Source organism: Dendrobates tinctorius, unplaced genomic scaffold (genome assembly GCF_039654945.1).
Source record: "Dendrobates tinctorius isolate UK_male_01 unplaced genomic scaffold, ASM3965494v1 ptg000150l, whole genome shotgun sequence".
NCBI classification, from domain to species: domain Eukaryota; kingdom Metazoa; phylum Chordata; class Amphibia; order Anura; family Dendrobatidae; genus Dendrobates; species Dendrobates tinctorius.
In genome coordinates, this window is record NW_027361817.1 from 5,053,727 (window position 1) to 5,197,905 (window position 144,179).

At 43.4% G+C, this 144,179-nt stretch overlaps 1 protein-coding gene across 1 annotated transcript; it reads right to left on the bottom strand.

The window, feature by feature from the left end:
• Nucleotides 1-4,156: 4,156 nt before the first annotated feature.
• Nucleotides 4,157-99,676, bottom strand: CAVIN2 (caveolae associated protein 2). Its single transcript, XM_073546698.1, has 2 exons — nucleotides 98,865-99,676; nucleotides 4,157-6,703 (listed from the first exon to the last, which is right to left on the bottom strand). Exons 1-2 carry the CDS (start codon nucleotides 99,357-99,359, stop codon nucleotides 5,939-5,941), a joined length of 1,260 nt encoding a protein of 419 aa, XP_073402799.1. The 5' UTR covers nucleotides 99,360-99,676; the 3' UTR covers nucleotides 4,157-5,938.
• Nucleotides 99,677-144,179: the final 44,503 nt, after the last annotated feature.

Consider the following 144,179-nt stretch of genomic DNA (forward strand, 5'->3'; position numbering starts at 1 on the left):
GTCACAATTTAGTATTTAACAAATTAACAAAAAGTGTCTGACATACATATGGAACTGGCACTTCAAATAAACAATGCAACCACCATTCTGATAACTGTCACCAACAGAAACATGAAGAGACTCAGAATGTGTAAAATATACATTTTTACTATTAATAATAGTTAAAAATAACATCCAAGAGGAAATTAAAAACACAGAAATGTCTCACAATGAGAGACGCCACCAAATCACTATAAATAATTAATAAAGTGATCAGTTAAAATATGTAGCCAGGTATATATACGCTGATAAACTCAAGTCCTATTGCTATGTACTGTATATAGTAAAACCCACAAGGCACAAAACAGTCCTCAAAAGAAACCTTAACAATGAAGGGTGAAAGAATGCAGCCAAAAAGGGCGGATATAGGTGATATAGCTACCGGATGAATGAAAGGGGTGACTCCCCACCCCAAAGTGTGTTTCAGCACTTGCTTCTTCCAACGCCCAAGGAAGAAGCCAGTGGTAAAATGTGTGTCGGGGTGGGGAGTCACAACTTTCATTTAACAGATAGCTATATCACCTATATGTGCCTTTTTGGGCTGCATTCTTTCACCCTTCACTGTTAAGTTTCTTTTGTTTTTGGGGACTGTTTTGGGCCTGTGGGTTTTATTGTCTACATAGTGGAAACATACATCACATATACCCGAATTCTTGGCAGCATTCTTTCCCCCCTCATTGTTAAGGTTACTTTTGAGGACTGTTTTGTGCCTTGTGGGTTTTACTATATACATAGTGATAGGACTTGAGTTTATCGGCATATATATACCTGGCTAAATTTTCTTACTGATCAATTTAACAATTATTTATAGTGATTTGGTGGCGTCTCTCATTTTGAGACATTTCTGCTTTTTTAATCTCCTCTTAGATGTTATTTTTTAACTATTATTAATAATAAAAAATGGAGATTTTACATATTCTGGATCTCTTCATGTTTGTTGATGACGGTCATCAGAATGGTGGTTGCACAATTTAGTATTTGTCTGATTTATACAGGATCCAAAAGAAATTTCTATGTATGCCTTTGTATGAAAACAGTCTCATATAAAGTTGCAATAGTGCAATATGTATCTCTCAGGGTGCTTCATCATAAGTCCATATGAAATGAGCCTAATGTGACTGTTTGCCTGAGGCCTTTCTGACATTGGATGACTGTATATACTACAGAACTGCAGTAATAATTTGGAATTGTGGGACAACCCCTTTAAACAAGTGATCCGACTCCTCTAACTTTCTAATTGGGACATGAGCTGAGCTGGATTACTCCTTTAAGGAAGATGTTTGGTCACGCAACATCATTAGCATATGCATGGCAGTAACTTGGGCTGTCATTACAGGTCTCTCTCGACTCTTTTTCCTATGGGGAAAGATTAAGCTTTATTTGCAGTAAGTGATGGGTTTACCGTAGATTCCTTGTGACCAAAAGTAATTAATTAAAACTAAAGGGACAGGTTTTTTGTTTTGCAAGCTGTCACTGGCGTACAGCAAATGTTCTCCATCTTTGTGTGTTCTAATTCACAAATAACAAGAATGCACCAAAGTCAATCCACTATGTACTACTTGGCTACACTTAGATAAATAGTAGATACAACTAGCCAACAATAGATTAATATATCATTACTTTCAAACAATCTCAATTCAGTGTTTACATACCAGAATTTTGGGTTCTTGACTTAGTTATTTTTTCTTTTAATTACCGTAGACAGTTTTAAGGGCCTGTCACACTAAGCGATATTGCTAGCAATATCGCTATAACGTCACTGGTTTTTGTGACGTTATAGCGATATTGCTAGTGATATCACTATGTCTGATACTTACCTCCGACCGCTCCCCCGCTGGTTATCGCTGATCGCGCGAGAGCGTCCTGGACTGTGTCTCGTCGGGCGCTTCCTGCTGGGCTTCCTGTGGCGCCGACGAGCGACGAGTGGACACGGGCGGGAGGACGTCAAGATCGCCTCGTCTGACAGGTATGTAGCGGCCCCCGACCCCTGCGATGTCGCTGATGAGATCTGCCTGTGTGGCAGCTGACTAGCGACCACTTAGCAATGTACCAGCGATCCTGACCGCGTCATATCGCTGGTCGGGATCGCTGGTACATCGCTAAGTGTGACAGTACCTTAAGGCTGACTTGGAAGATTAAATAATTGTATTACTATTTCATTCAAAGTGCAGTATGAATAGATTTACCTGGAAGAAGAGTTGTTGCTTTTTAGTACAGTTTAGAAAGTGTACATTGATGCAGAACACTAGGCCATGTACCAATGGGTTGCTCTTTTGCCATATGTTGCGTATATAGAAACATACGGCACATATAGATTCTATGACCACGAGACCGCTATGTTGGGAATATTTTGCAACATACTCATGTCAAACATTTGCCGTAATTGGCCAATTCCACTACATATAATACATTCCACCAAAATAAGTGATTGACAGACCTTTAGTCCCAAACTCCAGGAAGACCTATATCATTACCTAACCCAGGCAAACTTGCATACATTTTCTTCATCCAATAGAAAAATTAGATTTTGGCTAAATAGAGAGGAAAAACATTCTCTAAAGAAAAACATTAACCTCTCCAACCAACTAAAAGCCTTTTAATCTTAAATATATTTACTATATTGGAGATCAGATGAAATCATGATGTTCCAGAGACTTTTACTATCTTCATTGATGATAGGGCCACTCGAGTCTATGCTGATTATGTTACGTGTTTTATATACCAAAGTCCATATGTCACCGTACACACCCGTCCGTGTTCTCACATGCTCCTGCTTTTAGCTATTTGATGCATAATATCCAAGTGTCGGATAGATAGAAGCAATTCTCAAGTTAAAATCTAGATGTCATCGGGAAGAAGAGGCCAACTTTTTTTGTGCTAAAAAAATCTAAAGATGATGTATTTTAGGGTTAAAAACTCTTCAATGTTTCAAATCAGACATTTAGTGGTTGCAGCTTCCGTAGCTCCACATATGCCATATAGCAGAGTAGGGTGAGCACTTCTCCATTCCTTTACTTAGTGTTCCACCTCCGGTGTGGAATAATCCTAGAACGCACCTTGCCATTTTTTTTTTTATTTTTTAAGGCTATGCTTTTGAAATGTCTATGCAACATTGTATACTGGAAGAGCCCATAAATTTCATGCTTTAGTGCTGGGATAACATCTGTATTTCTAAGGAAAGTCATTGAAATGCTTCTCTTCCATCACCTACTTATAGATGTAGATTACACATTTCCCCTTCTATGTTCCTGTAAGAATAACTTGCACATACAGTTATTTAATCTTTACACATACTCTCACCATATAAGGCTTATATTGCCAATTTTCTTTATAATATAACTCTCCAAATCCTCTACAGTAGTCAGTGGATATAATCTTTACTTATCTATACAACTAACAGCAATATATAAACATAGTTATCTTTCTGTTCATTTAATATTATAAAGGTGCATTATTCAAACAGCCATGTGCACAAACACTAGGTGCAATTCTATATCTGCTGCTAGGAATAATAGTACTGAAAAAAGTACATATCATTCAGCAAGTGGTTCAGTACTTCAATATCTATATACTTTCTCATTCTTATAATGTATACGCTAACAGTATTAGGCCTCTTTCACACTTCAGTTTTTTGCATCAGTTCAAATCCGCCAAAAAGTCAGACAAGCGGATCCGTTCTCAACTGATGTGAACGGATGGCACAGGATCCGTTTTCAGACGGATCCTGAAAATGAGGAAATTTAAAGGAACTGCTGGCCGGGGAGAGAGAGAGAGAGAGAGAGAGAGAGAGATGTTTTTTTTTGTCCGGCACCCAGAAAGGATTTCGGGTTAAATGAGTGTCTGGAGGATCCGCCAGAGAAAAAAACGTTGCAAGCTCCGTTTTGAAATCTTTGACGATGGCGACGGACAGCAACTTTTGGTGGATCCTCAAAAAAAACGGATGCAACAGACGGCAATCCGCCATTAATGGAAGTCAATGGGGAAAAAAAACGGATCCTCAAAAGAAAATTGAGGATCCGTTTTTTTCAAAACCTGGCGGATTGTGACTGATTGTAAAAAACTGAAGTGTGAAAGATGCCTTAGAGTGGATAGACAAATCAAATACATAAAGCATTAATTAATTCAAAGTTCAATATTTATTGACGAGATATTCTGGGATATTGTCGACCTTCTTCACCCTCAGATAGAAGTTTTTTGTTAGACCAGCAGTAATTACAATTTCAGACGTGAGAAGGGACACATAGGTGAAATGGAGGTTACAGCATCCAAGTCCAAAGAACACAGTACATCGTGTGAAAATGGCGCCTAGTTACACAAAATAACCCCATTTAAATGTTACTAGCTGCTATAATCCCTCTGGAGAATTTTCAGCATAAATTCTGCAGAATCTTAACATAACCAAAATATATATATTTTTCATGTTAGGACAATACGTTCAAAATGAGTGTCCCCATTCTGCTTTTAGAGCTATGAGTATTTTATATCCAAACTGTTAACTTACATTAGAATATTGAATTGGACTGAAGCTGGGAACTATTTAAAAAAAGACAAAAAAACAAAAGTAAGGAAGAAGCACTAGGAGCTAGCTGTTATATTAGCTGTATGTAATAATGCTTTATCTTTGATACAGTGCAGCATTTTCTTTACACACTTCCAAGGTTTGCTTGAAGTAAACGTGTTTTATATATATGTGTCCTTGTATACGTAAAATAAAGGTTTGTAAGCATATGCTAAGAGAAGAAAAAAAAATTGGACAACAAAAACTTTCCTTGAAAATATACAAAATATATCTATATTTTACTCAATGACTTTATTTGTTAGTATCAATAGAGTATAATTAGGACACATTGATTTGCTATACAATTTCTATAGAAAAATTGGTGTTCCATTAAAGGGAACCTGTCAGGACAATCGACCACTCAAACTCTTCATATGGTCATGTTGAAAGATGATAACATCCACACTTTACTTCTGCAATTTATTGCTGGCTGACTGTAAAAATGTGGTTTTAATTCATATGCAAATGAGACTTAAATGCTCTGGGAGTGATGATGCACTTCCCATATCTCTGCCTCCCTGGCTCTACTTCCCACCCAGTATTTCTCGGCATGACTGGAAGCGGGCAGTGGCAGTGTAGTCAAGCCAGTGAGCTGTCAGTCAGATAGAAGAAGGCGGAGCATGGCAGGATGTAGAGGCAGAAAGGCAGTGGCTTGAGATATACTGTGATCACAGGTTGAGCACTTAAGCCTCATTTGCATATGAATTAAAATACTGATTTTTCAGCCAAGGAGCAACAGATTGCAAAAGCAAAGTGTGGATGACATTATTTTCCAAAGATGAACAAGGCTGAATAAACAGATGGGGGGAGTGGATCATTCTGATGAATTCCCTTTAAAGATTGGTCCCAAATATTGTAACGAAATATGGCAGATTAGCAAAGTGTAAAAAGTGTTGTTGAAACCTAATCTAAGATACCTTAATATGTAGATAGCGTATTACATATATATTTATATTCCTTACTTTTGAAGTGTGCCCAAGTCATGTTATCAAATGTTTAGTAACAAAGTAATGACCCCCCTTAAATTGAAATTTTCAGTAAAGAGTGCATGTTTATGGGACTAGACAGACAGATGTATCTAGCTGGACAAGTGTGCTATTATGTAGTTCTCCATTACCACTTAAATTTAAATACTTTTCTCAAAACAAATGATAACGTTTAGATTATCGCTAATTGGGTTAAGGACAGGATCCTTTATCTAAAAATACTACACGCATCTAAACTCATCTAAAGTTTTATGTTGTTTTTTTACATCAAAATAACACTTAACCTTCTATCTGTATTTGTTTATTTCCATGTAAATACCACTTTTAACCAGATGACTGCATAATGAGCCAACTTTTATGCAGTTTGGTCTATTTGCAGAGCAGTTGACTGTGTAGGTGCTTCATAAGATTCTTCTAATTCCCCAGGCTTTGGCTGGTACTCAGGGCTAAATGGATTTTCACTTTCAAAGTCCATTATGTTTTCTTCATCATCTTCAACAATAGACAGCTCAATGTTTTGCTTCACATCTTCTGTTTTAGGTTCTTTATCTATTGAAACTTCAATGGTTTTTACTTCGTCATAGGGAAGTATCTCAGAAGGCTTCTCATCCACTGGACTCTCATCCTGACCATTCACAGCTTTTTCTTCGGCTTGATTTGGAGACTTTCCCTCACCCTCTATAGGAATGTCCTCCTCATTGGATTTCTTCATGCTAAACCCTATTGGAACTTTGAATGATGAACTTTTTGATGACTTATGTTGAGATGGGGTGAAAGACTTTTTAATTTTTTCTCTTCTTTCTGGAGACACAATTTTAGTGCTGATCTTACTCATTTTCTTTTCAATATTTTGACGTGAAAATGCTTTCTTCAGACTGTCTACTTTCTTCAGGCTGGATCTTTTCATTTTCTCAGCTCTGCTTGGCTCTAGTTTTTCATCCACACTGTCATCATGACCATCATCCTCATGATTAATTTCATCATCTGAAGAAAGGTCAATTGTATGCATGGTCTCCTCCTGAGACTTGTTAGGGTCATTGAATTCTTCTGGACCTTCTGTTATACTAGGAACAGGTGTTGGTTCTTTCACAAAGACACTTGCCGGGATTTCATTTTCTTCCTTTATAGAAAAGAAGAGATTGCAATTAGACATAAAACAGTCTGAAAGCAAACGAAAAAATGTTCAGGCTTCGATGCAAGTGAAAATTAATTGACATCTTTTTTATGTACAGATTATAAAAGCTCAAAAGTTCAAAGTTCAAGAGAAAATTACAACATATAATTTTAATATTGATAGCAATTAACATGAAGAAAGATGAATACCTTAAATCATTGTTAACTATTGGCAGCTGATCATTTAAAGAAACGTATCCCACTCATCAACACTTCACATAACAGTTTACACAACTAATACAAGGCTGGCTGTGTTACTCGTAGAGCTACTTCTTGGCTACAGAGATCATAACAAATGTGCATCTTAACTGAGAAAACTAATTAACTCTTAATAATGAACACACAAAATGTTCATCTCTTTAAATGTAATAATTTAAAGCGAACCTGTCACCAGATTTGGCCGATATAAGATGCGTCCGCCGCCTTTCAGGGCTTATCTACAGCATTCTATAATGCTGTAGATAAACCTCCAATCTGACCTGAATGATAATAAAAATAACTTTTATTATACTCACCCAGGGGGCAGTCCGGTCCAATGGGTGTCACAGGCCGGGTTCGGCACTACCCACCATCTTATGATCGCCACCCTCCTGCTTGCTTCATGGCTCCCCGGCATCGTGCTCATGTGCAGGTGTACTTATCTGCCCTGTTGAGGGCAGACCAAAGTACTTCAGTGCACAGGCGTTGGGAAAGGTCAGAGAGGCCCAGCGCCTGCGCACTTCAGGAATTTGCTCTGCCCTTAACAGAGCAGTTAAGTACACCTGCGCTGGGGAGCCTGTGAAGCAAGCAGGAGGGGGGCGTTGCAAGAAGATGGAAGGAGCCAGACCCGGACCTGCGACACCCATCGGACTGGACCACCCCCCCCGGGTGGGTATAATAAAACTTAGTTTTCTTATCTTTCAGGTCGGATTAGGGGTTTACCTACAGCATTATAGAATACTGTAGATAAGCCCTGAAAGTTGGTGACCGTATCAGCGCTGGGGTCCTGGGTTCAAATCCCACTAAGAACAACATCTGCAAGGAGTTTGTATGTTCTCCCCGTGTTTGCGTGGGTTTCCTCCAGGTTCTCTAGTTTCCTCCCACATTCCAAAGACATACTGATAAGGAATCTAGATTGTGAGCCCCAATGGGGACAGTGCCAATACTGTCTGTAAAGTGCTGTGGAATTAATGGCGCTATATAAATGAGAAAAATAAATATATATATATAATACACATTCACATTTCTTTTTTTTATTAATGCCAAACAATGGAGTTCATCAGTAAATCTTAGTTAAAAATGCAAATAGAGGATTGCTCCAACAGAAAAATGTAGATAAGCAAAATGTAAGTAGTTTTAATGGTTTTTCCACAATGTTGTCCTCTAATGTGTCACAAAACACTGCTTGTTAGAGATATTGGGCTGGAATCTCAAATGTTACCAAACATTAGACTTTTTTTGTCTCTCCAGATGAAATCATGTATGTTTTACTATAAAATAATGTGGTGCATCTTAGAAAATATACTTTTGAAAAGCTAAAAAGCTTCTTGGATGACTAGTCTAGTAGTCCAGTGCCCGGCGGCTGCTACACAGCCCGCTCCCCTGGACTGACAGATTTCTTTCTATATTATAAACAAAGAGTGACTTGTCAGTCTAGAACATTGGGGACCGGTCTTTTGGACTAGTAATCCAAGAAGCATGGCCCCTGGATGAATTTTCAAAGTATGTTTCTTATGAAAACACTTCAGAGTAGAGTTTCAGGATAAAACATATGCAGCTGCAATAAAACAACCACTGCCCAATTCAGCGGTCGGATTCACTTTAAATTAATGGAGTTATTGAATGTAAAGAGAATCTTTGAAACAGTCATACTTGGAGGGAAAGGATGAATGTGACTACATTGTACCACACAATACAAGATAATGTCTGTAAAGCGCTGTGGAATTAATGGCGCTATATAAATGAGTAAAATAAATAAATAAATATACACATATATGCTAATAGGGCCATATATTTGTTAAGATTCTTTAGAGCGAACCAGAGTTAAACTTTACAGAACAAATAGATATACAGCTATTGACCTAACCAAATAGTTCCCAACCAATGATGAAAATATTCTTCATAGCCGGGTGCCAGTTTCCTCTCTGCGATATACATTTTTGTCAGTCTGATTTTGGTGAACTGACAAAGTGGATGAATGACTTAGACCTGCTAATGCCTCAACTGGCAGGATCGGTGCAACTACTGATCCTGATAGTTTAACCCTCTACTAGATGTTAGTGACCGTAACATCTAGATCAGTGTTCCCCAACTCCAGTCATCAAAAGTCACCAACAGATCATGTCTTCAGGATTTCCTTAGTATTATCCAGGTCATCGTTACATCGCCTGTGCTATACTAAGGAAATGTTGTTTGTTTTTTAGGGCTGGAGTTGGGGAACACTGATCTAGATGAGTAGACAGTGGGAAGGGTTTCCCTCAGTCACCCATTGTCCTTCAGAGATGTGAGTGCCCATGGATAGCTATGGCAGCTGGGGGGACCAACAATGACCCCCATAGCTGCCATCTTACTACTATTAGACCGTTTCTGATGATTGATGTAACAGAATGCCAGTCAGCATTTCGCTGATATGCATAATACACTGCCATACATAAAGTATTACAGTGTATTCTATGAAACATCAAACTTACTGAAATTCAAGTCTGCATGGTGAACACAAAAAAGAAAAAACAAAATACACACAATGCCAGAATTGTCATTTTTGGCTGTCTATCCTCTAAAAATATATTTAAAAAAATCAATGAAACTCAGAATGGCACACATGAAAGCTACAGTTTGCTCCTAGTTGCCGAAATGCAACCCCTCATACTGCTTTCTCAATATAAAAATAAAAATTTTAGAGGTATTTGAAAATAAATATAGACTTGCAGAATTGCTATTTTGTCTTCATTCCTCCACCCTTCCAAAATTCTAAATAAAGAGCTATAAAAAATATTGTATTGATACCTAAAATGTATCCATTTATTCCACAAGAAAAAAACCCATCACCCATCATACAGCTTTGTTAATAAAAAAAAATGTAAAAATGCTGTAGCCTGGCCAGCGGGAGGAAATGAACTTTATTCCTCCTGGTGGCTTCCGGCTTTCAGTTATAGAAGCGTGGCTAGCACAGCATTACTCACCACTCAGTTCATAGTGACCGGCAGTTGTAACCGTACCCCTGCACTGACTAACAGCCAACATAGCACTAAGCCAGCTGTCAGTCAGTCATATCCGGGGATGTGGTTACAGCTGTCGCTCACTATGTACAGTACTTAGCAGTGACTGAAGCCGTGCCAGCCACACCTCTATAACTGAAAGCTGGAGGCTGCCAGGAGGAATAAAGTTCTTTTTCTCGTGGCAGCGGGGCTTTCAGTGCAGCGGGGTGTTCAGTGCCGCGGCCACACAGATTTAGAATGCTATTAACCTGCAGATTAACCCCATATCTGCAGGGTAATGGTGCTCTTCGAAATTACAGGTTCCCTTTAACAATAGGACGCAAAAGATTGAAAGAAACAGAAAAAGGCATTTTACTGTAAACAAAATATTACAAAAAACAGCATGGCAAAGTGTAATACATAGATGAGATGGGTGCAACAAAGACTGAAGCCTACATTGCTTAGACAAATTATACCCCTTTTAAGGTTTATCAAATTTCGATATAAGCATAGTTTATTACACTGTCAGATGAATGGAAAAGTGCAAAGTTTGTTATATGGCAATGTAAAGGAAGAAATAAAACCATTAGTGTTTTTCTTTATACAATATAAATTATGTTAATTTATTTTGCACCTGGGTCAGGTATAACAGCATATATCCAACCATGACGAGTAGCTAATTTAGGAGCATAGTAGAAAATTAGATTATCTTCAGCTTGTCTCTAAATTTAGACTACTCCTGTAAAGGCATAAAGGCATGCTTTAGCATGAAAAGGTAGTGAGAACTCTAAATCAATGCTCTAATAAAGAAATGTAGGTGATCTAAAGACTTTCTAGTTAATCTTAGAGCAAATAATTGCTTCCAAAGGAAGATTATATTAGCCTTGGACATTTTAAATTGGGCACAAATCACTATCTCCAATTATAATGTAAAGTCATTTTTGCATGTAGATGTAGTTAAGGGGGTTGAAACATGATTTTATTTTATAATGGTGCTTATTTTGTGAACGGTTTCACATTTAAAGGGACAAAATGATTGGAATATTTATTTTGCTCATTTTCAAAATTTACTAAGGAATTTCATATTTCCTACATTGGAATGATTTTTTTTTCAAATCATTAATGCACATGATTTGTATTTTTTTCTTACATTTTCATTACTTGCTTTCTCTAACATTCCTGTGTGACTTTGCATGCTATGATCCTAGTTAACCTTTCCTACAAAGTTTGGTGAACTTATCTGAGTGGAAATGAATTTTACAAAAATACATATATTTTCCAGAATGAGGATTTCCTCTCATTTACTGAGCAAATTCAGCAAGATGATAGCAGGTTGGCCGCCAATTTGCTTAGCTGTAGAGGAACAGCAAAAGGTTAAAACAAAAAAAACAAAAAACAAATGCTCACCTCACCATTCACCTCTCCGGCCAACTTCATAGCTCACTCCTTGGTCCATGGTGCTTTAACCTACTGCAGTCACGCTCTGAAATCATGAGCGTCGTTACACTAAGCGGGTAAGTAGGTTCGTGACTAGACCCGGGACATCTCTGCACATGTGTGTTGTAAGGCCGCGGTGACGTCATGGTGTGCAGTGACCTAACTATGGCACACTTTTGGCTTGGACAAAAAGGTCTGGATTGTCTCTGTATACCCAGGGATGTCCCGGACCTTGTAGCCTGGGGTTTCTGATCACAGAGGTGATAAGAGGCACCGAACCGAGAACTGCACAGCTACACAGAGCAGTGGACGTAAGCCGTGAGGCATAATGTGTTTCTTTTTTTTTCTCTACAACTCCAGAACCCAAATCATAAAAAGAGACATTCAATTTTGCTGGAAATTGAACTTCCCAGTTTAGGATGGGGGTCCTAGTGTTGTAGTTCTGTACTTATTGTGGTCTTGGTGATGTATTCCTACACTGATGGTGATCCTGGTAATGCTGTGTTTCTGTGCAGAATAAGGGTTATACGGATATATTTCTGTATTGCTGGTGGTTCTGGTGATATATGTCTGTATTGATAAGGGTTGTGATGCTTATTTTTGAACTGATGGCAGTTCTATTGATGTATTTCTGTACTGTTGGTAATTCTGTTGATGGGTTCTTGTGTTGTTATTGGTTCTGATCTTGTAAACATGCAACAATCCAAAACATGTAAGATTACGTGATACATGGCTATGTTAATAAAGCGTTGTGCTGTCAAACAAGTTAAGGGTTACTATATTTCTATGTTTGTTAGACGCATTCAAGGGGTTGCCACACTTTGTGACTTTTTAATCCTCACAGTGCATACTGCATGCTTTCAGGATTCTCTGCTGCTTTTGGTGAGAGTGGGAGGTCACGAAACCGCAAGTATGCGATTTGCATACATGCCGTCAAGTGCTGACCAGACATGCATGGCCTCGTTGAATGAAAATGAACTGAGCAAGGCCAAACATGTCTAGTTGGAAAGTGGCCAGAGGTATACAAATGGAATATTTGTGCTCACATGACTGTCCACTCTTACGAGAATCCTAAAAGTGTGCAGTGCATACTGACCCATAGCGACTGCAGACTTTCATCTCAAACCTGGATGAGCCCTTTAATTATAAGATGAGGCTCTGTAGCATGCCAATACTAACAGTGTGTAATATACTCGCTGTCAATATTTAGCTCTACTTGCTGGTTCCAGCAGTCATTGCATGGTCACTTCACTCATATTGATTTTCATACTTACATGACAACTTTTATTCCTGCTTTTCTCATTTCTTCTCTGAATATTGAGAGAAATAGTAAGAGCAGCTAGCCGGCACACAACTGTAAGTGTGAAAATTGCATATGAATAATTGGTCCCATGACAACTACTCAAACCACTTGAGGGAGGGCACCAAACTCAATTCTTGCCTCGGGTGCTGGAAAACCTAGATAAATGTCACAGAGTGACTGATCCAATGTGACACGGCCCAACGGTTGGTCGATCACCAAACGGTACAACAACACAACACAGATGGAATAGGGGAGAGGAAGGCCCTGACAATAGGGAATCAGGGACGATCACCTCCTGAGCTCCATCCTGAGCCTGTCCCTTGTCTCACCTTACACTCTATGCAGGTCCTTCCCCCTGCCAACATCAGATACCTCTTCCCTATTTGTCAACTAGATCTGCCCTAGCTAATGCACTGGCCGGCAAGGAGCTCTAGCCTCACTTCTGCAGATAAAACACACAGGGGGTAGTGACAGACCCTAAAGGAACAAGGTAACAAAAAAAAAACAACACTTGGCTTATGCACACCGCTGCTTAACTCCACACCACAGATATCAACAGCAACAGGACTCAACACCAAACATGGCAGGCACCAGAGAGCGGCTACTGCTAGGCTGGTCTCCAGAAAGGATCTGTATCACCAACAGTCAGCTGATGCATCAGGTGACCTTTTAAAGGATGTGGGAGTCGTCACCAGCAACATCACCTGACCCAGCAGTACTGCAGTAAAACCAGCATGCTAGCGGGGAAAAGGTGCACTTAACCACCGATGGCCTGAAAGCAAAAAAGTTTTAATATGAGAGGAACCAGAACTGTCACAAATCTAAAAATGGATTGTGACAATACACATCTGGATTAGTCATGGATGGATTGCTATCAGTCAAGATTTGACCCAGAAGCTGATATCCATCATGCAACGGTGAATTGTAGAAGTCTTAAAAAATAAGGGTTAACACTTTAAATATTGAGTTTTAAAGGGGTATTCTCCTCTCCTAGATTCTATTCCAATATGTAATGGGTGTAATAATAATAATAATAATAATATTAGCAAATATCTGCAATTTGAAATGTAGTATAGATTCGCTCTGTCTCTTTCCTCATGTGCAGGCATTGCAGGACCTTAGGTATCCATTGTTATGTCCACTGATAAAGTGACAGTTAGTTAGCTAGTTGCTAATGGTCATAACCATGGATACCCAAGGTCTTGCAATGCCTACACATGAGGAAAGAGACATATAGATTCAAAGAACTATACTACATTTCTATTTGCTATTATTATTATTACACCTACTACATATTGTGATAGGATCTTGGAGACGGGAAAACCCCTTTAAAGTTTCAAGTTTGCATAAACTTGATGTATTTGTCAAAAAATAAAATTTGTGTCATTTTAAAAACTTTTGGCCACAACTGTACAGTGTTTTGAATATGTTAATAAGAAGCAGCAGAGTAATATAAATGAAAGTCAAAGATCTTGGAAACTAATTCAAAATCTGCAAAAAGCCACGAAAGCGATTATATTCAACTTGTACCTTCTTATGTGGAAATATGGCTTTTGGATGCCCTTAAGAACCAAAACTCTCTATCTATCCAACTGATGAGAAAAATATATACCCTGAGGAAGATTGTGAAATAGTAACCATCATTTTAATTTTTATTTCATAAATCAATAGTACATATGAAAATAAGAAGCCTTATAATACAGTATATCTTATCAGATAAATCTGCTTCTTTCTCCTCCTGGACTGATCTTTCATTCTCGAAATTCTCAATTTCTGGGTAAAATCTGTATTCAAAGAAGACAGATTATTACATCACTAAAATTAGAGATGACAGTTGGTCAAGCTGGTGTTCACAGGTGTATAATAATGACAGGCACAGGGGTCTGCAGAAGACTTGACAGCCATGACAACCCATCGGCACCCCACGATCACGTGACAAGGGTTTTGATAGGTGGGATGTATGATGCGTTTCCAGCCAGCACATGATAAATCATGCTGTCAGATTGAAAGCGGGATTTAACTGGTTAACAGCCATCATATGTCATGAAGGGGTTAAAAAAAGACCCAAATGATGAATTAGGTTAAAACATCTGGATAAGTAAAACCTTGCATGCACTACTGTCAAACAAAAGACAAAAAAATACAAAACCAAGTGAACTTAACTTAAGACACAAAGTAAGTGATGATCTGGGTGAAAAAATAAGTCACTATTAGCGCCATTTTCACTTCAGAAAATAGATACAAAAACAATAATGGATCGGGCCCTCAGTGTTTTGAGCTGCTCCACCTCAATTGTCTGCTTTATAATTTTTGTCCCCTAGGAAACTAAAGCAATCCAAGTTCATGTAACATAATTAACTTCTTACTTTTGTAAAAAGGATGTTCCACTAAATCAAAGCAGTGGTTGCTTTATTCTAGGGACATGGAAACCTCTTACTTAAAAAGAAACCCAATAAACTGTGGTAATAGATCAACTAAAAACAAGAAAGTTCTGATTGCAAATACCACTCAGGAGCAATACTGGGAATGTCTGAAAGGAATGGTCTTCAAAATATATATCCCAGCTCGGAGGACAGGTTTAATGTCAAGTAAGTGATAACAAACTGTAGCCTAGAGACAAAAAGCGCTGTTACTGCCTGCTAACTAAATATATCCTACAGTGCCTATTAGGCCTCCGAAATTCTGATACTTCCAATGATTCATTACCCAGAACAGAATGGTCATTAGCTGTAAATTAAAAAAGTGTAAAGAGTTGGTCTGCATTTTGAGAGCTCAAGTGTTATTTCCAATCTAAAAAGATAAAAATACAAAGTAAAGCTGTTTAATTGGCTCTGATTCACTCAAGAAAATAATTAATTCCAAATTGTATGAGATATACTTCTAATCATAATTGGAGTTGAGTAGAAAAAACACTTTTTTTACTGCAAATTTTCAAAGAAAGTGTTTTATGTGTTGAGAAAGCAAGAATATTTTTAGCTCAAAATAAGGCAAAAAAATAAAAATAAGTAGTTTAAAAAGTATATTATTATTATTATTACTACTATTTATTTATATAGCACCATTGATTCCATGGTGCTGTACATGAGAAGGGGTTACATACAAATTACAGATATCACTTACAGTAAACAAACTAACAATGAGACTGATACAGAGGGGAGAGGACCCTGCCCTTTTGGGCTTACATGCTACAGGATGGTGGGGAAGGAGACAGTAGGTTGGTGGGTTGCAGCAGTTCCGGTGTTGGTTGAGGTGATATCACCGGTAGTGGTGAGAGAGAAGTAGGTAGCGGGGTCATTGCAGGCTGTAGGCTTTCTTGAAGAGGTGGTTTTCAGGTTCTGTCTGAAGGATCCAAATGTGGTTGATAGCCGGACTTGTTGGGGCAAAGAATTCCAGATAATAGGGGCAGTTCGGGAGAAGTCTTGGAGGCGGTTGGGTGACGAGTGAATAAGTGTGGAGGAGAGAAGGAGGTCTTGGGAGAACTGGAGATTACATGAGGGAAGGTATCGGGAGATTAGTTCAGAGACATATGGGGGAGACAGGTTATAGATGGCCTTGTGGGTCAGTATTAGTAATTTGAACTGGATCCGCTGAGGGAATGGGAGCCAGTGAAAAGATTTGCAGAGGGGAGAAGCGAAGAATAGCGAGGAGAGAGATGAATTAGTCAGGCAGCAGAGTTAAGGATGGACCGGAGAGGTGCGAGGGTGTTAGCAGGGAGACCACAGAAAAGGATGTTGCAGTAGTCGAGGCGGGAGATGATGAGGGCATGCACAAACATTTTAGTAGATTGAGGGTTGAGGAAAGGATGGATTCTGGAAATATTTTTGAGCTGGAGGCGACAAGAGGTAGAAAGAGCTTGGATGTGCGGTTTAAAGGACAGGGCAGAGTCAAAGGTTACTCCGAGGCAGCAGACTTCCGGTACTGGGGAAAGTGTGATGTCATTAATTGTTATAGCTAGGTCGGGTAAGGAAGATCTGTGAGATGGAGGAAAAATCATGAGTTCAGATTTGTCCACATTGAACTTGAGGAAGCGAGAGGAGAAAAAGGAGGATATGGCTGATAGACACTCTGGGATTCTGGACAGCAGAGATGTGACGTCTGGGCCAGAGAGGTAGATCTGATTGTCATCAGCATAGAGGTGGTACTGGAATCCATGGGACTTTATGAGTTGCCCCAGACCAAGTGTATAGATTGAGTAGAGTAGGGGTCCTAAAACAGAGCCTTTTGGGAGTCCAACAGAGAGACGGTGGGATGAGGAGGTAGTGTGGGAGTGGGAGACACTGAATGTGTGGTTGGAAAGGTATGAGGAGATCCAGGATAGGGCAAGGTCTTTGCTGCCGAAGGAGGGGAGGATCTGTAGTAGGAGGCAGTGGTCAACTGTGTCGATTGCAGAGGACAGGTCTAGAAGCAGGAGTATAGAGTATTGTCCATTTGATTTGGCTGTAAGTAGGTCATTAGTAATTTTGGTCAGGGCTGACTCAGTGGAGTGATGGGGGCGGAAACCAGATTGTAGATTGTCAAAGAGCAAGTTAGATGATAGGTGGGAGGAAAGTTCAGCGTGGACTTGCTGTTCCTGGAGTTTGGAAGCGAATGGGAGCAACGATATTGGGCGATAGCTGGACATAGTGGTTGGGTCGAGGATTACCTTTTTAAGGATAGGCGTGATTGTGGCATGTTTGAAAGCAGAAGGGAAGGTACTGGATGTTAGTGATAGGTTGAAGAGGTGGGTTAAGGATGAGATAAGTGTGGTGGTGAGGTTGGAGAGGAGATCGGATTGGGTCGAGTGCACAGGTTGTGAGGTGTGATTTGGAGAAGAGACAATTAAGCTCCTCTTCAGTGATGTTGGAGAGTGAGGTTATGGGGTTTGGGCATTGGTCTGATATACAAAGGGGTTGTGGTGGTTGAGCGATGAAGACTTGCCTTGTTTGGTCAATCTTATTTTTGAAGTGTGTGACAAAGTTCTAGGCAGAGATGAGGGAGGTTGGAGGAGGCAGTGGTGGGCGGAGGAGGGAGTTAAAAGTTTATTTTAGCCTAAATCCCAAGTAATGTAATGCCTACCTTCTTTTATCTTTTTGCATACTTTTTAGTCAGCGATTGCTGCCTTTACTAAACTATGAAGGACACGTGGACTAATATGAAATATATATTCTGTCCAATGAGTAGCTTGGGCCGATGCTTTGTCCTTTAGGGTGAGGTCCGATGGTGTGGTTGACCATAAAGCCGTTATGTACGTGATATGACTGCTGAAAAATGAACTGCCCATCTGTCATGCTTCTACTTTGCGACATAAATTTTAATAGGAATATAACTTTTTTAATTTAGTGTCCTTGTATTCTACATTTTATATAGGGCTTTGGTATTGAAGCTATTAAGCCACACAATAACTTTTGTCTTCTTAGACACAGGTCTGCAAAAAAAATTTTTTCAAAAGCTGTTTTGGTTATTCCACGTAACCTTTATGTTTTTTGAGTGCGCTGAATCCAAAACCTCTGTTTTGTCATAGGACATCATGTTTTCTGACAATTTAAGTAACTATGTTAAATAAGACAATGCCTCAAAATAAATGAAAATAGACTCATAAAATTAATTTTTTATTACAATTGTTTCATGAAAATAATTTCTTAACTGCAATGAGCTCACTAACACACACTAAAATCGATTCTTCTTCCCTGTGAGGCTTCTCTTGGTACATTACTCTTGTGAGTAGCATCTGTAATGTCTCTCTGAAGCGTCCAACAGTAGTCTGCCATCATTGTAATACTCCATCTTCCCTGGTATCTTCTTTCCATCTCTTTAATGTCCTGGAGGAATCGTTCACCTTGCTCTTCACTCACAGCTCCCAAATTTTCAGGAAAGTTGTCAAGGTGGGAATGGAGGAAATGCACTTTCAAACTCATCAGGCAACCTAAAGCTTGAAATGCTTTCAGCATTCGTCCGACAATTTTTTTGTAGTCAGGGTCTTTGTTATTACCTAAAAATTTCTCTATGACCTCTTTAAATGCAATCCACCCTTCTTTTAGAGGATGCGTCATGGTATTGATAAACTCTTGATCAGCTATAAGCCTTCTAATGTCTGGTCCGACGAACACAACTATCCTTCAATTTTGCTACCGAGAGGCCTGGAAACTTGGTGACCAAATATTTGAAGCATTCTCCATCTTTTAGAAGTGATTTTACGAATTGCTTCATCAATCCCAATTTGATGTGGAGAGGTGGTAGAAGAACTTTATGGGGAGGAACCAAAGTTTCTCAGAGGACATTTTTTTCACCAACTGTGAGCACCCTTGACTGCCAATTCTTCTTGGTCCAGTGATTTTGTCGGTCTCGACTGTCCCATAGACACAGAAAACAAGGGTATTTGGTATACCCAGCTTGTTGCCCGAGCAGCATGCACAAGACTTTCAAACCCCCACACACTTGCCAACCGTGGTCTTCATATTTAAGTTTACGAAGAACAAATTCCAAGTTGTCGTAGGTTTCCTTGAGGTGTATGGAATGACCTACAGGGATGGAAGCATAAAAACTGCCGTTGTGGAGTAAAACTGCTGAGACTTCTTTTTGAAGAATCTATAAAAAGACGCCATTGCACTGAATCATATTGGATTTTGAATTGACCCATCAAACCTTCGACATCGATGCAATAAACCAACTTATCTTCCTGGGCAAAGTAAGGAACGAACTCGTCTTCACAATGTCTGAACCATGACAAAGACACTCCTGGCAACAATAAATTCTTGCTTTTGAGCCTTGATCCGAGTAACTCAGCGGCAGCTTTGGGAAGATTCAAGTCTCTTACCAAATTATTAATCTCCTCCTGGGAAAACAATTTTGGTCTTGTATCATCTTCAAAGTCAGAACTTGATTCATCATCTGGTTCAGGTATGACGACACCTTCATCGGAGCTAGTTATCTCTTCCAAGGTAGCAGGGGCCTTGGGTACTGGTATATCTGTGCCATGGGGGATGGGACGAATTGCTGAGTGAATATTGGGGTATGAAATGGAATGCTTCCATTTTGAATTATACCCTTTCACATCGCATGAACAAAAGTAACAATCGTCACTATGGTTCTTTTGCTCTCGCCATACCATAGGAATCCCATAATGGAAAGCTTTTTTCTTACCCTTGAACCAATTTCGGAGGTCCTCAACACACCGTTTGCAGACTTTATGAGGCGCCCAAGCTTTATCTTGATCTCCAAGCTGTAGTCCGAAATATGTGAAGTATACTTTTTTCACAAAGTCTGTAATATTCAGCTGTTGCTTCAACACTGTATATTCACCACAAATGTAACAGAAACTGTCAGGCGAATTATTACACTTCCGCTGAGCCATAATGCTAATTTTGGGAAACATGGTTGAATATGATGAGCTACCATGAACTGAGATTAAAAAGTGTGAACAGGCGAGAACCAAGATAAAACAATTGAAACAAGCCAGGGCATGTCAGAGCCCGCTCTTTCAGCTTGCAACATGTTGATGCTGGTTTCACGCTGCAAGATCTTTTCTTTGAAAGTTATATTTTTTTGGCATTGTATGTCTTCAATGCATTGATGTGATTTAATTAATAGTAATTTTGACTTTCAAAACCGTAAGATAAATAAAAAACAAAAATTGAGAAAAATTTACTAAATTTGAAGAGAATTTTACTAATTTACTAAATTTGTGGCAAATCCTGACGTTTAGGATTTTTTTCAATATTTTTTTCGTTTTCAGCACACCAAAATACATGGAAATTAGATGAAAATAATCAAACAGCTTTTTAGTCGCAGACCTGTGTTATGCTTTCATATCAGAATAAAATGTTCGAAAATTGGAATTCTGTACATCCGTGCCCTTGGTAAAGAAGAAAACTGAGTGCATTTTCTCATTGAGATAGCACATTTTCAATTAGGAAGTAGATGATTTGCAGGTAATTGCTTTTAATTTTTTTTCTTTTGCCATTTTCTGTTCATCACATCAGCTTGAAAGAACGGTAATCTAAGTTCTCCAAATTGTTTCCCATTAACTCCAACAGAACTTAACAGCCAGCACAATATTTTTTATATTTTTTTATTGCTATTAGGGTAATAGATGTTTTTCCCCAAAAATATAGATGTAAAGGCGGTCTGCATGCTAAATCCTATATTTACTTTAATCTCATGGAAAATTAGCAGATTTGATGAGGATTTATGCACAGAATAGGCATCAAACCATGAAATTGACAATATAGCTAGTATAAATTCAACTTAAAATTACCAAGGTTTTTTGTGTCTCCACTGGAGTAAATATAGAACCTACAAATGTGATACACAACCAAGATAGTAAAATAGATCATTTTATTTAGTATTTACATATTAAAAGCATAATGACAAAAGAAAGAAGAAAATACAAACAGGTGGAAACCATGCACAGAAGTGCCAGGCATATGTACAGTATGCACACATTGATAAAGGAAAAACACCAACAACAAATTCATGTACAAAATCCAAAGTAAAAAATATATAATAAATAGATTAAACCTATTATGTAAGTGTAATAGATGTTAAATCAGTATATCTGTCTATAAATAGATCAAAAATTACATAAATATATACATATATAATGCAATGTAGTGAATATACTAATCTAAAGTGCATCAAGTGAATGGGATCTCTGTAGATGAAATGTACAGTGTGTATAAAATATGTGTGCAATTGAGGGCAGTAATAGCTGCCATGGCTTGGTTTGGGGACTCATTCTGGTGACCTATTGCTGCAGGATCGGTTTCCCTCACTGTTGAGCCACAGCCTGTGTAGTCTCTGTCCAACTACTGATAGTTCCCTTGTCTTTGCTTTCCTTTCCTTGGTTTGCTTCTATTCAGGTGTCTCTCACTTTCCCATTTTGTGCTGTCCTGTCACATCTTGGGGGTTGAGGATTTTTATACTCACCTTTCATCTGCCATCTTTGCTATCTATACTACAAGGTTGATGGGTGTTTAACCCCTTCACCCCCAAGGGTGGTTTGCACGTTCATGACCGGGCCAATTTTTACAATTCTGACCACTGTACCTTTATGAGGTCATAACTCTGGAACGCTTCCATGGATCCTGGTGATTCTGACATTGTTTTCTCGTGACATATTGTACTTCATGTTAGTGGTAAAATTTCATTCAAATAACTTGCGTTTATTTGTGAAAAAAAAACGGAAATTTGGCAAAAATTTTGAAAATTTCGCAATTTTCCAACTTTGAATTTTTATGCCCTTAAATCACAGAGATACGCCACACAAAAAACTTGATAACTAACATTTCCCACATGTTTACTTTACATCAGCACAATTTTGGAACCAAAATTTTTTTTTGTTAGGAAGTTATAAGGGTTAAAAGTTGACCAGCGATTTCTCATTTTTACAACACCATTTTATTTTTAGGGACCACATCACATTTGAAGCCACTTTGAGGGGTCTATATGATAGAAAATACCCAAAAGTGACACCATTCTAAAAACTGAACCCCTTAAGGTGCTCAAAACCACATTCAAGAAGTTTATTAACCCATTAGGTGCGTCACAGGAATTTTTTTGAATATTTAAAAAGAAATGAACATCTAACTTTTTTTCACAAAAAAAATACTTCAGGTTCAATTTTTTTTATTTTACCAAGGGTAACAGGAGAAATTGGACTGCAAAAGTTATTGTGCAATTTGTCCTGAGTACGCTGATACCTGATTTGTGGGGGGGAACGACTGTTTCGGCGCATGGCAGAGCTCAGAATGGAAGGAGCGCCGTTTGATTTTTTCAATGCAAAATTGGCTGGAATTCAGATCGGACGCCATGTCACGTTTGGAGAGTCCCTGATGTACCTAAACAGTGGAAACCCCCTAGAAGTGACCCCATTTTGGAAACTAGACCCCCCAAGGAACTTATCTAGATATGTGGTGAAAACTTTGAACCCACAAGGGCTTTACAGAAGTTTATAACGTACAGCGGTACAATTAAAAAATCATATTTTTTCCACAAAAATGATCTTTTCACCCTCAATTCTTATTTTCCCAAGGGTAACAGCACCCTAAAAGTTATTGTGCAATTTGTCCTGAGTACGCTGATACCCCACATGTGGGGGTAAACCACTATTTGGGCGCATGGCAGAGCTCGGAAGGGAAGCAGCGCCATTTGACGTTTTTGGCTGGAATTGAGATCGGACACCATGTCGCGATTGGAAAACCCCTGATGTACCTAAACAGTGGAAACCCCCCACAAATGACCCCATTTTGTAAACTAGACCCCCAAGGAACTTATCTAGATGTGTGGTGAGCACTTTGAACCCCCCAGTGCTTCACAAAAGTTTATAACGCCCGGGCGTGTAAATAAAAAATTCGTATTTTTTCCACAAACATGATCTTTTAGTCACCATTTTTTTATTTTCCCAAGGGTACCAGGAGAAATTGAACCCCAAAAGTTGTTGTCCAATTTGTCCTGAGTACGCTGACACCCCATATGTGGGAGAAAACTACTGTATGGACACACGTCAGGGCTCGGAAGGGAAGTAGTGACGTTTTGGAATGCAGACTTTGATGGAATGGTCTGCGGGTGTCATGTTGCCTTTGGAGAGCCCCTAATGTACCTAAACAGTGGAAACACCCACAAATGACCCCATTTTGGAAACGAGAACCCCTAAGGAACTTATCTAGATGTGTGGTGAGCACTTTGAACCCCCAAGTGCTTCACAGAAGTTTATAACGCTCGGACGTGAAAATAAAAAAATCATTTTTTTCCACAAAAATGATATTTTTGCCCCCAATTTTTTATTTCCCCAAGGGTAACAGGAGAAATTGGACCCCAAAAATTGTTTTGCAATTTGTCCTGAGTAGGCTGATACCCTACATGTGGGGGTAAAACACTGTTTGGGCGCATGGCAGAGCTTGGAAGGGAAGGAGCACCATATGACTTTTTCAACTCAGAATTGGCTGAAATTGAGATCAGACGCCATGTTGCATTTGGAGAGCCCCTGATGTGCCCAAACAGTGGAAACCCCCAAATCTAACTCCAACCCGAACCCCAACACACCCCTAACCCTAATCTCAGCCCTAACCCTAACCCAAGCCCTAACCCTAGCCCTAACCCTAACGGAAAAATGGAAATAAATACATTTTTTTTTATTTTATTATTTTTCCCTAACTAAGGGGGTGATAACGGGGGGTTTGATTTACTATTTATGGCAGTTTTTATGTTTGGCACGCTAAAAGATGCTTTTTATTGTAAAAATAGTTTTTGCATCACCACATATTGAGAGCTATAATTTTTCCGTATTTTGACCCACTGAGTCATGTGAGGTCTTATTTTTTGCGAGACGAGTTGATGTTTTTATCGGTACCATTTTCGGGCACGTGACATTTTTTGATCGCTTTTTATTCCGATTTTTGGGACACAGAATGAACAAAAACCAGCGTTTCATGAATTTCTTTTGGGGGGGTGCGTTTACACCGTTCCGCGTGCGGTAAAATTGATAAAGCGGTTTTATTCTTTGGGTCAGTACGGTTACAGCGATACCTCATTTAGGTCTTTTTTTATGTTTTGTCGGTTTTATGCAATGAAAACTATTTTATATAAAAAATAATTATTTTTGCATCGCTTTATTCTGCGAGCTATAACTTTTTTATTTTTTCGCTGATGATGCTGTGTGGAGGTTCGTTTTTTGCGGGACAAGATGACGTTTTCAGCGTTACCATGGATATTTATATGCGTCTTTTTGATCGCGCATTATTACACTTTTTGTTTGGCGGTATGATAATAAATCATTATTTTCTGCTTCGTTTTTTATTTTTATTTTTTAAGGGGTTCGATAAAGGGGTTAAGTAATGGGACAGTTTTATAGGGCAGGTCGTTACGGACGCGGAGATACCTAATATGTGTACTTTTATTGTTTTTTTTTTTATTATTTTCAAAAAATGAATTTATTGGGGAATATTTTTTTTTTTTTTACTAATTTATTTGGCGATTTTTATTTATTTATTTTTACATTTTTTTAAATTTTTTTTAACTTTATTACATAGTCCCAGGTGGGACATCACTGTCCTGTGACAGATCGCTGATCTGTCACATCACAGATCACTGTGACAGATCAGCGATCTGTCACAGGCAGTGCCGAAGGCTTCCTCATGCCTGCGCTTTGCAGGCACTGAGGAAGCCAGCTTCCTCAGGCCCCCGAAGGCCCCCGTCACCATCTTGGATTCGGGGGCCTGGAGGAAAGGAGCCCCCCGCAGCAGCGCTGCACATTGCGCTGCCGTGGGGGGCTCAGGGAAGCACGGAGGGAGCCCCCTCCCTGCCGATGCTTCCCTTTAACTCCCGGTACACCGCGATCATGTTTGATCGCGGTGTGCAAGGGGTTAACGTGTTGGGGGCGGTCCGTGACCGCCCCTGACACATTGTGCCGGGTGTCAGCTGTGATAATCAGCTGACACCCGGCCGCGATCAGCGGCGCTCACCACGTGGGCGCCGCTGATCGCGGTAGACGTACTATCCCGTCCACGGTCATACGGGCCCGGGTACCGTGGACGGGATAGTACGTCGGATGTCAGGAAGGGGTTAAAGTTCCAGCACCTTAGCTATAGATTATTTTGCTTTTGTAATTTCAGTTGCTTTTCTGCAGTCTGTGAGTTATCCTCTCTAGCATCCTGAGTTATCCTCTCCAGTATCCTTTCTTTACTTCCATATTTGAGGTCTGGGATATTTTCACATAGTCCATTTTTTGGTTCTCTGTATTTTCCCGTCTATCCTGTGTGAACATGTTTAGTTTCTTACCCTGTGTCCTGGTGTCTCCCTGCACATTCTCCTATCCCTTTTGTAGGATTTGTGTGCAGCCTCCCATCTGGTTCAAGAGGTATAAGAATGCCCTCGATGGCCTTTTCAGGAGCCAAATTCAAGGAGGTGTTTTTTATTTTTAGTTGTGCAGCTAGGGACTTTTCTGGTCTTTACAGGACTCAGTTGGGTGTAAGTGTGGCATCTTTCTATATTAGTCCTTTCCTTCCTCCGTTATTTTGTGTGAGTGTGCGAACACGTTCATATGAATAGCTTTACACTATTTGTATTGTAGAAACCTAGGAAAGAAACAAAATGAGCAGTAAGTAGATAGATAAATAAATATTAATATATCTTGTAAATAACATAGGGTACTTAGTCGACCCTATTTTGATCCAAAGAGCATAAAAGCCATACTACTGCAACAATGTGTACCCAATCAGGATGGCCCTTAACTATTGTAGTTCACCTCGATATGTGCCAGTAGGTCTAAAAATAGACAGGAGCAGTGCAGGACCCAGACCTGTTGCTCATGTTCGTTATACATAATGGGGCATGGCTTCCCTTATTGGGCTGTGCATTATGTCTATATAGTTTTCCATGGGCAGTGGTTTAAATGGTCAGGTCTAGGTCCTGCTGATTAGGTACACCTTGTCGTGGAGGGATGACTTTTACGCTTTTTTTATAAATATTGTCAACTAAATACCATATGTTATTTACATGAACTATTACTATTTACTTGCTACATGATATTTTAATTTTGGTTTTATCGTAGGTAATATCTGTTAATGGCCACTGAGTGTATGTGCACCTACTACATGTGTTTAGACTCATTTCCTCAGTATTGTTGTTATTGCATAGAATATCAGAAAGAGTACAAGTTATATCAACGTTTTAAAACAATTTTATTATTCATATTAAAAATAATTTGGAGTACAAAACACATTGGCAAAATTTATGGACTGCAGAATTATCAGCAATTCCCTCGACCAATCCAAATGTTTATAGCCCTCTAGTCACAAGTAGAACCCCTTTGTAAATAGCAGAGAATTAAGGAGTCTGGCAAGTCATCAAAAGTGTCATTTAAAATTAAGCAGAATGGAGATCTTCCTCATATCATCACCTAAATTAAGCCTTAAGGAAAGGGAAATCTAAAAAAGTGATGCTTTCTTGTATTGTTGGCTGTGGAGACACGAGGGCCCATGAGTGCTCTCGTCTGCTGGCCCAGTTGTATTTAGAAAGTCCATATGGGCTAGGGCTCAGACAACACTGGGCGAGGGTAAAACAGTGCGACAATACCTTATTGAACCATCAACAGACAATAAATTGAGTACAGTCCCAGCAAGTACATAAGATGGTGAAAACTACAGTCTCACCCTTCTGCTGGCTCACAGGGATTAGAGCAGCTGAGACTTTGGGACTTCCAGGGCCGACTACCTCCACCAGTGGCACCCCACTTTTGGGGGAGCACCCACAGAGAGGAAGTAATGACAAGCTTAGGAAGTTGACAGTCCATTAAGGTACGTGGCCAGGTGACCTGATGGTCCAAATTTAGCTTTTTTGAATGTCTCCATGGATTCAGTGATGGTCAATGAAGCAGATCTGTATTCCTCCAGCTGGGACCGTGGTCCCTTAAGCTTGTATCCTGTAGAGTGTCTAAAACTTGCATTTCTCCAGTTGGAGCCATGGCTCCTTGGCTACTGTCATGTAGATTCTCTAAATCTGTATTCCTTCATTTGAAGCCATGGCTCCCTGACTGATGTTCTTCTTGCAGAAAGAAAGAGGTCCCTTTTAATACCCACATCTGTCCTCCAGGCCATAAAACAAAGGTCAGAGGGAAGGTGGGTTGAGATCAACTTTCATTGTTCAAGTATTCAATCAGTTTGAATAGTTTGTTCTTCAATGTTTGCAGGTCAACAAGCTGCATGGACTGATACAATGGGTAATCAAGATATAAGCAAACATTGATTGCTCAACGACAGTGTGTCTCTGTCCTTCAAGGACAGCAACACAATAAGCTGCAACAAATATCAATTCAAGAGTCAATGTCCAGGCTCATTTCAACATTGGCTTAGGTCTCTTTACCTACTGAAGGTCATGTCTGGCCTAATCAAGAACAAATGATGTGTCGTCACAACTGCAACAAACATGAATTCAAGAGTCAACGTTCAGGCTCATACAGTGGGGGAAATAAGTATTTGATTCCTTGCTGATTTTGTAAGTTTGCCTGCTGACAAAGATATGAACAAGCTATAATTTTAAGAGTACGGTAGGTTAATTTTGACATTATGAGAAAGTAAAAAAATAAAATCCAGAAAATCACATTGTATATTATAAAAATTTATTTGCATTTTGCAGTGAGAAATAAGTATTTGATCTCCTACAAACCATTAAGAGTTCTGGCTTCTACAGACCACTTAGACGTTCCTAAACAACTCGTTATCTGCATTAAAGACAGCTGTATTACATAGTCACCTTTATAAAAGACTCCTGTCCACAGACTCAATCAGTCAGACTCTAACCCTCTACAACATGGGCAAGACCAAAGAGCTTTCTAAGGGTGTCAGGGACAAGATCATAGACCTGCACAAAGCTGGAATGGGCTACAAAACTATAAGAAAGATGCTGGGTGAGAACGAGACAAAATCTCACCTCATGGGGTATACTTGATCATTAAGGTGAGAAATCATCATAAAACTACACGAGGGGAACTTGTTAATAATCTCAAAGCAGCTGGGACCACAGTCACCAAGAAAACCATTGGTAACACATTACACCATAAAGGTTTAAAATCCTGCAGTTCCCACAAGGCCCCCCTACTCTAGATGGCACATGTGCAGACCCGTCTGAAATTTGCCAATGAACACCTGGATGATTCTGTGATTGTTTGGGAGAAGGTGCTGTGGTCAGATGAGACAAAAACTGATCTTTGGCATTAACTTTGACCCAAAGAACACTGTCCCCACTGTCAAGCATGGAGGCGGAAACATTATGCTTTGAGGTTGTTTCTCTGCTAAGGGCACAGGACTACTTCACTGCATCAATGGGAGAAGGGATGGAGCCATGTACTGTAAAATCCTGAGTGACAACCTCCTTTTCTCTGCCAGGACATTAAAAATGGGTCGTGGCTGGGTCTTCCAGCAAGACAATGACTCAACACATACAGCCAAGGCAATGAAGAAGTGGCTCATAAAAAGGACATTAAGATCATGGTGTGGCCTAGCCAGTCTCCAGAACTTAATCCCATAGAAAATTTATGGAGGGAGTTGACGCTCCATGTTGCCAAGCAACAACCTCAAAATCTTAATGATTTAGAGATGATCTGCAAAGAGGAGTGGACCAAAATTCCTCCTGACATGTGTGCAAACCTCATCATCAACTACAAAAACGTCTGACTGCTGTACTTGCCAACAAGGGTTTTGCCACCAAGTATTAAGTCTTGTTTACCAGAGGGATCAAATACTTTTTTCTCACTGCAAAATGCAAATAAATATATATAATTTATACAATGTAATTTTCAGGATTTTATTTTTGATATTCTATCTCTCAATGTTAAAATTAACCTACCCTTAAAATTATAGACTAAGCATGTCTTTGTCAGTGGGCAATCTTATAAAATCAGTTCCCCCCACTGTATGAACAATGGCTTATGTTTCCGGTCTTACTGAAAAATACATCTGGCCTAATTAAGAATAAACGCTGTGCTGTCATAATTGCTTCAATGGCCATATGCTGAAGACTGTTTACATAAGAATCCACTTTGGAAATCTGATTGGTTAATACAGAATTTGGTTTGGTTGGTATGTAAGTTGCAAAGTATTTCCAATATATGCACTTAATGTACAGCACAGAAGTGAAACAGATATATTTCTTTTTAATCATATATTATATTAGCAGAAATGAGTGAAGCTTCTACTGTTGAAAATGCAAATACTCTGATATACTGAGAAACTTTTGTAACAACTAGCCATTGTGTAGATTCTTCATGACAAAAGGTCATTGTATAAAGCTGGCAGGCACATGTTTTCTGCCTGTACTGGGTGTGACAGATTAACCACAGCAAATAAAGTATACGCTTAGTTTTATGACAATTTTTTAATAGTGCAAGAGTGTGAACAATTATTGCTTTTATAAATACATTGCATAACAGAATTGGTTTCTAAAATACAACACAGACATTTGTGGTCCATTCTACAGGCTACTCACATCTGTGGACTAGCAGACCGAGCATCCTTTTTGGTCTCCTAGTCTCCTGTATTCAGTAGGAGATCCAGCACTATTGAATCCCATGATATTGTACAGCACTGTCTCCTGTACTGGATATGAATAGCAGGGCAATCTTCCCCCTAATGTATAGATATTAGCAGTCAGCATGGTTGGGGTTTGTCAGGTCACTCTAATAATAAAAAAGGATTATCTAAAGTAGATAACCTTTTAAAAGGAGAAAAAAAAATGCATGAAAAATCTAAAAAAAAAGCAAAATAGCAGCAGATAGGAAGAATTTTTCGCAATATGTTATGTGCCTCCTCACTCCTTACAATAGCCTCAGTAATTGGTGCCTCCTCACTCCCCGTAATAGCCCCTGTTTTTAATGCCTCCTCACTCCCTGTAATCGCCTCTGTGCTCGGTGCCTCCTCACTCCCTGAAATAGTCTCTGTGTTTGTTGCCTCCTGACTCCCTGCTTTAGCCTCAGTGTTCAGTGCCTCCTCACTCCCCACAATAGCCTCTGTGCTCCTTGCCTCCTCACTCCCCACAATAGCCTCTGTGCTCCGTGCCTCCTCACTCCCCACAATAGCCTCTGTGCTCCATGCCTTCTCTCTCCCTGTAATAGCCTCTGTGCTCGGTGCCTCCTCATTCCCCGCAACTGCTAGCCTTCCTACTTTGATGGACATGAAGTCTTCTATGTCATCTTCCCAGCTCTGAAAATCTCAAGCCTATGCAGTCTAGGCACACACATATGAAGGCGCTCTTCACTCTGCCTTGCTGAGGGCAGTGCAAAGTTGTGCAATGTTTATGTGCTGGTGCCACTTTCATTTATGAGTTATCAGCTCCTTCAGGGCAGAGTGAAGCATGACTGACCAACTGCACAAGCACAAGATTCGCATAGCTGGGGGGAGGATATCATCTATGTCCATCAATGCAAGAAGTCCAACTGTTGCGGGAAAAGAAGAAGCCTATGACATGAGAGAATCATATCAGGTATTTACTTTGATTGATGCAAGAACTGGGGACTTATACAAATGTATCTGGACTGCAGTCTAGGAGGGCCTAAAGGTGGTACTTTTAGATTATAAGGAAAAAACCCAGAGATAGATTTTCTTTAATTTCAATCAAATTTGATTCCAGGACTAATACTTCATGTAGCGCTAATCTTGATCTAAACGTGATGGACAAAATGTAAGCCAATGGAGTGGTATCTACTTTATGTCAAGTCCAGCATAATAAAAGAGTCTTGTACTCTGACTTTTGTGGTCGTTGGGCAACATCAGCTCTCCTCTGAAACATTGGGCTCATATCTGTTATGTTAATAAGCTTGCCCAATGCAGTTTTCTGTAAATAGGTCTTTATCAGAAATCCACTGGTTGCTTTCACGCAGTGTTGTTAATTGATTTTGCCAGACAATTTGGCCTTTTCTAAGAAATTTAATGACATTTTCTTTATTATAGATGCTAAAATATAAATGAACCATGTGAACATATGATCAGATTGGATCAGGCTTCCTTGACAGCATTGGAGACAAAACCTATGACATCATAAAATTACATCATTTATCCAGTCATCTCATTTTTTTATGTTTGGCCGCCCACAATACTAAATAATTTGTATTTTTGCCAAGTTAGTCAAGCAGTCATGTAATTTGGCTCATGCACAGATTTGCCGCTTGTAGGCATGTATGGACTTGTTGGTAAAGCTTTTGAAAGTAGAATATACTAAAATATGTGGCAAATCTAATTGTGGTGTTTTATTTTTGTATAAGTAGGTCAACAATCATAGAGTCACTTCCATCATAATACCTAGGATTCAGACTTTTATGTTGCAAAAAATGTGGCTCTACAAATGACGATATATGAGTGAATCAGATCATATGATCAACTAGACATTAAAAAAAAACCATAAAAAAATGCTGGAAATTTTCTCTTGAAACAAACACTGTTACATGGTACATCAAGTGCAATTATTATTCATAGCACTGGCAGAAACGAGCCTAATTTTATTGGTATGGAATGTGGAATATATGACAATATTGTTGAGTCTTCACCGTTTGGAAACTTTTCATGCTTCCAGCAGATTCTCAAGGCTATGCAAAAAAATAAGCATTTCAGTGCTGGTGATGTGGCACAGGAAGGCCTACAAAGCCCAGCTTTCTGCGCATATACAAAAAGGGAAAATAGAAGGAGACAATTTTTTATTTTTTCCCAAAATCCTTAGTGTTAGAAAAGGCAGAGAAAATCGTAAAAAAAACTCTGTAACACAAAAAAGTTCCTATCTTTTAATAGTAAATATCATATCACAATGTACTTTTTCACGATGAAGCAATTTATAACATAAAGAAGATGTAGTCAAACTGTTATACTAAGAAGCTATTACTATTTTATTTTAGGGTGCATTCTCAGTGCATTCTTTGCAAGATTCAGCTGTCTCATTGGGGCTTATGTCCAAAACCCCTACAAAACGAGTTTCTGGCAAATGTACCAACTGGCCCATTGTCTATAATGGCACAGAGTGAGTGTTCTGTCGTGCATAATTTTTGGGCGGACACCCAGACACAGTCTACTAGGTCTGGATGTCTGCCTCCAGTAGGCATATATACCTAAAAAAGATGTACAACAGAAACAGAGCACACGGTGACTCAATCTACGTCATTGTAGTCAATGGCCCATCAGCCGTTTGGCAGGGGGGTCCGGACAAAAGCCTCAACAGGACCCCTGAACATGGCAAAGAATGCAGTGTGAAAGGGGTATTATCAATGTAATGCAATCGTGATACAAGCTAAAAGGAACCTGTGATTCTATTCCTACTGACCAAACCTTGGGCAGCATGACTCAGATCATGGCTACACGATTGCAGACTTGACTTTTTTTGTGCTGTTTCAAAGAAAACAGTTTGATGATCCGGTCAAAATCTACAGTGGGAGGCCTGACTAGCTTGGTGAAGCACCTGGTGGTGCCGATGGATTCCCATGTTAGCTGGGGGCCTACTGAACGCTCAACTCTCTTTCATCTCGATCCTCCTGTGAAGACCAGTAGACGGAATAGGAAACCATTATTTTCACTATATACTGCAATACTAAACCTAAAACTATTTAAGCTATATGGTGGAGAAGAGTATTGTTTAAAATTCGGCTTTATCAGCTTTTTCAACTTTTCTGCCAAAATTTGAATCTCAATACTGCAAAGCCTTTAATCAACTGTAAAAGACATGTATAACAATCTGAGGTCTTCTAGCAAAATATTGAACTCTTTTCAAGCTCTTCAATGCAAACACTGCCTAAGCAATGTTCAAGTGACCTCAACTTATCTGCTAGAAGAAACAGATGGAAACCAACAGCAATATTTAACACTACATTGCAGTATCAAAATGTTTAAGGCTTCTTGAATTGTAAAAACAGTCCAAAAATGATCTTTTATTTTGAGACAGCTTTCCCGGTGTTTATACACAGGCAGTGCAAATGGAAGAAGCCATGACTTTTTCACAAGGGGCAGTTCACATCCCAAAAGCAAGCATCTGCAAACGGCTGCTGTATTCAGGGGGCGCATACAGGTCTAACATAAACTATTACAATACGGAAATGTACAACAAAAAACAAAAATACAACGCGAACAGGGTTATCAAAGAGGTTGTCCACTACTCAGATATCCACTTCCTACATCTCATCCTGTAAATGATGACACCTTACTCACCTTTGTTGTCAGTGCCACTAAAGCGGAGTCGCAACTGGTTCTCTTGGGCTTGTGTGACATTGTGCCAATTAGCGGTGGCTTCGCTGACCGCACCTTTGGACAAATCAGATATCCAGTGGAAGTGAAAGGGTAGCTACAGCTCTCTTCCTCCCAATGAGAGAAGAGTGAAGCCAGCACTGATTGGCCACAGGGAAGATATAAAATAATGTTACACGAGCCCAGAGAGAGCCAATGCCAATACTGCTGGAACAGTGAGTATAGGTGGTATTATTTTACTGGGTAGAAGAGCAAGGATTGCGAAGAGATAGTCTGATTAATGGACAACCTGTTTAAACTGCCCTCCTTGTTTGTAGTGTTTGAGGAATAAAAATTAACGCTGTTATTAAGGTTCTGTTCCTGCAGTATTTCACAGATCAATAAATTCACAGTCACGCTGACTTTGTAGGTCCAGCACCTCCCTATCTTTTGAATCTTTGTATTATTCACATACTGGAACAATCCAATTTTCAATATACTTCAGTGCTGCAGTGTTACATCACAATCAGATTTAGGCCATATCTATTCCTAGGTGAAAAGAGCTGTGCATGCTGACCCCCTATCCTTACAGTGTAAAATCCTAAAATGACGATACTTGCCAACCGTCATCTCTTATACTGGCTCTGATAGCCCCCCAATTAGCTGCGCTAGACCATGTTATGTGATAGGCATTAAGGGAAAGCCTATGCTGCTGTTCCTGATGTAATTAGCCCCAAGTCTTCAGAAGTGTGTGAAATGGCGCTGGGCATTATTTTCTCCGACCCGATCCTCACAAAATCAAATAGTGTTGAGGTAATTCTCTTCAAAATTCCTCTTCAGTGAATTAATGTGATCATCTCCACTGTATGGTAAACACGATGCAGCAAAAAAGTAAAAAAATATTGGTGTCACAGTCAAGCGTGTCTGGACGCAGTGAGTACCGCAAGGCGAACCCATATGACACACGTGACCCTGGATACACCGCCTCCAGTGGGGCGAATTTAAATAATAAACACGTGCAACTGGATACACCGCCTCCAACTGGCGAATTTAGACATTACACATATATACAAGTCAGGAAACCCCGCCTCCAGTAAGGCGAATTTAAACAATAAGGGAAACCTGGGAAACATTAACAATGGTGGGCCCTGAGATAGGGAATAGGGAAGTGTAGACCTCCTGTGCTCCCCTGAGCCAGTGTCCCTGCACTCCTAACATTCCCTATGCCGATTCCGTACCGGGCAACAGGAACCTAAAAACCCTAGCTCGTCCTGACCTAAACCCTCACTAGGGAATTGGTCGGTGCGGAAACTAATCCCACCACTGCACTAAAACACACATGAGGAAAGATAACAAAACAGGGGAAACACCACTTAGCTTTGCTCTGTTGCGTACGCTCCTAGCAACAGAGCCCACCACCTGTGTGCATCTTCTCCTCCACCCGGATCCATCACCATAACTGGATCCTTCATCATAGTGCAGCCTTGGAGCAGAGTCCACCACCAATTGCAGAAGTCCAGTAACAGAGTCCCAAAGATCAGTTCAGCTCCTGCCCTAAATGTCAAGCATGCTTGAGTCCAGCTCTCAGCAACCAAGTCCCGCATGCTGAGTGCAACTCTCTCCATAGTTGTCACTCCACCAAGCCATGCAAGCACTTCCTGCCAACACCATAAACTGTGACTCCACCACGCCATGCCAGCCCTTCTTGCAGACAACCTAGCTGCCACTCGTCCCCTCTGGCTGGGCTGCGCAGGACTCATGTTCAGCCCTTTCATTCACCCAGGCTTCCTTACCAAATGAACACACAATATCACCAACAGTGATTGAACCCACCTGGCTCTCTTTTATAGAGCCTAACACCTGATTTGTAATTGCGTGCACATTAACCCTAAAACTAAGGTGCGATACCACTCACCACCACCGGGCAACTTAGAATGAAACACCACGTGTAATAATTCTAATGGCCACCGGGGGCAATCAACCCACTTTTCCATTTAATTTGTCAGATCCACCTTGGATCATGACAATTGGTACATAATGTTTTTTCTTACAGTTTCTGCATGTGTCAAGAAAATGCAATAATAAGCAACTGGAGCATCATTCACCACACAAAATAATTAGCGCACACAAAGTTTCATTGATAAAAAAATAAAAAAAAGTTTTCAGAAAATGGCAGCCTAAATTTCCTTTTGTTTTTTTTGTACAAATGTATTATTTTTACAACATGAATAAAAGAAAAATAAAATGAGAAACAAAACTATAGACATTTGGCATCACCATAATCATACCGAACTGGAAACTCATACTGCCAAGTAATATTTATAACGCAATAAATGTCATGATGAAACAAAACCCCCAGAAAACAATTGGCGATATGCATTTTTTCCACCATTTCACATTCTTTTAATTTTTCCCCTCATTTCCCAGAACAGGAAATTGAATGAATGTATGGTGTCATTTAAAACTAAAGGCCCCATCACACACAGCGATCGCTGATTTTGTGACGCCACAGCGTTCTTGCCAGCGAGATCGCTGTGTGTGACGGGGATCAGCGACCGGCCCCCTGCCGGGTATCGCTGATTGCGCTCCATCGTCCTGGGCCATTTTTTGATCGCTGGTCTCCCACTGGCCAGCACGCATCGCTGCGTGTGGCAGCAAGAGACCAGCGATCAACGATGCTGGACGCTGGTTTCCAATGTAAACATCGGGTATCTAAGAGCCGCGCGGCTCTTAGATACCCGATGTTTACATTGGAAACCAGCTTGCTCGCTGGTCCTGATCGCATCGCTGGAGGGGCTGTCTATGTGACAGCTCACCAACGATCAGCCTAACGATGTCCCAGCGATCCCATCCATGTCGGATCGTTGGTGGGATGGCTGGGACATCGTTATGTGTAACGGGGCCTTAAGAAAAAATTAAAGTGAATCCAAGTCTTGATTTGTTATGTTGACAGAAGAGGGAAAAAAAAGCCCAAAAGGCAGAAAAGTTAAAAATTAACAGCGGCGGGAATGGGATAAAAGAATACCATAAGATTTTTGCTTTTTTGTGACTGATAACCAATTCTTTTTTTATATATATATATTCTTTGCTTGTGGATTTTCAAACTGTCCATAACTTTATAATATGACCACAATAATAAGTATCAACACTTGTTTTCTAGGGAAGAGCTTGGAGTGGGATAGGAGTAGGGGGAAGGCGAGGGACAGTATTGGGGTATAAGGAGGGAGGGAAGATAATACGTTCTATTCACTGAATTGGGTTATTTTGACATCAAACGCATACATTTTTGCAAGCCTAATTATGATAAATAGGACAGTTACACAAATCTGCCAGATACAGTTTATTAGAACATAAAAAACACAATATTAGTACAAATCATATTTTGCCAATATCTGAGATTCTGACATTTGTGGGATTTATTTCATAACATTGAATAAAATGATTCTATCCCTAATAAAATCAGGATTAAACATGGTCAATTTTTATCCCATCATTATGAATTCATTTAAATAACTATTCTCCGCCATCAGATGAACCATTGCTTCCAGTCAAATGAGAATGCCTAAAGTAGTGAATTCATACTCCTAGCACATTATCTCTAACGCATATCTTATGATAATGGAGCTATTATATTGTATTAAGCAACAATGAAATGAATATAACGGGCTATAATTACTCCTCTGATCTGATCTTCAAATTATTACTGCAGATGTATTCTGGTCCACATTAGCATACGCGGCTCACCTTATATTTATAGATTGACTAATGGAAACTCATTGGCTTCTGGCACATAAATGCATCCACTTTAACTTTTATTCCAGCATAATACAAGGCAAGATTGTGCAAGGTGAGTTATTGTATTTTCCTAAATGTTTTCCAGTCAATCATTATTCAATACGAGCCGTGAGGAGCCAGAATGTATTATTTTCTCAGCAATACAAGCCATGTTAATTTACTGCCTTGTTTGGTACACCAGGATCTAAAACATGACGGAGTTGGCAAGGAATTTTCAACTATTTGAGGACAATTATCACAGCGAGCTATTCCAATTATGTCTTTAAGAAAACCTGTTTTTCGAAATAGTGGTCCGGTTACAAACAACCCTTTTCCTTCATGTGGGCCATCAGGTAATAATTGTGAACAATTAATTAAGCCCTATTCACTTTACCTTGGGGTAGGAATACTTAATGGGATTACTTCTGTTTGCTGATGCTAGGTTGGCTCAAGTTCAAGAGCTAATGAGCAGTAAAATGGCCAGAGGAATGGTTCTGCAGGAAGGAAATTGTGCCACACAACTGCTAGATTGCATTTCTTCGTCTGGGACCGAATAGGAAAATCAGATCTGTGCGGCTATGGATTAATAATTTACCAATCTATTGCTATATATAAATTTCTCAAAGATTCAATACACTTCTTCCCCAAAATGTTCCCAATGATATGCATAAGAATTAGGAACAAGCTTCTGTTATTTGTCCCTTACTTGTAGCAAACGTTCAGCAGTGATGAAGAGTCGGAAGCTTGGAGCATGGGATGAGTAACCTTTCAAGAAGTGCATTTCAAGAAGTGATCAAAACCTTTAAAGCTCACCTGAGTCACATTAAGTAAAAGCAGACCATCAATTCATTAAACCCAAGCGAACATTGTGATTTACACGGAAAGCTGCAGGATTGTGCAGTTTGGGGATTGTAGACATACTTTCAAGAGGATCTGTTACAACAATGCAAGCTGCACATGTTATTAAATGTAACTTTCCTTTTGAAAATGTGTGTCAAAATGACTGTGTACTAGACGATGAGAATGAACGGTCAGCGGAGCGCTAGGAACACAAGGACAAAGTAATTGTTTCTTCTTTAGCCCACAACGCGTTTCGACGGCAAACCCGTCTTCATCAGGTGGCAGAAACAATGACTTTGTCCTTGTGTTCCTAGCGCTCCGCTGACCGTTCATTCTCATCGTCTAGTTCACTATCCTCCATTGGAGGAGTACGGCTGGAGCTGCAGTGGATCACTGATTCCCATTCACTTCATTTACCGCCTTCCTGGAGCTCCCTAGTTACTGCTACCCTTTTTGACTCTCAAAATGACTGTGTAAGCCTTTTTGAAAAATTTAGGCTATGTGCCCACGTAGTATTTTAAAACGCTCACTAAAAACCGGACTCCTTCCCAGAAATCGCGCGGGTTTTTCCGCGCGATTTCACCGCGATTTTACCGCGATTATGATCGTGATTTTGCCACGATTTTCGCGTGCGATATTCAAGCACTTTCCAAGCGATTTGAAGCATCGCTTGGAGAGTGATTGACAGGTTGGTCACACTCGTCAAACAGTGTTTGACAAGTGTGACCAGGTTTTTACTATTGAGGCTGCCTATGCGGCCTCAATAGTAAAAGATAGAATGTTAAAATGCTAAAAAAAAAATAAAAAAATCAGGGTATTTACCTTCCGATATCCCGCGCTGCATTCCCGGGCCTCAGCGTTCCCAGTGATGCCTTGCGAGACCTGTGATGACGTAGTCTCGCGTTGCTATAGCGATCTCGCGAGACCGCTAGAGTCACGCGAGACTACGTCATTACAGGGCCTTGCCGCAATGCATTACTGGGAACGCTAGGCCGGGAATGCAGCGCGGGACATCGGAAGGTAAATATATCCCGATTTTTTATTTTTTATTCTTTTTTTTACAGGGGTATGGTACCCAGGGCCTGAAGGAGTCTCCTCTCCTCCACACCGTGGGTACCAACCGCACATGAGATGCTTAACTTCCCGCATGGTGGGCATAGCCACATGCGGGAAGTAAGCGATTCTCATGCATTCCTATGGGTGCGGAATCGCGGCAATTCTTTGCGATTCCGCACAAAAGAATGAGCATGCTGCGATTTTTTCCGTGATGCGATTCCGCCGCGGAAAAAAGCGCAGCATTAGCACAGCATGTGCGGAATGCCATAGGAATGCATGGGGGGCGTTCTGTACACGATTTTTAAATGTTTTCGCGCCGAAAATCGCGGCAAAAACGCTTAAAAGTCGCTACGTGTGCACACAGCCTTACTGTGTTATAACTCACTGTTGGGCTCCTTCATACGAGCAAAAACACAAAAACTGAGCTTGGATTGAGTTGGTACACATGCAGCACATAAAAGCATGTTCACATTGGCCATAAAGCATACAAAACCTACAAGAAACTAAATGACAAAAACCCTGCTGTAACTAAATAAGTAAAAAGCAAAAGTGCATTTAAATAACAGGGTTCTTAGTAATACTGTTTTTGATCAAAAATAGCATAAAAGCCATCCCACCATAGACAAGGTGACTCTGATCAGGGCGGTCCTATACTGTCTAATATTAAAAACCTTACCATGTGTCAGAGTTCACTTCAATGTGTAAATAAGAGCAGACAAAAGGACCGGGTCCCAACCAGTCTGGGGAAGTCTTTAAATGTAATTTTCAGCTCAGGAGAGGGAGGCCACACCCCGGCTTGCACAGAATGCAAAAATACAAAGAAAAAAGATAAAAAATTGAGCTTGGTTTGAATTGGTACACATGCAGCATATAAATGCATGTTCACATTGGCCATAAAACATACAAAACCTACAAGAAGCAAAATTGTGGGATGGCTTTTATGCTATTTTTGATCAAAAACAGTATTACTAAGAACTTTGTGTTATTTAAAGCACTTTTATGTTTTACTTATTTAGTTACAGCAGAGTTTTTGCTAATTTTGTTTCACGCCCCCAGGAAGAAGCACTTGTGGTGCGAAACACGCGTCGGGGTTTGGAGGATCAGTGTGTCATTTGACACTTCACTCTTGTGGGGATTGCCATCACAGGTATTATGAATTGAGCCTGGGTTTGTTTTTTCTTTTTCTTCCTCTATACAGCTATGGAGCAAATGGGTGTACTGAATGCCTTATTGGTTTATATTTTGGGCTAAAAACTCATGTCATGTTTTCTGATAGGTCCATTTTGGACATGTTGGTGTTACTATTATATGACAGTTTATGCACAAGCACTTTGCTGTCTACCAACAGTTTAGCATTCATAGATTGTTGATCCATGCTTTGAGGTTTTTTAGCCTTATGAGCACACTTTGTGCAATGTACTATTTACTGTATTGTACTATGTGCATGAATTAGAAAACCCTGCCTTTTGAGGACTTTGGCTGTTATTTTTCTTCCCCTTACCTGATCTCTTCATTTTTTGTCTGGTTTGAGGCACCAACGAATACTATTTTTCTGTGTTTATTTTGTGTAATCTAATATATAAAGCTCAATGAGGGTGTGTATGTATGTATGTATGTATGTATGTATGTATGTATGTATGTATGTATGTATGTATGTATGTATGTATGTATGTATGTATGTCCGGGATTGGAATCCGCACCATCGCAGCTACAGCCACAAAATTTGGCACAGTCACACATCTGGACCCCGAGAGCATCATAGGCTATGTTGTGAGGCAAAATTTTAACCCCACACGTTCCAATTCACCAAACAATTTTGCCCCTATCTACATAATGGGGAAAAAGTGTATGTATGTATTGGCATCTGCACCGTTGTAGCTACAGCCACAAAATTTTGTACAGTCAAACGTCTGGACCCCGAGAGCATCATAGGCTATGTTGTGAGGCGAAATTTTAACCCCGCGGGTTCCAATTCACCAAACAATTTTGCCTCTATCTACATAATAGGGAAAAAGTGAAAGGAAAAGTGTTGGAGGCAAATTGACAGCTGCCAGATGTGAACAAGGGGGACTGAAAGAATGAGACGATGGCGCCAAACAGTGTATACTGTACAGTTGCTAAGGTGGGGCCCTGACATGAGATACTCACCACACGCGGGGATATGAACACACACACAAAATGCGCCACACACTACCACGTGCTTCAACACATATACCACCCTCAGCACACATTTCACCACACATACACCAACCTCACCACATAAAAGTCAAAACACAAAAGTCGCCACTAAAAACTCGCCACGCTGTCCCAGAGCTGTTTAAAAGATGAAAAATGAGCTGTGATTGGTTGCTATCAGCAACAGTTTTCTTTGTAGACAGTTGTGGTAACTGAAGCCTATTATTCTTATCATTTCTATGGTGTTATCGTCCTTCTGTAAGGCTGGAAATAACACAATTTATTACCGTGCCAACACAGACCACCCTCTGACACAGACTGCAGGGGGAGCCCAGTATCACACAGGATAGGATTAGACACACAGCTCAGCAGTCAGTATCACACAGGATAGGATTAGATACGCAGCTCAGCACACAGTATCACACAGAATAGTATTAGATACACGGCTCAGCAGACAGTATCACACAGAAGAGGATTAGATGCACGGTTTTTATGTGCAATATAATCATTATAATTTGTTATAACTAACCACATTTGGTTACTATGCCCAGGCAACGCCAGGCTCTTCAGCTAGTTTTTCAATAAAATTCCTTTTTATTATTTTTGTGTCTGACACTTTTTGATCATTTATGGTTTAGCAACTATAAGATCAGTATGTTTATTGTAGGTTTTGTAACATTCATACGAGCGTATAAATCAAACGAGTGCTATATGATGCATTTCTAAAGGGCAGTGCTAATCGGTGTCTGTTTTCTCATGCCAATTCAGCACGTGAAAAAAATTTGCAGCACAAATCGGATCGCACGCACCCATTCAAGTCTACGGGTGTATGGAAATCATCGGACTGCACTCCAATGATATCTGAGTACAGTCCAATTTCTGCAGACTAATAGAATGGAGAAGATGTAGAAATGTTGTTCTCCATTTTCTCTTCACCTGTTCTCATTCAAGAGAATTGGATCACACTAAGCTGAAACTGAGCAAACTCAACTTACCCTAAAGAGAATGTTCAGGTCAACGGTACAAGCTGTATGAGCTGTTGCAAGATATGTTTTAGCATCAGTTTATTTTGAAAATGATAAACGTTTCAGGCATCTTGAAATGCCACGAGAGGTGGTGAGTTCTCCTTCAATGGAAGTCTTCAGACAGAGGTTGCACAGACATCTGTCGGAGATGGTTTAGTGAATCCTGCATTGAGCAGTGGGTTGGACATGATGACCCTGGAGGTCTTTTCCAACTTTAACAGTCTATGATTCTATGCCTAATCCTTCTTTTCCTAATATCGGTCAATGGTGGTTAGGTAGAAAGACCTCCTGCAAACTTGGTGTGTTTTGGATGTCTTATTTCATGTATGATAATCTTTAAATCCTAAATGTCTAAACATTAGACTACAGGTGGATCATCATATGTTCTAGGAACACTCACTCAGTCTTTGTAGTGAGAAACAAATTCAACACGCCTGATCCTTTGATCTCAGTGGAAGGAGTGTCTGGTAGCGGCTTACTGCCCTCTCCCTATTCGGAATACTCCCTATTGAAAATGTATCGCCACATAAATTGCAGGCAGGCCTCATTTGTTTGCTTACATTCCCAGCATGACCATCCAGTTTAGCTCAGGACAGAAGAAGCTGCTCTTACCTTCCAGGGATTAAGTAATAACACAGTAAATGAGTAGAATGATAACAAAGAAAGAGCTTTGCATTCTGCCAAGTGACAAGAATCCATTATATCCCATGAATCCTCACCGTGAACACTGAGTTAGGTAAAGAAGAATCAATGGAGGTGCGCATTCCCATGTGAAACAACTCCCATATCACAGCCTGCTAAATGAAGATTATAATTATTATTATTCCTGGAACACGGCCATTTTGACATTGAACAAAGAACAATATTGCAATGAATTGCATTCACACCAGAGTTTGGATTGGAGATTAGTGGGCTTTAAACAATTTGTTACTAGTATCATAAAGGTAGCTCCAAAGGTGGAGGAGCAACACATGAATCCGTCACCACATGTTATGGAAAACATTGTAGATGTGATGATATCATTGTACAAGTTTGAATTACTAAAACTAATAATATCAAACTATTACCGTATATTTTCATAGCTAATATTAGATATTAGTCAATCTATTCAAGAAAATTGACTTCACTTCAAATCTTACCAAAATTTCAGGTTCATCAGAACCCACATTTTTTTTTGCTAGTCGATTTGCTTGAATCAAACAAAATGGTGCTCTGATTCTTTCTAGGGTCAGGAAGGGTTTAAAAAAAAATTATACTCCCCTGATCCCTCAGCTGTCCTAGCACCACAGCTCCCTGTCTGCTGGTTTGCTGCTTCCTGTCTTTTCTTCTGTTTTGGTATCTCCAGTGCTCCATGACAATTGGGGCAATGCACCTCATGACGCATGGATCTGAGTCGGCACTAGAGACACCAAATAGTATATAAGTCTGAGGACAGAAGAAAACAATGAAATGGTGAACCAAGTGGGGAGCTGTCGCGACAGGACATGTGGGGGGAGAGGGGACTCATTTTTACATTTTAACCCCTTCATTTATTATGCTATGGGGTTTGGAGAAACGTCAGAGCAAAATAAATGGCTTTTTACCAGAAATTCAATTTGCATTAAATAATTTTCATCTGAAAAATCAAATTTTGGTAGACTTTCTTATCTGTAGTGTAAATATGTCTTTGAGGGTAAAATGTCATTGCATACTGTACATACAGAAGGAGCAACTGACAAGCTAATTATCACAAAATGCTGTGGCAGTTGATTGATATGCCCACACTGTCTGAGTATTGTGAGTGTATCCTTTATATTGAAAAGGCAGCACTGTGCAAACATAAACGTTATCACCTTTCTATTACAGTACAAAAACGGTTGTCCAAACGCTATAGAACCACGAAAAAAGCATTACACTCCATATCACCAGAAGAAAATCATGTCTAGAACCATTCCTCAAACAAATCGGTCCCAAATTTGTGTCCTACCATCTGACGGGTTTCAAACTCCTCAATAACACAACATACTGTATATATCCCCTTTACTTCTATTTCCAACAATCTTCTCACAATGTTTTACTAAACTTTTTGTCACTTTTGCCAATTAAAGAAGAACTCTCATCAAAATTTGTATCCTCTTAACATATATTAGTCATCAATTTGTCTTCAACCCAGTCAATTCTTCTCTTTTCTGAGGTTTCTTCTGTTCTCTGTGGTTTTCAGTGGCTACTTTTCTCTGTAGCTATTCTTCTGTTTTGTGGTTAGCATCAGTGGCGTAACTACAAAGTTATGGGCCCCGGTGCGAACTTTCAAATGGGGCCACCCAATGCCAAAATACACGCACATCTCCACTCCGTACACCTTGTACACGCGCGACTCCGCTCCGTACACCTCGCACACGCGCAGCTCTGCTCCGTACACACACGGCTCCTCTCCGTCCACCTTATACACATGCTCCGTACACTTCATACGCACGCGGCTCCGCTCCGTACACTTCGACGCACTCGGCTCCACTCACCCCATACACACACGGCTGCGCTCCGTACACTTCATACACACGGCTCCGCTCCATACACCTCGTACACACGCGGCTCCGCTCCGAACAACTCGTACACACGCGGCTCTGCTCCGTACACCTCGTACACACGCGGCTCCGCTCCGTACACACGGCTCCGCTCCGTACACCTCGTACACACGGCTCCGCTCTGTACACCTCGTACACACACACGGCTCTGCTTCATCCACCCTGTAAACCCCTCCTGACCCCTCACATACTTACCCATCCAGCACCATGACAACCAGCATGGCAGAGTCCTGCATACACTGAGGCCCTGATCAGATGACCCCTCACTCCTCTCCTCCTGTGACCTCATCACAGGTCCTGTGTGCACAGAGCAGCCAATTGCAGCCTGGCTGTTAGCCAATCAAAGAACGGAGCTGCTCAGCCAATGAGCGGCTGCAGCTCCGCAATCTGGCCCCTAAGGACCCCGGGCCCAGTTCAACTGCGGTAGTCCCGCCCCTGGTTACCACTGAAGCCATGTAGCGCTGGGGTCCTGGATTCAAATCCCACCAAGGACAACATCTGCAAGGAGTTTGTATGTTCTCCCTGTGTTTATGTGGGGTTCCTTTGGGTTCTCCGGTTTCCTCTCACATTCCAAAGACATACTGATAGGGAATTTAGATTGTGAGACCCAATGGGGACAGTGATGATAATGTCTGGAAAGCGCTGTGGAATATGATGGTGCTATATATAAGCAAAGCATAAAAACAAATGATATCATGTGATTAAAAACTGACTAGCTGAATTTGTCTAAGCTCTATGTATAAACAGAAGTCTCTTTTCCCTGTCTGTCATGAGTCATCACTGCAAAAGTCCCCGGCATGGGGGAGGAGGGAGCAGCTGGGTCAGGAGTTGCACAAGGGGATGTCTCATTACTCATGCAGGGAAGAGAGACCTCCTGATTGTACATAGAGCTTAGAAGGATTCAGCTGGTCAGTTTTTAATCACGCAATGATAGGCCTAATGGAAAAGAGAACAATTAATTGGGTGGAAGGGCAAAATGAGCAATTGTAAGCAGACAGTTCTGTATAATATGATGACTGCAATATATCAAGAGGATAAAAACTGTGAAGGGAGTTTGTTTTTAATAGGGTAGTGTGCTGCTGATCTCTTGGCAATTACTACATCTGTAAGTCCTTGAATAATAAAAAAAAAGTAGTGAATCATAGACAGAGTCTTAACGAGGTTTAAGATAGAGGAGAAATGTGGGAACAGAAGATAGAGGCACATCTGGCTCTGTGCAGGTAAATTGTCCAACATCACAGTCCAGTACAACACCCCAATAATTGTGGCCCACTTCATAGCTTCATAGGGCTACCGTAAACTTAATACCTTGCTCCACGAGTGGCCTGTACACGGTGTCTGTGCTGCAGTTTTCTCAGGCATGAATAGTGAATACACTCTTTTTACATAATTCAAAATCCAATATCCAGGATGCTAATTCTGACATTGCTCAGTGGACTAAGCTCAGTGGACTAATGTATTACGTTTCCTGTGTGAATAGGAACTGTTTTGATTGTCGGTTTGCATTTTCTTATGTTACAAGGGAGATCCGGAGATTTCTCCCATTCAAAGTGAAACAAAACAAATGTGACTCCATTTACATCAGCCTGAATCATTAGCAAGCAGAGAATGTGCAGAAAGGATTTATTCCAAACATGTCACCTGCAATCAGCTATTCCGGCAATTTACACTATTGTATAGGGATCTAAGAAAGGAGACATGTAAGATTTGTGAAAATATGACATTGTATCCACATTCCTAATGGAGGATTACACCTGCACCCTCAGAGCCAGACATGTACTTTTCTGTACAGAATTGCAATATAATAGTAGAATAAATAACTCTTTAATACATTTTGTTCATTCGGTCATAGTGAATATCTGTGATCTTTGGTCTTGACTTGTTGCAGACCACATCTCTTTTAAAGGGATGCGAGTCTCGCATCTTAATATCCGGCACTGCCGCCGGCACTCAGGAGTGGGGCGTGCTGCTCCATGTATTGTGATGTGACCGCACGCTCCGCTCCTGAGTGCCAGCGGCAGTGCCGGGTATTAACATGCGAGACTCGGCCGTATTCCTCGCATGTGTGGTCCCGTGCTTTGGGCAGCATGAATCTGGTGACAGATTGCCTTTAAAGAAGGTTTTTCATAAAGGCAACCACTGTCTATCCTCCTTACAACATTTGGATGCCATGGTCCCAGCTTGAAACCCTCCTCTATAGGGCATGTCACACTAAGATATCGCTAGCAATATCGCTATAACTAGTGACGTTATAGCGATATTGCTAGCGATATCTCTGTGTCTGATACTTACCTCCGACCGGCTCCCCCGCTGGTTATCGCTGATCAAGCGAGAACGTTCAGGACTGTTTCTCGTCGTCTGCTTCCTGCGGCGCTTCCTGCTGTGAGGACGAGCGACGTGTGGAGCCGGGCGGGAGGACGCAGGATCGCCTGGTGTGACAGGTGAGTAGCGATCCCCGACCCCTGCGATGTTGCTGGTGAGATCTGCCTGTGTGGCAGCTCACTAGCGACCACTTAGCGATGTACCAGCGATCCTGACCGCGTCATATCGCTGGTCGGGATCGCTGGTACATCGCTAAGTGTGACAGTACCTTTAGAGTCACTTTCGAGAGCCTGGAGGACCAGGTCCATCTACTCATTTCCATGCGCACGCCTACGATCCCATAGACTGTAATGTGCTTTTTTGGCGCATTCTGTGCACACAGTGATCTCATGCATTTTTTTAACGAGGTTGGGCGGACCAAAAAATGCAACATGTTGCGTCTAGCGCGTCTAGGCGCACACCTGGAAAAAGCGGATGCGCACGATAATGCAGATGAACGTGTGCAAGTGCAAGACCATGTGCCCGCCATGTTAAAGATAGGGGCTCATGATGCATGCGATAGGTGCGCCCGATGCACTGCGCTAATAAACGCTAATGTGAAACCAGCCTTACTCCAGTTTCCTCCCACACTCCGGATATAATGATAGGGCGCTGGCGGACACGGACCAAAAAGGGCCCTTTGCCAAGAATAGTATATGAGCCCTTTACAGACCAATAGCTCATTATAATGCCAATTCCACATGTTTTGGAGGGGATAGTGGCCTCCTTACCATATGGGCCCCTCTGTGGCTGCACAGGTTGCATCAATAATATGTCTGCTCCTCTGGGGACAGTGATGGTGATGTCTGTAAATTGCTGTGGAATTAATGGCGCTTTATAAGTGAGCAAAATAAATTAATAAATGAAAAAATATAAAACACACATTATCTCCCCAGCAAAGCATAAAAAATTGAGTTGCTGTGCTTTAAAGACTTTTTTTTTTGCATTCGTTTCTGTACCCTTATAGACATACACGATCTATCTAGATTTTCCCATAAGGTGAATCAGAGTTTGCTCAGATAAAATCTTGAGCATTTTACGTGCGTGGAATCCAAGCTCAGGATCGCTTATCTTTACTCGCATATCTGCACATATCATTTTTACAGAACTTTCTAAGGAAGCCTGGATGCTGAAACCCAAAGCTTACTAGCTGCTATCTCTACCACCATCTCTTATGAAAAGCACACACAAAACACCCTCAGCTACAGCACAGTATGACAGGACATGGAAACCTTGTGCAAGTAGATATCACACTGGGCTTAGAAGAAGAACCCTACAAAAGGATAAGGTGTCATATACTGTCTATTAAATATAATACAAGTTAGTAGTAGTGGTGAGGGGCATAGCAAGAAGAAAGTCCATTGTTAAATCAAATAGAATGTTTGAAGCACCACTCCAGTTTGGTTGTTTTTTCAGCACTGTAGTGGCGCATGAAATATAAGCCTCCGGTTCCACAGCGCCATCTTGTGACAGGAGCTTCTGACTGGCATGAAGTCAACGGCTAAGTCACATGCTCTAAATACAAGGCTACGAAAGCCAGAACGAGGACAGAACGAGTCGCTCATAGACTTGTATTGAAAAGTGACGTCCGTGCAGCTCCATGAAACACTAGAGCTGCAGGCAGGTCACTTTTCACCAGAGATGGTGGCGAAAACAGATGAAAACGCTGTTAGGCGAGTACAGACAAAGGACATAAAGTTAAAACACCACTCCAGCAGTGCAGTAAAAAAAACCTGCTGGAGTGGTGCTTCAATGTATACGCCCCAAGTATGCCTTAGTCCCCATTCAGATGGCCGTAAATGTTCTCACATGTAAAAACAGACTGTTGTTCATCCGAGTTTTGAATCCATGTTTGGTCAGTGTTTGGTCAGTGTCAGTTTTTCATCACTGATTATAAAGTAATGATTTGCACGAACTCAGGGACTTGTGTGGGTAATGTGAATCCATGATTTGGATAAAAAAAACTGTCATGTCGCCATGACTATAAATACATTTGATCAGCCCCATAGACTATGATGGTTATGTGTTCTAACACTGAGAGAACACGTCCATGATTCATGGGAGTCTTAATGAGGCCTTAATCATGCCTCCAACAGAGGCCATACAGTAACATCCATCACTCACAGGGTCCACTGTAAGATGGAAAATGTATCTGCAAGGTCTACACTACATTGTTAGCAGCGCCCTTTTCACTATTATCTTGCCATGTGAACAGAAGGCTGATCACTCAATTAACAAGCAGAACGCCCGTTCATCAGGTGAAATGATCTTTTCCTCCAGGACAAAAAAAAAAAAAAAATCACGGTAAGCAGGACTCACACTGAGAAGAGCTATGGCAGCCCATAGGCACCGGGCAGCGCCGTATAGGTCGCTCAGCCAGCATAGTTTACTTTGGTCTGCCTGCATAAACAGGCATTTATACGACCACCAATCTGTCTGCTGATTGGTGGACAATCTGGCAGCACGCTATGACCATGTATACTGACTTCGTTTTATTAGATATTTTCATATGACATAATGAAGTCTACTACACTATACATCACAGTTTATTTTTTGCTATACAAATGTGTTCCGGCCTGATGAAGGCCAAAATGACACTCCTTGTTTAGCTGCACTTTGGTTGTTTTCCAAGGGCACACACTAAACACAGATCACAGTGTAAGCATATCATTAGTAACTTGTAAAGAAAATGACGCAACGTCCCGCAGCAAAGAGGTGGCATGAAGAAAAAAGCATCTAGCAAGTATGTCGTATGTGCAATATTGACAAATATGGTAAAATTTTCATTATTTTGCTGTATTTTAAAATGCTGCATTTTAGGTCACGTGCACATTACTGTAGTTTCGGTCCAAGTGTGATCCAACATTGGATAGCACTCTGTCCAATGTTATATTATGGGGCCATACACATGTTTGGTTGTTTCCTCAGACCAAGCCTGAGTTATCGGATTGCACTTTGCTAATGACTTAGTCAGTTGAAAAAAAATAGGCTGCACTCAGATGACATCTGAGTGCAGCCTGATTTTCATTTACTGATAGAATGGAAAATATGGAGAATTTGCTTTCGCCGTCTTCTCCTCATCCGTGAAAACGGGATCACACTATGATCATATTCTGATCAAACTGTGATCAGAATTTGATCAAAGTGTTATATTAGCATAATCAGCCCGACTCTCTCCAATGAGAGAAAATAAGGTGGTGTGACCCTGGCCTTACAACAATAAATTCTTGACATTGTATGCGCTCTACGCAGCACGATGGAAAGCCTGAGATTTTGTATAATGTCAGTTTTACACATCGATGTTATGCAGTCCAAGTACCGACCACAATGTCAGAACTGACCATTGGTCTCCTCACCTGAACTCAACAGCCTCACATATGCCTATGAGACTGTTGATTTTAAATCAGGAGATCCACAGCCGGCCCTTTCATCACTATCTATACTTAGATGGCAAACCATAGATTTGCGCATCTGGATTTAATCTGCCGTTCAGTTGTCGGGCCTTATAGACGAGTCTAATGGAGTATTGGGTTACTACTAATACTTTACAGAAATGCCATTATTTCCCGATTGCTATTAGCGCACATGCAGATATGTGCACACATATGTACAGGTGTATTTCTATGGCATCAGGAAGGATACATTTAGTTGCAGTTTTAGTATTCAGCCTGTTTAAATATTACTGATAAATGGATAGAACTTATATATCACAGCCCATGCTGACCCAGCTGGGAAATAAGTGTGAAACTTGCAGCAAAGCAATGTCTGCAGTGAAATGGGTCAGACTGGAGGCATGCTATATAAATGCGGTTAATAATTATGTCACCTACACAGCATTGCAAAATTGCCACCTGAATCTTCCAATGACAACACTATAAAAAGAGGTTTCTTTACACTGCCATGCTCGCGTGATTTATGGATATGGCCACTGATTTTCATTGAATAAGGTAATCGAATTACCTGTGCTGCTAGGTTAGGAATTCCTAGGCCGGAGAAGTGATTGATTGTTCAATTTCTGAATATTATCATCCTCCCATATGTTTTAATGCCTGCAATCCTGTACAAAAATGGTACGGCTAATAAATATAAAGGCCGTTTCCTTGCAGTTGTACGGCCCCGAGAGGGATTTTGCATTTCACACTTGTCTGTTTGCCCTAATAAAAGTGAACAAACTATCGGCAAGGAAACTTGTCATGGCGGGATGGAACGCTTAAAATGTTGTGCTAAATAATTCGGAGTCACAGAACAAGGGCAGGAGCTGCTGGAAATCTGCAGGCAGGTTATCTGAGTGTAAGGGTTATGGAATATGGACACTGCTGGATATTGGCTCCGACTGCATGGGAGAGGATGTTTCGAATTGTTCCTATATACAGATATAAGAAAGTGTGGTCCATATTCACTACTAGAAATGAGCCAAGGCACGGTTACAGATGGTGACTGAACCTGCGCCATCCCCATGACTGAAGCCCAAACACTGGGGAATAGAGTTCACTTCCTCCTTGCAGCGGGGCTCTAAGGTGTGGCTACCGGGTAGGTTCTGAACCCTTTTAACCTGCAGATTATCCCCGTATCCGCACATTACAGGTTCCTTTTAAAAGAGACATGTTCTTACACTGAAAGAGAGACTCTGGATTTAGCAAATAAATACCGTTTTTTAATGAAAAATTCAACAATTTTCATTGAATTTCATGATGGATAATGCCATTAACCTGCAGATTAACCCTATATCTGCAGATTAATGTTAGGAAGGCGCAGGGTTGCTGTACTGAAATTACAGCACCTGGAAAAAAAATGAACTTGCGAGCTGCCGGGTTTGCGTCTTGCGTGGCTACAGTCATCACTCACTATACTGTGAGCAGGAGCTATAAGCATGCCTCAACACTTTGACTGACAGCTGCCCCTGTACTGATGAACTGCAGAGCTGGCTATCAGTCGAAGTGTCGAGGCATGCGTACAGCTCCTGCTCATAGTATAGTGAGTGATGACTAAATGCACCATCACGCCTTTGTGACTAAAAGCCGTCGGCTCCCGAGAAAAAAAAAAAGTTCATTTTATCCCTGGTGCAGCACCTTCCTAACACTATTAAACTGCAGATTAACCCTATATCTGCTTGTTAATAACATTACCCAATCCAACAGGTATAAGATCCTTTATTGTGTACTTTCAGAGAATAAAAAAGACAGTTTGTGCAGTGTACTTCTGGAGTATGTACTGGGAAATGTCCCTGATGTATACATACTCCATACATATCAATATACTTAAAGACAGAGGCATAGAGTCATGGTTACTTCTTTCTGTGTATTGGTACAACACAAAAAAAAAATTAGGAAAAAAAGGCAAATTGGACATAATTTCACGCAAAGCCCCCAAAATAGGCTGGACAAAAATGTTGGCACCTTTCCATAAATATGGGTAAACAATTTTGTTTCAAGCATGTCATGCTCGTTCAAACTCACCTGTGGCAAGTAACAGGTGTGGACAATATAAAAATGACACCTTAAACCAGATAAAAAGGGGAGAAGTTGACTCAATCTTTGCATTGTGTATCTGAGTGTTTCACGCTAATGCCGGGGTCAGACTTACGAGAGCTATGCGAGAAACTCACCCGAGTCTCTCGCATCAATACCCAGCACTGGCGCAGGCACTCGGGACCGGAGTGTGCAGCTGCCGGGTATTGATGCGAGTTTCTCACATACAGTAGCTCTCGCAAGTCTGACCTCAACCTAATCTTTAAAAACCGAAAGAGGAGAAGGGAACTGTCTGAGGACTTGACAAAAAAAAAAAAAATTGTTAAAAAATATCAACAATTTCAAGGTTAAAATTCCAATTCCAGAGATCTTGATGTTCCCTTGTCCACAGAACATTGAAAAGTGTAGTCAACCATGCTCCTTATTACTCAGCCTACATTTTTATAATGGGAGTCAGTGGGCAAGGAAGCCAATTATATGACATGCAGCTGCATACATCTGGGCAACATGTCTGGCATATGCATTTAGAGACTTTGCTGGTCATGTGTAATTAATAGGAGGGGGTATTCATTCTCTATATCCTTATGAACTGATTTATGGCTATTTTTCCCTATATGATAAAATATTACAAAAATAATAAAATATTTACACTTGATATTCAATACTTTTTGTATCTTCTACACCTTAATTTGTTATGTGTTTTAAAATAGTACTCCAGCTCTTATTGCTTAGGCTGTGTGCACACGCTGCGGATTAGGTGCGGATTCATCCGCGCGGATTTTGTACAATCCGCAGGTGAAACCGCAGGTCAAAAGACCTGCGGTTTTACCTGCGGATTGCTCTGCGGTTTTGCCCTGCGGTTTTTCATCTCCTCAATGGAGGAGATGGCAAACCGCAGGAGAATCCGCAGAAAGAATTGACATGTCAATTCTTTCTGCGGATTGAAAACCGCAGATAATCCGCGCGGAAAATTCCGCACCGTCTGCACTGCGGTTTTTGATTCCCATAGGGAATCATTGTACTGTACACCGCAGCAGAAACTGCTGCGGGTCCGCAGCGGCCAAAACCGCTGCGGAACCGCAGCAAAATCCGCAGCGTGTGCACACAGCCTTACTCACCAGAAATAACCTGGCTGTCTGATATGTTTCATCCCAGCACAGTTGCATCTATACTTGATTAACCTTTTCATTAGGGGCAGCTGTGTCCTATGAGCTACAGTCTGACTACCATTCCTGTACATGCTCTTGCATGGACAGGAAATCACAGGATGACACTTACCTATGAAATCCCCTTAAGCCCTTATTTCCTTCCACAACAAACTTAACCCTTTTGTTCCTCTGTATAAACCCCATGTACAGATAAAACAATCATCTCTGTCTTATGTAATAAATCAATAATTTATTAGTCTATGCAATGGTTAGCTGAGCAATTAAAAAACTCCTTACTTTCTCTGACAGTTTATATTATCTTTGCTGTGTGCAGAATCTTCAATGTGGCCTATGATAACCTGTAGCCCCTGCCTCCTGCTTGTATTAGCTGGCAGGAGAAATCTACCACAAGCAGGAGGCAGTAGACCCAGGCTGAAACTGCATCACATAAGAATATAAAGAGGATGTACAGTGTGAGAGAACTGAAGTTCTCTGTCAATAAGTGAAAAGACACTTGCTGCATTTAGATAGAACTCACAGTAGAGAAAGTACAATGTAATGAGACTCAACTTTCTCTGCAAAGCCATGATAAAAAGTCCTGGGAAGAAAGAGGGGAAAAACGTGAGTGCTATCTAAGCGTAATATTAAAAGTGTAACATCAAAAGAGGGGTTGTGAGCAATTAAACTCGCCTCATGGAGTTGTGCAAGCAGGCACATCTCTGAAAGGAACCTTTCTCCAATATGGATCCCTAATGGTGGCTTTCTGCCAGCGTGGTTACTGTGGATGATTCCTGGAAATGATTCTAACATGAGGAGTAGAGCAAAGAAACAGAAGACCAGGCTATAAGGCGCAAACTCAGATGCATCGAGGATCCAGAGGTATGGATGGATGGAAATTTTAAGTTTTTACCTGATGAAGGCTAGACAGTCGAAATACATTTTGTTTATGTTTTTTTAAATTTGTCATAAGTTCTGTCATGATCACGTGTGTCAGGACGCAGATGATGTCGCAAGGCGAACCCATAACACACGTGACCCTGGATACACCGCCTCCAGTGGGGCGAATTTAAATAATAAAGCGTGCAGGTGGATACGCCGCCTCCACCTGGCGGATTTAGGTATTACACGCTATGCAAACATATCTGGAAACACCGCCTCCAGTAAGGCGCATTTAAATAACAAGGGGGGAACCTGGGTAACTATAACAATGGTGGGCCCTGCGGTAGGGAATGGGAAATTGGAGACCTCCTGAGCTCCCCCGAGCCAGTGTCCCTGCACTCCTGACATTCCCTATGCCGGTTTCGCACCGGGCGCCGCACGCGTACCTCAACGCCCTAGCTCGCCCTGAACCTAAACCCTCACTAGGGAATAGGTCGGTGCGGAAACTAATCCCACCACTGCACTAATAAGACACATGAGGAAAGAGACAATACAGGGGAAACACCACTTATCTTTGCTCTGTTGCGTGCGCTCCTAGCAACAGAGCCCACCACCTGTGTGCATCTTCTCCTCCACCCTGATCCATCACATAACTGGATCCGTCACCATCGTGCAGCCTGGGAGCAGAGTCCATCACCACTTGCAGCAGTCCAGTACACAGAGTCCCAAGATGAGTCCAGCCTCTGCCAAGAATCCAAGCATGCTCGAGTCCAGTTCTCAGCAACCAAGTAGAGCATGCTGAGTGCAACTCTCTTCCAAGTCGCCACTCCTCCAAGCCATGCCCGCACTTCCCGCCGACACCACAAACTGCGACTCCACCAAGCCATGCCAGTCCTTCCTGCAGACACCATTAGCTGGCACTCATCCTCTCTGGCTGACTGCGCAGGACTCCTATCCCGCTCCATCCTTCCACCAGGCTCTCCAACAACTCAGAAAGAAATATCACCAGCCGTGAGTGAACCCCCTAAGCACACCTTTATAGGGAGTCACACCTGATCCCTAATTAAGTGAAACCTAACCTAAACCTAAGGTGCGATACCGGTAACCACCACCGGGGACAGTCAAAACACCTTTGAACTCAACCAAAGTAAAAAAAGTTCACTTTGTGCTTTTAATACCGCCAGATCCAACACTGGATCATGACAAGTTCATCTAGCAACCCTTTGCTAGGTTTTTAAAGTAAAAAAAATCCATCCATCCATCTGGATCCTCTGTGCATCTGAGTGGAAGCGCCTTATAGCCTGGTCTTCTGTTTCTTTGCTCTGTAAAGCCATAGGCATATTGGGAACTATAGTCTTCATTAGGAAAACCATACCAGAGTGAAGAAGGGATATACATGGCATTATACCCAGAAATGGCAGACTGACTAATACAGATACACCCAAGATCCTCCAAATCATTCTGTAATTATAGCCTATGCTACATTAGGCAAAAGGCAAAAGCTTTAAACACAATACTGTGGTTTCTTTGTCTGCTGACATTAAATCAAATCCCTCTTAGCAAGACTATAATTTCTCAATTTAAAACCAAATGTGTTAAGTCACTTATTCTAATGATCACTAAGGCAACTGGTTATTGTAGTAAAACCAGCTCCTGTGAGAATTCATCAATGAACTACGCAGCATGGTGCCAAAGCTGTGCAATGTATAGGCTATCAAATGTCATGGAAACCACCTTGGCTCTTATTAAACTGAATTAACGTAGCATATTAATAGTCCATTAATTAAATATCTAAATGAAGTCACTTGAGGCTTTGTTAAAAAAATGAAGAAAAGGCAATGCTATACCAGATATTACATTACAAAACCATATAGACCATGTGTAGTATATTATAGATGTACCACACTGATCTATAATTAGTATATCCACATAAGGTTCATTAACACATAATACCAGATTTTTGCATGCATTTTAGCAAATTAAGTAGAAGTTAAGGACACATTCCCATAAAAATGGATATGTTTGAATCATATTGCACAACAATGTGTACTTACAATTGCTCATTTTGCCTTTCTACCCAGTTAGTTATCCTCTTTTCCTTAGGTCTATAACATTGTGTGATTCAAAACTGACTAGCTGAATCCTTCTAAGCTCTACGCAGAAACAGGAGGTCAATTTTCCCTGTATGAGTCACAAGTCACTGCAAAGTCTTTGGCAGGGGGAAAGGTGGGAACATCTAGGTCAGGAGTTGTAGTGGGGAATAATAGACTTCCTGTTTTACATAGAGCAAAGAAAAGGGAAGAATTTACTGGGTAGAAAGGAAAAATGAGCAACTGTAAGTACAGAGCTCTATAATATGCTGATTGCAATATGTTAAGGATGTGAAAACTTTGATGGGAGGAGTGCTTCTTTAGATGAATAAAATCGTATTTGCAGTTCTTGTAATTGTAGATTTGTTGGGTTTATTTTGGCGACATGTGAATGGATTATTGTAAGCTCAATTCAGATGTGTGTTAAAGCTGCAGAAATTTCTGCAACAGATTTGCTGTATGTGAAAATATCCTTATACTTCAATATTTTCAGATCAATTTCCAGTTTTGTATAAAAAAAAGAAAAAGAAAATAATTGCATGTAGCAAGATTGCATCAAAGTACAAAGCATGAAGTGATCTGATCAGCATGTCAACGACGTGCAATCTATTGTAAATTATTTCCAACATTGTTGGGCAATTCAGTTTGTAGATCGTCAATTTGTGTTTGTTAATTGAGGATGCTGTCAGAATATCTTACAGGAGTTGTGGTTCCCTAGAAGATGTGGAGCATTGATTCCAATCACTCTTGTAGTAAGCCAAAGCTCCTTTGCCTTTTTCATCATCAGCGGGCATAGTAAAACAGTGGATAGGGATCTGGAGATCATATTCCTCGCTACAAGGAAGATTCTAGTTGCACTCAATATAGAATATAATATAAGCTTGGAGGTCCCTACTTTCTTGCTATTATCACTGTTACTTGAGATCTACATGGGTGACATGATGCACTGTCTGTATCGGCACACCCATTAAACGTCAAAATGAGTATAAAAACCCAGAACATCCTCTGTGTCTGCTTACCCACAGAAATGGCAAAGAGAGGAGGCACTTGCTAAAAGGTAAAATACATCTTCTTTATTTAATTGTAAGCTAAAAACACAGAAAACAGGAAAAGGTCGGGGAGGCAGCAGCATGGACCGGCAATATATCAAAGGAGCCAGGGATTCCCGGACACGTCGTTGTCATTGGCCATTCAAAGCAGAGTATGCCTGCCCTCATCAGCTCACATATAAGAAATAACAAGGAAAGGGCGTCATGTGTGAGTCAATACAAACAACCAGATCTCAATATGTGAGTATTGCTCACCTCGGGGAGTTGTGCTGAACACGCACAACACTGGAACTACCGCAAGCATCTCCACCGAACTGCTGATGCACCAACCAGGTGCCCTAGACAGGGGGTGAACTATGGAATTGTAAAGTAGAGCGGAAAGAAAAATATGTGGAGACACATCTAGTATATGCTGCGTCCCCAGGATGATACCATATATTTTCCTCTCTCATCAGATCATAGATATTACACAGTTACTGGCTGGGAATCCCGGGTCCTTTTGACACTTTGACAAGCCATGCTACCTGATAATATCTCACCAACCTTTTGCCTTTTTTAAACCTATAATTTAATAAAGAATGTGAATTTTATCTTTTGGCGAGTGCCTCTGCTCTTTGCTGTTTTTACGGATTTGCATTTAATCTTGATTGCACGTGTGACACCCCAGAGTCTGGTTGTCACAGTGACATTACCTCTCTCTAATGGGTAAAGTCATGCTTGGAGGCAAAAAGGGACCCCCATGCCAGGCAGCATAGATTTAATCACAATTTCCTGCTGCAGGTCAGAAAAGGGAGATGCCTTATAAATTCTGGCCAGCAGAGGGGGTTGGTGAGTCAGCTAGAAATCAGCTGAGGGAGTTGTCATGGAAATGAAACAGCTGTGAGCTGTGAGGAGAAAGGACAGTTTAAATGTGAGGATGTGAGGTAAAGAGATCTTTCTGGAAGATCCTGTCAGATAAAGACAGGCAGCTGATCTGTGAAGAGGGAAAGGACAAGAGCAGAGACTGAGAGACACTAGGGAAGCTAAAATACTGCATATAGCAGACCCCTGAGTGAAGCGCTAATAAAGAGAAAAGGGACATCAGAGTCCTAGGCTGACAGGAACTGTAAATCCTGATAGCTGAATCTGAAAGTACAGGGGATTGTAAATTCCTGTGCATATTAATCACCTGAGGGAAGGGCAGCAGATAAGGAGCCTGGGGCCGACGGTGACGAGAACGGTGCCCGTGGAATAGGCTCACGCTGACAGCCGTACAGGTTAGTGAAACCATCACGAATAGAGGGTCGTAGCATAGTTATATACAGCGGAGACCCACACACAAAGTGCAGAAAGGAAGGCTCTAAATCCCCACCTGGCAAGGTGATCCCCTGAATGCCTCCAGGTGAGCCGGACTCATTCCATCATCTGTATGTTGTACTCCGGACTGCAACCTATTACCAGTAAAAGGTAAAGAAACTGCACCTCTCTGTGTCTTTCTCTCATTTATCTGCACTCCAACGTTTACAGCCACTTTTACTATTTATTTAACATCTTTGCCCTGGGAATACAGCCCTACCTGTGGAGGGTTACAACATCATAGCTGCGCCCGTATATTTGCTGCTCTACTAGACCCCACTTAAAAACAGATAGAGAAAACACCCCCCACCACCATACCAGAACTATGGCGGACTACCATTCCTACAAGAGAGGAGGCCATAAGCGTGGTCCTCCACAATGTGTATATACCAGTCACATAAAGGCTATAATAAGGAGCATCAAATACATTATGTAAAATGAAAAAGTAGTCATCAGATTCTGGCTATAGAATAAATAGGTTAATACAATTTATTCTCAACTAAAATTAGTAGAGTAAATGCACCAAAAAGAATAGTTCACCTATATTACTTTATATCATAGTGCTGCAGGATAGTTTGGTAAATTATGGTACATATAGAATTATATGGCTACAATTTTCTGTGTGGAAATTTAGATCAGTGTCAGTGTGTATCAGCGTTAACAGTATGCCTGGCCTGGACTAAAGCAAAGCATGATGGAAAATTGTATTCCACTAAATCAATGAGAGAACAACAGTTGTTTTGACAACATAATTATGGAAAGTCTCATTCTGTCTTCTTATTACATACATGTCATCAGCCAGGCGTACCATATATGCTTTCAATTAAATCATTTACTTCTGGCTATAACTAAGAGCCTAGCAGAGGACAAAGAAAGGAATAGAATAGGACAAAAACTGATTGTTAACCCTCTCACATGTAGATAGTTTTGTTCACAATCAAACTATATTTGAGTTTTGGGAGGGCTTGCAAATAAAATTAAATGTAATTGCTTGCAAAATTGAAAAAAAAAAACATAATCCAAGTAGAAGAAGGTGGGCTCCGCATTCTATAATGATTGACTTGCTATATTATGGCATCATAAATGCAAAAACAGGAGTATTTTTGAGACTATAATAAAGCAAGTTGATCATTTTTAAATGCTTAACCCCTTTCTGACATTGGGCATAAATGTACGCCGATGTCTGACTTCGTCCCTTTGATGTGGGCTCCGGCAGTGAGCCAACATCTTTCCCAGCTCGTCAGCTGTCATGAACAGCTGACATGTGCCTCTAACAGCCGCGGGAGGAATCGCGCACCACCCGCGGCTGTTAACACGTTAAATGCCACTGTCAAACTCTGACAACAGCATTTAACTTGCGCATCCGGCAAGCGCGCCAGAAATCTGCCCATCGGTGACCCCCGTCATGTGATCGTGATTGTCACTGCCAAATTACTCTGAGCGCCGCCCGGTGGTTGGCGCTCATAGCGAGTACTTCCGCTATATACAGGCGATCTGATCATCGCCTATATGTAGCAGATCCTATCGGACAAGTGCAGCTTCTAGTCTCCCATGGAGACTATTGAAGCATGCAAAAAGTAAAAAAAAAGTTTTAAAAAATATTAAAAAATAAAAAAATATAAAAGTTCAAATTGACCGATCTATCAACAGAAAAAAAAATTAACCCAATCTCTAAACGGCGTAATGAGAAAAAAATCAAAACGTCAGAATTACTTTTTTTGGTTGCCGCAACATTGCATTAAAATGCAATAACGGGCGATCAAAAGATCGTACCTGCACCAAAATGGTAACATTAAAAACATCAGCTCGACATGCAAAAAATAAGTCCTCACCCAACCCAAGATCACAAAAAATGGAGATGCTATGGGTATTAGAATATGGCGCAAATTTTTTATTTTTTTAACAAACTTTGAAAATTTTTCTCACCACTTAAATAAAAAGAACCTAGATATGTTTGGTGTCTATGAACTCGTAATGAACCAGAGAATCATAATGTCAAGTTAGTTTTTGCATTTAGAGAATATGGAGTACACGGCATGGTAAAACCAATGGTGTCAATCAAAAGTACAACTCTTCCCGCAAAAAATAAGCCCTCACATAGCCATTTTGACCAAAAAATAAAAAAAGTTATGGCTCTGGGAAGAAGAGGAGCAGAAAATGAAAATGCAAAATCAAAGATACCTCTAGACGTTAAGGAGTTAAAGTGAACCTGTCAGCAGGATTTTGCTCAGTGTCAGGTTGGTGCCATTATACTGATTAAAATGATACATTGGTTAATGAAATCTGTCTTGTGGTTGTTGTTTAATTTGTATTTGTAGTTTTCAGTTAATGATATTCTCGTGCTCCCAGGTGGCCTGTGGGGGGATTTTTATGGTGCTCGGCTTACATATTCGTCTGTATGGCTTATGACAGGTCACTGATCCCTCACTGACCTACCTCCTAATTTACATACTGCACAGAATATTGTGTGGTTTCATTTCATCAGTACAACAGCGCAGACCTGACTGTGTCTGTAGGTTACTTTGCACAATCCTACTGATAGGTTCCCTATAAGCTACCTTCTTCTGTTTGAATCTTGCTTGGGAAAAGGGATTGTCCTATCTCTGATATTCGTACATGCACATGGTATTGAAGCTTGATGCTGATTCAACATCATTATTATATAAAAATAGACATGACATAAGCCCCTCAAGTTCTGACGAATATCCTACCACTTTAATTCAGACGAAACTATAAAGGGGTAAAATCAAATAAAGAGGCATAAATGCCCCTCTAGGGGCAAAATCTTCTATTTACCATCAATTGATGCTTTGTTATCAGGTTATAACCCAATTTATTTGCAGCAGCAGGTTTTCCTTTAAAGGGAATCTGTCACCCCAATTTAGCCCTGTGAAGAAACCAGATTGTATCTTAATTTCCCAGACAACCATGTTTTTGTAAACCCACAAGAATTGACTTTTTATCTGTATATTGGCTTGTGGATTTAAGTGTTTATGTCTGGTGGGTCAATAAGACAGACTTTCATACCATTTAACATATTGTGTTAAGCTGGAGTCACACATAGCGACTTACCAGCGATCCCGACAACAATATCAAGGTGTCAGGATCGCTGGTAAGTCGCTATGTGATTGCTGGTGAGCTGTCAAACAGACAGCTTCACCAGCAATTCGCACAGCGACGCTGATCGCTCGGCATCGCTGTGTTCGTTAAAATAAAAAATACTGTTATTCTCACCTTCCGACGTCCCGCACAGCATTCCCGCCTCTCTCCACGCTCCGGTCCCATTAATCCTTTGCAAGAATTACCGCGATGACGTCCGTTCTCACGGGATCGTGAAGTCTCGAGGTCATTCTTGCAAAGGATTACTGGGACTGGGAGCGTGGAGAGAGGTGGGAAGACTGCGCGGGACGCCGGAAGGTGAGAATAATAACAATATTTTTTATTTTTTTATTATTTTACAGCTGATCGCTGGTCTCCCGCTGTCACACGCAGCGATGCGTGCTGGCCAGCGGGAGATCAGCGACGAAAAAATTGTCCAGAGGTTTCTTGCAGCGATCAGCGATACCGGTAGGGGGGCCGGTCGCTGATCGCTGTCACACACAGTGATCTCGCTGGTGAGATCGCTGTTGTGTCACAAAAGTTGTGACTCAGCAGCGATCTCGCTAGCGAGGTCGCTAAGTGTGACGGGCCCCTAAGTCTGTAATATTGACTTGTACATAGTGTGTGCTTATCTGTGTTTATTGTGAGCTGATATGCTAATTGTATAATGTATTCTATAACCAGTTTGTTGACTTTGAAGGTAGATAGGTAAAGGCTGTGAGGGTGTACTGAAGGACACTGGGTAATTCTAAAAATAGCTTACTTGCCTGGGGTATAAAAAGACCCTGAGGCGGAGAGACCAGATCTCATCTCACCACACAGAGAGCTACCAGTCTGCACAACACTCAACAGACGAGAGAGAGGACTGCAGCCAATTCATCATGGCACCATCATGAGGGACACAGATCTATGATTCTAAGGGAAACAACCTAGGAGTGATCGGCTCCGGTTGGAAGGACACAGATCTGATCCAGTAACCATCTCTGAACCATGGATATGTTTGGAGAAAGCCAAGTTTTGGGACCTGCTGGTCGCCTGGTTCCATGGAGATGTTTGGATAAGCCAGGTGGTGACTCTCGTGTCAACTGGCTTTGGACCTTGTATGGACAGTATGGACTGTCACCTCTCTACGCTTGTTGTTATCTATTCTCTGCGTGTATATATATCACAGGTGGAATAGCGACCCTGGGAGCTCTGACGTTGTGTCAACTGGCTTTGGACCTTGTACGGACTCTATGGACTGTTCTCTGTCATCTCCCTACGCTTGTCAATATCTCTTCTCTGTGTGTATATCACAGGTGGAATATCGACCCTGGGAGCTCTGATGTAACATCTACCGTTATCCAGGCGAGTCAGCGGAAGGGTTAGGCCCTGTAATGTGCACCATGTTGGGGGTAATTGATGGGATTGTTCTGTTTGCTATTAGGTGTTGTGGTTCAATAAAGTATGCCACACTGTTTTACCCTAACCCTGTGTTGTCTGTGTAGTATGTTGCCCACGGGGAGATAGAGCGGGCGTTCAGTGGTATGAGCTCTAGTCCATGCAGTCTTTCTAAAGGCAGCCAGGCCAGCGGACGAGAGCACCCACTGACCCCGCTTCTCCACTAGCCCTTTAAGCTGTGGCCACCGTTAGATTATACTCACTGGGGGGCAGAGTCGGATGCAGTGGGTGTCGCGGTCCGTCACCTCCCATCTTCATGGACAGAGTAAAGTTCTACAGTGCGCAGGCGCCGGGAAAGGTCAGAGAGGTCCCGCGCCTGCGCACTGCAGTACTTTACTCTGCCCTCAACAGGGCAGATAAACTATGCCTGCGCAGGAGCTGAGGGAGAAGCAAGGAGGAGGACATCATCATTTGAAGATGGGAGGCACCGGACGGCGACACCCATCGGACCGAACGCCAGGGTGAGTGTCATGCTGGGCTCACCTGGAGGCGGGACCTTCATGCCGCGCTCATCTGGAGGCGGGACTTTGGTCCTGACATCATCTCTTCCAGAGCTGCGGTCGCTCCAGGGGTCCCGTCGGGTGCGCACGCGCACTTCTCGTACCCAGGCTCCCACCTCCTCCATGTTGGGTATGCGCTTGCACGCTCTTGTCAGTTCAGTCTCCAGGTCCGTCCTCTCTATGGTAATGGAGGACTTGACCCGGAAGCTTTAGTGGTCATGTGCTATATCAGGCTACCTCCCCCTATGGGAGGTGCCAGATTATTGTTGTGCTTCCTGGCTTGGTCTGGTGTGTCCCTGCCTGGCTGTGCGCTGTATTCAGGCCCTGTCCTATACTCAGCCATGCCTCTTGGTACTCGCTCTGAACCTGCACTCTGTCTTGGACTTTATTGTGCCTCTTGGCACACGCTCTGAATCCGCTCTCTGCTTTGTACTCAGTTGTGCCTCCTGGCACACACTCTGTCCCTGTACTCTGTTACACCTCCTGGCACACCAGCTGCCCCACTCAGTACTCTGATGCGCTCCTTGCACGTGTCCTGTTTTGCTCACCCCCGGACGTACTAGTCGCTGCACGCCATACTTGCTCTCGCGTACCGGTCTTGCACTATCCCGTATCTATCGCACTCCCGTGTACACACCCTGTGTTCCCAAGTACACCGTGCACCTCCCTGCAGACACACTCACGTGTGTCTCCTGTGAGCCGGCCGCCTGGTGCCAGCAGTCGTGGTACCTTATCCCCTGGGGCTTGCTCCTGACACTCCCTGTATAGGGGGTGGTCCTCACTAGGCCAGCTCGCCCTGGGAGGGTTGGTGCCACAACCCAGAGGGTCCACTCCAGGAGTCGTCACAGTGAGTATAATCTAACTCTTTTTTTCTTATCTTTCAGGTTACATCGGGGGCTTATCTACAGCATTACAAAATGCTGTAGATAAGCCCCTGATGGCTGTGGCCGCATTTCGTAGGCCACAAATGGGGTGACAGATTCCCTTTAAAGAAACAGCACTCAATATGAGTTCTGAATTTAGAACCAATGAACTGAAATGATCAGGGGCCAAACCATTAACCCATTAATTTGAAAGGGATCTAAGGAGTAATGATTCTCTTTGATGGGGGTCAAAGATGAGGTATGTCTGAGGCCTCTCATCCAGCCAAATCATACCTCTTGCTTTGCACCAAGGAGGGGCAAACACCATGTAAACAGGTGTTTACAAATAGAGTGCCTGGTTTGGATCTTAAGCTAAGTCATATGATAAGGCTTTTTAAAAGGGTTGATATTGGCTTTTGGAATTGCTACTACCAATAGGTAGCACTATTTTATTATTATTTAATTATATAGCACCATTGATTCAATGGAACTAGCGCTCAAGTCCTCTTCGTCTGTAGCAAGACAATTTGCACATTAATTTGAATGCCTTGGCCCAGAGGCATTAAGCACTTAACGATTAATTACTGTATTTGGATGGTGGGCAGTGCTGTCCTACAGTCTGCAGCAACGGTCCATTTGTAGAGAGGTGAGTGGCTTACTGTGTGCTTCTGTTATAAGGAATGAGCTGTTACTAGTAAAGAGTTTTCTTGCTCTACAGCTGGGATTGGAGGATCCTTTGGTCCTGACAGTTTAACATTTGACCCCTGTGTTCCATGACTATGCATGATGAAAGAACCTTCTTCACTTTGATTAGTCCGAATAGTTTTCTGGTGACACAATTAGAGACTAGATCCCCTCTACTGTCAGCATTGGGGACCTAGAAAGGACTACAGGGCAGATCAGAAAGGACCGTAGGGCTGATCAGTAAGGCCGCCTTTTGGGCACGAGCTGTTGATGCGTTTGCACCTGTTCTTTTTATACTTCTTACCAAATACTGTCACAAATTATTATGTGTGCAAAAATTAAGCAAAAAATGTCACTGTTTTGTTTTGCTCATCAAAAGTGCAAAATGAAAATATGGTCAATTTGTTGAGGGTGTCGTCTTCAAAATTTTTATTTAAGATATTTAAAAAAAGCAAGAAAATAGCTTATCCCAGGCAGAGATTTAATTTTCTAGTTTTCAGATAGTATATGTAGTAAAATACTGTATATAAGTATATATAAATTATAATATATATATATATATACACACAGTATATATATATATACAGTGGGGCAAAAAAGTATTTAGTCAGTCAGCAATAGTGCAAGTTCCACCACTTAAAAAGATGAGAGGCGTCTGTAATTTACATCATAGGTAGACCTCAACTATGGGAGACAAACTGAGAAAAAAAAATCCAGAAAATCACCTTGTCTGTTTTTTTTTCATTTTATTTGCATATTATGGTGGAAAATAAGTATTTGGTCAGAAACAAAATTTCATCTCAATACTTTGTGATATATCCTTTGTTGGCAATGACAGAGGTCAAACGTTTTCTGTAAGTCTTCACAAGGTTGCCACACACTGTTGTTGGTATGTTGGCCCATTCCTCCATGCAGATCTCCTCTAGAGCAGTGATGTTTTTGGCTTTTCGCTTGGCAACACGGACTTTCAACTCCCTCCAAAGGTTTTCTATAGGGTTGAGACCTGGAGACTGGCTAGGCCACTCCAGGACCTTGAAATGCTTCTTACGAAGCCACTCCTTCGTTGCCCTGGCGGTGTGCTTTGGATCATTGTCATGTTGAAAGACCCAGCCACGTTTCATCATCAATGCCCTTGCTGATGGAAGGAGGTTTGCACTCAAAATCTCACGATACATGGCCCCATTCATTCTTTCATGTACCCGGATCAGTCGTCCTGGCCCCTTTGCAGAGAAACAGCCCCAAAGCATGATGTTTCCACCACCATGCTTTACAGTAGGTATGGTGTTTGATGGATGCAACTCAGTATTCTTTTTCCTCCAAACACGACAAGTTGTGTTTCTACCAAACAGTTCCAGTTTGGTTTCATCAGACCATAGGACATTCTCCCAAAACTCCTCTGGATCATCCAAATGCTCTCTAGCAAACTTCAGACGGGTCCGGACATGTACAGGCTTAAGCAGTGGGACACGTCTGGCACTGCAGGATCTGAGTCCATGGTGGCGTAGTGTGTTACTTATGGTAGGCCTTGTTACATTGGTCCCAGCTCTCTGCAGTTCATTCACTAGGTCCCCCCGCGTGGTTCTGGGATTTTTGCTCACCGTTCTTGTAATCATTCTGACCCCACGGGGTGGGATTTTGCGTGGAGCACCAGATCGAGGGAGATTATCAGTGGTCTTGTATGTCTTCCATTTTCTAATTATTGCTCCCACAGTTGATTTCTTCACTCCAAGCTGGTTGGATATTGCAGATTCAGTCTTCCCAGCCTGGTGCAGGGCTACAATTTTGTTTCTGGTGTCCTTTGACAGCTCTTTGGTCTTCACCATAGTGGAGTTTGGAGTCAGACTGTTTGAGGGTGTGCACAGGTGTCTTTTTATACTGATAACAAGTTTAAACAGGTGCCATTACTACAGGTAATGAGTGGAGGAAAGAGGAGACTCTTAAAGAAGAAGTTACAGGTCTGTGAGAGCCAGAAATCTTGATTGCTTGTTTCTGACCAAATACTTATTTTCCACCATAATATGCAAATAAAATGAAAAAAAAACAGACAATGTGATTTTCTGGATTTTTTTTTCTCAGTTTGTCTCCCATAGTTGAGGTCTACCTATGATGTAAATTACAGACGCCTCTCATCTTTTTAAGTGGTGGAACTTGCACTATTGCTGACTGACTAAATACTTTTTTGCCCCACTGTATATATATATATATAATAATATACTTACAAGGCCAAAATATACATATCATATATATCTGTGTGTGTATATACTGTATAAAAATTTAAGATCTGTTTGGAGGTGCGGATGAACTATTGATTTTGCGATGGTTCATATATACCACCAAATAGTTGCTAAAAAAATTACAATTTACAATGCATATAAAAAAGTATCATCAATGAAAATCTAAAAATATAGGTATAGTTGCTAAAATAAAAAAAACAAACAAACCTGTAGCTGGTCAATAAGGCACAAAAAGACTTGATCAATAGGAGTTTAGAAAGGTGTCTAACTTTTCTTATATGATACCAAGAACAAGGCTAAAATGTTCCATTCACAGAAGTTTTTCTAATGTGGGAATTTCTGTATACCTGGAGGGCTTCATAGTGCATTCCTATTCACCCACCTGCCAGAAGACTGATTTGTGCTAGTCGCAACTAAATAATTAATTCCTTCACATTGCAAGAAAAGATGAAAACGTTAGATAATATTGTTGATGCATTAAACTATTATGATGATGTTGGATAACGGAGCTTGCTACCATATATAACCTCAGAGCAAATTTCTAGTATTCAATTCATGTGTGACTGGGATTAACCCAAAAATTTGTCTTCTCACCCCCATCCCAATATGACAAATATATGGGTGCAGGAATCTGAGCTATGGGAAGTTGATTGCAGGGGCAATCAAAAAATCCACTGCAGTTTTTGACTCAGGATCGGGGTGTGCGCTGCATGTATTTCTATGCAGCTGAGCGCTCTGGTCCGTACCGCCGGTGGGCAGTGCCGGGTATTGATACGAGAGACTATCTCGAGTTTCTCGCATCAAACTCGCAGATGTGACCCTGGCAATAAAGTTAAGTTCTGATGATGAGTAGATTTGAGCGAAATGGGTCGGTCAAATTCAAAAGCCGCCGATTTTCGCTAAAGTCGAGTTTCACCGATCGAAACCCGACCATAGCATGAGGTCGGCCATGAGGTCGCCGACTTGAGCGCCAAAGTCGTGTTTCAAATAATGCTTCCAGTGCCTTTTCTCAGCCAATGATCAAGGATGCACACTGTGGGCAACTCGTTGACATGTGGAATGGCCACCACCATCTTAGAGAAGGGCATTGCAGTGATTGGCTGGCTTTGTGTGGCGTCACAGTGGCTATAAAAGCCCTGAACGCCAACCACCATCTTACTTCTGCTGATCTTAGCATAGGGAGAGGTTGCTGCTGCTCGTTCTCAATAGGGAGAGTGTTTAGGCAGTAAAAAAAAAAAATGTGCTTCTGCTGATAGCGATTGTCACTGTACAACACAACAGTTAGTGTGCAGTGACAGGGGAGGATATTTTTGTGTGCAGCAGCTCTGGTGGTTATTAGGCTGCCTTATAAGGCTACCTGATAGCTGCATTGCTGTTTGCACACTGCTGTGCAGACTGCTTTTTTCAAAGCAAAAAAAATTGTATTCCTTTTGCCTGCACAGTTAGTGAGCATTCATTTTTTCATACACCGTATAGAGTTGTACGCTCCTCACACACTACCGTGTACCGGCTGGTATCGCGGACAAATACATGCTATCTGTGTGTGACTCCGTAGAAAGATAGACGGAGATTTTCATTTTTCCATACATACACCGTATAGAGCTGTCTGCTTATCAAACAGTATTGTATATCTGCTGTTTGTATAGCGGTCAAATCTATACAGAGACAGTGTGTGTGTGTGAGACTCTGTAAATACATATATGGAAATTTCAATTTTTATATACACCATATAGAACTGACCGCTTGTCAAACAGTATACTATATCTGCTGTTTGATTACGGTCAAATCTATACAGAGACAGCATCTGTGTGTGACTACGGAAAAAAATAAATGTAGATTTTAATTTTTCCATACCTACACCGTATAGAGCTGTACGCTCCTCACACACTACTGTGTATCGGCTGGTATCGCGGACAAATACATGCTATCTGTGTGTGACTCCTTAAAAAGATAGATGGAGAATTTCATTTTCCCGTACATACACCGTACAGTATAGAGCTGTCCACTTGTCAAACAATATTGTATATCTGCTGTTTGATAATGGTCAAATCTATACACAGACAGCGTGTGTGTGTGACTCCGTTAAAAAATAGACGGAGAATTAAAATTTTCCATACATACACCGTATCGAGCTGTCCGCTTGTCAAACAGTATCCTGTATCTGCTGTTTGATAACGGTCAAATCTATACAGAGACAGCATCTGTGTGTGACTGCGGAAAAAAATAAATGTAGATTTTAATTTTTCCATACCTACACCGTATAGAGCTGTACGCTCCTCACACACTACCGTGTTCCGGCTGGTATCACGGACAAATACATGTTATCTGTGTTTGACTCCGTAAAAAAATAGACGGAGATTTAATATTGTCCATACATGCACCATATACAGCTGTCCGCTTCTCAAACAGTATCGTATATCTGCTGTTTGGATTGCGGTCCAATCTATACAGAGACAGTGTGTGTGTCCGTAAATACATAGACAGACTTTTCCATTTTTGCATACATCGTATAGAGCTGTCCGCTTCTGTAACAGTATCGTATATCTGCTGTTCGCTTTACGGTCACATCTATACAGAGTCATCGTGTGTGTGTGTGTGAGACTATGTAAATACATATATGGACATTTCCATTTCTCCATACACCGTATTGAGCTGTCCGCTTCTCAAACAGTATCGTATATCTGCTGTTTGCTTTACGGTCACATCTATACAGAGTCAGCGTGTGTCTGTGAGACTCCGTGAATACATATACGGACATTTCCATTTCTTCATACACCGTATTCAGCTGTCTGCTTCTCAAACTGTATCGTATATCTGCTGTTCGCATTACGGTCACATCTATACAGACACAGCGTGTGTGAGACTCCAGAAATACATATACGGACATTTCCATTTTTCAATACACCGTATAGAGCTGTCCGCTTCTCATATAGTACCGTATATCTGCTGGTTGGATTACAGTCAAATACATACTAGGAGAGCGTCTGTGAGTAACGAAATATATACGGAGATTTAACTATTTACATACATATTCATACAGTACCATATCTCTGCTGGTATTTTTGGTACATTTTCCCAAACATGAGGAGGTATGGTGGAAGAGGCTGCGTACGTGGGCATGGGGGCGCAGCTGGTACTGGTGGTGGTGGATCTGCTGGTTATGGCAAAAGCACAATAGCAGCTAAGGCAGGAGGTGTTGAGTCTGCGTCATCGACTGACACAAGAAGGTCTTTAAGGTTCCCTTTTCTGGGAGTGGGTAAACCGCTTTTACAGCCGGAGCATCCGGAACAGGTTACATTGCTGAAACAGCCTCCAGCTCTATTGCCTGCTCTTCTGAAGTTACAAATACTGCAAGTCGTCAGTGCAGGCTTCTGGTCAGGAACAATACCTTTCCTTGTGTCCTTCACCCACACCAAAAGTGAAGGATGCCGCAGCACACACTTCAGATTACTCCATGGAGCTTTTTTCACATACCATGCCAGGGTTATCAAGTCAAATCCTGAATTCCCCAGTCCAAGATGAATCTGACATGGAGTGCACTGATGCACAGCCACTGCTAGATGAATCTGCTGGTACATTCACCCACAGCACCACATTCCCTCGCACTCTACAGAGCCAGAATCTGACTCTGATGAAACTCAGGTACCCCTTCCCGCATACTATACCACCTTACACAGTGACACAGAGGAAGGTGCAGATGAAAGTGCCGGTTCCCTGAGCAGGTGGGGGGGCATACTCGTGGGCGACGGCACTGGCACAGGGCCCCTCATAGTATACAAAAGTGTCTCTGCCGGTGGGAGGGCCAACTTGCCGTCAGACACACAGGCGTACTATGAGGGGCCCTGTGCCAGTGCCGTCACCCACGAGTGCCCCCCCCTGCTTGCTCATGGCCACAGAACTTGCAATACTTACCTCTCTCTGCTCCACCGCTGTGACGTCTTCCACGTTTCCTGACAGTGAGTGACATTCAGGTCAGCGAGCGCGATGACATCACATCTGTATGGCCTCTGCCTAAACAGTCCAAGTGCAGAGAGCTGGAAGATGTTGACGCTGAGGAGTCTAGAGTAGAGCAGTGCCCAGCAAGGAGAGGTATTTAACTTTTTTAAAGGTTGGGAGCAATTTTTGGGGAACACTATACACTGGTGAATGAGATATGGGGCCCATCATACACTGGATCATCATCCATTTGGCCCATTATATACTGGAGCATTCCAAATGGGGGACATCATACACTGGAGCAGCATTTACAGGGCACATTATACACTGGAGCATTAGAAATGGGGCCCATTATATATGAAGCATTATTTGGGCCCAAAAGACAGTGGAGCATCATCCATGGGGACCAACATATACTGTAGCATTATGTGGAGCTCATCATATACTGTATGGAACATTATATGGGACCAATTATTCTGTATGGAGAAATATATGGGGCTCATTATTCTGTATGGCGCACTATGCGGTGGCCATAATACTGTATGGTATGGAGTAATATACTGTCCGTTTTTTGAGCTATTGGAGAATTTAAAATAGATATCAGTCATGTCATGTAAGAAGTGAAGTATTTTAAATTGTACTATACCAATATTTCTCTGCCGTATCGGAGCATCATGAATTGTGGTATATGTTAAAGGGGCCCACTGACACTCTTTGGCCCGTGACACACGAAAACCTGGTGCCAGCCCTACCCCCCCCACAACTTTAGCCAAATAACCCACAGTTTTCAATACGTAACTATTATTATAAAGTAAATTAAGGATGACAAGCTTCAGTAATAAGAATTAGCACTGTAGGTGTGTTTACTGTCCTCCACTCCCTGCCGACTTTGCTTCCCCATTGACTTGCATTGGGTTTCGTGTTTTCATCGGACCCCGACTTTTCCCTATAATCGGCCAATTTCGTTCGACTTGACTTTTGAGAAAGTCGGGTTTCATGAAACCCGACTCGACCCTAAAAAAGGCAAAATCGCTCATCTCTAATGATGAGCTTTCGGCATGTTCTTGACACTGTATATTTTTATCCTCATTGTCTTGCACTTACAGCAAAGTGGATGTGATATATTAGAAATGTAATGCCCACTGTGTTTTTTTTGCAGCGGTCTCTGAGCTTTGTGTGCAGATTTTCCCTACAGTATTGCATTTGATGTAGAAAATCTGCAGGTAATAAATACATGTAATCCACACATGACCGTTTCACCAAAATGATGTCAAAGCCAAACAGCAGGAATTATCAAAAATAAAGCAGCTTTATTTAAAACATACCAAAATAAGAAACAAAACTACAGCATCAAAAACATGATAAAAACGCATGTAAAAAGTGACCAATAAAAATTCAAAAAATGCTTCCAAAAATGTAAGAGATGAGAGTAATGTATCTAGTATGCTATCATTGTTTTTTGAAACAAAGGAGAAACTTATTTAATTTTGAACAACCTAAAAATTAAAAAATATTTTTTCTCCCTCAAGGCATTTCCTATAATATATTATTGAATATCTGTATTGGCGCCCTCTGGTGTTCATCTGATTCCTTACCGCAAAGCCCATTTCATGTGTTCAGTACTTATGAGGAGCCATGGCTAGTGGAGGTCCGGACATCAATTATACATTATAAATTTGTGAAACTGGATTAAGAAATGAAAGACCTACAAAGCTGAAATAAGATGTGCGAAACTGGACTTAGGGTTTATCCCACAAAGTTAATTTAATCAATAGATCTTGGAATAATAATAAGTTCCACAATTGGATGTGTTGAAAAAATGCTCCTGTGCTGAGATATAATCTTATAAATGTTCCCCTGCTGTGTACTGTGTAATGGCTGTGTCTGACTGTACAGGTTGACGGTCTGATCATACCATAGCTCCTGGGCAGGGGAGGAAGCAAAAGAGTATACACACAGGACAGCACAGGATCACAGCTAATTTCTGTCAGTTTTTAAGCAATGTTTTACCTCAAAGAAAGAATCAGCTGTGAGTGATCCTGTGCTGTCATATCAATATACTCTCCACTTCCCAGGAGCTGTGGTGTGATCAGACCATGTTCCGGCATGGTCAGACACAGCCATTACACAGCAGGGGCACATTTATAAGATAATTTCAATACAGGGAAATTTAATTTATACACATCCAGTTGTGGGAATTATTATTACTGAAAGATCTATTGATTGAAATGTATTTTGCTGATGGGAAAACCCCTTTAAACTTAGTGAAGTGAATAATGGATTTGTATAGTGTACACATGGGATAAAATAGAATAGTATGGTGTCAAAAATGCATATATATGTATATTATTTATATATAATATACAGGGTGGGCCATGTATATGGATACACCAAAATAAAATGGGAATGGTTGGTGATATCAACTACCTGTCTGTGGCACATTAGTATATGGGAGGGGGAAAACTTTTTGCGATGGGTGGTGACCATGGTGGCCATTTTTAAGTTGGCCATTTTGGATCTAAGTTTATTCTTTTCAATGGGAAGATCACACTTATTGAGAATTTCAGAAGAAAAACAAGGGTGTGCTTTGGTTTAACATAACTTTATTCTTTCATGAGCTATTTACAAGTTTCTCTTTGTTTACAGCCATTGACATGTCGCAGAGGTTAACATGTGAGGAGCGGATAGAAATTGTGTTGATGTCTGGTGAACGCAGTACCCGGGTCATTGCTGCAGATTTCAATGCAAAGCACCCTACGCAAGAAAACTGTCACCATTCCCATTTTATTTAGGTGTATCTCTATAAATGACCCACCCTGTAAATGAGAAAATAAGTGTCACAATCCATGTTTGGATTGTGGCCGTATCGGGTGTCGGCCATTCTCGGCCCGGGGACTTACCAGCTGGAGTTACCTCCAAACATGCCCATACACAACTCGTTCCCCGGTCGGCGCTCTGAAGATTTGTAGTGCCTCCAGAGCATACATTGCCACTTCCATCTGCACACGTTTGCCATAACCCTGAGAGTCGGTAGTTGCTGAGGTGAACTCTGGATCTGGGCATCCTCACTGTAGGTGGTTTTCCGGTGAGGTGCGGTCTTGAGGGTCCAGAGGCCCCTCATTGAGGGGGGTACTGTCAAAATCAATGTTTGGATTGTGGCAGATCTGGCTCACATATAACCTTTTTTTCTTCAAGTCTCTGGCTTAAATGTTAGTTTTGCCCCCTGGTGGCCGCTGGGCTTATTACAACCTAGTTGCTGCTAATGGGTTTTGCCTCCGGTGGCCGCTGGGGTTACTTCATGTTAAATTAGCCAGCAGGTGTGAACCCTCGCCTCTTTCCTATAAAAAGGTGTCAGGTGCTCTGAATCACTGTTGGTGATATTGTTCATTCTCCAACCAACCTTGGAGGAGAGAGGAGCTCTTGGGAGCAGTGCTTTGCAGCTCATCCAGAGCTTTGGCGTATCAGCTGTCCAGGTGGAAGCTGTATACGGGTGCCTTACTCTGTTGCTTGGAGCAATTGCAGCAGAGCAAAGCTAAGTTGTGTGTTTTCCCTGTTTGTTGTTTTCCCTAATGTTATATTAGTACAGCGGTGGGACCAGCGTCCGCAATAACTAGTTCCCTAGTAAGGGATAGGTCAGGCGCGGGCTGGGCCGGGTGGCAGAGAGGCAAATGCCCCCCGGGCCGCTCCCCCAGCCCCTGTACAGGGCCGGCCGCACAGCAAATTGTGTGCGGCCGTGCCCTCTGTTCTGTGACGTGGCCATCAGCACCTTGCCGCCCGCATCACAGTCTATCACGCCGGGGCTGGATGCTGTGCACGGCCGAGTGGAGTGAGTGGGGGCTGTACATGATGAAGGCAGGGTGAGTGGGGGCTACACATGATGAAGGCAGGGTGAGTGGGGGCTACACATGATGAAGGGGGGTGAGTGGGGGCTGTACATGATGAAGGGGGGTGAGTGGGGGCTGTACAGGATGAAGGGGGGGTGATTGGGGGCTACACATGATGAAGGCAGGGCGAGTGGGGGCTACACATGATGAAAGGGGGGTGTGGGGGCTGTACATGATGAATGCAGGGTGAGTGGGAGCTGTACATGATGAAGGGGGTTGAGTGGGGGCTGTACATGATGAAGGGGGGCGAGTGGGGGCTGTACAGGATGAAGAGGGGGGCGAGTGGGGGCTACACATGACGAACGCAGGGCAAGTGGGGGCTACACATGATGAAGGGGAGGGTGTGGGGGCTGTACATGATGAAGGGGGGTGAGTGGGGGCTACACATGATTAAGGCAGGGTGAGTGGGGGCTGTACATGATGAAGGGGGGTGAGTGGGGGCTGTACATGATGAAGGGGGGTGAGTGGGGGCTGCACAGGATGAAGGGGGGGCGAGTGGGTGCTACACATGATGAGGGGGTGTGGGGGCTGTACATGATGAAGGCAGGGTGAGTGGGGGCTGTACATGATGAAGGGGGGTGAGTGGGGGCTGTACATGATGAAGGGGGGTGAGTGGGGGCTACACATGATGAAGGCAGGGTGAGCGGGGGCTATACATGATGAAGGGGGTGAGTGGGGCTGTACATGATGGAGTGGGGTGAGTGGGGTTTTACATAATGAAGAGGGGGATAAGGGGGATTGCACATGATGAAGTGGGAGTGGGGCTGCACATGATGAATTGGGGGTAAGGGGGACTGCACATGATGAATTAGTGGGTAAGGGGGACTGCACATGAAGTGGGGGTAAGGGGGACTGCACATCATGATGGGGGAGTGGGACTGCACATGAAGTGGGGGTTAAGGGGGACTGCACATGATGAAGTTGGGGGTAAGGGGGACTGCACATGATGAAATGGAAGAAGAATAAGGGGCTGCAAATGATGAAGGGGCACTGCAGATGAAGTGAGGGGGTGATAGGGGACTGCAATGGATGAAGTAAGGGGACTTCAAATTAAAGTGGGGGGGACTGCAAATGATGAAGTGGAGGAGAGGACGGGGCTGCAAATGATGAATTCAGTGTGAGTGATGGGGCACAGCAATTTAATTGAAGGTGGGGGGTGAGGAGAGCAAATGATGAATTGAAGGTGCGGCTGGGGAGAGCAAATGATCTATGGGGAGAACAAACAATGAATTTTGAGAGTGGGGGAGTAAATGATGTATTGATTGTGGGGTAGAGCAGTTGATAATGAATAGAAGGTGGGAGAGAAAGACATGACAATGAATTGAGGTGGGAGGGGCATCTAAATATAATGATTCGGGATTAGGGTTAGAGAGGTAGGTACATAGTGGGGGGTGTTGAGGATGAAGTGCCTGGTAATGAATTGGGGAAAAAAGTACAGGTGCTAATTAATTTATATTATTATAATATTATATTCTGTATTCAGATGTGTAGTATAAAAGAAAGGGAAAAAGTGGGGAAAGTGCTCTGGAAGACGTGCTCTAGGTAACTGTGTTATTTTATGCATAAAAACAAGTCCTGGCTGGAAGAAGTGATGGCGTTCTGTCCGGGATGTAAAAGAAAAGCAAAGATGAAGGACTTCAGCTAGAGACGTCACTGGTGAGTCAGTGTGTTACCTGTGCACTGACACTATACACTGTATACTATATACAGAGCTCCTGTGGGTAATGTCACTGGTGATCCCTGTATTACCTGTACACTGACACTATATACAGAGCTCCTGTGTATAATGTCACCAGTGATCACTGTATTTCCTGTACACTGACACTATATACAGAGCTCCTGTATACAATGGCACTTAGTATTGTGTTTTTTTCATTAATGATCAGTATTGTAGTACTTAGTCACTATGTGGTGGTAAAATGTGGTTTGGTCATGATGTGGTGCTATTTGTTCCTTGTATGTGGTATTATTCAGTCACTATGTGATGGTAATATGTTGTCTGGCCAAGGTGAGGCAGTATTTGTTCTTTGTATCTGGTATTATTCGGTCACTATGTGGTGGTAATATGTGGTCTGGTCATGGTGTGGCAGTATTATTCTGGTGGTAATATGTGGTCTGGCCTTGGTGTGGCATTATTTGTTCCTTGTATGTGGTATTATTCGGTCATTATGTGGTCTGGTCATGGTGTGACGATATTTGTCCCTTGTATGTGATATTAATGGTTGTTTAAAAAAATGTAAATGTATGTGACTCATTCCCTTAAAGAAAAATACATAAATATATATTTATTTTTAATAGTTTAGAGTAGAGTAGGGCCCGGCCGAAAGAGTTTCCCATGTGGTGGTATCAGCTTAAAAATTATTGTGGCCAGAACAAAAGCTGCTGGTTATGAATGTGATCTGGGGTTTGATGGGAACTGTTAATATCTGATCAGTGAGGATGTGGTGGTGTTTTTCCAAGAGTGGGCGGTGGGACGGTGGAGGCGGAGCTGGTGTGGAACCTGGGCGGAGTCTCAAGGGAACCCGAAAATTTTGCCAGTATGGGGTCCCGAAATACCTAGTGGAAGCCCTGGTCTCTCTCATAAGCTGCAGACCGCAGCTTCCTGAGACTTCAGTGTGCTCACGCAGGCGGCGTGATGACATTATTGTTTCATGTCGCTCTGCAAACCGGAAGAGAAAATGGAGGCTGCAGTGCCGGGAATCAGGATGAGGCGAGTAATAACTTCATTATTTTTAACATGGAGAATTGGAGCCATCCTACTATATATATATGGGAGAACTGGGGCTCTAATACTATATATATGGGGATAACTGGGGTTGTCATACTATATATATGGGGAAAACTGGGGCCGTCATAATATATATATATATGAGGAGAACTGGGGCCATCATACTATATATATGTGGGGAGAACTGGGGCCATCATACTAGAAATGTGGTCTGGCCATGGTGTGGCATTATTTGTTCCTTGTACTTGTACTGGGGCCATCACAATAGATACGTGGGGAGAACTGGGGCCATCATACTATATATATAGGCAAGTGGGGCCATCGCACTATATTTATGGTGGGAACTGGGGGTCATCGCACTATATTTATGGTGGGAACTGGGGCCATCGCACTATATATACTATATGTATCCCATATCTCTATAGTAAGCTCGGTTCTGCTCCCATATCTGCAGTAAGCTCGGTTCTGCTCCCATATTTCTGGAGTAAGCTCTGTTCTGCTCCCATATCGCTGGAGTAAGCTCTGTTCTGCTCCCATAGCTCTGTAGTAAGCTCTGTTCTGATCCCATAGCTCTGTAGTAAGCTTAGTTCTGCTCCCATTTCTCCGTAGTAAGCTCGTTTCTGCTCCCATATTTCTGGAGTAAGCTTGGTTCTGCTCCCATAGCTCTGTAGTAAGCTCGGTCCTGCTCCCATATCAATGCAGCAAGCTCCTTACTGTTCTCATATCTATGTACCAGCCTATTTGTAAAGCCTGTTATCGCTGCTGCTTTAATGCAATGACCAGAGATAAGCAGGGAAAGGGAGGGCCACCACAACTAAAGGGCCACTGCCTTGTGATTGCCCCCCAGGCTGAAAAGTGCCAGCCAGCCCCTGGGATAGGTACAGGGCTAGTGAGGGATTCAGGTATCCTGGTCGGTGACAGGTGGAGAGCCTGTTTAGGGAATGTTAGGAGTGTTCAGGGACAGTGCCTCATGGGAGTGCAGGAGGTCTCCACGCCCCCATTCCCTATTGCAGGGCCCACCGTTGTAACTGTGTCCCCGGTGTTCCCCTGTTTGCTTGTTGTTTCAGTTACCGACCTGCGGGTCGTGTCATACAGGACGAGTCTACGCGACAATATGTAATTGATACTCTGCAGGTGGGAAAATTTGCCAAATTGGCAAACATTGGAGAGGTCTGTAATTTTTATTCTAAGTACACATTAACTGTGAGAGACAGCATCTAAAAAAAATCCAGAAAATCACATTGTAATAATTAATTTGCATTTTAATGCATGAAATAAGTATTTGATCCAATAGAAAAAACAGAACTTAATCTTTGGTGCAGAAACCTTTGTTTGCAATTACAGAGGTCAGACGTTTCCTGTAGTTCTTGACCAAGTTTGCACACACTGCAACAGGGATTTTGGTCCACACCTCTATACAGATCTTCTGCAGATCTTTCAGATTTCGGGCTGTCCCTGAGCAACATTGGGTTTCAGCGCTCAAAAATTTTCTATTCAGTACAGTTCTGGAGACTGGTTAGTCCACTCCAGGACCTTGAAATGCTTATTACAGCCAATATATTACGCCACATGCCCATGTAAATTTATTTATGTAGGACTAACAACTAGGCAATTTAAGACAAGAGTACGTGAGCATGTATTGGGTATTATTGCCGCTAAGGAAGTCCATGATGTCTCTGTATTGAAAACTCTTCCGAGACATTTTAAAATGTATCATGATTGTGATGCTTCACTATTACTTGTGACTGGTAATGACAGAGTTTAATCCAATATTAGAGGTGGTAATATTGGTAATATGCTGGCTAAACTCGAAACTAAATGGATCTGGACTCTCAATACAGTATCCCCCTTGGCCTTAATGAGAACCTCAGCTTTGTTCCTTTGTTGTAAACCTTAATTAAATATTGCACCAGCATTTTTTAATTATTTTACATATTTTATAATTATTTTAGCATTTTATTATATATTACATATTATTTATTTTATATTGTATTAGCTGAAGAGCCTGGCATTGCCTGGACATAGTAACCAACTGTGGTTAGTTATAACAAATTATAATGATTATATTGCACATAAAAACCATGCATCTAATCCTATCCTGTGTGATACTGACTGCTGAGCCATGTATCTAATCCTATTCTGTGTGATACTGTCTGCTGAGCTATGTATCTAATACTATTCTGTGTGATACTGTGTGCTGAGCTGCGTATCTAATTCTATCCTGTGTGATACTGACTGCTGAGCTGTGTATCTAATCCTATCCTGTGTGATACTGACTGCTGAGCTGTGTATCTAATCCTATCCTGTGTGATACTGCTTGCTGAGCCATGTGTCTAATCCTCTCCTGTGTGATACTGACTGCTGAGATGTGTATCTAATCCTATCCTGTGTGATACTGACTGCTGAACTGTGTATCTAATCCTATCCTGTGTGATACTGACTGCTGAGCCATGTTTCTAATCCTATCCTGTGTGATACTGGGCTCCCCCTGCAGTTTGTGTCAGAGGGTGGTCTGTGTTGGCACGGTAATAAATTGTGTTATTTCCAGCTTTACAGAAGGACGATAACACCATAGAAATTATAAGAATAATAGGCCTCAGTTACCACAACTGTCTATGAAGAAAACTGTTGCTGATAGCAACCAATCACAGCTCATTTTTCATCTTTTAAACAGTTCTGGGACAGCATAGCGAGTTTTGAGCGGCGACTTTTGTGTTTCAACTTTTATGTGGCGAGGTTGGTGTATGTGTGGTGAAATGTGTGCTGAGGGTGGTATATGTGTTGAAGCACGTGGTAGTGTGTGGCGCATTTTGTGTGTGTTCATATCCCCATGTGTGGTGAGTATCCCATGTCAGGGCCCCACCTTAGCAACTGTACGGTATATACTGTTTGGCGCCATCGCTCTCATTCTTTCAGTCCCCCTTTTTCACATCTGGCAGCTGTCAATTTGCCTCCAACACTTTTCCTTTCACTTTTTCCCCATTATGTAGATACGTGTGACTGTGCAAAATTTTGTGGCTGTAGCTACGACGGTGCAGATGCCAATACATACATACACTTTTTCCCCCATTATGTAGATAGGGGCAAAATTGTTTGGTGAATTGGAACGCATGGGATTAAAATTTTGCCTCACAACATAGCCTATGACGCTCTCGGGGTCCAGACGTATGACTGTGCCAAATTTTGTGGCTGTAGCTGCGACGGTGAGGATGCCAATCCTGGACATACACACATACACACCCACATTGAGCTTTATATATTAGATTTTTATCCTAGATTTTAATCCTGTGGCCCCTTTCTTTTGATGTTCCAGTGATTGCTTTCTGATGTTCTGCAGTCCCCACATGGGATACAAAGACATAGGATTCTTCAGGATATCCTCTCTTGATATGGATATTATTCCCATGGACTATTTTTTGCGCTGTACAGATGATATGCTATTGTATTTTTTGCATTTTATGTATGATAATTTGTAAAAACAGTGCAGTGGTCTAAGCCAAGGCCACGTTCCCTAGTGACTGGTGCCCGCCCGAGATGGGCATGGCAAAGAAAGAAGAAGCACCGACCCCTGCAGCAGATTCCCGAGGAACGGGAGGAGTCTGAAGCCAAACGGGTGGAGCAGCTGGAAGTGGCTCCACCCACAAATGGGCGGGGTCCGGAAGAGAGGGACGTCGTATCCGGAAGAGCGATGCCATTGTTGAGTGAGTCACCTGTCTTCATGCAGCAGCGGAGTAGGTATTTCCTCTGAGAAATTGGGCAGCAGGACATGAAGCGATTCGTGGCCCAGTTGACGTCAGACCCGTGCCCCCAATCCTCCTGGTAGACAGCGAAAATTGAAGATTGGTTCCCGTTTGACTGGAAGGTAAGGAAGATCGTTGAGAGCCGGAGTAATGCTCCAATGTTAAGCATGGACATGGATTCTGGAGTCATTTGAGAGAATCAGGAATCGGGAACCCGGATGGGTGAAGCAGGAGTAACCCTTGAATCTAAAGTGTGTTCTACTTTGTTTCCTCTGCGGGGAGTCAGGGTGTGGCAACGCAGCAGTACCTCACCACGACTTACCACCCTGGCCTCCTTACACATCCTTACTCGACAAGGCAAGATCTTGCATGGAGCCTCAGACAGAGGAAAATTGAAAGTCACCTTGTGTTTGTTCCATTCTCTAACAATTGTGCCAACAGTTGTTGTCTTATCACCAAGATGCTTGCCACTTGTCCAGTATCCCATCCCAGTCTTATGCAGGTCTACAATTTTGTCCCTGGTGTCCTTAGACAGATCTTTGGTCTTGGCCATGGTGGAAGGTTAGAGTGTGATTGACTGTGTGGAAAGGTGTCTTTTATACAGGTAACAAGTTCAAACTTGTGAAGTAAACACAGTTAATGAGTACAGAGTAGGAGGGCTTCATAAAGAAAAACTAACAGGTCTGTGAGAGCCAGAATTCTTGCTGGTTGCTAGATAATCAAATACTAATTTCATGCAATAATTTTTTAAAAATCATACAATGTGTTTTTCTATTTTTAGATTCTGTCTCTCTCAATTGAAGTGTACCTACGACAAAAATTACAGACCTCTCCATAGGTAATTTTATTATATTACATAAGAAAACAGTTAAATGACAAACTCATCTCTGCTTAAAGGGAACCTGTCACCATGTTTTATGGCCACCATCTTTCAGCCCCATGTTACAGCATTCTATAATGCTGCACATATGACTCCAATTAACTCTGCAAGGATAAAAAACCTTTTTGATTATATTCACCTATGGGGCGGCCCGGTCAGGTCCGATGGGAATCGCAGGTGTTTGTCCGGTGCCTCTTCTCTTCTTGCAATGTCATCCTTCTTTGCTTCGTGTGAATGATGAATCATATGTCATCCACACAGTGTTCCCCTTTGCGCTTCTGCACAGGCACACGTTTCTCTGCACTGTTGAGGGCAGAGCAAAGTACTGTAGTGCACATGCGTTGGGAAAGGTCAAACGAGTGCCAGCGCATGCACACTCCAGTACTTTGGTCTGCCATCGGAGTGGACCACCGGTAGGCGAGTATAAAAAAGGTATTTTTTGCCTTGCATGGTGAATTGTAGTCATATGTGCAGAATAAGAGAATGTTGTCACATGGAACTGAAGGGTGGTGGCTGTAGCTTACAGTGGCATGTAAAAGTTTGTGCACCCCTGGTAAAAATTACTGTTGTTATGAACAGTTATGCAAGTTGAAGATAAAATGATTTCTAAAAGACCTAAAGTTAAGGATGACACATTACCTTTGTATTTAAGACAATGTATATATAATATATTTTTATTTTTTGTAAAATTACAGAAAGAAAAATAGGTTTATGCAAAAGTTTGGGCACCCTGCATGGTACCTAGTAGCAACCCATTTTGAAAGTATTACAGCTTGTAAATGTCTTTTGTAGCCAGCCAAGAGTTTTTCAATTCTTGTTTGAGGAATATTTTATCCATTCTTCCTTAATAAATTCTTCCAGTTCTGTGAGATTCCTGGGTCATCTTGCATGCACTGCTATTTTGAGGTCTATCCTCAGATTTTCAATGATGATCAATTCAAGGGACTGTGAGAGCCATTGTAAAGGTTTCAGCTTGCGCCTTTTGAGGTAGTCTATTGTGGATTTTAACGTGTGTTTAGAATCATTATCCATGTATAGAAGCCATTATCTTTTCAACTCCAGCTTTTTTACATATGTTTTATTCACCCCCATGCTTAATGGTTGATGAGATGTTCTTTTCCTGAAATTATGTGCCCTTTTTTTCCATTCTACATGATGGCACTACGAGAGAGGGTATTGGCCCAACAAGGAAAGGAAACCTTCAAGATAAAAGGGGCGGCTCCTCTCTCCGCATCAGTTGGTTTCCTGTCCTCGATGGGGAATCCTCAAGATGAAAACCTATTGAAGATTGTGGAAGAAAGAAGAGGATGCCTGGGCCTGGGTCGGGTGATTACTGGCAGGCACCGGTCTGCTACACCCGTCACCAGGTACTGGTAGTCACCTCGGGGGCCATATATTCCTATGCCCCCCCTGAGCGAGTGCATGGCCCAGCCCGTGAGGCAGATGCCCGGGTGAAGTTCGATGCCTCGGAGACCACATGCGGTGTACCCTCCCAGATGCCGACATACCCCATTGAAGTCCACGGAGGCCACTTCTGTGCTCCCTCCCTGTTGACGTGTGGTGGCCATGCAGCCTGTGAGTGCCCGGGCAGAGGTAAGACTCCTCGGAGGACCCTCTCGGAATCCCTCCCTGTTGAGCCCAGGACACCGGTCACCGTTTGGGCCATGAAAGAAAACAAGTACCTGCAGGAATGATGGCCAGCGGCATGATCACTCCCTCCAGGTAAAATCCAGCAGGTATGGAGGAGGTGGCAGTGTCCGGGTGTCTTGGTAGCCAGGTGTGGTGCAGTGTTATCGCCCCCTCCAGGCAGGTCCAGGTATGGAGGGGGCGGCGGTACCAGGTGTCATGGCCGCTGGGTGTCAGAAGAACGCCGAGGTGAGGCCGGTAGCCGGGCGCGCACCGGAAGTGACGTGCCCGATAGTGGTACTCACATATACCGGAAGCCGCAGGACAGAGATGCGCACCAGGGACTGGCTGTGGAGACTCCCTGAGGTCAGAAGGGAGCACGCACCCGGGGAACAGAGGTGCCGGCGGGCACCCGGAAGGAGCGGTGCTCCGGGAGCAGAGAGGCAGCAGCCTCAGCACGGTATGTCAGCAGCAAGTGCCAGGGGCGAGCGCACATTATCCTCAGGCCCAATACACCTGGGTATTATTCTGGGCATGGATACAGCGCGCACCGGATGTGGTGGCCGGGTGCACGCATAGGCCAGCTGCGGTGCACATGTATGGGGTACATCCAGGAAGCGCAAGCGGCCAGCAGCAACCAGGTGATTTTTTTATATGGGGTAATGCCGTCAGAAGTGCTGGCGGGGGTCACCAACCATTCTAGGTTGAATGTGACTGTTCTCATCTGAAAAGCGGCAGCAACTAACTTGTTAAGATTGAGAGCCTTTTTTGCCAGAGCACTTACGGCTGCGCCAGGAGGTGCAGGAGTGGCAGTCTCGCTCAGATAAGAGGAGCCAGACGCGCCATAGCTACAGTGGAAACCACTCGGACAGTGTACGGGAGGATCGTTATGGTGTTAAAAAGGAGGGGTCCACAGTCCCGATGAGAGTCATGTGTACAGACCAGTCAGCCTCCAGATCCGGTACCTGTCCTGTGAAGCGTCCGAGAGGTGAGTGAGCTTCGAGAAAGTCCAGTACGATAATGTCTGTTCTTTTTCTCTCTCTCTCTTCTCCCCTCTCCCCTCTTTTTACATACATTGGTGGGGTAGAGCATTGGAGGTCACCCTAAATGAAAAAAAAAGGGGTAAATCAAAAGCTAGGAATAAAGAATATTCCTTATGCAAAAAAAAAAAAAAAGTCCCTTAGGAATAAGAGGTTGTGTTGGAAGAAACACCCTCTTTGCTGAGAACCTGAGATCCCTGATTGAGGCAGAAGTCTGTAAATCAGGAAGGGCTTTGCAGTCGACGATCCATAGGGATCAGAGGAGGACTCAGTTAAATCTCGCTACGAAGAAAAGTAGCTCAGATAAGAAAGATACGTTCCTAGTAGAGGATACAGTACCGACAAGCTTATTAAAGCAGTCCGGCCTACCATGGAGCTGGTAGATGCGAAAGCCATAGAACTCATGTTCGGCAAGCTTGCTATAAGGAAAATGTAGAGCCTTCCCGAAACAACTCTGACAAACGATCCAAAGGTGGGAGAGGCTTCTACTTCGGCAAGCCCTCCAAAGACACCAAAAAAACCCTTCCAGTAACAGGCCTTCTCAGGTGCTCTTCCTCCCAGCTTGGGAGAGGTTCTCGTCCAGCACCTGGATCCGGCAAATTGTGGGATCAGGTCTGGAGTTAAGGTTCCACCACTTGCTTCCACGAGGACATATGCGGTCCTCTCAAAGAAAGACGGTCTGGAAGGGGAAGCAACCTCACTCCTAGACAAACATGTCCTGGAAGAGATTTCGATAGAAGGATAGAGTTTTACTCCCCCTTTTTTTAAAAAAAAAGAAAACAAAAAACACCCCAGATAATTCCTGGAGGACAGTTATAATTCTGAAAAGACCTCAATAGGTATCTGATAATCCCGTCTTCCAAGATGGAGACGATAAGGCCAGCAGTAGAACTCCTCTTTCCTCAAAGGTTATATAACAATTCCGAGACCACAAGAACACTTATCGCCAGATCCGACAATAATGCCATATACGTCTCAGACTGACAGTCCGGATGGGTCTCAGTAGCGTCACTTCCAATACAGGGCCTTGCCCTGTGGAGTAGTGATAGCCCTCAAGTGTTCACAAGGCTAATTGCAGAAATCACAGCACACCTCAGGGGGAAAGATACTCTGATGATACCCTATCAGGACAACTTCTTGATAATAATAATCTTTATATAGCGCTAACATATTCCGCAGCACTTTACAGTTTGCACACATTATCATCACTGTCCCTGATGGGGCTCACAATCTAAATTCCCTATCAGTATGTCTTTGGAATGTGGGAGCAAACCCACGCAAACACAGGGAGAACATACAAACTCCTTGCAGATGTTGTTCTTGGTGGGATTTGAACCCAGGACTCCAGTGCTGTAAGGCTGCAGTGCTATCCACTGAGCCACCATGATGGGGAAGAAATCTCCCTTACTGCTAAAAGATCAAGTCAGAATAGTGATGAAAACACTATAGACACTGAAATGACAGCTGAACCTCAAAAAAAAAAAAAAAAAATCCAAACTGGAACCAGCGATGATCCAGAAATTTTTGAGGTTAACAGTGGACTCGGTAAAGCAGGAGCATCACCTCCCAGAGGAAGGAAAGGGAGATAAAAATAGCCAGAAACGGCTCTGTGAAGGAACATGTTGGTGCTGGGGTCCCTTACCGCCTGCATACCAGCAGTGAAATGGGCCAGTTCCACACAAGGGAACTGTAGGGTGTGTGCTACAGAACAACCGGGAACTTCAGGGACGGTTAGAGCAGAAGTTCACCCTCCAGACTCTGTACTCCAGACACTCAGGTAGCAGTTACAGATAGTCATCTCCGAGAGGAGTACCCTGCACACACACACACACACACACACAACCTCCAAAGTGGTCACAACGGACGCCAGTACCTGGGGGTGGGGAGCCCACCTAGACACATTATGGCTCCAGGATCCCTAGGCCCAGGAGGAAAGAAATCTATCCTCGAACGATTAAGAACTTCTAACAAATCGAAAAAAAAAAAAAAACGCTAAAGGAATTGTTACCACACTTAAAGGGGACACCATGTGAGAGTCCTATCAGACAACCAAGCTGTGGTTACATATGTAAACCACCAAGGAGACACCCATTTTCTGTTCTTGGGGTAGATAGTCACCGGCCCTTTTAGGCTGAAGGTGACTGCTATTGTCAAAGGGCCTTCGCTAGGCAGCTTAAGGCCAGATCATGACTCTGGCAGAACACCAGTCCCTCTCATTAACGGCCCTGCATATCTGCATATCCGAGGTATAGACAACCTGAAGGCAGAATGTCTGAGCAGGAGCCACTTGAGGCTAGGAGAAAGGTACCTAAAAGAATCCATTTTTCAAGGGATAGTGCACATGTGGGGAAAACTCAGTATAGATCTCTTCGCCTCAAAAGCCAACAGGAAGGTTCAGAAATTCTGCTCCCTAAGTCCAGCAGACAGACCATTGGCAGTAGACGCCTTCAGGATAAAATGGACATCAGGTCTACTGTACGCCTTCCCTCCAATATGCCTCATACCAGTGGTTTTGAGGAAGATCAGGTAGGTCATAGCCAGAGTGATTATAATAACTCCCTTTTGGCCAAAGAGACCATGGTCCTACTGGCGGAGAGTGATGTCAGTGACAGAGGTCTAGGACCTTCTAACACAGTGTCCCTTCAATCACCCTCAGAGATCCAGGCTGCAGTTGGCAGCCTGGAATTTGATAGGTCACTACTAGAGAAAAAGGGGATTCTCAGCAGCGTTAATATCCACCTTACTCAGTGGCAGAAAATCAGTAACTACAAAAAATTTGTAGGAGGATATGTTAAAAATTCTTATCTACCTCAGACCCAATACGGGAAGGGAAAGTCCCGATAGTAGCAATACTGTAATTTCTGCAGAAAGGTTTTGATTTGGGGTTAGCTGTCAGTACCCTCAAGGTACACATTTCAGCCCTGGCATCCTTATTCAACTGCGACCAGGCAAACAATAGGTGGGTGGCCAGGTTTGTCAGACCTATACTAGAGCTGACTCTGTCTGCTTACAGCGCTGGGAGCTCGCTGATCGTTGGTCTCCCGCTGCCACACACAGCGATACGCGCTGGTCAGCGGGAGACCAACGATCAAAAAATGGCCCAGGACACTCCTGCACGATCAGCGATACCCGGTGGGGGGGCCGGTCGCTGATGCATGTCACACACAGCGAGATTGCTGGTGCGTCACAAAATCAGCGATCTCGCTGCGTGTGACGGGGCCTTAAGGCTTTATTCACGCATCAGTATTTTTGAACAGTATTTTATCAGTACTTGTATGCAAAAACCAAGAGGGTCTCAAACACAGAACATGTGTCAATCTTTGAATTGTAGTTTTTTTTCTGTCAGTTCCACTCCTGGTTTTGGAATAGAAACACTGATGCAATATATAGACCAAATACTGGCGTGTGAATAAGGCCTTACCTTAATATTTGTAGATGCTCCCCATACTATAAACCTTTATCATTATTTCATGAATTTTTCTTCTCAAATTATGTAAAGAGAAGAATGACAGTGTGATTTGATATTCCTTACTTCTCCCGTACGGCTGCACATGGGCGCATGTAGGAAAGAAAGAACCGGAGGTGTTTCCCAAAGCAACTGATCTAAAATACAAAAACTAGATCCAGTTTTACAAACCCATAAATTAGGTTACAAGGAATTTTGATAGTGGACTGAGAATTTGGTTTCTTCACTGTATTTAGGATACTGACATTTCTGGCACAAACAGGATATAATTTCAATGTGCAGGGGTGGAGGCAATAGTTTTATTCTGCTGGGAAGGGAACATGGACCACAAGCTCGGTTGTGTAAATAAATTCTAAATGAGCGTCATAATAGATAAATTCTGGTTGAACTTACATACAGTGGCTTGCAAAAGTTTTCAAACCCTTGGCTTTTTATCTATTTTGTTACATTATAACTTGTGTTTAAATATTTTGTAATCCAAAATGTGTTCGATGTATCAGCACTTAATATTCTAAGTTGGTCAAGTGAAGAGAGAAAAATATAGGCTTAAATTAAATTTAAGGGATCAAATAACTTAAAATTGGCATATGCATGCATGTGTAATCACCCCTTTTATCATGAAACCCCTAAACATATCTGGTGCAAACAATTCCCTTCATAAGTCACATGTTTAGAGAAAGGAAGTCCACCTGTGTGCAATCTAAGCGTCACATGGTCGGTCAATATATACACTTTACCTTTTCTGAAAGGCCTCAGAGGCTGCAACACCATTAAGCAAGAGGCACCACTAACCAAACAACACCATGAATAGAGATGAGCGAGTTTTTTCGGATTTTGGCCACAAATCTGATTTTGACATATTTAGGGCCATAATCAAACACTGTGCGGGTCGAATGTATGTCTTATGTTCGTTTCCGAACATATTCGGTAATTTCTACTCCTATTGACTCTAATGACGTTCGGTTGTGTTCAACGAATATTGCAAAAACAATATTGGAGTCCAATCGTATTTGGAACCAAATCCAAACAAATTCGCTCATCTCTAACCATGAAGACCATGGAGATCTCCAAATAAGTTAGGGACAAAGTTGTGGAGAAGTGCAAGTCAGGGTTAAGTTATAAAAAAAATCCCCATCTCTGATGATGCCCTGGAGCACCATAAAATCCATTATCATCAAATGGAAAGAACATGGTATCACAACAAAACTGCCAAGAGAGGGGTGTCCACCAAAACTCTCAACCACGGCAAGGAGGGCATTAAATCAGAGAGGCCACACAAGAGACCCAAGGTAGCCCTGAAGGAGCTGCAGAGCTCTCAAGCAAAAAATGGAGTATCTGTTCATACAACCACAATAAGCTATAATTGCCGCAAAAGGAGGCTCTAAAAAGTATTGACTTGAAGGGGGTGGATAGTTATGTACCCTGAAGTTTTTAGTTTTTTGTCCTATTTGTTGTTTCACAATAAAATGAAAACCAATTGTTCACATTTGTAGGCATGTTCTTTACATGAACTGATGCAAATCCTCAAAAGACAGTGACATTTCAAGTTGTGAGGTAGTAAAACGTGAAACATGCAAATGGAAGAAGAGCAGTACATGGGCCTTTTATAGTTCATCACACCACACCCTTTATGTGTCAGTGACAGAAGCAGATTTTGAGGAGGGAACGGGCCCTCACCTCCAGGACCCATGTGTGACTGCACGGATGGTATGTCTGCCCTCGCATATTTGTAGTAAGCTAGTGCGTGACAGGAATACAGTGTATGTTTGAAAAATTATTGTAGTGCAATCTGAAAAGCACTGACAATGTGTAAAAATGAATCAAAATAGAAGTATGCTACCTGTGGGAAATACGCTACTTCCATGAAAGGCAGTGGGAGACGAGTTGCCGGCTATCTGTCAGTGCCACAACAATGCAACTTAGTCTTTTCCTGGGCTGGGCTGCTTGCTCAAGAGGAATGTAAAATATTTGGAGCTGGGATTTTACACCACATACAGAAATGTGACAAGGCCAGTTTTTTCCTAACCTTTGCCATATGGAAAAAGTGCCCACACAAATATTTGTAACTACTTATATATGCACAAGGCCCTGCTATAATCGCAAGAGTCCTCCCACACGTCTAATCCCAGGGGAAATGATAGTTAATAATTGTCCAAATGTATAGTATAGTTTCATGTAAAGGCATATTGTGTCCATAGTCATGTCCTTTCACGTAACAATATTCTTGTAAGTCATCAACCCATGATTCTCCATATGTTGTTAAACTATAATTTCCAGCATGCGTGTATCTACCAAGTCAAAACCCACTCTAAAGTTTTAACAAGATATGCTGGAAGACCCTGTCAGACATAAAAGGTTCCCTGTGCAAGAACAATATATGGGCCCTTTAAAGCCCATGCACAATTCCACATGCTTTGGATGTGATAGTGGGCCCCCTTACTTCTTGAGCCCCTCTTTGACTACACAGGTTGCACCAATGATATGTCAGCCCTTGCTAGGAGACATAGGTTGAAAAAAGCATCAAGTCAGACAACACTATCCTTATTAACTAAAATGTATTTTAGGCCATTTTGTCGCTTCCAACATTCACAGTCCGAGTGCGAACATCATTGTCCGGACTGGCAGCAGGTATCTATGTGTGCCTGTGAAACTGCCCAGTTACAGACTGATCCAGACATCTGAGTTCGTATTTGGAACGTGAATGTTTAATATGTTAAGCTGGAAAAGCAAGGTGCTGAACACCACATGTAAGGCCAAGGTGCCACATGTAAGACCAAGATGCAACTTGTAAGGCCAAGAAACTCTAAACTTATCCTAACTAGAAGAAAAACTCCAAATCAGTTTACTAAAGAGTGATCTATGTTCTGCAAATGAAGTAATGTGCTGATTTATCAATCTAGTTGCTCTATTGAAGGTGTATAACAGTCAACTATCCCCTAGCCCCCAGCTAATTTCACTGTCCAGCAGAGAATGTTGTGCTCTCAAGCTCCTCACATATTAGGTATATTAATGCATGAAGACCATGCCCTTTAAAACTGCAAAAGGCTGAGGCGCGCACGTGCACACATTCCCAACCCACTGCAACGACCAGGGCCAACGACACTACCCGGAGAACCCGGGTAAGTGCTGGGGGCCCTGGGCAAACGGGGAGTGGGACACATACTATGGGGTCTGAGTCAGGGGTAGCCCGGTGCCAGCGCTGGCACGGGCCCCCCTCTAATACTCACCTATCCTCTCCTTGTTCCCAGCAGCTGTACTGTCTTCAGCACCCTGACTCTGTGATGTCTCAGGGCAGAGGGAGCTATGACATCATCACTGTGCACTTAGCCTCTCTGTCCTGAGCATTGCAGAGCCGGGAGAGATGCTGTGTATACCGGACCTGCAGCGGGAACAGGAGAGATGAGTATATGATTTTTTTTAAAGTGTGTGGCATTACATGGGGCCCATAATACTGTATGGAGGAGCATTGCATGGGGCCCATGATGTACCGCATGGAGGAGCATTAAATGGGGCCCGTGATGTGCTGTGTGGTGGGGCCCACTGATTCTCTTTTGCATGAGGTCCAGGAAAATTTGGTGCCGACCCCGGCGATGATGCACATCAAGATGAATGCTGGCTGCAGCTATGACAGGGCATTTAGCTCTGTGACAGGCCAAGGGAGGGGACATTATTAATGTGGACATAAGGGCCTAGGATGGGGACATTGAATAGAAGGTCCCAGGATGTTGACCTTACTAAAGTGGATATTGGGGTTCAGGATGGGAACATTAAATAGAGGGGCCCAGGATCTGGCACCTTAATAAGCAAAGGGGTAACAAAATTACTGTATGAGGTCAGGATGAGGAACATAAACCAATAATGTATGGTGGCAAGTGAGGACATAATTAGTGTATGGGCCAATCAGGGGACATTATTACTGCTGTAATTTAATTTACTTGTAAGGTTACTGTCTTCCATGGGGGAGAACAAAATGGGTCCTGCTACTGTGCAGAGCGGCACTATGTCTTTTGTTTCTTCATCTGACATAATGTAAAAATCAGGAAAAATAGTGGGGAATATGCTCTGGAAGTGGTTAGCTATAGAGAACTGTGTTATTTTTTGCAGAGACGAGTCCTGTCTGGAAGAAGTGATGGCGGTCTACACTGGGTGAAGATGAAAGACTTCAGCAACAGATGTCACCGGTGAGTCAGTGTGTTACTTGTACACATGCATGATATACTGTATATGTATACTGTGTACAGTGCTCCTCTGTATAATGTCACTGGTGATCACTGTATTATTTGTACACTGACACTATATACAGAGCTCCTGTGTATAATGTCACTGGTGATCATTGTATTACCAATACATTGACACTGTATACAGAGCTCCTGTGTATAATGTCACTGCTGATCACTGCATTACCTGTATATTTACACTATGCACTATATACAGAGCTCCTGTCTATAATGTCACTGGTGTTTACTGCAGTACCTGTACACTGAAACTATATACAGAGCTCCTGTGTATAATGTCACTGGTGTTTACTGCATTACCTGTACACTGAAACTATATACAGAGCTCCTGTGTGTAATGTCACCAGTGGTAAAATTAGTGTTATTAGTATTGTGGTTTTTATCAATGATCAGTATTGTAAGTACTCTCACTATATGGTGGTAATAAGTGATCTGATCATGATTTGGATGTATTTCTCTTGTATGTAGTAGTATTTGGTCAGTATGTTTTCTGGTCATGATGTGACTGTATTAACCACCTGTATGTGGTATTATTCAGCCACTATGTGTTCTGGTTCTGGTCGTGGTGTGGCATTATTTGTCTCCTGTATGTGGTATTATTTGGTCACTATGTGGTCTGGTCATAGTGTGACAGTATTTGTCCCCTGTATGTGATATTATTCGATCACCATGTGGTGGTAATATGTGGTCTGGTCATGGTGTGGTGGCATTTGTTCCCTGTATGTGATATTATTCGGTCATCATGTGGTGGTAATATGTGGTCTGGTCATGGTGTAACGGTATTTTTTCCTTGTATGTGATATTATTTGGTCATTATGTGGTGGTAATATATGGTCCAGTCATGGTGTGGAGGTATTTGTCCCCTGTATGTAATGTTATTCGGTCACTGTGGTGGTAATATGTGGTTTCGTCATGGTGTGGCAGTATTTATTCCTTTGTATGTGATATTATTGGTCTTGGTATAGGGGATTGTGTTGTGTATAGCAGTCACTTGTTCTCTCTGATATCAATAAGGAGAAGATTCTTGATTTGCAATACAGATTAAATATTTGGTTGGTTAACCCAGGGGCGGACATATCATTGATGCAACCTGTGCAGCCGCAAAGGGGCCCAAGAGGTTAGGGGGCCCATTTATACCTCCAAATCAGGTGCAATTTTGCATTTTTAGGAGCTCTTGGGTTGCAAAGGGTACATGTATTGTTCTTGCACATGGGCCCTTTTCTGTCTATGTCTGCCAGTGGGTTAACCCATCCCTGTCCTGTGACTATTACACAGTAGCAAATATGCATTTTCATTGGTTCTACAGTGAAAACAAGTAATCACCTATCCTAAGGCCATGTTCACACATTTAGTGTTTGGTCAGTTTTTTGTCTAAGTATTTGTAATCCAAGGAGTGGGTGACAAATGCAGAAGTGGTATAATACATTTCCTCTGATTGTTTCACTCCTGGTTTTGACTTAGAAATACTGATGTAAAATACTGATGTAAAATACTGACCAAATACTGAACATGTGAACGTGGCCAAAGGATAAGTGATAAGTTATAGATTGGTGAGGGTCCAACTGCTGGGACTTGTACCGATCTGCAGAATGTGAACTCTTATCCCCATTAGACTGGAGTGGCATGTACGACTTGACCACTGATCTATTCATTCCCTAAGGGGCTGCACTTGGCTTTTTCTTGAAGCTCCCAAAAAGGATGAATGGAGCTGCGGTCAAAAATCCCATCTGCTGCTCCATTTTAAAATGGGGATAAAAGTGTCCTGTCATGGATAAAAGTTACCCATTCTTCCGATCGGTACGGTTTCTAAAGGTCGGATTCCACCGATCAATAAGTTATCACCTACGTGACCTGTGGTTAGCACTCTTTAATGCAAACTACCATAATTGTACATTCCAGTTATGGTGATGCACAGTAAATGTGCAGCAGCGGCCTGTGTTTTAGGCTATGTGCACACGTGCAGAAATGCTGCGGAAATTTTCGCAACATTTCCGCAACTCCCACCGTGGGTAAAACACATGGAATTTGCATGCGTTTTTCCCACGAAAAACAAGCATTTTGCAAGAATCGCTTGGAATTGTGATTGACCAGTTGGTCACACTTGTCAAGCATAGTGTTTGACAAGTGTGATCAACTTTTTACTATTGATGCTGCCTATGTGGCATCAATAGTAAAAAGATATAATGTTAAAAATAATCAAAAAAATAAAAAATCGTGATATTTTCACCTTCCGACTGCCCCCACAGCCTTCCCGATCCTCGCGATGCTCCCGGCAACTCCCGTTCCCAGGTATGCCTTGTGACAATGACCCCAGATGATGTAGCATCACGTGAGACCACTACGTCATCACAGGTCATTGTCGCAAGGCCTCGCTGGAACCGGAAGATGCTGTCAGCGTGGTGAGAGGTGGGAAGGACTACGGGGGCCGCCGGAGGGTGAGAATATCACGATTTTTTAATTTTAATTCTTTTTTTAACAGGATTATGGTACCCAGGGCCTGGAGGAGATTCTTCTCTCCTCCCGGCCCAGGGTACCATCCGCACATGATCCACTTACTTTGCGCATGGTGGGCATAGCCACATGCAGAAAGTAAGCGGATCAATGCATTCCTATGAGTGCAGAATCACCGCGATTCCGCACAAAGAATGAGCATGCTGCGTATTTTTCTGCGATGCGATTCTGCCGCAGAAAAATATGCTGCATTAGCACAGCATTAGCACAGCATTGCGGAATCCGTTGTGTAAGCGTTTTCGTGGTGAAAAAACGTGGGAAAAACGCATACAATCCGCAACGTGTGCACATAGCCTTCCAGTCGACGCTCCACTTTATTGGGGATAACAGCTAAGTTATTTGCATATAGCTGTAGGGTGGCCCGCTAGGGTCAATTCACCCAGTGGGCCCCAGACACCCTGTCACAATGTACAAAGTTTGCTGATGCCTTCATAAACTGATAGTGAAGTGCTTGAACCCTGTAAGACAATTGTATTTTGCCCTATTTTATGTTGAAGCTGTGCCCAGTCTGAGGAAGAAAACTGACACAGCTCAGGGTTAAATTAAGAAATGCTCAACAGAATTGGACACATGCTAAAATGCTCAGAGTTGAAAGGGTGAAGATTCAACTTTTCCATTTTTGGTCTGAGTCATTCACGATTAGCTTGAGCACATGATATACCGTATCTACTAAGTGAAAAGGAAAAGGGAAAATCTCAAATTAAAGTTAAAAGTGATTCTTTATATTATATCACATCCTGCAGTTACGTTCATTATGCTACAAAAAGGTTTATAGAGTATAAGAACTAAATACATAAAAAGATGTATGAATTCTAAAAAGTATATGTTTGCAAAGAGGTATTCCGAGACAGTATCAGTAACAGTGGGGAGGAAACAGTCACTTATTTTGATAGTTTATGGAAAACATATGTAGCCGTCCACCCTTCAGCCACATCTGGACTAGCTCTCAAACTGCTCTGTAGGTGTCCAGTGACCGGTAATGCCAGTACTATATATCAATGTGCACCACCAGCCACTCCCTACAGCAGTGCTCCTAAACCAAGCTGGTGCAAAACTGCAACGCCCATGGTGCCCTGACAGCTTTAGTTTTGGGAGCTCTGCTCTGCCCTACTGCAACTGGTGGCACATCAGGACCTTCACCGCAGCGTGGAGTGCAGACTTTTTGTTATTTGTGAATAGTGTTCATTAAATGGCATAATGTATTTTGCTGTGGAATTTCGACATGGACGTCACCAATAAAATTCCGAAATATATGAACCCATTATATGGTGACCATATGTGTCGGGGTTTTATGATGTCCAACTCATGACTTTCTATAAATTGTTTTATCTGATTTGTATCTTGTGGAAGCAGCATGTGGCTTGCCGGCCACTGGTGTGATGAATTAATAACGCGGGTGACCGTGTAATAGATTACCATAAGCGTGTTGTATTTTCCTTGTGATGCAGTGACAAGTCTGTGAATCAGTGACTCCAGAGCCTCTTTAACGAAGATATTTTTGTTAGAAAATGACTTAATAAAATAAACCAAGTCACGGAACAATAAAAGTGAGCACCGAAAACACTTTGCAATTCATATTTTTTTCCAGAGTTTCTTTCCATGCATGGTCCCCATTAAAGTAATTGCAGAAATGGTATGTTTTAGCAGCTGTGTCCATTTTCCATACTATAGGTATCACAGCATTGACCAACATTTCCACCCCGATCTGATGACATCTGCATCAAATTTTAAACATGATTCAGAAACGTGATTACTACCCATATATGTAAATGAAAGCGAGCGCACAAAGATGGGTCATCTGCTTCTGTCGTTGTACATGCAAGTGATGGTGGTTACGGCCTGTTTACAGCAGGTGACAAAGATGCAGAAAAAACAGTGGCCCACAAGTAGAGGAAGCCATTGGAGTGATTTGTGCCAAATACATAAATACGTGCAAGTTTCATAAAAAAATTAATTACATTTTCGCTTAATCAATAAATGAAATCTACATCTGCTAAGAGTGGATTTTCATTTACAAAATGTTCTCCTCCTAAATAAATGTAGCCTAATCCGAGTCCTATGTGGCCACCACGCCCTTTTTTTTTCTCTTCCATTTCCAAACTTATTGACTGGCCACAAAAGTTGCTAATTTTACAGTGAAAATGTTTCAACTTGCACCATTTTAGTGGCACTGGTTACACTCACCTCGGAGTTGCTTGACAAATGTGGGCCCAAAGCGAAATCTAGATTACTATAGGGTAAGGCTACAAGAAGATCGTGGTGTCGCATTGTGATGACTGTCCATAGGGCTGCATGCCTTCATGGCAAAAAAAATCCAAACCTGTTGGATTTTTGGTTGCGCATGGGTCACTTGACAATATTGTTGGGTACGACTTGCGTCCCCCGCATGCGAGTACGGTAATCTGCGCTTTGATCGTTTTTCACAGACAAATCGCTGCTCTCAAAAATTTCAAAGCCAACAAGTCATTTAGCTCTAGCCTTACTATATAATATTCAGTTCTTCTGCTTTCATGTGAATTAATACAAAAATATCCCACCTGTCCGTTTCAACCATATATGGGGCTTGTATTGAGCATTTTGCTTGAGCCATTTCTTAAAGTGAAAATCAGATACAAGATTGCGATATAGGTGAAATGTATATGATGTGATAAAGATTTTGCTGAAATATGCCAATAGTAATACAATACATCTAAAATAACATATATATATAAAACTATATATTATAGTTATTGTATATGATGATAACTATACTCTAAGTACCACTAGCTCCATAGCGAGATGGGAGTGGCTGCACAGGGTAACAGTTAGTGCATGTTATGCAAATAAGAATCTTTCTAAAAAATATTTTCGATGACGTAACAGAAAAAGTAATATTTTGTACAATTTCAGTGTAACATACCTGGAAGATCAGGACTTTGAAATTATTTCTTCTCAAGAGCACATTGTGGTTGCTTTCCAGCTTCTTCACCTGCACAGTCTGCTTATCCATACGATCCTTGACGTCTCTCATGTTGGCGCTGACTTTACGAGATTTCTCCAGAAGTTTACTGACAGTGTTGCTGGTAGATGTATGACTTTTTGAAAGTTTGGTGATATCATTTTGGATGCCCTTTACTGAGTTTTCTATGTCGATCTGCCTCTTTTCCATTTTGTGCTGGTTTTCTTGCACTGAATCCAGCATATTCACTAGTTTATCCAGCAGGGTGAGGACTGTGATGGCGTTGACCTGATTAGTGTCTTTGATGGAGTCCGCCACTAGTTGCTGGGGCGTAGGGCTAGAGCTGGGGGACTCTGCAGGACTGTGGCTGGGCACCACCAACTCTTGGCTCTCATGATCTGCACTCTTCTGAAACTCTTCATTGCTCTTCTCTATCTGAATTGCATCTTCCTCCATGTTCACAGATGTTCACAAATCAAACCGTGCAGCTGCTTTACTTTTCCTCTTGTGCTTTCTGATGATATATTCTAATGAATTTATTGTAAAAGTAGCAGATCTTCTCTTCTTTGGCTTCTTCTCCTTTGATTAGGGTTTGCTTTGATAGGATAGTATGACACACTAGTCTGCAGCAAAACACTGCCAGCAACTACATTCCAGCTTCCCTTTTAAGCCTCCTCTCCACCCAGTGGGAGGTGAAATGTGAATTATCCAAACTTTTCAGATCCAGGGGTGTGTTCTAGAGCATACACTCCATGTCACGGCACTCCTAGATGTGCAGGTTTACATTTTTTTTTAACATGCCATAGTTTAATAATGACTTCATGCAGGCACAGAAAACACCCAATGTTGGACAGGAGCCATCTCTACTTCTCTTGGCTGCAGGGGAAAACTTTTGGCTGGCTGCTATGATACACTGGAACACTGTGTTTTTTTCCTGGATGAAGCTATTTTCAGAGAGAAGTATTGTTCGCATCTGCCAAGGGAATAACTCATGATGTGGTTCACATCTACATTTCTTTTTCCTTAAAAATATAGGTTAGAGATCTCAGTTTTCACAGCGCTCTTTTAGAGGGATTGTCGCAGTTGTTGTAAGATTATCTTACCTTTGTTGTGGAGGTTTCCTCTCTGGGACATTTCCTCAATTTAAAGGCAACCTGTCACACAATTCAAGCTGCTCAAACCAAGGACAGACAACTGCAGCCAGATATATTTTTCTCCAAAATGCTTCTAGTGAGAGACCTGTCATTCGCCTGGAGCAATGCAGATAAAAGCTGTCCGGTGGGCCCAACAGTAGTTTTGGCTATGATCCTCAGTATCTTCCAACTAGATTTTCTTTAAAACGTTGGAGCTTTTCTGAGAAAGGCATACCTGGCTGTTATCATGCACTCAGGCTTTGAGTTATGCTTCTTATGGATTAGGCAACATGAATCACATGACAGGCTCCCTTTAAATCTATAAAGCCATACTGTCGTGAGACTAGGCACTTTAGATATAGGAATGTATATAATAATTGACTTTAGAGGCTGCTGAGCCAACATGGTACATCCCTCTTTTTCCTACAGAAACCACTTCTCAATGTTGAAATTGCAACAGTAAGATGCTAAAATATTCTAACTATGGAAATTGCATGATCCATAGACATGTTAATCATATGTTGAAAAAAGTAGAAACAAAACTTTCAAATCATCTCGGCTTATTCATTGTAGAATATGAGTGCCACACGCATAAATCCTTGCACTTACACATCTTGGCTGATATTAATGAGGTTAAAAATTGTTGTCCGTGATATATTCTGCCAGACTGAATGCCTTTAGGCATGCAAATCATCAAGATCTGCTGCTGGCAGCTCCCTTTACAATTTCCAACCAAATCCATCCCTGAGACAATTTCGGAAGTGTTGCATGCCATGGTAGCACCTTTAGCCCATTCAGGCCGCTAACAGTAGCACAAGCAACATGCAGCCTGCTGTTGCCTTGTTGAAAAACATCTCCTGTGATACTTTCACATTCCCTCGTGAAGTCTTCTTCATTGCATTGCCTACTTAGTGTCCAGACCAATTGTCAGCTATTACTGTGTCCAACACAGAAGCAGGACCCATTACTGAAAAGGATAAACCTCCAGTCCAGCCTCCATTGCTGTCTTGCTCTGCACTATGATAACCTTAGGCTGGTTTCACATTAGCGTATCTGTGCGCAGCGTATCATCCACATAGATCCGCATGCGTCATGTGTACATATCTTTAACATGTTGTACGCAGTGACATTCATTTGCATGCGTTCGCATGCGTCGTTTCGTGGTGTGGGGCGGTGTGCGGCAAATGCAGCATGTTGCATTTTTTGAGGCATCAATTATGTGCAGCTATGCCCATGCAGATGATTGTGGATTGAGTGCGTCAAAACAACGCATTACATTCTATGGGAACGCATTGCTACGCAAGGACATGCTTACGCATGTGTTCGATATGCATGTGTAGAAATCGCAGGTACGCGGGATGCAGTGACGAGACAGGAGACGGGATGAACTTTAAGATATAACTTTATATAAATATAGATGCCTATAGGGGCTATCTCGAGCAACAAAACAAGCTAACAGCAGTTATCCTCGCAGGGATCAAAACAAGAATACACTGGTGACACAAACATGACTAACCCGGCAAAGACTGGTCACTATAGGGCCGTGGTATGGCCGACTACGGGTCCAGAGTGTTATCTACAATGTGTCACTTTATCCTCCCCGACGTCCGGCAGAGCGATTCTCAATGATGCTTCGGCGTTTCAGCTGCTGGGCCAAGCTGACGAGGATTTGGCGGAGACTTCGGGCGTTCCTACACCCCTGCGAAGTGGGGGCACAGCAGGCCCCTGAAGAGTTCCCGGTGGGGTCCGGACGGTGTAGGCCAGAGCCGAGCTGCGGGGGCCACAGGTGGCAGCAGACAGGCCGCTACTGCGGGCTGGAGTTGGGCATCGAAACAGTTTGGAAAATTGCAAATGTCCAGAAATTTTGTAGCATTTTCCAGCCAGAGTTCAGTTGTGGGTTGGGGGAGGAATTCTTCATGCAGAGCGTTACATAAAGCACGGCAGGTGTCTCCAACAATTCCAGAAAGGGAGGACACTCCATACTGGAATTGAAAATGTAGAGATGATAAAGGTCTCTCCAGTAGTCAGGAATCTGCCAAACAGAAAATGGGAAAAAAAATTAGTACACGGCTTTTCTAACAATAATACTAACAACATGTGTGACACCCCAGAGTCCGGTTGTCACAGTGACATTACCTCCCTCTAATGGGTAAATTCATGCTTGGAGGCAGAAAGGGACCCCCATGCCAGGTAATAGATTTAATGACAACTTCCTCTGCATGTCAGAAAAAGGGAGATGCCTTATAAATTCTGGCCAGCAGAGGGGGCTGGTGAGTCAGCTAGAAATCAGCTGAGGGAGTTGTCATGGAAACGAAGCAGCTGTGAGCTGTGAGGAAAAGATGATAGTTAAACGTGAGGATGTGAGGTAAAAGTATCTTTCTGGAAGATCCTGTCAGTTCAAGACAGGCAGCTGATCTGACAAGAGGAAAAGGACATGAGCAGAGATAAGAGGCTCTGGGAAAGCTAAAATACTGCATATAGCAGACCCCTGAGTGAAGCGCTAATAAAGAGAAAAGGGACGTCAGAGACCTGGGTGGACAAGAGCAGTATGTCCTGCCGCCGAATCTGAAAGTACAGGGAATTGTAAATTCCTGTGAGACATTGCACACCTGAGGGCACGGCAGCAGATAAGGAGCCCGGGGCCGATGGTGAAAAGAACGGTACCCGTGGAATAGGCTCACGCTGACATCCGTACAGGTTAGTGAAACCATCACGAATAGAGGGTCGCAGCATAGATATATACAGCGGAGACCCACACACAAAGCGCAGAAAGGAAGGTCCTAAATCCCCACTTGGCAAGGTGGATCCCCTGAATGCCTCCAGGCGAGCTGGACTCATTCCATCACCTGTTTGTGGTACTCCGGACTGCAACCTATTACCAGTAAAAGATAAAGAAACTGCACCTCTCTGTGTCTTTCTCTCATTTATCTTCACCCCAACGTTCACAGCCATTTTTACTATTTATTTAACATCTTTGCCCTGGGACTACAGCCCTACCTGTGGAGGGCTACGACATCATAGCTGCGCCCAACATCCATCCCAGAGAAGCAACACCACAGCGCTGGTCACCTCTGACTAGAATACCACAGGTGGCGTCACGTATTTCACCATCTATAAACATTATCTTTATTTTTACCACAAAAATACCACACAAATTTCCCCTATTTTATTACTGGACGCCTCTGGGCCACGGACCGGGTCGCCGCCGCCGTGACACCGTCCCCCATGGAAGTCGACGGGCCCGGTACCGAGTACCACCAGGCCCCGCGGGGCGCTCCACATATGTTTGTTTTTCAAAATTACATACCTCATGCTAACCAACAGACGTTCCTCCGCAGGAATTGCTCGACGTAGTGGTGTGTCCTGCCTGCTGATGGATCCTCGGACATATTGCAGCAAGTCATCAAAGCTCTGTTCCGGCATCCTCGTGTAGTTGAAAAACTTTTGTGGGTTTTTACGCAGCTCTGTGTACAATGAGTGGTCGGCTTCACAGCTCTCTTGGACTTCAACGATAAGGTGTTGCCAATAGCGATGACGATGTCTTCTCCGTCTTTCTCTTCTTTCTTCTTCACAAGCCACAGCAAAGGCAACAGCCAATTTCAATTGCAAATCAAGATTAAACCCTTTCTGCCATCAGACGTACTATCCCGTCCATGTGCCCTGGGACTTAATTCCCAGTGACGGGATAATACATCATAGCGATCAGCGGCGCTCACGTGGTGAGCGCCGCTGATCGCGGCCGGGTGTCAGCTGATTATCACAGCTGACACCCGGCACTATGTGTCAGGGGCGGTCACGGACCTCCCCCGACACGTTAACCCCTTGTACACCGCGATCAAACACGATCGCGGTGTACCGGGGGTTAAAGGGAAGCATCGGCAGGGAGGGGGCTCCCTCCGTTCTTCCCTGAGCTCTTTCCTTACAGGCCCCCGGATCCAAGATAGCGGGGGCCTGTAGGGAGCTGACTTCCTCACTGCCTGCAAAGCGCAGGCATGAGGAAGTCTGCAGCAGTGCCTGTGACAGATCGCTGATCTGTCACAGTGATCTGTGATGTGACAGATCAGCGATCTGTCACAGGACAGTGATGTCCCACCTGGGACAATGTAATAAAGTTAAAAAAAAGTGTAAAATATTTTTTTAAAAATTCGCTAAATAAATTAGTAAGAAAAAAAAAATATTCCCAAATAAATTCATTTTTTGAAAATTAAAAAAAAACAATAAAAGTACACATATTTGGTATCGCCGCGTCCGTAACGACCTGCCCTATAAAACTGTCCCATTAGTTAACCCCTTTAACGAACCCCTTAAAAAAAAACGAAGCAAAGAATAATGATTTATTATCATACCACGAACAAAAAGTGCAATAATGCGCGATCAAAAAGGCGCATATAAATATCCATGGTACCGCTGAAAACGTCAGCTTGTCCCGCAAAAAAAGAGCCACCATACAGCATCATCCGCAAAAAAATTAGAAAGTTATAGCTCGCAGAATAAAGCGATGCAAAAATAATTATTTTTTATATAAAATAGTTTTCATTACATAAAACCGACAAAACATAAAAAAAGACCTAAATGAGGTATCACTGTAACCGTACTGACCCGAAGAATAAAACCGCATTATCAATTTTACCGCACGCAGAATGGTATAAATGCACCCCCCCAAAAGAAATTCATGAAATGCTGGTTTTTATTCATTCTGCGTCCCAAAAATCGGAATAAAAAGCGATCAAAAAATGTCACTTGCCCGAAAATGGTACCAATAAAAATGTCAACTCGTCCCGCAAAAAATAAGACCTCACATGACTCGGTGGGTCAAAATACGGAAAAATTATAGCTCTCAATATGTGGTGAAGCAAAAACTATTTTTACAATAAGAAGCGTCTTTTAGCGTGTGACAGCTGCCAAACATAAAAACCGCCATAAATAGTAAATCAAACCCCCCCGTTATCACCCCCTTAGTTAGGGAAAAATAATAAAATTAAAAAAATGTATTTATTTCCATTTTGCCGCTAGGGCTAGGGTTAGGGTTAGGGCTAGGGTTAGGGTTAGGGTTAGGGCTAGGGCTAGGGTTAGGGCTGAGATTAGGGTTAGGGGTGTGTTGGGGTTAGAGTTGGAGTTATAATTGGGGGGTTTCCACTGTTTGGGCACATCAGGTGCTCTCCAAATGCAACATGGCGTCTGATCTCAATTCCAGCCAATTCTGCGTTGAAAAAGTCAAATGGTGCTCCTTCCCTTCCAAGCTCTGCCATGTTCCCAAAGTGTTTTACCCCCATATATAGGGTATCAGCATACTCAGGACAAATTGCAAAACAACTTTTGGGGTCCAATTTCTCCTGTTACCCTTAGGAAAATAAAACATTGGGGGCAAAAATATTTTTGTGGAAAAAAATGATTTTTTTATTTTCACGCCCAGGCGTTATAAACTTCTGTGAAGCACTTGGGGGTTCAAAGTGCTCACCACACATCTAGATAAGTTCTGTGTGGGGTCTAGTTTCCAAAATGGGGTCACTTGTGGGTAGTTTCAATACTTTAGGTACATCAGGGGCTCTCCAAATGCACATGACACCCGCAGACCAGTCAATCAAAGTCTGCATTCCAAAAGGTCACTACTTCCCTCCTGAGCCCCGACGTGTGCCCATACAGTAGTTTTCTCCCACATATGAGGTACCAGCGTACTCAGGACAAATTGGACAACAACGTTTGGGGTCCAATTTCTCCTTGTTCCCTTGGGAAAATAAAAAAATTGGTGACTAAAAGATCATGTTTGTGGAAAAAATACGATTTTTTTATTTTCACGCCCGGGCGTTATAAACTTCTGTGAAGCACTGGGGGGTTCAAAGTGCTCACCACACATCTAGATAAGTTCCTTGGGGGGTCTAGTTTCCAAAATGGTGTCATTTGTGGGGGTTTCTAATGTTTTGGTACATCAGGGGCTTTCCAAACGCAACATGGTGTCCGATCTCAATTCCAGCCAAAAACGTCAAATGGCGCTGCTTCCCTTCCGAGCTCTGCCATGCGCCAAAATAGTGGTTTACCCCCACATGTGGGGTATCAGCACACTCAGGGCAAATTTCACAATATCTTTTAGGGTCCTGTTACCCTTGGAAAAATAAGAATTGAGGCTGAAAAGATCATTTTTGTGGAAAAAATATTATTTTTTAATTGTACGGCTGTATGTTATAAACTTCTGTGAAGCCCTTGGGGGTTCAAAGTTCTCACAACACATCTAGATAAGTTCCTTGGAGAGTCTAGTTTCCAAAATGGTGCCATTTGTGGGGGGTTTCCACTGTTTTGGTACATCAGGGGTTTTCCAATCGCGACATGGTGTCCGATCTCAATTCCAGCCAAAAACGTCAAATGGCGCTGCTTCCCTTCCAAGCTCTGCCATGCACCCAAATAGTGGTTTATCCCCACATGTGGGGTATCAGCACACTCAGGGCAAATTTCACAATATCTTTTAGGGTCCTGTTACCCTTGGAAAAATAAGAATTGGGGGTGAAAAGATCATTTTTGTGGAAAAAATATGATTTTTTAATTGTACGGCTGTACGTTATAAACTTCTGTGAAGCCCTTGTGGGTTCAAAGTTCTCACCACATATCTAGATAAGTTCCTTGGGGGGTCTAGTTTCCAAAATGGGGTCACTTGTGGGGGGTTTCCACTGTTTAGGTACATCAGGGTCTCTCCAAACGCGACATGACGTCCGATCTGAATTCCAGCCAATTTTGCATTGAAAAAGTCAAACGGCGCTCCTTCCCTTCTGAGGTCTGCCATGCGCCGAAATAGTGGTTCTCCCCCCACATATCAGGTATCAGCGTACTCAGAACAAATTGCACAATAACTTTTGCAGTCCAATTTCTCCTGTTACCCTTGATAAAATAAAAAAATTGAACCTGAAGTATTTTTTTGTGAAAAAAAGTTAAACGTTCATTTTTTTTTAAATATTCAAAAAATTCCTGTGACGCACCTAAAGGGTTAATAAACTTCTTGCATGTGGTTTTGAGCACCTTAAGGGGTGCAGTTTTTAGAATGGTGTCACTTTTGGGTATTTTCTATCATATAGACCCCTCAAAGTGGCTTCAAATGTGATGTGGTCCATAAAAATAAAATGGCGTTGCAAAAATGATAAATCGCTGGTCAATTTTTAACCCTTATAACTTCCTAACAAAAAAAAATTTTGGGTCCAAAATTGTGCTGATGTAAAGTAAACATGTGGGAAATGTTATGTATTTTTTGTGTGCCGTATCTCTGTGATTTAAGGGCATAAAAATTCAAATTTGGAAAATCGTGAAATTTTCAAAATTTTCGACAAATTTCCATTTTTTTCACAAATAAATGCAAGCTATATGAATGAAATTTTACCACTAACATGAAGTACAATATGTCATGAGAAAACAGTGTCAGAATCACCGGGATCCATGGAAGCGTTTCAGAGTTATAACCTCATAAATGGACAGTGGTCAGAATTGTAAAAATTGGCCCGGTCATGTTCGTGCAAACCACCCTTGGGGCTTAAGGGGTTAATAGCTCTCCACGCCAAGATTCATCTTGCAGCTGGATACAGCAGCAAAACACGAGTATTTCATCAGTGCAGTGTGTCTATATATAGAAATCCCATGAGACACGCCTGTTGAGTGTCTGGTGTCAAGGAAACTCTACTGGAAAAGCATTGGAAATATCGAACGCATGGGCAGAAACAACGCAAACGCATGCAAAAACACATACAAAGGCATGCACACGCAGTGTTTTCTGTCATCATGTGTAAGATGATACGAATTAAAAAATGCTGCATGCACATGCATTTGAGCATGCAGATGATGCGCTGCACACAGAATGTGAACCTACAGTTGTGGCCAAAAGTATGGACATCCTTGCAATTCTGTCAGATAATACTCAGTTTCTTTGTGAAAATGATTGCAAACACAAATTCTTTGGTATTATTATCTTCATTTAATTTGTCTTAAATGAAAAAACACAAAAGAGAATGAAGCAAAAAGCAAAACATTGATCATTTCACACAAAACTCCAAAAATGGGCCAGACAAAAGTATTGGCACCCTCAGCCTAATACTTGGTTGCACAACCTTTAGCCAAAATAACTGCGACCAACCGCTTCCGGTAACCATCAATGAGTTTCTTACAATGCTCTGCTGGAATTTTAGACCATTCTTCTTTGGCAAACAGCTCCAGGTCCCTGATATTTGAAGGGTGCCTTCTCCAAACTGCCATTTTTAGATCTCTCCACAGGTGTTCTATGGGATTCAGGTCTGCACTCCTTGCTGGCCACCTTAGAAGTCTCCAGTGCTTTCTCTCAAACCATTTTCTAGTGCTTTTTGAAGTGTGTTTTGGGTCATTGTCCTGCTGGAAGACCCATGACCTCTGAGGGAGACCCAGCTTTCTCACACTGGGCCCTACATTATGCTGCAAAATTTGTTGGTAGTCTTCTGACTTCATAATGCCATGCACACGATCAAGCAGTCCAGTGCCAGAGGCAGCAAACAACCCCAAAACATCAGGGAACCTCCGCCATGTTTGACTGTAGGGACCGTGTTCTTTTCTTTGAATGCCTCTTTTTTTCTCCTGTAAACTCTATGTTGATGCCTTTGTCCAAAAAGTTCTACTTTTGTCTCATCTGACCAGAGAACATTATTCCAAAACGTTTTAGGCTTTTTCAGGTAAGTTTTGGCAAACTCCAGCCTGGCTTTTTTATGTCTCGGGGTAAGAAGTGGGGTCTTCCTGGGTCTCCTACCATACAGTCCCTTTTCATTCAGACGCCGACTGATAGTACGGGTTTACACTGTTGTACCCTCGGACTGCAGGGCAGCTTGAACTTGTTTGGATGTTAGTCGAGGTTCTTTATCCAACATCCGCACAATCTTGCGTTGAAATCTCTTGTAAATTTTTCTTTTCCGTCCACATCTAGGGAGGTTAGCTATAGTGCCATGGGCTTTAAACTTCTTGATGACACTGCGCACGGTTGACACAGGAACATTCAGGTCTTTGGAGATGGACTTGTAGCCTTGAGATTGCTCATGCTTCCTCACAATTTGGTTTCTCAAGTCCTCAGACAGTTCTTTGGTCTTCTTTCTTTTCTCCATGCTCAATGTGGTACACACAAGGACACAGGACAGAGGTTGAGTCAACTTTAATCCATGTCAACTGGCTGCAAGTGTGATTTAGTTATTGCCAACACCTGTTAGGTCAATCAAGAAAGGCACATCCAGCCCATAAACGGCAGCGCTTCCCAGGACTCGCATCCAAAGATGATATTTCACATTTTTTTATTTCATGGGTTAAAAAAGAGATACAATGCGTTTCGGATACAGTGTATATGCTTCATCAGGTATCATAAAAACACAGTACAAATCCTAATAGTATGAAATTCAGTTACACTTATATATAGTAGCAACCTTTTATCCCAGTCTCAGAAACTTATCATCTACTAATCAAACATAACAACATTTTTAACATAAAGGTAACTCCGGTGGAGCAGATACCCTCTGGTGTTGCAAATAGGAATGGTCTTTTAAACCGGAAAGAAAACGTTTTGGATATATCGTCTGGGAACATTATATCCAAATGGATTGAATGATATCATAGAGAGAGTTTGAACGTTGCCTTTTCTTTTTCTTTCTAGGTTTTTTTTTTTTTTCTTTTTTCCTCTTGTTTTTTTTTTTTCCCTTCTTGCATCTATGTTGTCAAGGCTGGTTGGATCAATCAGTGGGTGTGTTCCTGAACTTGGTCCACACCCTAAATCAAGTTTCTACAGGTGCTGTTAATTACACAAATTAGAGAAGCATCACATGATTTTTCGAACAGTGCCAATACTTTTGTCCACCCTCTTTTTTATGTTTGGTGTGGAATTATATCCAATTTGGCTTTAGGACAATTCTTTTTGTGTTTTTTCATTTAAGACAAATTAAATGAAGATAATAATACCAAAGAATTTGTGTTTGCAATCATTTTCAGGAGGAAACTGAGTATTATCTGACAGAATTGCAGGGGTGTCAATACTTTTGGCCACAACTGTAGGGAGTAAAGGAAAGTTCGGTGTCAAATATAACCCCAAGACTGTGGGCATGCTGCTTGGGAGTTATGATTGAACTCTCCAGGATTATTTCGATGTTTGGTAGAGTGAGGTTAGTAGAGGGGAGAAAAACAAGAAGTTCAGTTTTGGAGAGATTTAGTTTCAGATAGAGATAGGACATGATGTTAGAGATAGAAGACAGACAATCCTTGGTATTTTGAATTAGGGTAGGGGTGATGTCAGGGGAAGAAGTGTATAATTCGGTGTCATCAGCATAGAGATGATACTGGAACCCAAATCTGCTGATTGTTTGTCCAAAAGGGGCAGTGTATAGAGAGAAGAGTAGGGGTCCTAGGACTGAACCCCGATAGTAAGGGGACAAGGAGAGGAAGAGGAGCTGGCAAAAGATACAGTGAAGGAGCGGTCAGAGAGGTAGGAGGAGAACCAGGAGAGGGCTGTGTCCTTGAGGCCTATACAGCGAAGCATATTGAGGAGTAGCTGGTGATCCACAGTGTCACAGAGAGATCCAGGAAAATCAGCAGGGAGCAATGACCTTTCGATTTAGCTGTTATTAAATCATTAGAGACTTTAGTGAGGGCAGTTTCAGTTGAGTGTAAATAGCGGAAACCAGATTGTAAGGGGTCGAGAAGAGAGTTATCCGAGAGATAGCAGATTAGACTGGAGTGGACCAAGCATTCCAGGAGTTTAGAGATGAAGGGAAGGTTAGAGACAGGTCTGTAGTTAGCAGTGCAGTTCTGGTCCAGGGATGGCTTTTTAAGTAAAGGGCTATGATGGCATGTTTAAATGAGGAGGGAAATATACCTGAAGAAAGAGAGAGGTTAAATATTTTCGTCAGGTGAGTGTTGACCACTGGTGAGAGAGACTGCAGGAGGTGTGAAGGAATGGGGTCACTGTTCCAGGTTGTAGGCTGAGCAGAGGCGAGGAGCTTGGAAACTACTTCTTCTGAAACAGGCTCAAAGATGCCTAGTGAGCTTGAGGTGCAGCAGGGAAGGGGATCCAGGCACTGAGGAGATAGGCCTGAGATATCCTGATGGATGTGGTTGATTTTTTCTGGGAAATAAGTGGCCAGATACTCACCGCTGAGGTTGGTGATGGGGGCCTGTACTTTAGGTTTCAGGAGGGAGTTTAAGGTTTCAAAAAGTCGTTTTGGGTTGTTGGATAGTGAGGTGATGAGGGTGGTGAAGTAGTATTGTTTGGGCAGATGAAGGGCAGAGTTATAGGTTTTGAGCATGAACTTATAGTGGATGAAGTCTTCTGCTAAGAGAGATTTTCTCCACTGCCGCTCTGCACACCTTGAGCAGCGCTGAAGAAAGTGTGTTTGCATTGTGTGCCAGGGCTGTCGTTGTCTGTGTCGGGTTTTTCTGCGTGTAGAAGGTGCTGCTTCATCTAGGGCATTCTTCAGTGTATTATTGAAGTGTGACAATGCTAAGTCTGGACAGGAGAGGGAGGAGATGGGTGCTAAAGATGTGTGGAGATTGTCCATAAGCTGCTGGGTATTAATGGTATGTGTATTCCGATAAGTGTGGTAAGTGGGGGTGTCCCGGGGAAGGAGACAATTCGTGACAGAGAAGGAAAGAAGGTTGTGGTCCGAGAGCGGGAGAGGGTAGTTAGTAAAGTCGTGCAGTGAACCGGGACGGGAGAAAACCAGATCCAAATTTTTCCCATCCTCATTCCTCATGTGTAGGAGAATTAGTAAGCTGTGAGAGGCTGAATGAAGAAGTTAGAAAAAGAAGAAGAGCAGCAGATTGGGAGATGGGATCATTGATGGGGATGTTAAAGTCTCCCATGATGAGGGTGGGGATGTCACAGGATAAAAAGTGAGTAAGCCAGGTGGCAAAGTGGTCTATAAACTGGCGGGAGGAGCCTGGAGGGCAATAAACAACCTCCACTGGTAAGGAGAAGGGCTTAAAGAGTCTGACAGCGTGGACTTCAAAGCAAGGAAATGTAAGTGAGGGAACCGGGGGAATGTCCTGGAAAGCACATTGTGATGAAAGGAGCAAACCAACACCTCTACCCTGTCTGTTCTCAGGTCTGGCGGTATGTGAAAATTTCCGCCCACCAAACGAGAGAGCGGCAGAAGCCGTGAGTCTCAAAAGAGAGTGCATTTTCAAAGTTACATATGGAATCAGTCATTGTTTGCAGACCATTTACACAAGACAAGGGATAAATAGCGATATTCATCCCTGACGTCTTGCATTTTAAATGTCAAACACAAGGACAGTTGTGGCACCCCAGAGTCTGGTTGCCATAATGACATTGCCTCCCTCTATGGGGTGATGTCATGCCTGGAGGCAGGAGGGGGGGTCCCCATGCCAGGTAAGGTTACATGAACATTCCTGCTGCAGGTCAGAAAGGAGAGCTTCCTTATAAATTCTGGCCAGCAGGTGGGGTTAGTTAGTCAGTAAGAAGTCAGCTGAGAGAGTAAACAAGGGAGTTGTCATGGAAACTGGAGCAGCTGGAGCTCATGACAAGACAGTTAGAGACAGTTGAAGTTGTTCTTTGAAGAGGAAAGGGACAGGAGCAGAGACAAGAGGCTCTGGGGGAACTAAAATTGCGTATAGCTCACCCCAAAGCGAAGCACTGATATAAAAAGGGATGCCATAGTCCTTGGCTGGGCAGGAGCTGTATGCCATGACAGCTGAATCTAGAGTGCAGGGGACTGCAAGTTCCTTGGACACACTGAACACCTGAAGGAACGGCAGCAGATCAAGAGCCTGGGGCTGACAGTGAAAAGAACAGTACCCATGATATAGGCTCACGCTGTCAGCCATACAGGTTAGAGATCATCACGCAGGAGAGGGCCGCAGCTTAGTTACAAGCAGCAGGGACCCGTAAACAGAGAGCAGAAGGAAGGTCCCCAACTCCACCTGGCAGTGTGGATCCCCTAAATGACTCCAGGCGAGCCAGACTCAATCCATCATCTGTATGTGGTACCCCAGATTGCAACTACTTTCAAGTAAAAGGTAAAGAAAACTGCACCTCTCTGTGTCCTTCACTTATTCTCTGCACCCCAACGTTCACCACCATCTGAGCAATCAAATATATTTGCCCTGGGGCCCGTGGGGAGCTAAACCATCTTTGCTGCCTCACCATCATCCCCAGAGGACCAAAACCGCAGCGTCGGCCACCCATTGCCAAACACCACGGGTGGCATCACAATTAAACACCACATAACTATCATCTATTTAATTACTGGATGCCCAGGGCCACAGACCGGATCACTGCCACCGTGACATCCCCTTTTGAGAGCCTGACCGGCCCGGTACAGAGTAACCTACAGTCATGGAAACTAACTTGACTTAAGTAAAATGGAGGCTGTTTGGTTTCAAATAAACTGTCCTGCAGATATTCTGTGTTTGGCAAATATTCTAAAGTTCACTAAACAGACCCCATTATAGATCAAGGGGTACGATTATGAATGATTTTTAAAGAAACACTCTTATCAAAATTTTTATCCTCTTATGGTCATGTTCACATGTTAAATATTTTACATCAGTATTTGAAAGCCAAAAACAGTAGTGGGTGAAAAATGTAGAAGTGGTCCACATGTTTCTATTATACTTTTCCTCTGATTCTTTCACTCCTCATTTTGGCTTACAAATGCTGATGTTAAATATTGACCAATTACTGAAGTATTCTTAAATGTGGCCTAAAGAGTATATCCAGGGCTTTCTGAATAATACAACAATGTGCCTAAGCACTACCAGCCTGTTGTGCCCGGCGCCATTCTTACCCGGCAAAGAGCGGATTCAGCTGCCTCTGCTGACATTATATCGATAGAGGGGTGGATTCTTTTCCACTTCGCTCTTTTAACAGAGCGGACAATTAGGCAGCACAAATCTGGCTGTGAATCAGAATGATGTCGGAAGTCCACCCCGTTAACTAATATGCTCATTTTTTGTTTTTCAGTAAGTCCCTGATATACCCTTTAATATATTGCAATCATCATATTATAAGGTGCTGTGTACTTACAATCACTAAATTTTGCCCTTCTATCCAGCTAATTCTCCCCTTTGCCATTAGGTCCATGACATCACATGATTAATGACTGATGATCTGTAAGTCAGCCCATATACACAGGTGCTTCTCACAAAATTAGAATATCATCAAAAAGTTGATTTATTTCAGTTCTTCAATACAAAAAGTTAAACTCATATATTATATAGAGTCATTAAGTGTTTATATCAGGATCCTGTCAGCGCCGGCGGACTGCCGCGGCTGAGCAGGGTCACTCACCCAGACTACGGGAGGGCCCGGGGTCCGAAACTGCAGGGAAAGTTCTGAGAACAGGACCTGCGACACTAAAGGTAGTAAAGAGTACAAGGACCTACGATCATGTGACCACAGGGGGCGTGGTTTAGCATCCTGCTGCAGTAGATGACTGTAGGATTCTATTACAGGAATCCTGGAGTAAAGATTAGGGGAACTCAGGTCAGACAAGCAGGGGGGGGGGTCATACACAGAGAGGGCAGCATGGTAACAGAGGAGCAAGCAGAGAATAGTCAGACCGTTAGCAATGAGCCATACACAGAGATAGCAACGCAGTACAAAAGGAACAGGCAGAACTCGTAACAGGGACAGAACCGGGTCAAAACCAAACAAGCATAAAGTATCACAGTCACAAAGCACACCAGGGTCACAAACACTTGGCCAAGGATCTGAGTATAAGCGATGAGGAATGAGTCCACAATGAGGCTAGAAAAAGCCTCCCAGAAACTCAGAGTGAGGCCGTCCAGATTAACCTCTGAACTACCTAATCCCATGAACTAGGCAGATCATAACAGTTTATTTCTGTTAATGTTGGTGATTATGACTTACAGCCAATGAAAACCAAAAGTCATTATCTCAGTAAATTAGAATAATTAACAAAAAACACCTGCAAAGGATTCGTAAGCATTTAAAAAGGCCCCTTAGTCTGTTTCAGTATGCTTCACAATCATGGGGAAGACTGTTGACTTGACAGATATCTAGAAGGCAGTCATTGACGCACTCCACAAGGAGGGTAAGCCACCAAAGGTCACTTCTAAAGAAGCTGGTTGTTCACAGAGTGCTGCATCAAAGCAGATTAATGGAAAGTTGAGAGGAAGGAAAAAGTGTGGTAGGAAAAGATGCAGAAACAACCGGGATAACAACATGATCAATAGACAGCGCAAGAAGCGTCTCACCTGGGCCAAGGAGAATAATAACTGGACTGTTGCTCAGTGGTCCAAGGTGTTGTTTTCAGAGGAAAGTAAATTCTGCATTTCATTTGGAAATCAAGGTCCCAGAGTCTGGAGGAAGAGTGGAGAGGCCACAATCCAAGCTGCTTGAGGTCTAGTGTGAAGTTTCGACAATCAGTGATGGTTTGGAGAGCCATGTCATCTGCTGGTGTAGGTACACTGTTTTTTATCAAGACCAAAGTCAGCGCAGCTATCTACCAGGAAATTTTAGAGCACTTCATGCTTCCCTTTTTTGTCCACACTGCCAAAAGTACCAATACCTGGTTTAAAAACAACAGTATCACTGTGCTTGATTGGCCAGCAAACTCACCTGACCTTAACCCCATAGGTACTTTATGGGGTATTGTCAAGGGGAAGATGAGAGACACCAAACTCAACAATGCAGACAAGCTGAAGGCTGCTATCAAAGCTACCTGGGCTTCCATAACACCTCAGCAGTGCCACAGGCTGATCACCTCCATGCCACGCTGCATTGATGCAGTAATTGATGCAAAAAGAGCCCCGACCAAGTATTGAGTGCATTTACTGAACATACATTTCAGTAGGCCAACATTTAATATTTTAAAATCATTTTTCAAGCTGATGTTATAAAGTATTCTAATTTACTGAGATAATGACTTTTGGGTTTATATTGGCTGTAAGCCATAATCATCAACATTAACAGAAATAAACACTTGAAATAGATCACTCCGTTTGTAATGACTTTATATAATATATGAATTTCACTTTTTGTATTCAAAAACTGAAATATATTAACTTTTTGATGATTTCCTAATTTTGTGAGAAGCACCTGTATTTGTATCTCATGAACCTACAACTCCCAGTATGTCCTTAACAATGGTAAGGAGATGCTGGGAGTTGATATCAGTCTTTATCAGACTGCGAACCATACAGGAATCTTTCTACTGATGAGCCTTAGTCAGTATCTACAAGTTAAAATTTTGCATCCAGGTACCTTATAGGTGACCTCTTCTCTGATTGTGTCTTTTCATCTCCATCTTGTCCAGACACCATTATGAATTTTCACATCCATATCTCGTCTCTCCAGATTCCCTCTTCTCCAGCACATTCCCACACAGTGCCCTTTAAAAATAACAGCGTTGTTAAAATGCCTTCTGCATAAAACATATCTGTGGCGCCCTCAGGAGTATGGACGCCACAGTGGCACTACCTTCCTCCTAGGGAGTGTGATGTCATGCTTGGAAGCAATAAAGGGTCTCTCTATCAGGTAAACACAACACACAGCACAGTTCCCACTCCTGGCCAGCAGAGGGAGCTCTGAACCAAAACTGGGGGAAAAGCTGCTCTCTGGGGGCCAGGAAGGGGAAATTAGTGAGTTCGTGTGAGGAGGGCAACGTGTGTGGACGTGAAGAGAGGAGCTAGAAGATTGAGCAGAGTTCAGAGCTCACTTCTAGCTATAGCGCATGATCTGGAGCCCGGTCTCCAAGGTTGTATGGATATTGATGTTCCTGCAGCACAAACCGCAGAAGAAACCGGAGGAATAGGAAGCTGTAAATGCTCTGTTCCCATATAAGACTCGGAGGCACAACAGCAACGGGTGAGCCAGAAAAAGAAGGCTACAGCTGTCTGCCATACGAGGGAGTTCTAGATGAGAACAAGCAAGTGGAACTTCAGTGTAGCACAGTACTGCAAGTACCTAAGATAAGCGCTAGAGAGGAGACTACACAACCCATCTGCATAGAGAGATTCCTAAGTTGCTTCCAGGCCGGCCAGCCTCTGTTCCATCTGTAATCTGTAATTCTGAACTGCATTTACCAAGCAAAGTAAAGGTAAAAGAAACTGCAGTCTATTGTGTCCTTGCCTCCTTCCTGCAAACTCTCCAGCACTGCTACATCTCTGTGCCAGACACGACACCCTCTTCCTCAACACCTATCCTCACTGCCCTGGGACTACAGCCCTACCTGTGGAGGGCTACAACACCACTGCTGCCCCATACCATCTGTCCCAGAGGATCTGCACGGCAGCGTCGGCTTAACACCTTCATTGCCAATCACCACAGGTGGCGTCACGTATCATCCACTTATAAACTTTAATCAGCCACTCTTAACCCCGTTTACATGGACGCCCAGGGCCTCGGACCGGGTCACCGCTACTGTGACACTTCCCTCTGAGATACCTGCCCGGTACCGAGTACCCCACTGCCCTGGCGGGCGACCCATTTTGGCGTCACGAACAGGATTTACGGAGCCCGGTGTCCTCGGGTCCTGTGTGCCAGAGACTGTGTTGTGTGCCATAGACTATTTGTGCAGTTGCCACCATTACCCCGCCGCTTGGCGCACGTGGGAAGCCAAAGGGGCGGGCTGTCGAGGGCGGAGCCAGCCAAAAAGCGCGATAAAGTGAAGTGCTGCGCTGGAAGAGGCCAGCGCTCGGGAAGTGAGGAGCAGAGGCCTGCAGTCCCGGTATCGCCCGATCATCCAGCCCACAGAGCGGCAGCCGGTAAGCCAGCGCAACCCAGGACCTGGCCAAACGTTAACTAGGGGTGGAGGAGAATGTCTGAGGCAAGAGCAGATGCAGCAGTGAATGCCACCGCACCCCCCACAGCGCCGCAAGATGCAGGGGCCAGCGCATCTGCGGCTCCAATGGCACCGCAGAATCCATCAGCCAGCGCTGCCTCCAGAGCACTGCAAGAATCAGCGCCCACCACAGCAGTCCCCATAATGCCGCTCTCCATGTCCTATATACCGGGAGCAGCCTGACTACCGCAGTACTCAGGGGAGTCACATACCCTGAGTGAATTTAAAGAGAGACTGTGCAGTTTGTTTGAGGTGTATCCACTGTCTGAAAACCAAAAAGTGAACATCCTTATTGGGCAGCTAAGGCTAGTTTCACACTAGCGTTTATTCCATGCAGCGCACGGTGCCGCTAAGCCCCGCCCCCTGCTGGCTCCCTGCCCGCCCCATCCAGTCATCGCCGCCTACTATCGCACATGGACGCATGCGGTCTGAGCACCCTATCTTTAGCATAGGGTGCGCAGATCATGCGCTGGCCGTGCGCTAGTAGGATTTTAGCGTGCGCTGCGCACTTTTGAAGGTGCACGCCAAAATGCAAAATGCTGCGTTCGGCGCACACGGGCGCACCTTCAAAAGTGTGAAACTAGCCTAACTGGTGCAGAGCAAAAGGAAGTAAAAGCCTGGCAGGACACTGATAAAGAGACTGGTAAAAAAATTCTGGCTAAGCTAAGAAGCACCTTTGACACACCCACTGCAGCTGAAATAAAGATGAGATTATTTGGGTGTAAGGCTGGTTTCACACTTGCGTTTTTTTGCGCTGTTTTTAGCGCAAAAAACAGCATGTGCTTTTCCCCCTATCTTTTACATGGGTGCGCATTCACATGCGTTTGTACGCGTTTGTATGCACATGTGTTTTTTTGTAGTGCGCGCTCGGGCGCACAAAATGCATCCTGTTGCATTTTTGTGCGTCCGACTTTCCCCAAAAAACGCATGCGCACGCAATGCGTTTTTTTTTTTACAGCAAAACACCCATTATAGTCTATGGGTGTGCATACGCGTGCATTGTAACCTGCAGGAGGCGCTGCGAGCCATCAAGCAGATTGATCCAGACAGTGTGAAAGATGGAGACAGACTGTTAAAGGAACAGTTTATTGAGGGACTCCTATCCAGTACCCACAGAGCACAGCTGCGCATCATAGCCCTACAAAACCCTGACCTAAACTTTGCAGACTTCAAAGACAGGGCTATCCGGGTGCTGCATGAACCAAATGTCAGCCGTCCAGTGCCCCCTAGGCGCCCAGCAATCACCACCAAGAAGCCGCATCTTTCCCTCCCAGCCCTGTGGGGGCTGATGCACAGACTCTGGATAATGATCCATCTACAGAACTGCGCCTTCAGGTCCAAGAGCTCGCCAAAAGTATGGCTGCACTTGCTAAAACTGTGCAGTCCATGCAGGTGTCCTCAAAGGAGAAGATCCAGCTGGTCTCCAGTCCAGAGGATGTCCCGTGGCTACGGAAGAAGAGGATCCCGCCACGCCGAGGGAGAGACAATGATCGCTATGACCAGAATGGACCTCCCGTCTGTCGTCACTGCAACAAGGCAGGCCACATTGCAAGGTTCTGTTATTTAACCGAGCAACCCCTGGGGCAGAGGGCCAACCCCTAGGAGTAGGACCACAAGGCCTAAAGAACTGGCGAGCCAAGTATGTTGGAGGGCGACCAGTTCTCCCAGTGGTGATTGACGGCATCCCCATGAACGCTTTGCTGGACACTGGCTCTCAGGTGACAACTATGCCATATATCCTTTACAAGCGGTATTGGGCTGACTCTGAACTTATTCGCGGCCCAAGTGATGAACTCACAGTAGTTGCCTGCAATGATTAGTCTTTGCCGCAAGTAGTATGTAAAGAGATTACCATTAAAGTGGGGCGAGTAAAGTTAAAATCTCAAGGTCTGATAGTTGTAGATATTGATTGACGAGAATGTACTCCAATGATCACCTTAGGTACTAATGTGATTGAAAATTGTCTTGCCGAGGTTATTGTTTTGTTGCAACAGGTGGCCGAGACTGCTGGTTCCAGTGAACAACGAGTTCTGCAGAAGGAGATCAAGGCCCTGATGCAAAGACAACAGGTAGAACTGTCTGGCGGAGAAATTGGCAGCGTCAGAGTGAGTGATTCTTTCCCCATTGCGATACCCCCCAGATGTGAAATGTTAATTTGGTGTCAGGCAGCCATAGGCCTCAGAGGAAAAGATTACCAAGCATTGGTAGAGCCAGTGTACTCTGATAGCCGGCCCACTGTCCTGACAGCCAGAGGGGTAGTTGATGTCCGCAAAGGGAGAGTACCTGTACGCCTCTTGAATTGTGGGGAGGAGGAGGCCATAATACCTCGGTATGCCACAGTTGCTAAGCTGATTACTGTCAGTAACAATGCAATATGGGCAGCAGAGCCCTTGGTCTCTTCTGACCAGGTGGAGGACAATGGCTCTGTAAAGAAGCTGGAGGAGTGATGTCAGCAGCTGCAGATGGGAACTGACTCCACCCCTTTATACCGAAAGAGTGGGGTTTACCGAGTGACTCAGGAGTATGATCGGGTATTCAGTAAACACCCTCTAGACTTTGGGAAGGCAAAAGGGGTTCAACAACATATCCCCACTGGAGATCATCCCCCCATTAAAGAAAGGTATCGGCCTATACCCCAACACAATATCAATGTGCCAAAAGTATGTTGCGGGAAATGAAGGAGGCTGGGGTGATCAGAGAGAGTTGTAGCCCCTGGGCAGCTCCAATAGTCTTTGTGAAAAAGAAAGATGGTACCATGAGGAAGTGTGTTGATTACCGAAAAATTAACAGCATTACACATAAGGATGCCTACCCATTACCCAGAATTGAAGAGTCACTAGCTGCACTTAAAACTGCTAACTATTTTTCCACCTTGGATCTCACTAGTGGGTATTGGCAGGTTCCCGTGGCAGAGGCAGACAAGGAGAAAACAGCGTTTACTACAACAATGGGTCTCTGCGAGTTCAACTACATGCCGTTCGGGCTCTGCACCGCCCCTGGGACATTTCAACGGCTAATGGAGTGCTCTCTTGGACACAAGAACTTCGAGACAGTTCTGTTGTACCTAGATGATGTCATTGTTTTCTCCAAGACTTATGAAGACCATCTGGAGCATCTGGCTGAGGTGTTTGAAGCCCTGTCCAACTTTGGCCTGAAAGTGAAGCCATCCAAATGCCACCTCTTGAAGCCCAAGGTACAGTATCTCGGTCATGTAGTGAGTGCAGAAGGTGTGGCACCGGATCTTGACAAAGTCACTGTCATCCGGGACTGGCAGAAGCCCAGCAACCTCCATGAGGTACGTCAATTCCTCGGGTTGGTAGCCTACTACCGAAGGTTCACCAAAGGTTTCACTGAGATAGCCACGCCTATGCAAAATCTTCTGGTGGACCAACCCAAGAAAGCCAGGAAGAAGAGTCCTACATATGAATGGAATGAGGAACTGGAGAGGTACTTCACTCGACTGAAGATGGCTCTCACAGGAGATGAAGTTCTGGCCTACCCAGATTATGAACAACCATTTGTTTTGTATACTGATGCCAACAACATGGGAGTGGGAGCAGTACTGTCACAGGTACAGAATGGCAAAGAAAGAGTGATCTCCTACGCCAACAGGAAGCTTTGTCGCACTGAAAGGAACTCTGACAACTACAGTTCCTTCCAGCTGGAGTTCCTCGCCATAGTCTGGGCTGTGACTGAACGATTCAAGCATTACCTAGCTTCAGCCAAGTTTACCATCTTCACGGACAACAACCCATTGACTCTCTTGGAAACTGCAAAACTAGGTGCACTGGAGCAGCGATGGATGGCTCGGCTGTGTAACTATGAATTTACCATCAAGTACCGAGCGGGGCACAAGAATGCCAATGCTGATGCGCTGTCCAGAATGCCCAATCTGCCAGATGCAGGAGAAGACCCTGAGGCACTCGAAGAAATAGAGTTACCTGCCTTCCACCGGCCAATTGCGGCCCAACGTGCCCAAGGAGTGAGAAACCGACGGTCTGTTGTGAAAGAGGCCACTCTAAATCCATTGCCTCATCAAGACTGGGCAGAAACCCAGGATGGCGACCCCGCAGTCTGCCTGGTAAAGGAGTTACTGTCGCTAGCTGACTCACGCCCAAGTCCAGATGCTCCTGAAGAAACCCAGCAGATGTGGAAGGAAAGAGGCAGGCTGTTCATCTATGAGGGAAAGCTGTGCCGGAGGAGCATCAATGCCCGCACTCATGAGTTAGTCTGGCAAGTGGTAGTCCCAAAGAGGGAGGCATCAATGGTCTTGGAAGCATACCATAATGGAGCTGGACACTTCGGATGGAAGAAGTTGGAGGCCTTGCTCCGGGAGAGATTCTATTGGGCTGCTATGAGGAAGGCCATTGAAAATTGGTGCCGGGAGTGTGGACAATGTAACCTGCGCAGAAAGGACTGTAACAGCCAGCAAGCTCCTTTGCAGCCAATAATAACCAAACAACCACTTGAGTTGGTCGCCCTGGACCATGTGAATCTGTTTCCAAGCCGTTCAGGCTACATTTATGCTCTTACCATCGTTGCCCACTACACAAGATTCCTGGTAGTCGTGCCTGTCAAGGATCAAACAGCCAGGACAGTAGCCAGAGCATTCCAACAGCACTTTTGTCGACCACACGAAATACCCCGAGCGAGTGCTTACAGATCAAGGTCCAGCCTTTGAGGCAGAAGTGTTCCACGAATTCTGTAACTTGTATGGTTGCAAGAAGATCAGGACAACACCGTACCATCCACAGACCAATGGCATGTGTGAAAAGATAAATCAGGTGGTGATCGATCTACTGAAGACCTTGCCTTTGGAACAGAGGAATCTGTGGCCAGAGAAGTTGCCAGATCTGGTAGACCTCCACAATCACATTCCTGTGAATTCCACCAACTGCATTCCAGCCTACCTAATGAGAGTGAGGCCTGGCAAGCTGCCTATTGATTTGGATATGGGAGTCCTTACACCTGAGGTAACATCACCAGATGCTGACTGGGATACAGTTTGGCAGCAGCAGTACTGTAGAGTACAAGAGTGTGTAGAAAAGAGTCTAGCTCAGGCGAGGCAAAACCAGGAGAAGGACTACAATCAACATGCACCTGCAGTCCCCTTGTCGCCAGGAGAACAGGTCCTAAAGAGGAAAAGAAGGATGCATAAATTGGATGACCAATGGGAAGCTGAGCCCTACACCGTCTTACCATCAAACTTCGACAACACCAAAGTGTGCCTTATCAGTAATAGAGTTGAGCGAAACGGGTCGAAAAATTTCAAAAGTCGCCGACTTTTGGCAAAGTCGGGTTTCATGAAACGAAACCCGACCCTAGGATGAGGTCGGCCACGAGGTCGGCGACTAAAGCGCCAAAGTCGCGTTTCAAAAGTTTGTTTTGCGCTCTTTTTCAGCCAATCAGGATCCACGGACACTGTGGGCAACGTGATGACATAGGCACGGGTCACCACCATCTTTCAGAAGGGCATGCAAGTGATTGGCTTGCTTTGGTGGGCGTCACAGGGGGTATAAAAGGGCGTGCACGCCGACCGCCATGTTACTCATGCTGATCTCAGAATAGAGAGAGCTGCTGCTGCTGATGATTTTGTAGGGAGAGCGTTAGGCAGGGAAGAAGACACCAAAAACTGCTTCTGCTGCTAGCGATTTTGCCTGTACAACACACCAGTCACTGTGTGTGCAGTGCAAGGGGAGGCTATATAGTGGTGTATCAGTGGTGTTGGTTGTTGGGCTGCCTTCTAAGGCTTCCTGACATTCCTGCATTGCTGTTTACCCACTGCTCCGCAAACTACTTTTTTTAAAAGCAATCCCAATTTTTTTTTTTGTCCTGCTGAGAAGAAAAAAAAACTGCTTCTGCTGCTAGCGATTTTGCCTGTACAACACACCAGTCACTGTGCAGTGCAAGGGGAGGCTATATAGTGGTGTATCAATGGTGTTGGTTGTTGGGCTGCCTTCTAAGGCTTCCTGACATTCCTGCATTGCTGTTTACCCACTGCTCCGCAAACTGCTTTTTTAAAAGCAATCCCAATATTTTTTTGTCCTGCTGAGAAGAAGAAAAAAAAACTGCTTCTGCTGCTAGCGATTTTGCCTGTACAACACACCAGTCACTGTGCAGTGCAAGGGGAGGCTATATAGTGGTGTATCAGTGGTGTTGGTTGTTGGGCTGCCTTCTAAGGCTTCCTGACATTCCTGCATTGCTGTTTACCCACTGCTCCGCAAACTGCTTTTCTAAAAGCAATCCCAATTTTTTTTTTTTTGTCCTGCTGAGGTACTGAGCGTGCATTTTTTCACACCATACAGCGGTGTACGCTCCTCACACAGTACCGTGTAATGGCTGTTATCACAGCCACAGTGAAGCTATCAGTGTGTCACTCTGTGAGAATAAGTCGAGGACATGTTCCGTTCTTACAGACCTGCACTCTAGGGAGATTCCTATTCTGCCCAATTCTACATACACCTTGTAGTTTGTGATACACTAGCCAATTTCTGCCTGTGACATAGCGCTCAGATATTCAGTGGGCCTCACACAATCCATAAGTGTCCAGTGTCCACAAGTGTGTGCAGAAATTAAAAATCTCCCTTATCCTCTAGTGACTTTGGTCACAGCTCTGCCATCGAGCCTGTGACAGAGCGCTCAGATATTCAGTGGGCCTCACACAATCCATAAGTGTCCAGTGTCCACAAGTGTGTGCACAAATTCAAAATCTCCCTTATCCTCTAGTGACTTTGGTCACAGCTCTGCCATCGAGCCTGTGACAGAGCGCTCAGATATTCAGTGGGCCTCACACAATCCATAAGTGTCCAGTGTCCACAAGTGTGTGCACAAATTCAAAATCTCCCTTATCCTCTAGTGACTTTGGTCACAGCTCTGCCATCGAGCCTGTGACAGAGCGCTCAGATATTCAGTGGGCCTCACACAATCCATAAGTGTCCAGTGTCCACAAGTGAGTGCAGAAATTAAAAATCTCCCTTATCCTCTAGTGACTTTGGTCACAGCTCTGCCATCGAGCCTGTGACAGAGCGCTCAGATATTCAGTGGGCCTCACACAATCCATAAGTGTCCAGTGTCCACAAGTTTGTGCACAAATTCAAAATCTCCCTTATCCTCTAGTGACTTTGGTCACAGCTCTGCCATCGAGCCTGTGACAGAGCGCTCAGATATTCAGTGGGCATCACACAAACCATAAGTGTCCAGTGTTCACAAGTGTGTGCACAAATTAAAAATCTCCCTTATCCTCTAGTGACTTTGGTCACAGCTCTGCCATCGAGCCTGTGACAGAGCGCTCAGATATTCAGTGGGCCTCACACAATCCATAAGTGTCCAGTGTCCACAAGTGTGTGCACAAATTCAAAATCTCCCTTATCCTCTAGTGACTTTGGTCACAGCTCTGCCATCGAGCCTGTGACAGAGCGCTCAGATATTCAGTGGGCCTCACACAATCCATAAGTGTCCAGTGTCCACAAGTGTGTGCACAAATTCAAAATCTCCCTTATCCTCTAGTGACTTTGGTCACAGCTCTGCCATCGAGCCTGTGACAGAGCGCTCAGATATTCAGTGGGCCTCACACAATCCATAAGTGTCCAGTGTCCACAAGTGTGTGCAGAAATTAAAAATCTCCCTTATCCTCTAGTGACTTTGGTCACAGCTCTGCCATCGAGCCTGTGACAGAGCGCTCAGATATTCAGTGGGCCTCACACAATCCATAAGTGTCCAGTGTCCACAAGTTTGTGCACAAATTCAAAATCTCCCTTATCCTCTAGTGACTTTGGTCACAGCTCTCTCTGCCATCAAGCCTGTGACAGAGCGCTCAGATATTCAGTGGGCCTCACACAAACCATAAGTGTCCAGTGTTCACAAGTGTGTGCACAAATTAAAAATCTCCCTTATCCTCTAGTGACTTTGGTCACAGCTCTGCCATCGAGCCTGTGACAGAGCGCTCAGATATTCAGTGGGCCTCACACAATCCATAAGTGTCCAGTGTCCACAAGTGTGTGCACAAATTCAAAATCTCCCTTATCCTCTAGTGACTTTGGTCACAGCTCTGCCATCGAGCCTGTGACAGAGCGCTCAGATATTCAGTGGGCCTCACACAATCCATAAGTGTCCAGTGTCCACAAGTGTGTGCAGAAATTAAAAATCTCCCTTATCCTCTAGTGACTTTGGTCACAGCTCTGCCATCGAGCCTGTGACAGAGCGCTCAGATATTAAGTGGGCCTCACACAATCCATAAGTGTCCAGTGTCCACAAGTGTGTGCAGAAATTAAAAATCTCTCTTATCCTCTAGTGACTTTGGTCACAGCTCTGCCATCGAGCCTGTGACAGAGCGCTCAGATATTCAGTGGGCCTCACACAATCCATAAGTGTCCAGTGTCCACAAGTGTGTGCAGAAATTAAAAATCTCCCTTATCCTCTAGTGACTTTAGTCACAGCTCTGCCATCGAGCTTGTGACAGAGCGCTCAGATATTCAGTGGGCCTCACACAATCCATAAGTGTCCAGTGTCCACAAGTGTGTGCACAAATTCAAAATCTCCCTTATCCTCTAGTGACTTTGGTCACAGCTCTGCCATCGAGCCTGTGACAGAGCGCTCAGATATTCAGTGGGCCTCACACAATCCATAAGTGTCCAGTGTCCACAAGTGTGTGCACAAATTCAAAATCTCCCTTATCCTCTAGTGACTTTGGTCACAGCTCTGCCATCGAGCCTGTGACAGAGCGCTCAGATATTCAGTGGGCCTCACACAATCCATAAGTGTCCAGTGTCCACAAGTGTGTGCAGAAATTAAAAATCTCCCTTATCCTCTAGTGACTTTGGTCACAGCTCTGCCATCGAGCCTGTGACAGAGCGCTCAGATATTAAGTGGGCCTCACACAATCCATAAGTGTCCAGTGTCCACAAGTGTGTGCAGAAATTAAAAATCTCCCTTATCCTCTAGTGACTTTGGTCACAGCTCTGCCATCGAGCCTGTGACAGAGCGCTCAGATATTCAGTGGGCCTCACACAATCCATAAGTGTCCAGTGTCCACAAGTGTGTGCAGAAATTAAAAATCTCCCTTATCCTCTAGTGACTTTAGTCACAGCTCTGCCATCGAGCTTGTGACAGAGCGCTCAGATATTCAGTGGGCCTCACACAATCCATAAGTGTCCAGTGTCCACAAGTGTGTGCACAAATTCAAAATCTCCCTTATCCTCTAGTGACTTTGGTCACAGCTCTGCCATCGAGCCTGTGACAGAGCGCTCAGATATTCAGTGGGCCTCACACAATCCATAAGTGTCCAGTGTCCACAAGTGTGTGCACAAATTCAAAATCTCCCTTATCCTCTAGTGACTTTGGTCACAGCTCTGCCATCGAGCCTGTGACAGAGCGCTCAGATATTCAGTGGGCCTCACACAATCCATAAGTGTCCAGTGTCCACAATTGTGTGCAGAAATTAAAAATCTCCCTTATCCTCTAGTGACTTTGGTCACAGCTCTGCCATCGAGCCTGTGACAGAGCGCTCAGATATTCAGTGGGCCTCACACAATCCATAAGTGTCCAGTGTCCACAAGTGTGTGCACAAATTCAAAATCTCCCTTATCCTCTAGTGACTTTGGTCACAGCTCTGCCATCGAGCCTGTGACAGAGCGCTCAGATATTCAGTGGGCCTCAAACAATCCATAAGTGTCCAGTGTCCACAAGTGTGTGCAGAAATTAAAAATCTCCCTTATCCTCTAGTGACTTTGGTCACAGCTCTGCCATCGAGCCTGTGATAGAGCGCTCAGATATTCAGTGGGCCTCACACAAACCATAAGTGTCCAGTGTCCACAAGTGTGTGCAGAAATTAAAAATCTCCCTTATCCTCTAGTGACTTTGGTCACAGCTTTGCCATCGAGCCTGTGACAGAGCGCTCAGATATTCAGTGGGCCTTACACAATCCATAAGTGTCCAGTGTCCACAAGTGTGTGCACAAATTCAAAATCTCCCTTATCCTCTAGTGATTTTGGTTACAGCTCTGCCATCGAGCCTGTGACAGAGCGCTCAGATATTCAGTGGGCCTCACACAATCCAAAAGTGTCCAGTGTCCACAAGTGTGTGCAGAAATTAAAAATCTCCCTTATCCTCTAGTGACTTTGGTCACAGCTCTGCCATCGAGCCTGTGACAGAGCGCTCAGATATTCAGTGGGCCTCACACAATCCATAAGTGTCCAGTGTCCACAAGTGTGTGCAGAAATTCAAAATCTCCCTTATCCTCTCGTGACTTTGGTCACAGCTCTGCCATCGAGCCTGTGACAGAGCGCTCAGATATTCAGTGGGCCTCACACAATCCATAAGTGTCCAGTGTCCACAAGTGTGTGCACAAATTCAAAATCTCCCTTGTCCTCTAGTGACTTTGGTCACAGCTCTGCCATCGAGCCTGTGACAGAGCGCTCAGATATTCAGTGGGCCTCACACAATCCAAAAGTGTCCAGTGTCCACAAGTGTCTGCAGAAATTCAAAATCTCCCCTGTCCTATAGACACCTTGTACCTTGTTTTACATTAATATATAGTTTGTTGGATTTTGTCTATATTTCTACCAAAAATGAGGAAGTCTGGTGGAAGAGGCCGTGGAATTGGGCGGGGGTTGGCAGCTGGTAATGATGGTGTTGGTGGTGGATCTGATGGTAGTGGCAAGAGCAAAATAGGACCGAATGCAGGAGGTGTTGAGCCTGCGTCATTGTCTGGCTACATAAGGCCTCGAACGCTTAGTTTTCTAGGAGTTGGCAAACCGCTTTTAAAGCCAGAGCAGCAGGAAAAAGTTTTGTCTTACATTGCTGACTCAGCCTCCAGCTCTATCGCCTCCTCTTCTTCAGTTGTAAAAAGTAAAAGCACTGAGTCGTCATTGGAGGCTCATGTTCATGAACCACACCTTTCCTTGTGTCCTTCACCCCAACCAAGATTGAAGGATGACGCAGGCCATACTACTGATTACTCCATGGAGCTGTTTTCACATACCATGCCTGGATTATCAAGTGAAATGGTGAATTACCCAGGCCAAGATGAATCTGACATGGAGTGCACTGATGCACAGCCGCTGATGGATGATTCTGCTGGTACATACACTCAGAGCACTACATTGTCCTCGCAGTGTACAGAGCCAGATTCTGACCCTGATGAGACTCAGGTGCCCCTTCCCGCACACTATACCACCATACACGGTGACAGAGAGGAAGGTACACATGACATAGAAGAGGAGGTGATGGATGACCCAGTTGTTGACCCAGATTGGCATCCATTGGGGGAAGAGGGTGCTGCTTCCAATAGCTCAGATGAGGAGCATCCACAGCAGACATCGACATCGCAACAGCTGTTATCTGGCAGGCCTGGCAGGCCCGGAGCACTCCAAAGACAGGTTCCAAACATCAAAAGAGTTGCTGGACAGCTTGTCCAGAGGGTCAAAAGATCACAGCGTGCTAGGCCGCAAAATGTCTGCCAAAGTAGGAAGAGTGCAGTGTGGCACTTTTTTGAACAAAATCCTCATGATCAGGCCAAGGTTATCTGTAAGAAGTGCGCAAAGACCTTTAGCCGAGGGAAAAATCTGAAAAATTTGAATACCAGTTGCATGCTTGGACATTTAACCAGCATGCACTTGCAAGCGTGGACACAACACCAAACCTCAAGTGCCACATGTGCAACTGATCACAACGAAGGTAGTCAGCAACGCTACATTGTTTCCCCCACTGTAAGCCCATCGGTTAGCACAGCAGCAAATGTTGAGGTGTGGTTGCAAGGCCACAGCAGTCAGGGAATCCCACTGTTATATCAACGAAAGACTGATTCTAGGCCATCAGAAAGAACACCAACTCCATCACCATCATCAACCCTCTCTTAGTCCACCCTGTCCACCGCTACTTCCACCATATGCAGCTCTCAAGTCCAGCTCACCCTCCCAGACACTATGAGTAGGTCAAGAAAGTACTCAGTCTCTCATCCGCGTACACTGGGTTTGAACGCCCACATTGCCAAACTAATCTCGTTTGAGATGATGCCCTTTCGGTTGGTGGAAAGCACAGCTTTCCGCGAACTCATGGCCTATGCAGTACCACGCTATGACCTACCCAGTCGCCACTTCTTCTCTCGCAAAGCCATCCCAGCCCTCCACCATCATGTGAAAGACCGCATTGTCCATGCACTCAAGCAGTCAGTGAGCGGAAAGGTGCACCTCACAACTGATGCATGGTCCAGTCGGCATGGCCAGGGCCGTTACGTGTCCATCACTGCACACTGGGTTAATGTGGTGGATGCAGGGTCCACAGGGGACAGCGGTGGTGGGACAGTGCTGCCTAGCCCACGGTATAGGAAACAGTTGGCTGTAGGCGTTTGACCCTCTTCCTCCTCCAGAAGCGAAAGCTCATCCACAGAGCGCAGTCGTACGAGCACTCCATCTGCAGCTGCCACTGTTGCACACGATGTGTCCCCCTATCGAGCAGCTAGTGGAAAGCGTCAGCAGGCTGTGTTGCAGATGATGTGTTTGGGCGACAGACACACCGCCGAGGTGCTGGCCGAGTACTTTCAGCGACAAACTGAGTCATGGCTGGGCAGTGTACATCTTGAGGCAGGCAAGGTAGTTAGTGATAACGGCCGTAATTTTGTGGCAGCCATAGCCCTTTCAAAACTCAGCCACATACCTTGCTTGGCTCACACCTTGAACCTGGTGGTGCAGTGCTTCCTCAAAAATTATCCGGAGTTAACAGCCCTGCTCCAGAAGGTGCGAAGACTGTGCGCGCACATCCGCCGGTCGCCTGTACACTCCGTTCGTATGCAGAAGCTGCAGCGATTGCTCCACCTTCCCAACCACCGCCTCATTATCGACATTGCAACAAGGTGGAACTCCACCCTGCACATGGTGGAGCGGCTGTGCGAGCAGAGGCAGGCCATAATGCATTTGTGGGAGGATACACGGCCAGGCACTTTGAGAGCAGACAAGGAGTTGACAGGTGTGCAGTGGTCGAAGCTGAAAGACCTCTGTAAAGTCCTTCAGTGTTTTGAGGAATGCACACGGCTGGTAAGCACAGACGATGCCATCCTAAGCATGAGCATCCCACTTATGCGTCTGCTCATGCAAACTTTGACGCACCTTAAGGAGCAGGCGTCTGCAGCCAATGTTGATGAGGAGGAAGAGGAGGAGGGAATCCTTGATGACATTCAGCCATTGTCTGCTCAGGGACCTCTCCTGGACGAGGTGGAGGAAGAAGAGGAGGAGGAGGATGATGGGGATGATTACTTAGGGGGAGGAGGATGCATCTCGTGGGGCAAGTGAAAATGTTGGCGTGGCAAGGTCTGGTACAGGGTTTGTGCGTGACTGGAGGGATGTGGATTTGCCAGAAAGTGCTCCTCCAACCAGCACTCGCAGTGCATCATTGACACCGGGAACATTGGCCCACATGTCAGATTATGCCTTGCAGATCCTAAAAAGGGACCCCCGCATTGCCAAAATGATGAACGATGACGACTACTGGTTGGCCAGCATCCTGGATCCATGCTATAAAGGCAAATTACAAAACATCATGCCACAGGAGAACCTTGACCTAATATTGGCTAATAAACAAGCAACTCTGGTAAATCGGTTGCTTGAGGCATTCCCAGCACAAAGCAGCGGTGATAGTTCTCACACGAGCCGTACGGGCCGGGGGCAGCTTGGCAGAGGTGTTCGTGGTGCACACAGCAGAAGTGGCGTTGGAGACAGGGGTTTCATGACAATGTTGTGGACTGATTTTTCAAATACCGCTCACACAACTGGTAATACTGCTTCGATGGAAAGTGACAGGATACAGCAGTTGTCAACTATGGTTACAAACTACTTTTCCTCCCATATCGATGTTCTCCCACACAGGTCATTCCCCTTTGACTATTGGGCCGCTAAACTGGACACCTGGCCTGAATTGGCCCAATATGCCTTACAGGAGCTCGCTTGCCCAGCTGCAAGTGTGCTATCGGAAAGAGTCTTCAGTGCAGCTGGATCAATCCTGACAGAAAAAAGGACCCGTCTGTCAACCCAAAATGTGGATGATCTAACCTTCATTAAAATGAACCATGCATGGGTTTCCAAGGATTTTGTCCCACCTTCCCCTGATGACACATAGGGTGACAGAAAAATGGCTTGCTTTGGTCCACCTCTTCCTGGGACTTCACCTATTTCGCCTTTTGCATCAGCTGAATGTCCAACATCAACATATGCCACTTTCTAAAACTCCCTAACTGTGCTGCCTCCCCCCCCCATGGCCGGGGTCACCACCTAGCGCACGACACCGTGCGAGTGCCGTTGCCCTGGACAGGTGGGTAGGCCGACTCTTGGGCGCGGGCACTGGCACAGGGTCCCTCATAGTGCAATCAAGTGTCTCTGACTGTGGTGGTGCACACCCGCCGTCAGACACACCGCTGTACTATGAGGGGCCCAGTGCCAGTACCGACGCCCACGAGTGGGCCCCCCTTGCTTGGGCAGGGCCCCAGCATTTGCAATCTTTACCTCTCCCTGCTCCTCCGCTGTGTAATCTGGGCCGTCAAATTCATACTGTGCCTGACACCGTCTGAGCCTGCCTCCTGATGTATAGACATATATTTTGAATGTGTACGCTATCCATACATGTTATCCGGGGATACGGTACCCTTTCTCACCTTTGTGCAATCACCTGCAAGCCATACTGGGCCTAACACCGTCTGAGCCTGCCTCCTGATGTATAGACATATATTTTGAATGTGTACGCTATCCATACATGTTATCCGGGGATACGGTACCCTTTCTCACTTTTGTGCAATTACCTGCAAGCCATACTGGGCCTAACACCTTCTGAGCCTGCCTCCTGATGTATAGACATATAGTTTGAATGTGTACGCTATCCATACATGTTATCCGGGGATACGGTACCCTTTCTCACCTTTGTGCAATCACCTGCAAGCCATACTGGGCCTAACACCGTCTGAGCCTGCCTCCTGATGTATAGACATATATTTTGAATGTGTACGCTATCCTTACTTGTTATCCGGGGATACGGTACCCTTTCTCACATTTGTGCAATCACCTGCAAGCCATACTGGGCCTAACACCATCTGAGCCTGCCTCCTGATCTATAGACATATATTTTGAATGTGTACGCTATCCATACAAGTTATCCGGGGATACGGTACCCTTTCTCACCTTTGTGCAATCACCTGCAAGCCATACTGGGCCTAACACCGTCTGAGCCTGCCTCCTGATGTATAGACATATATTTTGAATGTGTACGCTATCCTTACTTGTTATCCGGGGATACGGTACCCTTTCTCACATTTGTGCAATCACCTGCAAGCCATACTGGGCCTAACACCGTCTGAGCCTGCCTCCTGATGAATAGACATATATTTTGAATGTGTACGCTATCCATACATGTTATCCGGGGATACGGTACCCTTTCTCACCTTTATGCAATCACCTGCAAGCCATACTGCGCCTAACACCGTCTGAGCCTGCCTCCTGATGTATAGACATATATTTTGAATGTGTACGCTATCCATACATGTTATCCGGGGATACGGTACCCTTTCTCACCTTTGTGCAATCACCTGCAAGCCATACTGGGCCTAAAACCGTCTGAGCCTGCCTCCTGATGTATAGACATATATTTTGAATGTGTACGCTATCCATACATGTTATCCGGGGATACGGTACCCTTTCTCACCTTTATGCAATCACCTGCAAGCCATACTGCGCCTAACACCGTCTGAGCCTGCCTCCTGATGTATAGACATATATTTTGAATGTGTACGCTATCCATACATGTTATCCGGGGATACGGTACCCTTTCTCACCTTTGTGCAATCACCTGCAAGCCATACTGGGCCTAACACCGTCTGAGCCTGCCTCCTGATGTATAGACATATATTTTGAATGTGTACGCTATCCATACATGTTATCCGGGGATACGGTACCCTTTCTCACCTTTGTGCAATCACCTGCAAGCCATACTGGGCCTAACACCGTCTGAGCCTGCCTCCTGATGTATAGACATATATTTTGAATGTGTACGCTATCCATACATGTTATCCGGGGATACGGTACCCTTTCTCATCTTTGTGCAATCACCTGCAAGCCATATTGGGCCTAACACCGTCTGAGCCTGCCTCCTGATTTATAGACATATATTTTGAATGTGTACGCTATCCATACATGTTATCCGGGGATACGGTACCCTTTCTCACCTTTGTGCAATCACGTGTAATCCATACTGGGCCTGAGAACGGCAGGCAAGCTGTTAAGCAAGCTACAGCACCTGTGGTTTGCACATGTAAGTTTTTCATTTTTTCAGGAATGACGGTTAGGCCTAATTCCGGAACTGCGGTTGACCTGCACTTACTGGGAAATCAGCGTTCGCGGGTAATAATTGTAATCACAGATCCCCATCACTAACGTTGTTCAGCGGGTTATCTTCACCTGTAATCGACAAACGCTGGCCTTTTCAGTGTAGCGCACATGCAGCCACGGACATGTAAGGGCATGACACACCAGTTATTGGCCAATCTCATGTGCCAGAGCCTCACGTGTCCCTCTAGTAAGCCGGACTCGGACCGCGGGGCATGACGGAGTCTCGTTCGTTAACAGAATTAAGCTTGCAATCTGTGCATCTTTTCTGTAGCTTGCATGGTTGAGGTTTCCCAGGTGGAGTCGAATTAAACCGTAGGGTCCACTCCTGGTGGTGCCCTTCTGGACATTCCTTTAAGGTTCAGCTTTGCAACCATACTGCCCACGTAAAACAAACACTTTGCCTTCATGAACGCTGTTTGGAGGGTCATGACTCGTGGGAATAACGCCGCCCAATCAGTTAACCTGCTAGAGAGATCCTTCGTTGCTCCCAAGCATGACATCACACTCCCTAGGAGGAAGGTAATGCCACTGTGGCGACCGTACTCCTGGGGGCGACACAAGTGCACTGATGCCCAGACACTGCTCGATGAATCTGCTGGTACATTGACCCAGACCACTACATTCCCCTCGCACGCTACACGGCCTGAATCTGACCCTGATGAAACTCAGGTTACCCTTCCCATATACAGTTCCATCTTACACGGTGACAAAGAGGAAGCTGCAGATGAAAGTGCAGGTTCGGCCCACCCGCCATCAGACACACCACCGTACTATCAGGGGCCCTGTGCCAGTGCCGTCGCCAATGAGTGGGCCCCCCCTGCTTGCTCAGGATCACAGCACTTGCAAGGTTGAAATACTGTGCAGTGAGATGGAAGATGGGGACGATGAGGAGTCCAGACTAGTACAGGGATTCCCTAGCGAGGAGACTTATTTGATTGTTTTCAATGTTGGGACAGCAATTTTTGGGGAGCACTATACTCTGGAGAATGATAGATGGGGCCCACCATACACTGGAACATTCCAAAGGTGGACATCAGACACTGGAGCAGCATTTACAGGGCACATTATACACTAGAGCATTAGAAATGGGGCCCATTATGTTTGTAGCATTATTTGGGCCCATAACACAGTGGAGCTTCATCCATGGGGACCAACATATACCGTAGCATTATGTGGAGCTCATCATATACTGTTTCAAACATTATATGGGACCAATGATTCTGTATGGAGAAATAGTTGGGCCTCGTCATGAGATGTAAAAAGTGAAGTATTTTTCATTGTACTATACCGCTATTTCTCTGCCGTATCGGAGCATGATGAGTTGTGGTATGTGTTAAAGGGGCGCTCTTTCGCCCAGGGCACATGAAAACCTGGAGCCAGCCCTCCCCCCCACAACTTTAGCCAAATAACCCCCATTTTTCAGTGCGTAACTTGTATTATGAAGTTAATTAAGGTTGACAAGCTTAAGTAAGAAGAATTGATGCTTTTGGCATTCAAATGGGCACTGTAGGTGTGTTTCCTGTCCTCCTCTCACTGCCGACTTTTATTCCCCATTGACTTACATTGGGTTTCGTGTTTCGGGACGACCCCGACTTTTCCCTATAATTGGACGATCTTGCTCGACCCGACTTTTGGAAAAGTCGGGTTTCACGAAACGAAACGCGACCCTAAAAAACTAAAAGTCGCTCAACTCTAATCAGTAAGGATGGAGGAGAAACCTCATCAGCAGTATCGAGGGATCATCTGAAATTATGCCCTGACCAGCTAAAGGAAAAGATGGGAGAACAAAACAACCTTCAACCCATAGAAGAGGAAGAATAGGTCAACACTTTACTTGGAGAATTTCCTGCAAACTGGACAAGAATGGATCAAGCCATCATAGTTCCTGTCCTAATCTTTCCCCAGCCTACTGCAACTGAAGTAGCAGAGACTCAAGACAACTCTGAAAATCAGGAAGTTCAGGCAGCGGATGCTACACCAGCAGTGGAACAAGAGAATTCTCACCCTGCCAGTGGTGAATCTGTCATGCCCACAGTGAGTCTAAGAGTTCGTAGGCAGCTATTACCCAGTTTACCAACACCAGTGCTACGTAGGTCTGTCTGTAGTACCCAAGGTATACCACCCCTAAGGTTTCGTATCCAAATAAGTTATACAAATGGTAAAATGTAAATATGCAACTGTTTTAGTTTATGTGCCTACAGAGACTCTATAAGAACCCTTTTTGAAGATCTTATTTTGTTCTGATGGACAATTGGGCCACAGAACTATGTGTGGTCAAAACTAACTTGTACATAGTTACCAACTGCTCAGGAAATGGACCATGGACATTGATGCATGGACTAATCGTCATCAGGACTATTTTTGAGCTTTGGTTTTTGTAATTTTTCATTTTGAAATCTTGTTACATTTTCAATTGTTCATTTGTTAAAATGTTTGCATGTTTTCTTCAGTCCGGGAGTACTGAATTGCACTAGGGGAATGTGGCGCCCGAAGAGTATGGTCGTCACAGTGGCATTACCTTCCTCCTAGGGAGTGTTATGTCATGCTTGGAAGCAATAAAGGGTCTCTTTATCAGGTAAACACAACACACAGCACAGTTCCCACTCCAGGCCAGCAGAGGGAGCTCTGAACCAAAACTGGGGGAAGAGCTGCTCTCTGGGGGCCAGAAAGGGGAAATTAGTGAGTTTGTGTGAGGAGGGCAACGTATGTGGACGTGAGGAGAGGAGCTGGGAGATTGAGCAGAGTTCAGAGCTCACTTCTAGCTATAGCGCATGATCTGGAGCCCGGTCTCCAAGGTTGTATGAATACTGATGTTCCTGCAGCAGAAACCAGAGGATTATGAAGCTGTAAATGCTCTGTTCCCATATAAGACTTGGAGGCACAACAGCAATGGGTGAGCCAGAAGAAGAAGAAGGCTACAGCTGTCTGCCATACGAGGGAGTTCTAGATGAGAACAAGCAAGTGGAACTTCAGTGTAACACAGTACTGCAAGTACCTAAGATAAGCTCTAGAAAGGAGACTACACAACCCATCTGCATAGAGAGATTCCTAAGGTAAAAGAAACTGCACTCTATTGTGTCCTTGCCTCCTTCCTGCAAACTCTCCAGCACTGCTACATCTCTGTGCCAGACACTACACCCTCTTCCTCAACACCTATCCTCACTGCCCTGGGACTACAGCCCTACCTGTGGAGGGCTACAACATCATTGCTGCCCCACACCATCTGTCCCAGAGGATCTGCACCGCAGCGTCGGCTTAACACCTTCATTGCCGATCACCACAGGTGGCGTCATGTATCATCAGGGGTGTATCCAGGCAGGGCAGCAGGGGCATTTGCCCCGGGAACAGCCAACAGGGGGTGCCATCGGGCTGGCTGATGCGGCGGTCCAAAAAGGAGACTCCCCGTCGGCGGCATTCTGCCGCCCCCACACTCAGATCTCCCGTTCTCTGAGCTGGCTGTCAAACTGACAGTTGGCACAGAGAAAGTGCTGTGTGTCTGTGTACTAGCATCTTCAGATGCTAGTACATACACTGTCTGACTCACTTGGAGAGCGGCGCCTCACCTCCGCCGGCACTTCTGCATGCGCCAGCAGCTAGATCAGGTCACATGATCACGCTGCTGACGTCACACGCCGGCTCTTCAGAGGCGAAGACTCAGGCAGTGAGGCAGCGTTGCGGTTGGTGCGGTAAGTGCTCCAGATGGGTAATGGAGTTGAAGACACCACCGACTGTGCAAGGGAAGATTGGGGTATGGCTGCAGAGTCCCATGGAATGGATAGGGAGGGAGCAGGGGGAGTAAATTTACTGAGGACAGTGTGTGAGGACTCGGAGCAAGGCCAGGTGCAGACATATTCAAGTGGTGTGGTGGAGAAAGATGAGGAACATATGGGGGGAGGAGGGGGAAACCTGAGGACATTATGGGGTTAATATAGGGAAGGGGGTTAATGAGTTTGGGGGTTAATGTGGGGAAGGGTGTTAATGAGTTTGGGGGTTAATGTGGGGAAGGGGGTTAATGAGTAGGGATGGGGGTTAATGTGGGGAAGGGGGTTAATGAGTGGGGATGAGAGTTATTAAGTGGGGGGTTAATGAGTGGGGATGGGGGTTAATGTGGGGAAGGAGGTTAATGAGTGGGGATGGGGGTTAATGTGTGGGGGGTTAATGAGTGAGGATGGGGAGTTAATGTGTAGGGGGTTAATGAGTGGGGATGGGGGTTAATGTGTGGGGGGTTAATGAGTGCGGATGGAGGTTAATGAGTGGGGATGGGAGTTAATGAGTGGGGATGGGGGTTAATGTGTGGGGGGTTAATGAGTGGGGATGGGGGTTAATGTGTGGATGGGGATTAATGTGTGGGGGGTTAATGTGTGGGGGTATTTGGAGTAGGGGTACATAATGTGTTGGGGGATTTGGGAGTAGGGACGGGGGGTTATTGAGTGGGGATGGGGTGTTATTTAATGTGTGTGGGGATTTGGAGTGGGGATGGGAGGTTATTTAATGTGTGGGGGGATTTGGAGTGGGGATGGGGGTTATTTAATGTGTGGGGGATTTGGAGTGGGGATGGGGGGTTATTTAATGTGTGTGAGGGATTTGGAGTGTGGATGGGGGATTTAATGTGTGTGTGGGGATTTGGAGTGGGGATGGGGGGTACTTAATGTGTGTGGGGATTGGGGATGGGGGGATTTGGAGTCGGGATAGGGGGGTTATTTAATGTGGGGGGGATTTGAAGTGGGGATGGGGGTTATATAATGTGTGGGGGGATTTGGAGTGGGGATGGGGGTTATTTAATGTGTGTGAGGGATTTGGAGTGTGGATGGGGGATTTAATGTGTGTGGGGGGATTTGGAGTGGGGATGGGTGGTACTTAATGTGTGTGGGGGATTGGGGATGGGGGGATTTGGAGTCGGGATGGTGGGATTTAATGTGTGTGGGAAGATTTGAGGACACAAAATGAAGAGTATGTATGAGGAAACAGTATTGGGGATGGGTGCAGAGAGTATGGGGAGCGAACGGGTTAATGTATGTGGACACAGTATGGGGAGTGAGGGTGATAGGATGTGCGCAGACACAATATGGGGAGTCAGGGGTATGTGTGAGCAGACAGTATAGAGAGTGAGGGGGTAAATATATGAGGAGACAGTATGGTGAACAGGTGGGATGTTAGAGGAGGGAGGGGGATAGTGTGAGGAGACAGTATATTGCAGAAATTTTTGTTTAGTAGCATTATAATGACACTTCTATCTTTAAGGACGTTGTGTGGAGATTTGCTGCAGAAGACCGGAGAAGATAGAAGTCTGCAGAGACGGCTGTGGATGAGAAAACTCATCATGGGGTCTGGACAAGAAGAAGAAAAGGAGAACAACTCCGGAGACGACGTCATCTATAAGGTACCTGGATGTAAATATTATTTGTGATACTGACTTATTCTCATGTTTTTACTTTTTAGGAGCATTAAAGGGGTTGTCCAGGTTTGTGCTGAGTCTGCAGTCATTCTATGTGACTGCAGACTTCTGAATTCTCACAGTGCTCACTGAACGCTGTTAGGATTCTCTCATGCCAGTAATTTACATACATGCGGTCACATGCTGACTAGACATGTGTGGCCTCACTCAATGAAAATGAACAGAGTGAGGCCGGGCACGTCTAGTCGGAATGTTGCCAGAAGTATACAAATCACATACTTGTACGGACATGACTGTACATCGGCAAGGGAGAATCCTAAATGTGTGCAGTGCATTAGTTGTGAGAATTCAGAAGCTGCAATGTCAGGATTCAGCTCTGCAGGTTCCAGTAGTCATCACATAGACACTTGACTCATATGCGATTTTCATAGTTATGGTGGTCCTGTGACAACGAGCTTCTCTTCCTGCTTTCAGCTTTTTACTGAACATTGAGAGCATTAGGGAGAGCAGCTCGTGGGTACATGACTAAATGTGCAAGTCGCATATGTACTTGGGGGGGAGCGCTGAACCAAATTCTTGCCCCGGGTGCCAGAAAGCCTAGATACGCCTCTGCGTATCATCCACTTATAAACTTTAATCAGCCACTCTTAACCCCGTTTACATGGACACCCAGGGCCACGGACCGGATCACCGCTACTGTGACACTTCCCTCTGAGATACCGGCCCGGTACCGAGTAGCCCACTGCCCTGGCGGGCGACCCATATCTGTCCACATTATGACCCAAATAAGCCTACTATAGTATATGGCTTCCAAACTTTCCGCCTTTTTGAGCTACACCACCACACTGCCGTTACAGTGCCTTGTGAAAGTATTCACCCCCTGGAACTTTTCAATCTTTTCCCACATATCATGATGTAAACATAAAGATACCAAATGTAAATTTTTGGTGAAGAATCAACAACAAGTGGGGTACAATTGTGAAGTTGAACGAAATGTATTGATTATTTTAATTTTTTGTGGAAATTCAAAAACTGAACAGTGGGGCGTGCAATATTATTCGGCCCCTTTAACTTAATACTTTGTTGCGCCACCGTTTGCTGCAATTACAGCTGCAAGTTGCTTGGGGTATGTCTATCAGTTTTATACATCGAGAGACTGAAATTCTTGTCCATTCTTCCTTGGCAAACAGCTCGAGCTTAGTGAGGTTTGATGGAGATCGCTTGTGAACAGCAGTTTTCAGCTCTTTCCACAGATTCTCATTTGGATTCAGGTCTGGACTTTGACTTGGCCATTCTAACACATGGATAGGTTTATTTGTGAACCATAGATTTTGCTTTATGTTTGGGATCATTGTCTTGTTGGAAGACAAATCTCCGTCCCAGTCTCAGGTCTTTTACAGACTCCAACAGGTTTTCTTCAAGAATGGTCCTGTATTTAGCTCCATCCATCTTTCCATCAATTTTAACCATCTTCCCTGTCCCTGCTGAAGAAAAGCAGGCCCAAACCATGATGCTGCCACCACCATGTTTGACAGTGGGGATGGTGTGTTCAGGGTGATGAGCTGTGTTACCTTTACGCCAAACATATCGTTTGGCGTTGTTGCCAAAAAGTTCAATTTTGGTTTCATCTGACCAGAGCACCTTCTTCCACATGTTTGGTGTTCTTCCAGGTGGCTTGTTGCAAACTTTAATTGACACTTTTTATGGATATCTTTGAGAAATGGCTTTCTTCTTGCCCCTCTTCCATAAAGACCAGATTTGTGTAGTGTACAACTGATTGCTGTCCTATGGGACAGACTGTCCCTCCTCAGCTGTAGATCTCTGTAGTTAATCCAGAGTGATCATGGGCCTCTTGGCTGCATCTCTGATCAGTCTTCTCCTTGTTTGAGATGAAAGTTTAGAGGGACGGCCGGGTGGTATGATACGCCTTCCATTTCAATATGATTGCTTGCACAGAGCTCCTTGGGGTGTTTAAAGTTTTGGAAATCATTTTGTATCCAAATCCGGCTTTAAACTTCTCCACAACAGTATCACAGACTTGCCTTTGTGTTCCTTGGTCTTCATGATGCTCTCTGTGCTTCAAACAGAACCCTGAGACTATCACAGAGCAGGTGCATTTATACGGAGACTTGATTACACACAGGTGGATTATATTTATCATCATTAGTCATTTAGGACAACATTGTATCATTCAGAGATCCACAATGAACTTCTGGAGTGAGTTTGCTGCACTGAAAGTAAAGGAGCTGAATAATATTGCACGCTCCACTTTTCAGTTTTTGAATTTCCACAAAAATTTAAAATCACCAATAAATTTCGGTCAACTTCACAAATGTGTCCCACATGTTTTTGATTCTTCACCAAAAATTTTCATTTGGTATCTTTATGTTTGAAGCATGATATGTGGGAAAAGGTTGAAAAGTTCCAGGGGGCCGAGTACTTTCGCAAGGCACTGTATCAGCTATAACCGCTACACCATGTGCCCTAATGAACTACAGCCTGTACCTTGGGGGTGGATCTGCTGCTGACACTCTTATAGAGGTAATGTCTCCCATCCTGACCACCTTCCAGGTACAGTGGGGGAAATAAGTATTTGATCCCTTGATGATTTTGTAAGTTTGCCCACTGGACAAAGACATGAACAGTCTATAATTTTAAGGGTAGGTTAATTTTAACATTGAGAGATAGAATATCAAAAATAGAATCCAGAAAATCACATTGTATAAATTATATACATTTATTTGCATTTTGCAGTGAGAAATAAGTATTTGATCTCCTACCAACCATTAGGAGTTCTGGCTCCTACAGACCAGTTAGACGCTCCTAATCAACTTGTTACCTGCATTAAAGACAGCTGTCTTACATAGTCACCTTTATAGAAGACTCCTGTCCACAGATTCAATAAATCAGTCACACTCTAACCTCTACAACATGGGCAAGACCAAAGGGCTTTCTAAGGATGTCAGGGACAAGATCATAGACCTTCACAAAGCTGGAATGGGCTAAAAAATCATAAGTAAGACGCTGGGTGAGGAGACAACTGTTGGTGTAATAGTAAGAAAATGGAAGGAATACATAACGACTGTCAATCGACATCGATCTGGGGCACCATGCAAAATCTCACTTCGTGGGGTATCCTTGATTATGAGGAAGTCAAAGAAATAATTTTCAGATTAACCGTGCGCTGCTAGGCTAGACAAAACGACTCCTTTCCAGATTGTGTACTTGTATACTTTTATTTTCCCAACACGTTTCGAAGTTTCAAACTTCTTCCTCAGGGGATGATGTGTACACATCATCCCCTGAGGAAGAAGTTTGAAACTTCGAAACGCGTTGGGAAAATAAAAGTATACAAGTACACAATCTGGAAAGGAGTCGTTTTGTCTAGCAGCGCACGGTTAATCCGAAAATTATTTCTTTGATATCTGATGATTTATGGTCACGGAGTGGCCATTTGGATGTGCAGCAGCTTTGACTTCTATTCCTTTATGCCTCCAACTCTCCTGCTATTGGTGAGTATAACAGCTTGAACTATATCTCTTTTGCCTGGGTAAGACCCTATTGCGCTCTTTCTCTTTTAGTTTTAACCACCTGATTATGAGGAAGGTGAGAGATCAGCCTAAAACTACACAGGGGAACTTGTTAATGATCTCAAGGAAGCTGGGACCACAGTCACCAAGAAAACCATTGATAACACATTACTCCGTAAAGGTTTAAAATCCTGCAGTGACTGCAAGGTCCCCTGCTCATGAAAGCATATGTGCAGGGCCATCGGTAGTTTGCCAATGAACACTTGGATGATTCTGTAAATGATTGGGAGAAGGTGCTGTGGTCAGATGAGACAAAAAATTGAGCTCTTTGCCATTAACTCAACTAGCCGTGTTTGGAGAAATAGAAATGCTACCTATGACCCAAGGAACACCATCCCCACTGTTAAGCATAGAGTTGGAAACATTATGTTTTGGGGGTATTTCTCTGCTAAGGGCACAGGACTACTTCACGGCATCAATGGGAGAATGGATGGAGCCATGTACCGTAAAATTCTGAGTGACAACCTTCTTCCCTCCACCTGGACATTAAAAATGAGTTGTGGGTGAGACTTCCAGCAAGACAATGACCCAAAACATACAGCCAAGGCAACAAAGCAGGGGTTAAAAGAACCACATTAAGGTCATTGAAGTAAAAGAACAGAATAATCCAACTCACCGCACTGCCTTGCTGGTAGGATGCAAATCCTGCGCACGGATTTGACTAGGCAGTCAATCAATATTAAAAAAAAGGGAAGAAATTTCCAGCGCCAGGAATGGAAAATTAAAAATCCATTTTATTGTGCCAATGCATATTAAAATTCCAGCAGGTACAGCATATCAGTCGGATGACTGCAGAACAATGCGTTTCGACGCCTCAGGTCTTAATCATGTTCGAACATGATTAAGACCTGAGGCGTCGAAACGCGTTGTTCTGCAGTCATCCGACTGATATGCTGTACGTGCTGGAATTTTCATATGCATTGGCACAATAAAATGGATTTTTAATTTTCCATTCCTGGCGCTGGAACTTTCTTCCCTTTTTTTTACATTAAGGTCATG

Excerpts from the sequence above, each read along its gene's own strand:
- CAVIN2 (XM_073546698.1), bottom strand. The coding sequence starts at position 99,359 with ATGGAGGAAGATGCAATTCAGATAGAGAAGAGCAATGAAGAGTTTCAG. Across the intron at positions 6,704-98,864 it reads TCAAAGTCCTGATCTTCCAG|GAAGAAAATGAAATCCCGGC; the intron begins GTATGTTACACT and ends TTTTCTATAAAG.